At 46.8% G+C, this 115,088-nt stretch overlaps 2 protein-coding genes and 1 long non-coding RNA gene across 6 annotated transcripts; 2 read left to right on the forward strand and 1 right to left on the reverse strand.

Moving 5' to 3' along the window:
* Nucleotides 1–13,966: 13,966 nt before the first annotated feature.
* On the forward strand, nucleotides 13,967–65,271 carry COG2 (component of oligomeric golgi complex 2). Of its 2 annotated transcripts, none has more exons than XM_002717389.5 (18): nucleotides 13,967–14,232; nucleotides 26,561–26,722; nucleotides 28,105–28,170; nucleotides 31,403–31,483; nucleotides 33,452–33,555; nucleotides 38,611–38,719; nucleotides 39,257–39,436; nucleotides 41,463–41,587; nucleotides 45,025–45,151; nucleotides 48,719–48,858; nucleotides 52,906–52,967; nucleotides 54,512–54,663; nucleotides 57,077–57,274; nucleotides 58,147–58,219; nucleotides 58,491–58,633; nucleotides 61,397–61,536; nucleotides 62,667–62,847; nucleotides 64,642–65,271. In XM_002717389.5, the coding sequence occupies exons 1-18, from the start codon at nucleotides 14,161–14,163 to the stop codon at nucleotides 64,741–64,743; spliced, it is 2,217 nt and encodes a 738-aa protein (XP_002717435.1). In that variant the 5' UTR covers nucleotides 13,967–14,160; the 3' UTR covers nucleotides 64,744–65,271. The 2 variants fall into 2 exon arrangements, with proteins under 2 accessions (XP_002717435.1, XP_051676650.1); XM_051820690.2 differs by lacking the exon at nucleotides 13,967–14,232 and adding an exon at nucleotides 16,967–17,233.
* A 22,908-nt stretch (nucleotides 65,272–88,179) lies between these two features.
* On the reverse strand, nucleotides 88,180–99,207 carry AGT (angiotensinogen). 3 transcript variants are annotated; one of them, XM_008268269.4, is made up of 5 exons: nucleotides 99,052–99,207; nucleotides 95,673–96,531; nucleotides 91,535–91,802; nucleotides 89,952–90,096; nucleotides 88,180–89,243 (listed from the first exon to the last, which is right to left on the reverse strand). In XM_008268269.4, the coding sequence occupies exons 2-5, from the start codon at nucleotides 96,499–96,501 to the stop codon at nucleotides 89,052–89,054; spliced, it is 1,434 nt and encodes a 477-aa protein (XP_008266491.2). In that variant the 5' UTR covers nucleotides 96,502–96,531; nucleotides 99,052–99,207; the 3' UTR covers nucleotides 88,180–89,051. The 3 variants fall into 3 exon arrangements, with proteins under 3 accessions (XP_008266491.2, XP_008266492.2, XP_069911616.1); XM_008268270.4 differs by lacking the exon at nucleotides 99,052–99,207 and adding an exon at nucleotides 97,993–98,124; XM_070055515.1 differs by lacking the exon at nucleotides 99,052–99,207 and adding an exon at nucleotides 96,994–97,129.
* On the forward strand, nucleotides 98,103–114,141 carry LOC138844969 (uncharacterized). The gene is made up of 3 exons (XR_011381503.1): nucleotides 98,103–98,322; nucleotides 108,567–108,684; nucleotides 113,833–114,141. It is a non-coding gene; the product is annotated as an uncharacterized lncRNA (long non-coding RNA).
* Nucleotides 114,142–115,088: the final 947 nt, after the last annotated feature.

Genomic DNA, 115,088 nt, shown 5'->3' on the forward strand with positions numbered 1-115,088 from the left:
GGCTTAGGTTAGTGCCTGGGACACCTGTGTCCCATATCAGAGTCCTGGCTCCTCTGCTTCCCATCCAGCCTCCTGCTGATGTGCATCTGGGGAGGCAGCAGGTGATGGCGTGAGTATCTGAGGCCCCGTCTCCCACAGATGAGGCCCATATGGAGTTCTGAACTCTTGGCTTTGGTCTGACCCAGCCCTAGTTATTGCAGACATTTGAGGAGTAAAATAGCCAATGGAAGATCTCTGTTAGTCTCTCTATCCCTGCCATTTGAATAAAATAAAAATAAATTAATAAGAATTAAAGAAAAAGGAAGTATTGAGGTGTATATGTATTTATGTATGTATGTATAAAATCACTATGGTAATAGATGCCCTAATCCTGCTGGGTCTGTCAACCTGAAATCCACTGAGAAAGGTTCCTAGGAGCTGAAGGGACTATGCAAAAGGGCAACCATGAGTTAATTTAGGAGATAATGCTGCAGCACATGCCTGTGTCTCACCATCTTCTGAGAAAGAAGAACCAAGCAAGAATTTAAAATTGAAGAAAGACTCACCAATGGTAGTCAGAGACATACATTTTATCCACTATCTTATCACTATCAGTCCTATGTCTTTTGTGAACACATAACCTCTAATGAGAGGTTATCAATAAAATAACAAGATTGGAATGACGCCAGAAAGCTACCAAAACAGCACTTCTCAACTAAGAGCAATGAAACCTTCTTTTCAAATGAAACTCAACCAAACAAGAGAATGAGGAAGCAATCACAGACTGGGAGAAAATACTTAGCACACACAAATCTGATGCAGAGCCGGCACTGTGGTGCAGCGAGTTAAGATGACACTGCTTGGCACACAGGCATCCTACATCAGCGCACCAGTTCAAATCCTGGCTACTCTGCTTTCAATCCAGCTCCCTGCTAATGTGCCTGGGAAGATTCTCTCCTCTCTCTCTCTCCTCTCTCTCTCTCTCTTTCTGTCTCTCTCTCTCTTTCACTCACTCTGCCTTTCAAATAAATAAATAACTCTTTTTAAAAACAAGTCCACAATTCTGATGAAGAGTTGGTGCCCAAAATATACAAAGAACTCTTTTTAAAAAAGAAAACTATTTATTTATTTGAAAGGCAGAGTAACAGAGAGGCAGAGGCAGAAAGAGAGAGAGAGAGAGAGAGAGAGAGAGATAAGTCTTCCATCTGTTGGTTCACTCCCCAGATGGCCACAACAGCCAGAGCTGCGCCCATCCGAAGCCAGGAGCCAGGAGCTTCTTCTGGGTCTCCCACACGGATGCAGAGGCCCAAGAACTTGGGCCATCTTCTGCTGCTTTCCCAGGCCATAGCAGAGAGCTGGATTAGAAGTGGAGCAGCCGGGACTCAAACTGGCCCTCATATGGGATGTCGACACTGTAGGCAGTGGCTTTACCCACTAAGCCACAGCACCAGCCCTCACAAAGAACTCTTAAAACTCAACATTAACCAAACAAGCAACCCAATTTAAAAATGGGCAAAAGACTTCAATACTTCACCTAAGATGGCAAATAAGCATGAGAAAAGGTGCTCCATGTCCTACGTCATCAAAGAAAAATTAAGACAACACTGAGGTGCTACTCCACACACACCGAAATGGTCAGACTCTAAAACTCTGATGACACCTAACACTGCTTAGGATGTGCAGCAACAGGAAGGCTCAAGAAAAAGGATACAGCTGCTTTTTAAAACAGTTTGGCAGTTTCTTTTTTTAAAGCTTTATTTATTTGAAAAGCAGAGTAACACAGAGAAAGACACACACACACAGAGAGACAGAGACAGAGAGAGCGCTTCCATCTGTTGGTTTATTCCCCACGTGATGCAACAGCCAAGGCTGGGTCAGGCTGAAGTCAGGAGCCAGGAACTCCACTGGGTCTTCCCAGTTGCAGGAACCTAAGTATGTGGACCATCATCCATGGTCTCCCAGCTGGAAGGAAGCTGGATCAGGAGCACAGGGGCTGCCGCTGTGGCATAGCAAGTAAGCTGCCTGCAGTGCTGGCATCCCATATGGGCACTAGTTTGAGTCCCAGCTGCTCCACTTCAGATCCAGCTCTCTGCTATGGCCTGGGAAAGTAGTAGAAGATGGCCCAACTCCTTGGGCCCCTGTACCTGTGTGGGGAACCTGGAAGAGCTCCTGGCACCTTGCCCAGCTCCAGCCGTTGCAGCCATTTGGGGAGTGAACCAGTGGATGGAAGACTTACTTTCTCTCTCTCTCTCTCTCTCTCTCTCTCTGCGTTTCAAATAAATAAACCAATCTTAAAAAAAGAAAAAAAAAATGCACAGGCACCTTAACCTGCTGCATCACAGCCCTGGCCTCTGCCAGTTTCTTTAAAAACCTGCAATCTATATGATCTAGCATCTTGGTACTCACTCAGATGAGTTGAAAGCTTGTGTCTACACAAATACCTGCTGTTCACTGCAGCTTTATTCATAATTGCCCAAACCTGGAAACAACCAAGATGTCCTTCAGAGCATAAATGGATAAACATGGAGAAATCTTATCTACTTTGAATAATTTCACCGGGGCTTTGTAAATTGCACATAAGTGAAAAAAATAAAACCTATTTAAAGGAGCTACATACTGTAGGATTCTAACTACCTGATATTCTGGAAAACCCAAAACTATGGAGACAGTAAAAAGATGGGTGGATGCCAGGGGTGGAGGGTGAGGGATGAGCAGGCTGAGAGTGTTTAAGGCCGTGAAACTGCTCTGTGTGGTGAGTGCATGGCCAGTTTGTCCAAACCCACAGATGTGCACCAAGAGTGAGCCCTGATGTAAACAATGGGTGGGTGACCGTGACTTGGCAGTGTGGGCTGGTTCCTTGTGACCCATGTATCCCTGTGGGGGAGGGTGTTGCTATTAGGGGAGGCTTTGTGTGGAGAGTGGAGGAAAGGTGTATGGGAATTCTCTGTTCCTTTCACTCAATTTTGCTGTAGACCCAAAACTGCCCTTAAAATAAATTATACTTTTTAAATGGGAAAAAAACAGAATCTATAATACATAAAAGTGGTAAGATCATATTTTATTAGTATAAATTTATTTTATGATGCAAATGTATTTTGTACTTAAATTATATTTCATCAATAAGAATCATGGGGTGATAAAATGTGGAATGTTACGGTTGATAGTTTGAGAGTCGGCATCCAAATTGTACCTGTGTTTTATATGGCGTTCATCTGTATTTTGTTTCTTGAGAAAAATGTGATCACAAGATGAATAATTGCAAATAAAAACTGATTCACAACATTGTGCTTTGACAATTCAGGGGACTCCTTAATCTAACTTGAAGGAAAGGTGGTGGGAAATATTCACTTCTCAGCTGAATCATTGCGAGTATCTAACATGTGCTTAGTATTCTGAATGCAAACATTAAAATGTTCTAGAAAGTACCCAAAATGTATTTCATGAGGTGTTAGCTCCTCGTTTATTATTGCATGACTGCCCGTCCTGTTCTGTGGAGAGTGTGAGAATCCCAGAGAAGCCCATGAGCTGAGACCTGCCTATTTGAGCAAAGCAAGCCTAAATTTAACATCTTTGCCCAAGGTCTTACAGGCTGGCACAGCACAAGGCACTCTGGGCAGGTGGCAAGGGGGACCAGAGCCAGCCTCTGATCTCCTCCCCATGCCATGTGCCCAGCACAGAGCTGCCTCTGTCCCAAGAAAGGAGCTTCTTTCCCTAATTCACATGCAGGCAACTGACCTATAAAGACCATAAGACACCACGTGGCCTGCAGCATGAGGAATAGCTGTGTAGTCATGTAATTCAGCTTTATATATATGGATATGCACAGGCCTGAATTTTTTAAAGAACAGTTCAGAAGTTCCATTTTCCTAACTGATTGCATATTTGGAAGATCAAGTACAAGTATATGCACAGTAGTGCAGAGAAAGGTTTTACTCCATAATCTGCACACAAAGATTAATGGATCATGCCTGCATACATTACCATGGCATTGGTCTCTAAATGTTGAAATTCAGTATTAACACATCTGGGAATGCTGTTATCATTTTAATGGACGATACTGAAGAAACATATTTTTAAGACATTTAAATAGAGACTAAATGTATAGTTTCACCTCTATGAATACAAAGTAAGGTCACATATCTGTTAAATCTACTTGAAAATGGCTTAATGTTCTTAGTCATTTCCCAAAAAGAAAGTTGAAGGACAAAGACTCTTGGGCTGTTGGTTGAGATACTGTTGTTGGTATGATCACCACTGCAATGACACGAGTATGCTAGGGTACTGTGGAATTGTAGAGAAGATATTTGAACCTGACTCAGGAGAAGAGGCTGAAAAAGCATCAGGAGAGATTGCATAAACCATGCTTTTCATACCGTATATTCTGTGACACTTGGACACCTGGGGTCTCACTGACCCTGGAAAGACTGTCCCTCCAGGGCTGGGTAATTCGTAGAGATGGTAAATGACTCACTGTGGGAAACAGCCTCTCATGTGCAAACCGACCAATCCAGAGCTCTGCCACATTGGGCCACTTATTCCTCTGCCCTACACATACCAGAGCCAGGGACCCACAACTGGGCACCACCCCTATTTTCCAGAGTCCCACTGAAATGATTTCTGTCTGTGAATTCACCCAATGAATCCTTCATCTGGCTGTTCCTTTGTATTCTTTAAAATATTATGTATAATAAGCCAGAGGAGACACACAGGCTCATGTTCCCTGTCTCTTGCCATGCAATGCTCTGTACTGCCCAGAGACTCTGCCAGCAAGAAGGCTGTGACCAGATGCAGCCTCCCAACTCTGGACCAGAACTGTGAGCCAAAACACATAAATGTTTATTTATTTATTTTTATTTATTTATTTTTTTGACAGGCAGAGTTAGACAGTGAGAGAGGGAGACAGAGAGAAAGGTCTTCCTTCCGTTGGTTCACCCCACAAATGGCTGCTACGGCTGGCGCTGCGCCGATCCGAAGCCAGGAGCCAGGTGCTCCCCATACGGGTGCAGGGGCCCAAGTACTTGGGCCATCCTCCACTGCCTTCCCAGGCCATAGCAGAGAGCTGGACTGGAAGAGGAGCAATCAGGACTAGAACCAGCGCCCATATGGGATGCCAGCACCACAGGCGGAGGATTAACCAAGTGAGCCACGGCGCCGGACCCATAAACTTTTATTTCAAAGTATTGTGCTATTGGCAATAGAAAATGGACTAAGACAGTCAGGCACAATGCAACAGCCAACAGCTCCCACAATATGGCAAGCCCCTTCAAGAGGGGCTGCCTGCCAATCTCTGCCCTCTGCTTTAGCCACTGTTTGAATCCTTGGGTGGACTCAAGGATTCACAGGATTCATAGGGTGAGTTCTAGAAGTTCCCAAGCACAGAAGCTTCCATGTGCCACCCTCCCAGAACATGGATGAGCCCTCATTGCCATCCTGCAAGCCTCCATGTTGTCAGCTATCCTGGATCTTGTTTTGAGTTTTATGGAGAATTCACTGCATAAACATGATTGCCAATAAACCAGGTGAGGAAATCTGGCATGGCCAGTCTGTTCAGATTCTTCTTCACCTCTCTGTACAGCACTCCTTCCTCCTTCTGGAATTTTTCTATTATTTATTTATTTACTTGAAAGACAGAGAGAGAGAGAGAGAGAGAGAGAGAGAATCTTTATTCACTGGTTTATTCCCCAATAGCCCCAATAGCCCCAATGGCCCCAATGGCCCCAATGGCTGGGGCTGGTCCAAGCCAAAGCCAGAAGCTTGGAACTCCTTGCAGGTCTCCAATGTAGTGGCAGGGACCTGAGCACTTGGGCCATCATCCAATGCCTTCCCAAGATCATTAGTGGGAAACTAGATCAGAAGCAGAACAGCTGGGACTCAAACTGTGCATCTGGTGCCACAAGCAGAGCCTCAATGCATGGTATCACAATGCTAGCCCCTGCAATGGGAGTATTAAGATCTACTATCAGAGAATTTCTTAATGGCCAGTTTCAAGACAGAAAGGTGAGAAGGATTAAATTTTCTCTGGGCTGACTTGGGAAAGAGAAATCCTAGTTTCTATGGCCTGCCTTGAAGAGGGAGTCATGAACCAGGAACCATGGATGAAACCAAAGTGTACACACACACACACACACACACACACTTCACAGGAGGCCACTTATGTTAATCTAGATCAGAGTTTCATAACCTCAGTGCTGTTGGCATTTTGGAGCATGTCCTGCAGGTTGTGAGATGTTTAGCGGCACTCCTGGTCTCTAACCACTAGAGTGGTCTCTAGCCACTCTAACCACTTTCCCCTTTTTGTGCCAACCAAAATGTCTTCTGGCATTGCCAAATTCCCTTGGGGTATACAGTGGGCAAAACCATCCCTAGTTCAGAAGTCCTCATCCAGATGGGAGATGACATTGGCATGGACCACAGAGATAGACAAAGCAGGTGGGCAGAAGTGAGATTCTGGATAGATTCTGAAGGTAAGACATATGATTTGTTGATATATTATGTATGGAACATGTGGAAAGGTCAGAGTTTGGATGATTTAAAGACTTTTGCCTGCACTGATCTTGACCAAGATGGGAAGGACCATAGAAGGAGTGACTTTGACAAGAAATCAGGAGTTTTGTTTTGGACACGTTGAACGTGTGGATGCCTGTTGAATCCACAAAGAGATGACAAATAGGTAGTCTTGGGTACACAAGTCTAGTTCATGGATGAGGCCCAGGCTGGAGATGTAAGTATGAGAGTCATTAGGATAGAGTTGAAATGTGAGGGCTTGAGATGGGGAGTATGGATGGGGAAGGGTGCTAGGCAACATTTTAATGTGGCCCCTTTAATTGCTGCTCCCTGAGTTATGTTCTTTGAGTGAGGACAGGACCTAGGACTTGCTTCTACCCAGTAGAATAAGGCAAGGGAAGGGGCTGTCATTCCTGAGTTTCCTTTATATCACACGAGACTCTGCTTTCGCTGATTAAAACGAGAGGCTCTGCTGCTGGGCTTTGTGCCTATCACTCTGGCGAGGAACTACAGGCAGCTTCTAGGAGCTGAGGTGGGGCAGTCTCCAGTCCACAGTTAGAAAACAGCTGGGCCCCAGACCTACAGGTGCAAGAAAATGAATTCTGCCAACATCCTGAGTGATTTGAAAGGAGATTCTTCCCCAGCTGAGCCTGAAAATAAGAACACAGCCCAGTAGACACCTTCATTTCTGCCCTGAGGGTGAGAGACTGAGTGGCCCACTCAGTTTGTGCCTATGCTATGATACAATCACTGTGTGCTTTTTAGAGCCACGTAAGATGTGGCTGTTACACTATCCCAGGTGGTGGAAACAACCCTGAGCCCTGGAGTACACCCGTCCATGGTAGAAGGTAGGGAGGTTCGGAAGAAGACAACAGAGAAGACTGAAAGGGCTGGCCAACAGCAAGGGCAGAAACCAAAGACAGAGTTGGAAGCTAAATGAATAAAACACATTTCCAGAAAGACAGGAGGACTCTTCTGTCAGGTAGTACAAACAGGTTGAGTCAGCCGAGGGCTGAGAATGGGCCACTGGATCTGGCAATGCCGTGGTCATTAGTGGCCTTGAAGAACAGCTCTCTCCATGCAGCAGTGAAGGTGAAAGTCTGATGGACGGATCTGTGGTTACAAAAAGTTAAGGTCTGGATTGAAATGGGAGCAAGTGGACATGAAGAGCCGGGATCGAGTCTGAGTTCTATTTTGGAGTCAAAATCAGTCAGTCTTGCTACAGGTTAGACATGGGGATAGAGAAATGGAGGAACGATCCCAAGGCTTGAGACTTGGGCCATGACATCTGTAGGAGTGCCATTTACTAAGATGAAGAAGACTGAGAAAGGAACAAGTTTAGGGGGAGTGAGTTAGAAATTAGGTTAAAAGCAGGCTCCTCTTACATATTCACATGCAGAAATTCTGCAGGCAGTGGAAAATATGAGTCTAAGTTCAATGGCCAAGTAAGGATTGGAGATCTAACTACAGAGACTAAATTTATAGAACGTGCTTTAATCAACGATACCAGGTGGAATCACCTGGAACAGTGGTTCTTAGAGTGGAGAGGGTTGGGGAGGCAATGATCCGGTTTCCAGGACAGACTTGGCAGTGCCTACAGACACTTGTGATTATCACAACTTGGGGAGGTGCTATTGGCACTAAGTGGGTAGAGATAATACTGCTAAGCTTCTATAACACCCAAACAACCTGACCCAAAATGCAAGTTGAGGGCTGGAAGAAGGGAATTGAGGTGAATCTTGAAAGTGTGAAACAGTCATCTCTAGTAAAGGAAAAGCAAACTCATTGGAAAGACAAGGGAGTTGGCAGTCAGTGTTGAATACCCATTTGAGGTTTGTGGTTAAGTATGTTAAAAGTGTAATAGGTGGAAATAAATAAGAATGATTTTTTCAGTGTTAACAAGTTGGTTCAGCTGTGTGGTTGACTCCTGGGTTTCTGGCACAGGCCTCTGGCATTCGGCGGAGTATTTGTCAAGAAGCAAGGAGAGAGGGTAAGCAGGCCTTCCTGACAAGGCTATGAGGCAACGTTTGAAGTTGCTGCATTTCAGGTGCTGGGGGGCCATCCCAGTGAAACAGCACAGGTGCACAGGAGGTTACACGGCTCCAGAAGGGAGAAAGAAGCTCCTGGAGGCCATATAATAGGACACTTGTTAGCGTGTGCATGAGAGCTGAGAGTAGGGATAGAGTGCAGATGACCATAGAGAGGACAGCCTGGAAAGAAACAACAGGAAGAGAAAGGTTAACAGAGCCCCAGGGAGTACTAATGTAGAAGCCACATTTGTCAGGCACAAACGTCTGTCTTGTCTCTCTAAGCAGGCTCAGAACTCCTCAAGATCTAAGGCCAGTTCTTAGGCTTTGAATAGTGCTGAGGACACAGAAGATAATTCTATAAGTCTCTCTGATGTGACTGTAGTTTATTATTTGAAATGCATCTAAGGGATAGTTTTTTAAAAAATTACAACCACTCTACAAATATAAAAGGAGCACTTGTAAAGATTTTTCTTAACTTGTTAATTAACTAGGGAATTAGTAAAATGGTACCACCAACTTCAAGAGAGACTCCAGACACATACACAATTAGGAACATGCAAATGAATTTGCTAAACAGATGCAAAATGGGCTTTTCCAGAGGAGCATTTTGCCCCCATTGGGCAAAATCTATTTGCATGTGGATAAACAAGTATTATTTGCATTGCTATGACTTCTCTATAATTCACTGAGTTGTAAAATAAGTCAAAGACAGGAGAGGCACAGAACACCCCATAGAATCACATAAAGCAGAAAGTTTATACAACACCTGTTTCCTTGGAAGACACCAAAAGTCTTTTTGGTTCATTTCAAAGTCATGATTTTCCTGCTAATGCTAATACGAAAAAGATCTTGTCCCTACCATTTCAACTGGTGGGGCCTGTTATAAAACATACATGGTGCTACTGTAATACTACTAACTGTTTAGGGAGAAGGGGTGGAATTTGGAACCCCTTAACATGGACAGGAAATGTTCAGTTTTCAAATCATCTCAAATGTACTCTAGAGTGAAGCAGGGTATAAATAAAACACGGAAGATGTTGAAATGGCCCTGTTGGTTCATCAGTGTGAGCTTTCTGAGTCACAGCGGAGGCTTTGCCCTGCTCCCCCCTGCCCCAGGCCTGCCTCCCTCCCTGGACACACCACTGTCAGACTGCATACCCAGCCTTCAGTTCGAGCACCAAGATCCACTGAGAAACGGAAACCCTTCTCTCTTTCGGCAGTGAGCAAGGCCCACTGCGGTTGCTGTTGGGACACTCAGTGCTGTAGTCCTACAGTTCAGAGAGAGCAGAATGAGAACCCGGTGAAGACTACTGCAGGAAATGGCCCTATGAATTTCCTGAGCACAGTATCTCATTTCACAAGTTTTGAGTGCTTGGGAGCAAACCTGCCAAAAATGGGAAACCTATAAATAGGGGAGAGTGGGAAGAAAAACTGGGACTTGTCACATGCCACTGAAAATAGGGAACTAAGAATTTTCCAGAGATGCAGAGTCAAAGGGGGGGAGTTTAATATAATTTAGAAATGAAATCACAGGCACATGCTTTATGAAGAAGTCAGATAAGAAAGGGTGAAGCTAAGGAACAGAAGAGAGGGACTTAAAAAGATAGAAAAATGTATCAACTTCAAGTCTTACACTAAAGACAAGCATAGATCAATGATGGGAGGAAGAAAACTAGGACATATTATCACTTATTGGGTCTTGTCTGATGAGAGACCTTATATCTATGTTTTAACTGACATTACCAGAGGTGATCTACAAATATTTAACAGAAAAGGCATTAGCCAACTGGAAGCTGGCCAGGGCACCCCTGCTGAGCCACACATCAACCTTCTAATGACTGCATCATCGGAGGCCAGGGTAGGGCTTGGACATGTTAGCATGGCTGACATGTTAGGTCCAACTGAGTGTCAGGCCTGAGAGTAAGCAGTGGGCCAGGTCCTCTGCCCAGGTTTGGGCTTCCTTTCTCTCTTGCTTTTGACCTCTCTAGGCCCCTCAGCTAGCATCAAGGTCTTTCCTGGTTCTCTCAGCTGTGGCGGACTGCACCACGGTCACAGCGCTCCAAGTGGCAGCCCTCTCCATGGGGTCCTGGTTGTTCCCTCCTGAATCTTAGGAGGAGAGCAGAGAGGAGGTCTCATTTCTTCATTCTTCTTGGCTACCCAACCCCTTCAGCATAGCTCAGCCTACCACATCAGCACATACAACTTTAGGTTCACAGGCCTGGGAACTAGGTCAGAAGGCAATTACAACAAAGGAAGGGAAGAGTTCAAGTTCTAGCTTGTCTAGACTTCCTGCATAACTCCTCAACTCATCTGCCCAGCATCCTCTCCCTCTCTCTTGGAGCTTAAAGCTAGGCCACATGGGTTTGCTGCTTGCCGGTTGTTAACAGCATGACTGTGGACTACAGGCCAGGCCTGTCAGAGCCAGTCTAGATTGGTTAATAGGATTTTTAATTTTGCTAGGTGTGATGATGGCATCTCAAATAAGTAAGGAAATGTCTTGGGGCCGGCGCCGTGGCTCACTTAGTTAATCCTCTGCCTGCCAGCAACCCATATAGAGGTTCTAGTCCCAGTTGCTTCTCTTCCAGTCCAGCTCTCTGCTGTGGCCTGGGAAGGCAGTGGAGGCTGGCTCAAGTGCTTGGGCCCCTGCACCTGCGTGGGAGACCAGGAGGAAGCACCTGGCTCCTGGCTTCAGATCAGCGCAGCGCTGTCCACTGCGGCCACTTGGGGAGTGAACCAACGGAAGGAAGACCTTTCTCTCTGTCTCTCTCACTGTCTGTAACTCTACCTGTCAAATAAATTTAAAAAATTTTAAAAAGTAAGGAAATGTCTTTGCTTTACATGTAAACTGGGGTATTGGGTAACAGGAAGTGATGTGACATTTGGGATTGGCTTTAATATGTATTCAAACAACAGCCAAAGAAATGTGGATGTTTCATGGGGGAAGGGCGAGGACAAATGAGGTTGGTGATTGGTGAGTCACCAACAAGGCAATAATTTAAGGGGGGTCCTCCTTCTCCCCAGGCTTTTGTACATGGCTGAAAATGTCTATGAGAATAAACAAAAATTAAACAGAAAATGAGGCTTTCCTTCCTTGCATGCAAATAAAAGTAATAAGGACTAAGGGTAACTTTTCACCTTGACTCCTCTGCAGTTTATTTCAATGTCTCCAGCTAGATCCCAGCTCTTGTCCTGATGTGGGACAAGGAGTGAGGTTGGAAGTTTAGGTCTGTTGGCCTGGAAGTCACTGCAAGCCCCCAAATATAATTCTAGCCTCCTATTTGTCAATCAAAATGTCCCTTTCCCCAGGTTGCATCTGCTTCATCGACCTAAGTGGGGGACATTAAGTTCCATGTCGAATTGTAGAGGTGCCACACAATTTCCAGGTAGCTTCACCCCTGTAAGGCAGCAACGCCCACCTCATAAAAGAAGCCAACTCCTGGGAGGGGCTGCAGGCACTGTGTAGGTGTCTTTTCTCTCTTCCTTCTCCCAACTCTCCTCCTTTCTGGCAATCCTCCTGCCCACTGCCTACTCATGACAGGTATTTCTCTACCTGGGGCAACCCATGTTCACACGTGTATGTGTGTCCGCTTTCTCAGCCTTTGAATAAAATTTACCACTTTCGCCCCTTCTACATGTCTGCACTTAGAATGCTTGTCTTGGTGCAAGGCAACAGCCTGAGCCCACACCAGCCCTAGCCATCATCTGTTTTAACACCGTAAGGGAAAACCTGCTTCAGCAAGGCTTGTCAGGTTCAATACTAGGGAGTGTACATCTTTGGAATCTGTGCCTACAGTTTTTTTTCCCCAAAGAAACCTTTCATTTAAGGAATACAACTTCATGCATTTCATAAGTACAACTTTAGCAAAACATCTTTGGAATCTGTGCCTACAGTTTTTTTTCCCCAAAGAAACCTTTCATTTAAGGAATACAACTTCATGCATTTCATAAGTACAACTTTAGCAAAACCATACCTGCCCTCCCACCTACACTCCCACCCCACCTCCTCTTCCCTCTTCCATTCCCAGTCCAATTCTCCATTAAGATTCAATTTCAATTAACCTTATCCACAGAAGACCAACTCTATACTAAGTAGAGTTCTATAATAAGTGTAAGAGTTCAATAATTTGCACAAAAAACCAAACCAAAATTGTTCCTCAACAGCTGAGACAAGGGCTGTTAGAAATCATTGCATCTGGAAGTTAATTTCACTTTTTTTTCTTAGAAACTTAATTAAGTTTACAGAAGCACCCAAGAATGATACATCTTTTGCGAGCACTTAGACATAATTATAATACAACTCTTTGAGGACTGAGGTCTTGCATGGGAAATCAGTGCACAGAAACTCCTGTTGTTAATTTAACAATTAACATCCTTATGTATGACACCAGTGATCACCGGAAGCTATGCCCATACTTTTAAAAAGTGAACAGTTTCCTCGGTGGGATAACTTAAAATGTAGATGTCTCATGTTAAAACATCGCCTGCCTGTGTCCCACTGCTTTCTAAAGGCCAGCGTGGTGTTAATGTATCTCCATGGAGAAAACAGCACCAGAAGGAACAGTTTATAAAAGCAGCACTACCGGAAGCAGAGATTTGCGGAGGGAAGGGTGTGAAGCCCCAAGAGAAAAGAAACGGAATGAATCATCATCGTTAGACCACAGTATTCACAGCTAGAGCAAGGGACACGAGGAGAAAAAACAAGGGTAGACAGAAGGAATAACTTCTCAGGATAAAACTGGGGTCGGGGGGAGAGGAGGAGACAGTGTGCAAAATTGGGGAGGGGTTGATTGTACTGCCGCTGGTCACAACACCAAAAGTTGCTCATTACGGTTAAAAATAAATATGCATACTCGCATGCTGAAATTCATTTGCTGTGTTTTGACAACGCAAGCATTGAAGAACCTTCTGGAGACCCAGGGTTGTGCTCTGAGGCTGCCCACTCTGCGGCTGAGCCCAAAGTTGAGCAGGGGTCTCCCCAGCTGACCACCTTCTTCTCAAGGGTTCCCTATAACTGAGCCTACGGGTGCCCAGGCTGGGAGGGCAGCAGGGAACCCCCGCCCCCACCCCGGAGGCCTCAGTGCCCAAACTTCAGCAGTGCCAGCCCACAGGCACCAGGGAGGGATGAGACTCAGGGGATGTGACCCACTGGGCATGAGGGCCAGAGTACCAGGGGGCCGACAGTCGGCCTTGGCTACTGCTCTCTGCATAACCAAGCGGAGCAATCTCAAGGCAGAAGACAATGGCAGAGCGCTACAGGGAGATCTTTCCCAGTGGAAACGATGGGGCAGGAAGGGAGCCCCGCTTGCCCCTCTGCCCCACCCTTCTAGGGCTCAGTTGTCCCTCCCTGGGAACTGGCCTAACGGGAGCCCGCAGGACCCTGCAGTGCCGCTCTCTGACGCACGGGGGCAGCACGTCCAGGACAGCCCAGCGGCGGCGTTCCGCGAGCCTCTCTTGGCGGCGGCCAGGCGCAGACCGGCCCGCGGCGCCCTAGCTCATTGGCTGCAGCGCGGGCGCTGCCATGTTGGCGGAAGCGGAGCCTCCTGTGCGGTGGAGACTGTTCGTGGCGGTGGCCTCCGCGTCCGTCTGCGCAGCCTCCTGAGTCTTCGCCTCGCTCGCGTCTCGGTGTTGAGAGGCGGCGGCTTGCGGGATGGAGAAAAGTAGGATGAATTTGCCCAAGGGGCCGGACACGCTCTGCTTCGACAAGGACGAGTTTCTGAAGGTGCGCGCGGTCCGAGCTCCCTGGAGCCGGGCCGTGGGGTGCCTGTCTCCGCTGTGTCCTTCGGGGGCCCTCTCCTTGGGCTGCTCCTGCTGCCCCCGCCCTGGGCCACGCACGCCGCGCCGCGGGCTCTCGGCCAGCACCTCGCTGCACTGGGCAGTCTGTTGCCCGCAGGTTTGGCAGGTGCAGCTTGGAGCACTCAACCTCTGTCTAAAGTCGTGCATGTTCAGTGGAAGGCGTGAAAGTTGCGGGGCGTGTGGTTTTGAGCTGTCTGTAGCAGCCCTTGTTTTTATCCGGCCGTGTTCTCATGCGGTGCAATCGGATTGTCAGGTCCCCCTGGTTGCAAGGAAGCTTGCTGATCAGCGCCTTGGAGCTGCATAAGTGTATAGGGAACAAATCTCTAAAACCCGTGTACAAAACCCTTGTATCTTCCTGGAGGTCGTGTCTGGAACCAAAAGCACCTAAAGTCTTTGCCTAGCGTTCATCTAGAGCGTCCAGAATGCGATATTTGAAAGCTTAGAACTCTCCTGACTCCGTTGCAGCACAGCCAGGCAGCCCATTCATTCTTCTTTTTCCTAAAGTTTGCCCCGTTTCTTTTTATGAGGTGAACTCGAGGTTGACTTGCAGATGAGTGGAGGGCGTGAGCCTACAGAAAGGAGCTGGAGACTGACCATTTCACTGACGAAGTTTTGAAAGGCACAGCTTTGAAAAGGTTCAGGCTGTGAGTCAGAGCTAGGAGGATCTTTGCCCACCGAGGTGTCTCCCTCCGGGTTTGCACTTAAACCCATCTAAAAACACAGTTGTTTTAAGGATTGGGAAAGTTGACATCGCGTTGTGGTTGGTTTTAGTGTTTAAAAAGTTAAGAGCTTTGGCCCACTGGTAGACATCTAAAGTTTTAAACAAGTGAGTTTAGATCTCTGACTGTCCTGCGTTTTTGGATGGCTTTATGAGTTGCAACCTGTCTTTTTCTCTTTTTAGGTTAATTGGCCTCTTTTTGATATTTGCGTTCAGATCCCATCTCCAAATCTGTAGTGTTAAGTATTTGTGGGTCTTCCCCAGCGTGACCCTGTAGTTTCAACGTGTGGCACGTGTCTGGAGCAGGAATGGTGTCTTGTTCTTGTGCTGTGTGGTGAGAGATGTGTCTTGAATGGCGTATCTGAGAGACCTGGAAACGCTTTGTTCCACCCCCTGCCTAGGAACTGCCCTTCAAGGAGGGTGGAAAGAAAGAACACAAGAGACACTGAATGGAGAGGGCACTGGAGGAGAAGGCTCCCAGTGGTGATCCCCGTCCTTGCTCTGACTTCCAGTATCAGAGTCCCGACAAATCTTACCCATCTCTTCGTTCAGGCCCAACCCCAGCACCCTTACTGACCTGCTGGCCCCACCACCACCGTTCTCCCTCTGCGCTGACAGAATGCCTTTGGTAAATGCAGCTTCAGGAAGTAGAAATCAAAGCAGAAGTTGTAAAGAAGAAATAGGGAGAGAGCAAATGGGGGGGGGGGGAGTGGTTGGAATGCCAGCAGTTCCATATCCTTCATCACGCTGAAGCCTCTGAATGTGCCATTGCAGTGTGTAGTGCTGTAAATGGGACCGCTTCTTATGTAGAAGAACAGGTACAGAGCACCTGTTCCCTGGTGGAATGTTGGTTTTCTAGGTGGAACCAGAAGATAAAGGTCCCTTGTAGTTTGTTTCCTTCTAAGAGACGTTTTCTTTTTATGGCTCTGTGATGGAAAGGATGGGTGGTATGCTTCCTGTCTTGGTTATATTTCTAGAGTTGTGTCTCGTTCAACACATTTTGTAACTGGATAGCTTTTGGGCCCTTGAGAATGCTGGGTTAACGGGTGGATGTTAGGATAGCTGAAATTATTTGAAAGCTAGTCTGTTGATTGGAACCTATGGAATTACTTTGCCAGAGATGGTGATGGCCTACTACTGTAACAGGAGCAATTGTTCATTCAGTCAGCAGGCACTTGCTAATCATGTACTGTGTGCCAGCCAGCAGTCTAGTCGCGCAGAGGCACAGAGATAAATAAGATGTGGCCTGGGCTGCGGAGAGTAGTGACAGGGAGCACTGGCGTGTTAAGAGATTGCATTTAGCGCCTAGTGGCTGGAGTATGGCAGAAGGGCCAGCAGTGAGACCAGAAAGGTAGAAGGGCTGGGGCTGCAAGTTGTGAAGGGCCTTGGATCCTATACCAAGGGGTTTGAGCTCAGTACAGCATTTGTTGTGGCACTATAATTAGATTGAAAGCAGGAAATGACAGGGCATAATCTGCTGCATTGAAGCTGACTGGTAGCTGGAGGTGGGCTATTTCTCTTAAGGATGGCAGCCAACTAACAAATAAAATAGTGAAAAAGATAATTGGTTGAATGTTGACAGGGATGGATTAGACCTGTTTACCTACATGTACTGTTAAATCACATCCCTTCCCTTCTATGTCAGAATAGGAGTCCGTCACCTGCTTTGCAGAAAAAATGAGGGGCCATCAAGGAGGCACTTATGGCAGTCTCCTTGCGTTGGTAGCTGTTCTGTCTCTGCCCCTTGCCTGTTGTGTGGGGGGCTCCCCTTCTTCCTAAGGTCTGCCATCCATGCTTAGATCCCATCCTCTGTTGCCTCTCTCAGGACTATTGTCCTCTCCCTCTCCCTCCCTCTCCCTCTCCCTTCCCCATTCCCCCCCCCCTTTTTTTTTTTTACCATTGACTTTTTTTTTTTTTAAGATTTATTCATTTATTTTGAAAGTCCAGAGTTACAAAGAGAGAGAAGAAGAGACAGAGAGATTTTCCATCTACTGGTTTGCTCCCCAGATGCCTGCAATGGCCTGTGCTGGGCCATGCCGAAGCCAGGAGCCAGGAACTTCATCTGGATTTCCCATGTGGGTAGCAGGGACTCAACCACTTGGGCCATCTGCTGCTACTTTTCCTAGGCCATCAGCAAGGAGCTGAATTGGAAGTGGAGCAGTCCGAACATGAAACCAAAGCCTATATAGGATGTTGGTATCTATCTCAGGTAGTGATTTAACCCACTATACCACAACTCCTGCCCTCCTTTAACTTACTTACTTACTTACTTTCTTTTCTTTTTTTTCTTTCCTTTTTTTTTTTTTTTTTTTTTTTTTTTTGACAGGCAGAGTGGACAGTGAGAGAGATAGACAAGAAGAAAGGCCTTCCTTTACCATTGGTTCACCCCCCAATGACTGCTGTGGCCAGCGCACCGCACTGATCTGAAGCCAGGAGCCAGGTGCTTCTCCTGGTCCCCCATGAGGGTGCAGGGCCCAAGCACTTGGGCCATCCTCCACTGCACTCCCAGGCCACAGCAGAGAGCTGGCCTGGAAGAGGGGCAACCGGGACAGAATCCGGCGCCCCGACCGGGACTAGAACCCGGGGTGCCAGCGCTGCAGGTGGAAGATTAGCCTAGTGAGCCGCGGCACCAGCCCTCCTTTAACTTTCAAACATACTCCTGTTTTATTCTCCACTCCACCTTCTCACCTCCAGTTATTGTCCTGTTGCTCTCTTCCTATCACAAGCAAATGCTCAGGAGCTGTCGTTAGGTTCTCATCTTTCCCTCTTAGACTCACTGCATTCTGGCTCTGGCCCCATCGTCCCACTAAACAGTTCTCACAAAAGTTAAATCGCCATTAGTCATTGCCACAGACATTTTCCTGTCTCCAAGAAAGACCCTCCTTGTTTGCTTTCTGAGACCACCTGCTTCTGTTTTGTGGGTGTTTGTTTGTTTGTTTGACATCTCAGTGTCCTTGTCTGTTTTGCATAATCATTCTCCTCCTCTCAGCCATTCCCTGGATGGTTCTGGGCTCAGTCACAGGTCCTCTCATTGTCACATGCTGTACGTGTTCCCTGGATGATCTGCGCTGTGCAGCCCCATGGCCACCTGTGGGCAGGGGACACACTTTCATATCGCTGGCCAAAGTATCTCCTGACCGCCCGTCCTCACCTCTCTGACATCTCTTTTTCAAACTCTGCAGGTTCAAACTGAATGAATGAAAAGCAAAAACGAAAAACCCAAACCTCTGACCTTCAAATCTATCTTTCTTCTAGTATTCTGTATCTCAGTAAATGCTCTGTTATCCATCTAGTAGTGAGTCATAAAACCAGAAGTCATCCTTGGTAACATCTCTCCTACACCTTCCCAAAACCCAATCTGTTACCGTTCCCTGTGATTTCACTTCCCGAATACCTCTTGAATCCATCCACTTCGCTCATTCTCCTCTTTCCCATCTTCCTTTTGAGTAACCTTTATCTAATAAACAAACTGTTCTTCCAAGTCTCCTTGCATCCCTCTTTTCTTTTCCTGGTACATGTTCTGCATTGCAGGCCAGATGCTTTATTCCACAATGCATTATTTGGTCTTGTGTATTACAGCAGGCAACTAGTCTTGACCTGGTTATGAGAACACATTTCCCAAAGCATTTAGAAGTCTTCCAGAGCAGCTCATTCCATTATAGGCAGTTTTGTTGGCATGTGTTTTGTTTCTGTGCTGAGTGAAAAATTGTCCTGCATTGACCTTCTGTTCATCAGTTCCTTTTGGCCTTGTTGGCTCTCTGGGCTGCCACATAATTCCTTTTTAGTGAAAAGAGAAATTGGGGTCCTCCTGGCGACTGTCAGCACCTACAGTGTGTTAGTGAACTAGCAGGAGATAAACTAGTTACTGAGGCTCCTCCCTATTCTAATTGGATGAATTGGGAATATTCAAACAGGAGTGTGTCCAAGAAGAAAATGGTTTGCTGTTCATGTCTCTTTGTGTTGTGGTGTTGATGGAATAGCAGAGGCCTTGGGATGTGGGCCCCAGTTTCGGCCTTACTCACTGCTCCTGGGTGACTTTATACAAATTGTGGGCCTCGGTAAGCTTCAGTTTCCTCATTACTGGGGTGACACTATAATTTTTGCTCTCTCTTTTAGCTCTTAACATTTTATATTTCTGTGGAAAAAAGAAACTGGTTGTTTTGGTGAGTTTGCAGATAAGGAAACTTAGGCCCAGGGACTTGTGATTTCCACTAAAATCAAACAGCTGGGTGGGGCAAGGCAAGCCTTTATGTTCTGCTATGCAGGCTTAGTCCTGGAAAAAGTATTAATGTGCCACTTTCCTCTTCAGATAGTGGGAGCTTTGGGAGGGATGACATTGAGGATACAATCATACAGATGTCACAAGGTCCATATGTTGTGGTTCATACATTTTACCAGCAGGGACAATGTTGAGGACCCTCTCTCATGTTAGAAGAAATTCCAACCCATCCAGTGGTCTGGATCCTTGGGCTATAGATCAGATACAGTAAATGTGACAGAAGTAGCTGGGCCATTTAGGGTGTACTCGTGACAGAAGAGAGAGATACTGCCCGACAGAAAAGGAGCAGAGAACAGTGATGGAAAGCAGATCCTGGACCAGTTGACAGCAGCCCAGTCCAGTGTTGCTGAGTGCCCTACACAATTCAAAACTTCATCATTTTATGACAACTGTCTAGGTTCATTATTTGACTCCAGTTCTTCATGGAAAACCTGAATTCTGTTCAGCCTCAGTTTGAGACAGAAATAAATATTTTTGATAACTGCCACAAAAATTCTGATTACCTGTAGTTGGAATTCAGACAAATTGATTTTGAACCAAAATTGTCTTAAGTGAAATACTTTTCTTGATGTAACATTAGACATACATAGTTTATTCAGTTGGCAGTTGGTAAAAAATAGTTCTTTTGTTTGCAGAAAAAAAATTCTTCGATTGTCCTTGCTTTTGACTTTCCACTTAGCTTCTTGCAATATTGTAGAACTCACCCCTTGAATAAAATGTTTAATTCATAGCCTTTTGAGTTATTACTTGTGGTATTTCTTTATTTAATATTAATTAGCAAGAAGTATGATGTAAATAGATTTTTTTTTCTTGCAGCATTTAACATTAAATTTCTCTGCACATTCAACTAATTTAAATTTAACATTTAACATTAAATTTCTCTGCACATTCAACTAATCACAAACTTGTGGCTTGGACTTCTGATTGTAGTAATCAGAATTGAACACTTCTGAACTAGGTCATTCCACTAAATAGCTCAAGAAAAATAAGCTAAAACGCCACAGAGATTATCAATGGTGTTAAACTTGGACATCCCATATGGGTGCCAGTTCTTGTCCCAGCTGCTTCACTTCCAATCCAACCCTCTGCTGTGGCCTGCACCCTTGTGTGGGAGTCCAGAAAAAGCTCCTGGCTCCTGGCTTCGGATCAGCTCAGCTCCGGCCGTTGGGGTCATTTGGGGAGTGAAGCAGCAGATGGAAGATCTCTTTCTCTGGCTGTACCTCTCCCTATAACTCTGTCTTTCAAATAATAATAATAAAGAATGAACTCAAATGTTTGTTAAATGGCTATAACAGAATATAGATTTTCTTTGCCCTTTCATAAATATGTCAGACATAGCTAATAATACTAAACAAAAAAGACAGACATAAGATTGATTATTCAAGTAAAAGTTCCTTAGAATTTCAGTATTATTATTTTTTGATACTTCTAAGATTATGTGTCCATAGATCTGTCCATAGGTGATGTGGAAAACTCTTTAGTATCCATTTTGAGTTTCTCAAGCTTGAATAATTTGCTAACTAAATAAAATTTTAGAATGAGTTTTGGGAAACACAAGTGTTTGACCATGTCATGTTCCACTGGGACACCTTATGTTGGAGCCAGGAATGGATTTGAGAGCACGGAATTTTACACATTTTACACATGTGCTGTTCTCTGAGCCAGGGTGCTCTTCCTACAGTGTTTCCCATGGCTAGCTCCTTTGTACCATTCAGCAAGGGTCTTCCCTGGCCACCCAAATGAAAGTGCCTCCTCTTTGTCACTCGCCTTCACTTCATTTTATTTTCTTTGTAGCACTTATTGCTATTGATTAACGTTTATTTGCTTGCATGTTTATTTTTTCCATTAAAAAATACAAGGGCACTTCAAAGGTTATAGAAAAATGGAATTAAAAGGTAAGTTTGGTACAGATTTTGTTTTAATCCATGTGTCATTTTTAAAAAGATTTATTTAAAGATAGAGTTACAGAGAGGGAGAGAGATACCTTCCATCCGCTGGTTTACTCCCCAAGTGGCCACGACGGCTAGAACTGGGCCAGTCGGAAGCCAGGAGCTAGGAGCTGCTTCTGTGTCTCATGTGGGTGCAGGGGCTCAAGCACTTGGACCATCTTCCATTGCTTTCCCAGGCACATTAGCAGAGAGCTGGATAGGAAGAGGAGCAGCCAGGACTCGAACTGGTACCCATATCGGATGCCGACACTGCAGGCACAGCGCCAGCCCCTGTGTAATTTTCCATAAAAGCTAGACAGCAGTTCCATCCCCTCTGGGGAAAACTTCTGAAATCTTCTGCCACCTCCCAACATTACCACCTTGGGGACCAAGCCTCCACCAAATAAACAACCTTGGCAGGTGTGTGGTGGCCCAGAATGTGGTGCTTCTTGCTGTCGCTCAGTGAAGTAGCCAAAAGCTGTTCGTCATGTCCAGTTGATTGATGATGTGGTCAGCTGTACCCTTCCTGGTTTCCTGCCTGTGGCATCTGCCCATTTCCTAGAGGGGCGTTGATACTTCCAACCATAATGAGGGATTCATTTGTTTCTTGAAGTGCTGTCAGTTTTTGTCTTATTTGACAGTTTGTTGTTAAACACATACACATTTAAGATTGTTATATCTCATTAGAGAATTGTCATTACATTATTATAATGTGATTCCCCTCTTTAATAATCTTTCTTGCTTTGAAATCCCCTTTGATTGAAATTAATATAGCTACTTTAGCTTTCCTATTACTGTTTCCATAAAAATTGTTAATGTATTTGAACATTTTATATGGTAACGTTTAAGTTCTTTCTGTTTAAGAAATGAGATGATTCACATAACCTACAATACAGCATTTGTGAGCGAACACGTCACTGATTTCTAGGACCTGTGCAGGCCTCCCCACTGAGGGTTCATGCATAGCCTGTGTGCTTTACTCCTGTTTGTGCTTGAGGAATACTCTCTTGCAAGGATACACCACACACCACGGTTTGTTTTCCCATTTATTAGTTGGTGAACGCTTGTTTCCACTTTTTGCTTGTCATGAATTAATGCTGCTGTGAACATTCGTATACATGTTTTTATGAGAATATCAATTTAAATTTTTTTAAAGATTTACTTGAAAAGCTAACTTAGGGAGGGAAAGACAGAAAGAGAGAGAGAGATTCCATCTGCTGGTGTAGTCTCCAGATGACCACACCAACTGGGGCTGAGCCAGTCTGAAACCTGGAACCAGGAGCCAGGAGCCTCCTCTGGGTCTCCCACATGGGTACAAGGGCCCAAGTACTTGGACTGTCTTCCACTGCTTTCCCAGGCGCATTAGCAGAGAGCTGGTGTGGAACTGCAGCAAGTGGGACTCGACCAGCACCCATATGGGATACCAGCATTGCAAATGGCAGCTTAACCTGCAACACTAACCCCACGAGTTACCAATTTTCAACCCAGGTATATACACAGGTGTGGAATTACTGGGTAATTCTATGTTTAGCTTTCTGAGGAACTGCCAGACTGGTTCCCATAGTGGCTGCATGATTTTACACTCGGAGTGTATCAGGGCTCCAGCTTCTCCACCTATTCACTAATACTTTTTCTGCTTCCCTCCCTGCCCCCCACTTTTAAAAATGATAGCCCTCCTGGTGGGTGTGAAATAATATCATTGTGATTTTGATTTGCATTTTCCTAATAACAAATTATGTCAAGCATCTTTTCTTGTGCTTTTTGTCCATTCATATAATCTTTGGAAAAACGTCAATACAAATCCTTTGTCCATTTTAAAACTGGGTATTGGTCTTTGCATTGCAGAGATGTAAGAACTCTTTGTGTATTTGGCATATTATATCCTTGTCACATACATGATTTTTAGATGTTTTCTCTCATTCTGTGAGTTGTCTCTGTGTGTTCTTACCTTTGATGAATGAAAGTCTTTAAGCACCATTTTTATCTTTCTTTTTGGTGTCATATCTAAGAAACCATGGCCTAATCCCAAGCCATGCACATTTCTTACCTTTCTTTCCTTCTAAGAGTTTTATAGGATTTTTTTTAAAGATTTATTTATTTATTTCAAAGAGTTACACAGAGAGGTGGGGGGGGGGAGCTCTTCCATCTGATGGTTCACTCCCCAATTGGTCGCAACAAAGCTGCTGGCTCCGAAGCCAGGAGCCAGGAATCTCATCCAGATCTTCCACGTGGGAGTAGGGACCCACGCACTTGGGCCATCTTCCACTGCTTTCCCAGGCCAAAGCAGAGAGCTGGATCAGAAGTGGAGCAGCCAGGTCTTGAAACAGCACCCATATGGGATGCTGGCACTTCAGGCCAGGGTGTTAACCCGCTGCGCCACAGCGCTGGCCTGAATGGTACAGTTTGAGCACTTATATTTACATCTGACTCATTTGTGTTAAATTTTTTGAGGAATGGTATGAGATTGGTGTCTAAATTTATTATCTTGCATATAGATATCCAATTGTTCCTGCACTGTTATTCTCCCCACTGGCACCCTTGTCAAAAATCATTTGTAATGTACAGGTTTAAAGTTCTTTTTCAATGTTTAATAAATCTGTAATGTGAAGTAGAAGTATTTTTGGTGAATGAAGTAAGTGTCTATTGTTACCAGCCACTGCACTTTTGTGGTTGGTTATCTTCATCAAAAAATCTACTGGATGCAGAGATGTTCTAAGGCACTTAGTTCTTAGGCTGTGTGACATTGGTTTATCTGAAAACACACAAGTGGCAAATTGAGTTTATTATTATGTAGTGACTTTTTTTCCTTTGGAGCTGGGCTATACATTTTAGGATGATTTCATCAAGTTCAGATCTGGATAGAATCTCAAAGAATATTTATCCGAGGCAGGTAGTGTGATCTTGCCTAAAATCATACAACTGGTTAGTAATAAGGTCAGAATGAGAAAATGAATCCTGTCCCTGTCTTTCCATAACGTGCTACATAATGGTGAATGAAGGGAGTTGTCTCAGGTCACCCCAGCAAGCGAATGTGCAGACCGAGATAAGGAAGCCGATGGGTTTTTTTCTTTTAAAAATTACAAAGGTATTTATTTGAAAGGCAGAGCAACAGAGACAAAGGGAGAGGCAGACAGAGAGAGCAAGAGATCTTCCATCTACTGATTCACTCCCCAAATGGCCACAACAGCCAGGGCTGCAGCAGGCTGAAGCCAAGATCCAGGAACTCCATCCGGGTCTCCCACACAGGTGGCAGGGTCTCAGGCACTTGGTGCATCTTCTGCTGCCCTCCTAGGTGCAGTGGCAGGGAGCTGGATTGGAAGCAAAGCAGCAGGACTCGAGCTGGCACTCTGATCGAGGATGACAAGTAGTGGGAAGCAGATGGTTTTACAGTAAGTGGCTGTGAAAGGGTGGCTAAGTCCTCTTAACTGATACTATCAGGGCAGGTACACAGCCCTAATAGTTTATCTTTTTTTAAAGGTTGACTTATTTATTTGAAAGAGTTAGGGAGAGAGACAGAGATAGGTCTTCCTCTGCTGTTTCACTCCCCAGATGGCTGTAACAGCCAGGGCTGAGCCAAGCTGAAGCCAGAAACTAGGAGTTTCATCTGGATCTTCCACATGGGTGGCTTGTGCTGCTGCTTTTCCCAGGACATCAGCGTGGGGCTGGATTAGAGCTGGTGCCCATCTGGGATGCTGGTGTTGCACATGGCTGCTTTGTCTGCTGTGTCACAATGCCGCCCCCTCCCCTTTTTATTTTTTAGAGATTTGTTTATTTGAAAAGAGTTACATAGAGAGAAAGAGAGAGTATGTACATTTAGTCTTCATTGATGTGGTACAATGCTCTTGTCTCTGAGAACGGATCTGCTGATTAGATTTCCATATTGTGCTTTTTGAATGCAGTTTCTGTTTCTTGAAGTTGAGTGAGAACCTGAAGGCATAAGAATTTGGATATAGAGTCCCTTCCACGTTTATGGTTATCTTACCCATATCTAATTCAACACAAATATTCTTAGCAGTTTGCCTGTATCAAGTTTTTCCAGAGCACCTGCATTAGTTTTCATAGAATCAACTCTTTTTCCTCATCTTTTGTCAGTTTACACAATGTTTAATACAATTATGAAATTGTGATAATTAGTTCAGGCAGCATTAGCAAGTTTGGGAATCATCACATGTGATTGTTGGTGACTGAGTAGCTCAAAATCACAGGTAAAGTAGAAGGTAACCTGCTAGCTATGGGTGTGTCAGCCTGCAGGGCCATCAGAATGCTGCAGAGGGGAGGCAGAGAGCACAGTTCATCCTGTGAGGCCAATAGGAGTTGGTTCAGCAAGCTTCTGAGAACCTATTCAGTGGAATACTCAAAATCTATGTGAAGTATTAATTCAAATATGTATATATCACAGGGACATCCAGGTCGTATTGTTTTATGGGGAAAAGCAGTTTACACAACAGCATGAGTATTAAGATTTTGTGAGAGTATGTGTGCATGTTTGTGGAAAAAAAAAGAGATCTGGAGCGTTATGAATCACACTGTTAAAAATATTAATAGGGCTTATCTCCAGAGCATGAGAGTTTGAGTGCCTTTTTATTCCTTGTGTAAATTCTTTGAAAGTTTTACATTGAACATTTGTTGCTTTTAAAAACCTGTTTCCATTTTGAGAAGAGCCTGACTGAAAGGTGTCATTTTAAAAAATAAACTCCATTATATGGGGCTGGTGCTGTGCCTCAGCAGGTTAAAACCCTGGCCTGAAACACTGGCATCCCATATAGCTGTCGGTTCTAGTCCTGGGTGCTCCTCTTCCAATCCAGCTCTCTGCTATGGCCTGGGAAAGCAGTAGAAGATGGCCCCTTGGGCCCATGCACCCACATGGGAGACCTGGAAGAAGCTCCTGGCTCCTGGCTTCTGGTCAGTTCAGCTCCAGCCATTGCAGCCATCTTGGGATTGAACCAGCAGATGAAAGACCTGTCTCTCTATCTCTACCTCACTCTAATTCTGTCTTTCAAATACATAAAATAATCTTAAAAAAAAAAAAAAAACTCCGTTGTGGAATTTAGACAACAGGAGAGAATGTTATAGTTAGGGGGCTGCCTTCTTGACATGTTTATAAAGTCAGCAAGCAGCTTTATGTCATCATGCATAGTAACCCAGAGGTATTTTCTTTCTGCTGTAATATAACCTTGCCAATGACAGGAATGGCTTCTCTTTCTTTCTCTCTCTCTCTATATATAATATATATAAATATATATAATATAAATATATAATATATATATAAATATATATATAAATGCGATATGATTGCAGTAATTTTTTTCTCTTTTGGTTTACCTTTCAGGAGGATTTCGATGTTGATCATTTTGTGTCTGACTGTAGGAAGCGGGTTCAATTGGAAGAACTGAGAGATGACCTGGAACTCTACTACAAACTTCTTAAAACAGCCATGGTCGAACTCATCAACAAGGATTACGCAGACTTTGTCAACCTTTCAACAAACTTGGTAACATTTAAATCCACAATCCCTACCAGTCACTGATTACATACACACACAGTCTGAGCATTTTTAAAAACCTTTTAGTTGATTTTCACCCAGAACTTTGAAGAGCTCACTAATCTTAATAAAGAACCAGACTTTCTTGGTAGAGGTTTTTGTTTTGAGTTTTCACTCATTTCAGACAGTCCTAACTTGATTATTTTCTGAACTAGGTGTTAAGAATTAGTGACAAGCGGAGGATGGTAGTAGCAGAGTGGTTGTTTATTGTTAGCTACTAGCTGATTACCATGAAAGCTCACTGGTCTACAGTACATTTGCAGGAAATACTTAATTTGCTTTCAGAAACATATGCCAGCCAGAGCTAGGTTGAGGAAACATTGGCCAGGATTGATCTTTAGGAGACTTAGTTTTATGAAAAATAAGAATCATTTGTAATGACAATATCAGTTACTTGTAAGTCATTTAGAGATGCTTGAGCCTTTAGCTCCCAATGTTTACCACTTAGCCTTCTTACTCGTGTTTTATTTTGCTTTTAAGTATGTTTGTCCAGGCCAGCGCCGCGGCTCACTAGGCTAATCCTCTGCCTTGCGGCGCCGGCACACCAGGTTCTAGTCCCAGTCAGGGCGCCGGATTCTGTCCCGGTTGCCCCTCTTCCAGGCCAGCTCTCTACTGTGGCCCGGGAGTGCAGTGGAGGATGGCCCAAGTGCTTGGGCCCTGCACTCCATGGGAGACCAGGATAAGTACCTGGCTCCTGCCATCGGATCAGCGTGGTGCGCCGGCCACAGTGCCCGGCCACAGCGGCCATTGGAGGGTGAACCAACGGCAAAAGGAAGACCTTTCTCTCTGTCTCTCTCTCTCACTGTCCACTCTGCCTGTCAAAAAAAAAAAAGTATGTTTGTCCAGAGAAATACAGAGAGCAGCCATTGCCTTGGGAATTCTGAGAAGCATTAAAATTAACAAGCATATTTCTTATGGGGAAATGCACAACTACAATAAATGTGCTGGTAGGATTAGAAGCCCAGAAAATTTTATTTCCGTGCTATTTAATTTGGATTTTTCTCAAGGGTTATAATGTTGGGAAGAAATACAATCTGTTAGACTTTACATAAGCCGGTTGAAAGTCATCACTTACAGACAGATAGCTATTCACCGCCTGTTTAAAAGTTTTTAAATCCATTAAAAAATTTCATTCAGGGGCAAATCTTTTTTTGGAAGGGGAATAGTTTAATTTTATGGCAAAATAACACTTCTGTTGTTAGTTACTAGCACACGTCCTTTCTTGTACAGAAAGAGTAATCCAAGTCTAATACTCTTTTGATCATCAAGTAGGTACTCAGCTATTACTCTTGATTTTGATGTGTTTCTACCAACATTATTTTTGCCTTTAGGTTGGCATGGACAAAGCTCTAAACCAGCTTTCTGTGCCTTTGGGGCAGTTACGGGAAGAGGTTCTGGTAAGTTTCCCAAGTAATATTAAGCAGTCTGCCCTGAAGTTTGATATGCTTGTTTCCCTCCCCCAAGAAAAATTCCTGGCCGGTGCCTTGGCTCACTTGGCTAATCCTCTGCCTGCGGCGCCGGCACCCCGGGTTCTAGTCCCAGTTGGGGTGCCGGATTCTGTCCCGGTTGCCCCTCTTCCAGGCCAGCTCTCTGCTGTGGCCAGGGAGTGCAGTGGAGGATGGCCCAGGTGTTGGGCCCTGCACCCCATGGGAGACCAGGAGAAGCACCTGGCTCCTGCCTTCGGATTGGCGCAGCGTAGCAGCCATTTGGGGGGCTGAACCAATGGAAAAGGAAGACCTTTCTCTCTGTCTTTCTTGCTCTCTCTGTCTAACTCTGTCTGTCAATCAATCAATCAATCAATAAAAGAAAAATTCTTTTGATCTGTTAGGTGGTGGGTTTTTTTTTCTTTTGTTTGTCTTGTTTTGTTTTGTTTTGTTTTTGAATTGTTAGTGATAGCAGTATTCACCCTCAACAAAGTTGTAATGATTCTCCATTTTTTACATGTGGTGCTGCAACCTAGAAAACAATGTTTGATTCGAAGATGACAGATTCTCAGAGTAGACAGGTTTAAAATGTGAAGGAAAGAGAAGAAAGCTGTTTGAAAATTCAACTTGTTACTGCCACTCTGTTGTATGTAGGTAGTTACGAGCTTACAAATGCTTATATTTTAAATACTTGTAATTTTATTACAAATTCTATTTTATGTGTAGTTAGATTCCTAGGCCAGTCTACAAAAACTTCAAACTTTAATGTAGTTTAAGGATAATAGAAAATTAATGCAGTACCTAGTAAACATTGTATTTTAATGTTTCTCTGATACAATGTATGCTATGGCATTGGTGCTCCTTAACACTAAGCCACGGGGTTAGAGACTCCATCTGGATGAACAATAATTGAGGGAGTAGTTTTGGCATCACTTCCAACAGCAAACGGTATTACCCGCTGCTTTCCTGTTGGTCTACCCCCAGTCTCTATCAGGTACCCTGACTTCAGGGCCCTCAGCATTGATGAGCTATAGAAACTTGGTGCACTGTACCGTACCATCATCACCTGCATGTGTCCCTACACGATCATTTGGAGCTTCAATGGCCTTATGCATCTAGCACCTGAGACAGTGCCTGCCACATAGTTGGCAGTCAGGAGATGACTTAAATAAACATTCATTGCAGGTACAATGCTGAAAAAAATGCAGAATAACAGAAATATTAGTGCTTAGAAGTCCATAGGACCAGCACCCCGGGTTCTAGTCCCGGTTGGGGCGCCAGATTCTGTCCCGGTTGCTCCCCTTCTAGTCCAGCTCTCTGCTGTGGCCCGGGAGTGCAATGGAGGATGGCCCAGGTCCTTGGGCCCTGCACCCACATGGGAGACCAGGAGGAAGCACCTGGCTTCTGGCTTCGGATCAGTGCAGTGCGCCAGCCGCAGCGGTCATTGTGGGGTGAACCAACGGCAAAAGGAAGACCTTTCTCTCTGTCTTTCTCTCTCACTGTTTAACTCTGCCTGTCCAAAAAAAAAAAAAAAAAAAGTCCATAGGAGGGGTAGACAAGAAAGAATTTCTAGGAGTTAAGTCTTGAGCTGTATCTTGAACTAGCAGGTATTTTTAAGAAGCTTGTTAAAGTACTTCTCTTAAGAAAATCATTTTTGTGGTTCACTGTTGGATTCCACACTGGCCTCTGCATGGCTCTCTGTGGCTCTCCTGTCTTCTTTTAAGTGTTTTTCCTATCCCCAAGTCTCCAACTTTGCAGATAAGATGTTTCCCAAAAGTCTTAGCCACTCTTCTCTCTCAGACTCTATCATCCCTCTGGCTTTGTGGCTCAGCCTACCTTACTGCTTGCCAGCATCACCACCCCTCCCTTTTCCCACAGCAATCTTGGTAGCCACCTTTTCCTAATTGATCTAGCCATAGACCTTTCTTTCCTTTTTGACCCAATTCATAATGCTGCTCTATGAGATTCTGAGACCACTGAGGGATGATATTGTTTCTGTCTTATTCATCATTGTTTCCTTAATAGTTTGCATTTACTGGCCATTTCATGACAGGTGTTCAGTGAGTGACCAAATTCACTTTTTTATAGAAGATTTGTGATTTGTCTAGTTTATTTCAGTATCTGTCACCGTCATTTGGCCTCAGTTCCTAGTTAGGCTCATGCTTGGCTTAATTCATGAGTCTCTGGACATATTCTCCACCTCTCCCTTCTATTCACCCTGTACTTCTTGAGTCCCAATTTTTTTTTTTTTAAGATTTATTTATTTATTTGAAAGTCAGAGTTCTACAGATAAAGAGAGGTGCAGAGAGAGAGAGAGAGAGAGAGAGAGAGAGGTCTTCCATTCTAGTTCACTCCTCAACTGCCTACAATGGCCAGAGCTGCACAGATCCAAAGCCAGGAGCCAGGATCTTCTTCTGGGTCTCCCACGTGGGTGCAGGGACCCAAGGACTTGGGCCATCTTCCACTGCTTTACCAGGCCATAGCAGAGAGCTGGATTGGAAGTGGAGCAGCTGGGCCATAGCTGAGAGCTGGATCAGAAGAGGAGCAGCCGGGACTTGAACCAATGCCCATATGGGATGCTGGCACTGCAGGTGGCAGTTTTCCCCACTACACCACAGCACCGGCCGCAGATTCCCAATTTTTATAAAACTATTTTTGTCATGATACAACCTCAGTGCTTGAACTGCGTAAAATCTAATCTGCAGACCTTTCCTGGGCAAAGACCTCCGAAATCTACCCCTCTTTGTTTCTGCTTCTCTGAAATAGACTGCCCTGCACCTGGACGTGTGCTTCTCTGACCTTGGACCTGTCTGCCTGGTTCAGTCTTCCCACCTTTTGTTTTCTAACAGTCTCTTCTCCATACCCATCAGCAGTGACAGATCTTCAGTCCTCCTCACGTCCTACCCCCTCTGCTAACTAAGCACCCTTTTGGCTGAGGTCGTCCTTTCTCTGTCATCTGTGATGTTTATTGTGTATGCATCATTTTTCTTTGGTGGTAAATCCTGCATGACCTTGCTTTATATGTCATTTTGCCCCTAAACCATGAATTTCCTAGACAGCAGTTGTTTCTGATATTTTATGATTTTGTCAATATCTGCATAAAACTGATCTGTAGCTATTAAGTCCTATGAATTGAATTAAATGTGTAAATTTCATAATGTTACAAGACAGTATTTGCAGTTCATTTTCTTTATTTTTTTTAAAGAGTCTTAGATCATCTGTCAGTGAAGGAATTCGGGCAGTAGATGAACGAATGTCTAAACAAGAGGACATTAGGAAAAAAAAGGTATACTCAAATATCATAATATTAAAGTGTTGACTCACTCTTGCACCTTGTAGTTATGAGTGCTTTCAGGCCCGTGGTCCCAGCTGCCTTTCCTGGTAGCTCTGCAGAGAAAAGCATGCTGTCTGTTGTATGTAGGGATCGTAGCCTAGCAAGGCTAGTGAAGGGCAGAGCTTGGGTTTTCTCACTCCAGCCTCGGTAAAGTCCTGTAAATAGGAGGGGTGGAGTGAAGTAATTTTTTAAGGGATTTTATTTTTATTTATTTGAAAAGCACAGTTACGGATACAGAGAAAGGGAGAGACAGAGAAAGAGAAAGAGAGAACTCTCCCATTTGCTGGGTCACTTCCCAAATGGCCACAGTGGCTAGGACTGGGCCAGACCAAAGTCAGGAGCTTCTTCCAGGTCTCCCAAATGGGTAAAAGGTTCCAAGGACTTGGGCCATCTTCCACTGTTTTCCCAGACATCTTACCAGGAGGCTGGATCAGAAGTGGAGCAGCTGGGACAGGACCCAGTACCCAGTTGGGATGTTGGCATCATAGGCAGTGGCTTTACCTGCTGCACCACAATGCCAGCCTCAAGTAATTAATTTTTTTTAAAGGAACAGAAAATGTCTTACTCTTCTTGTGCTTTGATTTATTCACATTAAGATTTATTCACGGGACTGGCATTGTGGCACAGTGGGTTAAAGCCCTGGCCTGGAGCACCGGCATCGCATAAGGGCGCTGGTTCTGGTCCCGGCTGCTCCTCTTGCAATCCAGCTCTCTGCTATGGCCTAGGAAAGCAGTAGAAGATGGCCCAAGTCCTTGGGCCCCTGCACCCACATGGAAAACCCGGAAGAAGCTTCTGGCCCCTGGCTTCGGATTGGCACAGCTCTGGCTGTTGCGGCCATCTGGGGAGTGAACCGGCAGATGGAGGACCTCTCTCTCTCTCTCTACTTCATCTGTAACCTCTGTGTTTCAAATAAATAAAATAAATATTTTTTAAAAAAGATTTATTCACATAGACAGCATGAGGAATTTTTAAAGCAAGCTGTAGATGTCTATGTTTCATGTGAACTAAAGGCTCCTCCTCATGTCTTCTCATCCTTTTTAGTCATGTTTTCTGTTTGAAATAAGAATACAGAATTTTAGTGGTACCTAAGTGGTGACTAAATTTAAATTCCTTGTGATTTTAAAAGGATAAACAGTAGTAACTGACAGTGAAAGCACTTTAAAGTTCAGCAAGCATATCGTTTTTCTTGCAGCATTGCTAAGAAGGTGTTCTTAATCATACTTTAAAGATGAGGGGATGAGTGGGCTTTCCAATGCAAGCTCTTTGAATATTCCTCTGCAGGTTTTTGGTTTTGGAAAAAGGAAGGTGTTGCTCTCATTTTGTTATGTTGTTGCTTCTTTCTTTTTCCCTTTTATATATACCTCAGTGTGCAGTGCCTGTACTTTTTAGTAGTCCTATGTTTTAATTGTATTTCTTGTTTTTTTTTATAATCATAATTACATAAGAGCAGACTTAGATTTCAGAACTTCTTTTTTTAAGACTTATTTATTTATTTGAAAGGCAAATATTATTAAAGAGCTTGCCTTCTGTAATAAATGTCTTCAGTGAATTGACAGCTGCTTAGATGCATCATGCATATACAAATAGGATAAATGTGATCAGAAACTAAAATTACAACGTGAAGAAAGGGTCTTAAGAAAATAAGTGTTGTGCCAAAAGAAAGGTTCATTCAAGATGGGGAAAAGAAAGATGTAATAAGAGTTAAGACTATGAGAAAGCAAGCACATCTTGTTCTTTGTTTTTTAAACTATAAACTTGTGTTGCAATATTGAAATAAGCTTGTTCTAGAAAGCCAAAATTAAGATTTGCACTTTTAGAAATTCATGTTTATGGAATGTTCTAAGTATTCAGCGTTGACTTTTGGATTTAGTATGAGAAAATAACACAAGAGTGAACTTTTTTGGTTTTCATTTTTTGTAGATGTGTGTGTTGAGGCTTATACAAGTTATTCGATCAGTTGAGAAAATTGAAAAAATCTTAAACTCTCAAAATTCTAAAGAAACATCTGCACTAGAAGCAAGCAGGTAAGGATTCTTTACTGAATAAAGCATAAGCTAATACTTTATCTCTGATCTGGAAAAAAAAAGAAAATTTAAGTCTGTGGCCCTTTGTTTTATATGCAAGTATAACTTTAGAAAAGTGGGGTGTATGAAATGTTAAAGTTTATGATACATGTTCCTACAAAGCCTTTGTGGTTATAGGCTTCAGTTCCAACACTCACCTTGAGTGAATCAGAGGCAGCGTGCTTTGTGTGGAATATTTTTCTCAATGGACTAGCAAATTCTTATTGATATTCAAGGTTTTAGACAGGCCCAGAGTATTACAGGTGATGTGCCTTGAGGTTCAAAATGAGCTAGCATTTTATCATTAAGAAAAAGGATGGAGCATATTTAGTTAAAATGCATAAACAGCAAAGAAAAAGCTTATGAAATGAAATGATGACCATTTCCTTTGTTTTACTGTAGCTGTCTTATGACCTTCCTATTCTGAATTTAAAAACAGCCAGATGAGTGGCTCAAAATGAGTTGAAAAGCTGGTATCAACACAATCTGGAAGCCACAGGTGTGATGGAAAGAGCATGGTTTATATTGCCTGTGCCAGCTGGGTAGCCTGGGTCAAGTTATTTCCACTCTCTGTATCTTAGTGTTGTCATCTGTAATGTAAGGTTCATTGTAACTCCACTTGGCAGGGTTGTTTGACAGCCTGGTGAGAGATCATCAGCTAGTACAGCCGTAACATTTTTCTGCAATTAATATGTGATAAGCTGCTAGAAAACCAGCCGAGACCAAATTGCATATACTTGTCCATAGTCCCGATCAGACTGTAAAAGCATGTTAGATTTCTTAGTTTTAGGAACCAGAATTTTTAGATTGAGAAGAAACTTAGAGACAGAATGCTCCATACCTCTCATTTTGTAGATTAAGAAATGAGACATTGGGGCCAGCACTGTGGTGTAGCAGGGAAAGCCGCTGCCTGCAGTACTGGCATCCCATATGGGCGCCGGTTAGAATCCCGGCTGCTCCACTGACGATCTAGCTCTCTGCTATGGCCTGGGAAAGCAGTAGAAGATGACCCAAGTCCTTGGGACCCTGCACCCTCGTGTGAGACCCAGAAGAAGCTCCTGGCTCCTGGCTTCGGATTGGCACAGCTCTGGCCGTTGCAACTAACTGGGAAGTGAACCATTGGATGGAAGACCTCTCTCTCTCTCTCTCTCTCTCTCTCTCTCTGCCTCTCCATCTCTCTCTGTGTAACTCTGACTTTCAAATAAATAAATAAATCTTAAAAAATGAGACATCCAAAAAGGAAGTGATTCTACCATCTTGGGTCTCTACTCCCTTTTTTTTTTTTTTTTTTTTTTGACAGAGTGGACAGTGAGAGAGACAGAGAGAAAGGTCTTCCTTTTTGCCGTTGGTTCACCCTCCAATGGCCGCCACGGCCGGTGCGCTGCGGCTGGCCCACCGCGCTGATCCGATGGCAGGAGCCAGGTGCTTATCCTGGTCTCCCATGCGGGTGCAGGGCCCAAGCACTTGGGCCATCCTCCACTGCCTTCCCGGGCCACAGCAGAGAGCTGGCCTGGAAGAGGGGCAACCGGGATAGAATCCGGCACCCCAACCGGGACTAGAACCCGGGGTGCTGGCACCGCTAGGTGGAGGATTAGCCTATTGAGCCGCGGCGCCGGCTTCTACTCCCTTTCATAATTAAGCTGTATACATGAGTGATCAGTCCCTGCCATTGTTTCTCAGCCTGCTTTACTCATGCCCTGGCCCTTGGATTCCTCTTCATCTGCATCTGTCAGTCACCACTGATGCCCTTCTGCGAAGTTCAGTGGTGCCCCCTGTTTGCTTTAACTGCTCTGCTTCTTGGTTACACTCAGTGGCGCTCACATCCCCTCCAACTGTGCCCTCACTCAGCATCCGTAATACCAGGCAGTTTTCCTTCCATCGTTTGCCCATTCCGTCTGTTTTCATGGACTTTACCATCCCCTTTAATGGCAGCTTTGCCAGAGTGCTGTTCTCAGTGCTGTGCTCTTCGTCAGCCTCTCTTGAGCAACCTAACTACCCAGCTACCTCTCGGGTGCTGATCTCTATCTCCAGACCCGCTTCCCCAGGACTGAGGCTCATGCCGTTCTGACCAGGGGGAGTCTCTTGGAAGTTCTGCCGGTGCCTCACACCAATCCTGTCGAAAACGGAATTCATTATTTTATTTTCCTATATGTCTCCACCAGCCAAAAACCTCACTGTTCCCTTTTCCTTGTCTTAATCTGTGGCACCTCCATTTCCCTCAGGACCTGGCTAGGAATCTTGGGCAAGTCACTTTCCTCCTCTTCTCCCCTCATCTCCCTCGTCCATGTACCAGGCAAGTCCAGTAGAGTCTGCTGCCGTATCCTCGCAGTTCTTCCTCTCGGGCGGCGGCCTCCTCGCTGACCTCTCGTCTCCTGGACTTACACAAGCTCTGCAGCAGCCAGATGGATCTTCGGATTTGTCTGATCACATCTCGCCCTTGATTAAAGTCTTTTCATGGTGCCCCAGTGTTTTCTGGATAAATTTTAACTCCTAAGCCACTCTGTGCCACCTGTCCTGTGCTCTTCATTGTTTGTTCGGAACTACGTGTGCTTCCCTGACTTCCATAAAGATTGCTGATTGGTGTGCCCATCCTGTGTACAGTCGTCCATCTGTGCTAATGGCCCTTTCTGTCACTTCCGCCTCCTCTTCAGCTGCCTGGTTGCCTTTTACTCCTTACAGATCTAGCACAGAACATGCTCAAAGTGTGGAAAGGTAGTTAGTTTTCAAGATACTGTCCTAAGTGGGGAGAAAACCATGCAAAGCAATATGAATTTGTAAAATGTATTCTCTGTTGTATTGGATGCTATTGCTTCTATCTGCTTGCTTTAAACTCTGTTCCAGTCAGTTCTATACAGAATGAATAAATAAGAACTAAAAAAGTTACCTTCTGTACAACTCAATTGCAGGACCACCTTCTCCAGAAAGTCTTCCATCACTTAGATTCTCCTTCTTGCTGCTTCTATCAGGCCTCTGGGCCATCTAGCAGAGAACTGGGATGTGGGACTGCAAGTTGATTGGCTTGTGTCCTTTTCCCATCATCTGTAAGGTCCCTGGCATCAGAGGCCTGGTCTTCCTCACTACAGCCAGTGTCTGGAGCTAATAGGTACCTAAAAAGTAACCAAGTATCATCAACTAGTGAGGAATGCGCTTCTGATACTTCAGCGATTTCTTTACTGTACATGCTATTCCTTTGGAATGTCCCACTTTAAATATAATAGATATTACACTACTCCTTGCCCTGAATCCAGTTTGAGCTTTTCCTTGACTTATATCAGCAATATTAAACTATACAGAAGGTAAAAACCGGAGCCGTATTAGTTACTAGTAAATTTATCATGGTATAGGCCATAAACATTTAGATAAATTTTTAAAGATTTATTTATTTTATTTGAAAGGCAGAGTTACAGAGAGAGAGAGAGAGAGAGAGAGAGAGAGTGATATCTTCCTTTCACTGGGTTCACTCTTCAAATGTGTGCAATGGCTGGGGCTGGTCCAGTCTGAAGCTAGGAGCCAGGAGCTTCCTCTGGGTCTCTCATGTGGGTGTAGGGGCCCAAGCACTTGAGCCATCTCCTGATTTTCCCAGATCATTAGCAGGGAGCTGGATAGAAAGTGGAGCAGCCAGGAATAGAACCAGCACCCATATGGAATGCCACCATTGCAGGTGGCTGCTTAACCCACTATGCCATAGCACTGGCACCTACATTTAGATAATTTACAAAGAATACATCCATGGGGCCAGCACTGTGGCACAGCGGGTTAATGCCCTAGCCTGCAGCGCCGGCATCCCATATGGGTGCCGGTTGTAGTCCCTGCTGCTCCTCTTCAGATCCAGCTCTCTGCTATGGCCTGGGAAAGCAGTAGAAGATGACCCAAGTCCTTGGGCCCCTGCACCCTTTCAGGAAGCTTGGAAGAAGCTCCTGGCTCCTGCCTTTGGATCGTCACAGCTCTGGCCATTGTGGTCATCAGGGTGTGAACCAGCAGATGGAAGACCTCTCTCTCTGTCTCTACATCTCTTTGTAACTCTGTCTTTCAAATAAAATAAAATAAAATCTTAAAAAAAAAAAAAAAAAAAAAACAAAGAATACATCCACACTGGCTAATATTCAGGAAAGAGGAGGGATATCCAGAGCTGACTTTTGGGTTGGTCGTGCTGGGCAGTTACTCTCCTCTCCCTCAGTATTGGTTTGGGTGAATACAGAACTGGGTAGACCACTGGTGGCTTCAGTATCACATTGCATATCCCCTTATGGTGTGGACGTTTTCCCCACTAACTGGTTTGTCATCATCAGATTCAGGAAGCCTCAGCAAAGCCCAGTGGGTGCTTCAGTACTTCTCCTTTGCTCTTTTTATGTTCTTTGGCGTGGTAGTGGTCTTTTATACTGAGCTTTAGAAAAACAGTGCATTAATCACACTTTCTGGCAAAATACACAGTGAACAGCTTTTCACTGAGACTGGAGCATATGGCTTGACTGTTCCTTTAGCTATTTGGTAAAGGTAATTTTTAAGTAAACTATTTTGAGATGTTGTATTTATTGCTGCCGGAGAGCCAGGTTTGTTTACTGAGATAGCAGTTAGGATATTTTAGGAAAAGGGAGAATGAGACAGGTAGAGAGATACAAGATGATTCAGATATAAGTAATAGGATAAGCGGGGGTTGGGGGGGGAGGGTCCTGAATGGGAGAGCTGCAAAAAGTATAAACATGTATTTGTTCCTGCACTGGCCTAGTTCAGCCCTACTTCTGTCTGGGCCCTGTGGCTCAAGGTCAAGCAGCATCACTCTCTTGTACTTAACTGATTCCCTACCATACCTGTGCCGTGCTATGTATGTGCCTTATAGGGGACTTGGCATAAAGGTTGCTTTAGATTTCACCTTGTAAAAAGGTGACCATATAGGAAGACTCTCTAATGAAAGTTACACAGTGGGTGTTAAAGCATTACATTTGCTAATCATGTGTTAGATTATCTTGGGAATAAAAACTTTAGGAATTAAATTTCTATAATTCTTATCTCTCCTAGCCCACTTTTAACAGGACAGATTTTGGAGAGAATTGCCACAGAATTTAACCAGTTACAGTTCCATGCTGTTCAAAGCAAAGGCATGCCTCTTTTGGACAAAATAAGACCAGTAAGTGGTTTTAGTTTGGTGTTTCAGAATTTGCTAAATAATTTTGGTTTGACCTAGTAATGTACCTGATATTAATCTATAGGATTTTAAAGCCAGACTTGAATTTGTTTTTGGTTTTTAGGCTCCTGCCTCATAGGTGTCACACATTATGTAATTTATGTAAAGATTCAGACACATTCTTTAACCTATAGGAGTAAAATTCTGAATTTCATGTAATTGACAGACAATGTGGACAGATTTAATTTACCCAAAGTCCTTGACTGGGCTTTAAATCCACAATGTCTATCATAAAGATTTACTCTATAACTTAGGAGGAAAATAGCATTTTGTGATTCTATCTAAGTTCTTCAATAAAGCAGAGATTCATTTGCACAAAGATTGTGACGAGAAGGGGGATTCAGTCTTGCTCTCCAGGAAATGTTGATATTTTAATTTTACATATATTCTGTTAGGGTAAGATACTTGTTATGTGTATCTCTGAATGTTCAGAAATTACTCCAACTAGAGCTTTCATTTCTCATCCATATTTTCTCACAGCGTATAGCTGGTATTACAGCCATGTTACAGCAGTCACTGGAAGGTCTGCTGTTAGAAGGCCTTCAGACTTCCAACGTGGACATAGTGCGGCACTGCTTGCGGACTTACGCCACCATTGACAAGACCCGGGATGCGGAGGCCTTAGTTGGCCAAGTACTGGTGAAACCATACATAGATGAGGTCTGTACACCTGTCAACAGGCACTCACGGGGCATCTTTTGTCTTTGACTCTTTTCTGGGTGTGGAGGTTGCAAGAAGATAGAACAGAGATACTCCTATAAACACTCCGGTAGTTACTGCAGTATCAGCCATAAGAAACTGCTGGTCCCTGTTGGTTACAGTCGGCACACCAGGAATTGGTCATGCTGTCTGGTGTGTTCTGGTGATGCTGTGACTCAGGTATTATCCTAAGTCAGTAGGGCTGAATGTTTCATCGAGAAAGAAGGTATGCATTGCAATGGTTTTTAGGTCAGTGTAAATTATGGTATTCAAATTATATTTCAATGAAGTTGTTAAAAAACATTTTGAACCACTGTTCTTGTGGGTGGAATGAAGTAAGTAAGCAAGTAACAACTCTACAGTGTACAGAGCCTGTGCAGAGAGCTCTGTGGACATGGAGAGGTTTGTGGTCAGGGAAAGACAGTGGATCACCAACAGATTTCAGGGGGCACCTGACATTTAGCACAAATCCTGAAATCTGGGTTTGCTGGCCCAGAAAGATGATAGGGGGACTGTGCAAGGATGAAGGAGCGTTACAGCACATGAGCAGAGGAACTCCTTAAGTCCAGAACTTCATTCGCTAGTATCCTTCCCCTCTTAGGATGCAGTTAAAATACAGGAAGGAAGTACATCCTGCCTTTGAGCTGCCAGCTTGGAGGTTGTGCCACATGAAGTTGCTGAAATTCAGCTATTTCTGGCATTAAAAATTGTGACAGCTTCATGTGGCTCAAACCAAGGGAGGTCACAGAGGCCTCCCTCAGAGTTTAGACTGTCTTCACCCCATCAGTGTAAGTGTTCTTTCTGTCCGGTAAGTACAAAAGTATACTCATAGCTCCAGAGTGAAGGTCTTTCATTTTCTAAAGGCAAAAATCAGGCCCCAAACATAAAAATGAGATGTAGGAATTATTTCCAGAAATGCTGTTGGTTTTGCTAAGATTGCTAAAAATGAATGATCTATCAATTCTTTCCACTCATCTCTTGTATTCCAGAGAGCTATGTGGGGTAAAAAAAAGACCAACTATTCTATATCAATAAGTGAAAATACTTTAGTTATTGCCTTTTTTTACAAAAGTTTTTTGTTTGTTTGTTTGTTTGTTTTTACTTAAAAGGCAAAGTAACACACAGAGAGAGAGAGAGAATGAGATCTTCCTTCTTCTGGCTTATTCCCCAAATGCCCACAACAGCCAGGGCTGGGTCAGGCTGAAACCAGGAGCCAGGAACGCTATCATTTTGGTCGCCCACGTGGGTGGCAGGGGCCCATGCATTTGAGCCATCAACTGCTGTCTTACCAGGCACATTAACAGGCAGCTGTGTTGGAAACACAGAATAACCAGGAATCAAACCAGCACTTTGAAATTGCATGTATCCCAAGTGGCAGCTTAACCTGCTGCACCACAACACCCATAATTTATGTCTTTTTCATTGAGCTGAGTTTGACGTGCTGAATTAAAGAAATATTTGAAGTTTGTGGCAAATTAAATAAACCATAGCCTTATTTTATTTTATTTAACCTTGTATACTTATCTTTCACATCATCTCTGGGCTCCCAACCTTATCACAAAAAAAAAAAAAACAATAAAATGAAGTGTATTTTCTCTCCTCTTTCTCTATCTCAAACCTCATAATTTAGATGACGATAGGAAAAAAGGCCAGGGTTAAGACAGTAGGGAACTGCAGAGGGGCATATGGTCTGATTTAAATTTTTTAAACGAGTGTTTACTTTCAAGTTGAGAAGAGAAGCAAGAGAATGTGGATGATTTGTCAGCTCCCAGCCAAACTCTGTCACCCATCCTCTATCTCCCCCATGGTTAGCATGGTGCAGCTAAATCCTAGGAACTATTTTGAACATGACCTATAACTTGCATTAATATCAATTGAGAAGCAGGTGGACAGAGAATGTACTTAAGGTTTTCTTTATTTTCTCTGTAGTGTATAGTTTATAGTTCTCATTTAAATACTTTTTAAGAAGATAATACCCTTTCCCTAGGTGATTGTGGAGCACTTTGTTGAGTCTCATCCCAGTGGCCTTCAGATGATGTATGATAAACTCCTGGAGTTCGTTCCTCACCACTGCCGCCTTCTTCGAGAAGTCACGGGAGGAGCCATCTCTAGGTAATTTACACAGCCCTGCGTATTAGACTCCGTCTCGGTGTCAGGGAGCACACCTGTTAACTGCTAATGCAGGGTTGATGACGCTGTCTTGTGAGCTGGAACCATCATGAACCTGCTTATTTCATTGTTCCCTCCTGCAACACTGGGAGGTGGTCCCTAGTAGCCTTCCTCATCCTCACAGAAGAGAAACTTGAGTCTGGGACCGACAGGTGCATCTTTGAATACAGAGCCTGTCCTTTCTTCTTCCCCTGCATGATCTTATTCCTAAAGTTAGTTTGATATAAAAGTGGCTTTCCTTCCATGCTTCTAATGTCATAATCTCTATAAGTATCAAATCAGTGTAATCCAAGTTATAGACTAACTATGAAGTAATATACACTTTTCCATCAATTTATGTCGTTTCCACATCTTTCTAATTCTTTCATAAATATCCTCTTGCTTTTCACCTGTGCTGTTGTCCCAGTCCAGGTCTTGGCATCTGTCATGCAGGATAATAAGATCTCCCCACCTGGTCTTCTTGCTTCCAGTTCACCCTCTGCAGTCAGCACTGGGACTACCACATTTACCTGGATGCCTTCATAGACGGCCCTCCTCATCCATCTCCTGGCTTCTTTGTGTTCATAGGGGAAGGCCAGGCTTTTTGATACAGTGTTTAAAAGCCTGTATGATCTGGACCTGGCAGTCTTCACTAAATCACTGTGCTCTGGAACTTTACGGTTGCCACCCCAGGGTGCTCTGGCCACATGGGACTGGTTGCCTTCCCCCATCATCTTTGTACTCGTGAGCATCTGTGTTTCCCCTCTTCTTGCCCCTGTGCTTCCCGTGTGCTTTGACTTCCTGTGGAGGTATTGCTCCCCTCGAAGCTGCAACTCAGACCCACTTCTTCAAGAGACCATCCTGTAACCTGTGTTCAACACTGACCATGTCCTCTGGATTCCAGGACACATTGCTTTTGCTCCTGCCTTGCAATGCGATTGCTTCCTGCACTGCCCACATTTTCCCTCACCTCTTGATAGCATCTTAAAGATGGGAGCTTCCTGATCCGTGTTTGCACAATGCAAGAGCTCAGCTGTTTCAGTGATGGGAAGGCAAATAAAGTTCCTGGAGCAAGTAATGCATTTGGTTTTGAAGTTTTGTGCTTTGCAAAAAAAGAAAAAGAAAAAAAGATGAGTCATTAATGTGTGCTTGATCTTTTAGGTACTCTCTATTTTACTGTATTATTCCAAGTAAAGGCTCATTTTACCATTTTTATCTAGTTATGAGGATTTATATTTGGGGATAAGAATATAGAAATCATATAAAATTGAAGAAGCCATAGTTACAAGACAACCTGGCATTAGGTTTGGCAGGACAAGTCTTTGGTCCTGAAATGTCGAGTTTCCAAGCTTTAGAAGTCTTTCCACTGGTTTTCAGTGGAACTGAATTCATGGGGGAGGCTCGAAATTGAGGGATCTAAGGCGTACCCTGCTAGGCATCTTTACCTGCCCCAGCTCCGTCTGCTGCATATCCCTCACCTAACCTTGCCCAGCTCCTGGCCTCAGGTTTCCAAAGGTGTGAGGCTTCCCTTGCTCTTTGTTTGCATTTCCCTTCATTAATGTTCTAACTGGCAACACTCCGAAACATATCGTGCATAGAAAATGGATTCATTTTTAGCTTTTCTAATCAGCCCTATATGTCAGCTATTAACCTTGCAGATTTAAAATGTGCCCTTGGGGCTTTAGGTTAGACATTTGCTTTGGAATGAGGAGATTTTGTCATTTCATGTTGATTATGTGTATCTGTAGTTTAAAATCCTCAATATTTGTCCCTTCCTTATTCAGATAACAGATCAACTCTTATTATGATTGAGAGTCTATATTTGGAATCAGAAGAGTTTCAGATTTCATATTATTCTGGATTTTTGGATATACAGTGAGATATCCTGGGTAAAAAGATGCAAATCTAAACACAAAATTTATGTTGTATATATACCGAAAACACATAGCCTGAGGGTGATTTTATACAGTATTGCTAGTGTATGTGTTTTGACTGCAGCCTGTCATATGAAGTCAGGTGTGTGATTTTCCACCTTTGGCATATCTATGCCCCAAAAGTTGGGGATTTCTGAGCATTTCAGGTTTCAGATTAGGGATGCCCAACCAGCCATGTGGAATTAGATAGGCGGTAGGTGTCTTCTTTCTACTCTTCCTCCATTTTTGCAGTAATTTCTTCTAAGGTAAAACTGTAAAGTTATTTACTAACTGCTTCTGGATGGTGAAGCAAAATCACCTTGATAACCTGTCTTGTGATCATAATTTTTACCAAGCAGAAAAGTATGAAAACTTTTCTCCCATTTATGTTAATACTTTACCATAATGTCAAGTCTAAATTTGATATGTTATCTGCAAAACTCCAAGCTTTGCTAAAATAAGACCAGTCCATTTTAAAATCCATTAAAGAGTATATTTAGAACATATTATTCAGACACAACAGTCTCATGGTGGGCAGGTCTGTGAGATGGTATTTGCCTAGAAGCTACTTAGAGATCTTTAAGTTCAAGAGAAACTTGACTTAAAGAATCTACCTTGTTTATTTACTTATTTATTCATAACTACTGCCGACGTATACTTCCTATAAGCTAGGTACTTTCGAGTGCTTTATGAATATTCATCATTGTAATGACCCTGTGAGATTGATACTGTTTCTGTCCCCATTTTAAAGTTGAAGAAACCAAAGCTCAGAGAAGTTAAATGTTTTGCCTAAGATCCAAGAGCTACACTCAGGTAGTTAGGTTTCATAGCTTGTGTTTAATCTTTACACTGCTTCATTGAAGTTTGTGAATTAGAAATGCAAAGTACAGCACCAACAAAGGCAAAATAAAACATGCCCACAGAGAAAATATTTTCTGTTATCAATTTTTTGTGTCAAGATTTTGCATGAAACACTCAGATTTTTCTAACTGAAGGTAGTCTTAGAGAAAGATAAAGCACAAAGCTGTTAGTAATTGATAAATTAGCATAATATATACATTGTTTGCTTTAGGGTTTAGTAGTGTTTAGGCTGAATGCAAAGATTACTCTTCTTATGGTATTAGACTATTTATTTGTTTTGTTTTGTTTTGTTTTGTTTTACAAGATAAGAGCACAAAGATGTGGCATCCTATGTTGGAGGGCAAAGCTGTACTAGGTAATTTTATGTAGTGGTTTTATCTTATCCTTGACAGCAGAAATAGGAGTCAGAACCAGGAGATTTGCAGACTTACAGTGAGACTGAGATCAAGGAGTAAAGTAGAAATTTGAGTCTAGAAACAGACTAGCTGACAAATGTAGTTTTTTTGAAAAAGACTGGGAGAAGTTTTAGACTGAGGACCTTTAAGCAGAAGCAGCACTGTGGAAATTTGCTTTGTGGAAGTAGAATATTGTGGCATATTTGACTGAAATTTTACTCTTACTTTGCAGTGAAAAAGGCAATATTGTTCCTGGGTATGACTTTTTGGTGAATTCTCTCTGGCCAGAAATAGTACAAGGATTAGAAGAAAAGTTGCCCTCACTTTTTAATCCTGGGAATCCTGATGCATTTCACGAGGTAACTTTTCCCCTATCATCTTAATTCTTGAAGAGATTAACATGAGGCTTCAGAAAAATCAGGTTTTAATTTTAAAAACATCCTAAGGACCACTAAAATTTAGAATCTTTACAGTTGTTACCCAAGAAAAATTATTTTTATATCTCTACTGCATAATTTTGAGAAAAAAGATACTGATTGGATTTTAGGATATGCTATGTAAATGTTTTTTGTAATTAAAAAAATTAGGAAGCTCTAATATTTCCTTCTTTCCAACAACAAAAAAAGTATCACTTTAAAGATTCTGTGGTTAAGATTTCAAAGTAACTTCATGTGTTTGTTTTCCATTGTATCATTCGTTTCAAAACAGTACATAGTGTTATGGTTAAGATGGCCAGAGTTCTGACCCCAGCTCTCTAGCCTTCTCTGCTACTCACCTTCTTGGTACCTTTCTGCCTTTTCCTGTCCTGGATTTTGGTTTTCTTATCCAATAAGACAATCCTTTTCTTTTAATTAGATAGCCTATTAAATTTACTCTGATTGTAGTTACTGATGTATTTGGGTCTTATTTTGTACTTCCCATTTGTCAGTTTTTCTTCCCTCTTTTCCTTCTCCCTCTTTTTTTGCCTCCCTTTCTTTTCCACCTTCTTTGTATTTTTAGACTTTTGAGGATTTCTTTTCCTCCTGTATTCTGTGCTTTCCTACCTCTTCTAGTTTAGAAGTTATGCCCTTTGTTTCTGTGTATTCAAGGGTACTTCAAAAAGTTTGTGAAAAAAATGGAATCATGAGCTGAATTATTTTGACGCAGAAAGTCTTTGAAATCCATGCGTTGTTTTTCATAGTACACATTTTCCATGAACATTTTGAAGACCTTTCATATTAAGTAACCTTAGTGGTTAGGGTTAATCTAATCGTTACTCTTGTAGTTAATGCCCTTTCTCTCTGGATGTTTTTGTCATTGACTTTGGTGTGCTAAGTTCCATTGTGATGTGTCTAGTATGAACTTCTTTTTGTTTATTATACCAGGGCTTTTTTAGGTTCCTGAATCTGAGGATTGATGTCTTTCATCCTTTCTGGAACATTTTTACCAATTCTCTTCATTTGTGCTCTTCTATTCCTTTAGTATCTCCTTCTAGAACTCCTGATTAGACTATCTCACTTTATATTTGCTGCATTCTGGATAATTTCTCAGGATCTATCTTCTAGTTCACTAATTCCTTCTTCACTTGTATCTGAACTCTTTTCATCTGGATGTTGAGTTTCCAATTTTAAGTATAATTTTCATTGCTATAAGTTCTATTTGTTTCCCCTACTGGTAGATTGATTATTTTTTTTCCAAGTATAGAGAGGTATGATATATGTATAAGGAGCCTGGTAGACTTCAAAACAGTGAAGATAACAAATTTAGGGCTTTATTGTCCCAGTAATCCCAAATATCTGCTTTCTTTCCTTTCTCATGTTACAGTATATTGCATATGATTACTTGTATTATTTTTGATTTGCATATCAATAACTTTTGCGATTTAAAAAGTACACCTTTATAAATAACCAGAGTGAATAATGCTTTTAAGCACTAGCAATGTAAAATGTTTTATTGTTTGCTAAAAAGTGCTCTTTTGAGAACATTATTGACCATGTTAAACTTGGGAAATGGGTCAACTCAGAAATTAATCTTTTTTAAATTTTTTTTTAGGTTTATTTATTTGAATGGCAGAGATACAGAAAGAGAGATATAGAAACTCCCATCCGTTGATTTACTCCCTAAATGTCCACAACAGCCAGGGTTGGTCCAGGCTGAAGCTAAGCGCCAGAAACTCAATCCATGTGGGTTGACAGGGACCCAACTGCTTGAGCCATCACATGATCTTCCCCAGAGTCTGCTTTAGCAAGAGCTGGAATGAGAGCAGAGCCAGGACTCAAGCCCAGACTTGTCCAACTGGCATCTTAACCACTACACTAATACAACCTTGACTTTATAATTTTAGACCATTGCTTAATATCTGTAGGCACTATTTCCAGTAGTTAGCTGTCAATTTCATTCAAGAAATACAAGCTGTCTTCTAAAAGTTCATGAGAAAAAAAGTATTATGAAAAAACTATGCATGTATTTTTGTAGCAAAATAAGCATCTTTTAATTTCATTTTTCCATGAACTTGCACTTTGCTTTATGTCTTAGTATAACATGTTTCTTGGGAAGAGGGAAATATCCTTGTGTTCTTAGCATCCATTATATGCAGAGCTATAATTTTATCCCAGGAAAGAGGAGTAATACCTCACTTTGTCTCAGCTCTAACACCTAGACCACCCTCAGGGGATACTGACGTGTTGCCCAAAAACACGGATGGAAGAAATTTAGAACCTGTGCTTTATTTTTAAGATTTATTTATTTATTTATTTGAAAGGCAGAGTTAGAGAGGAGAGAGAGAGATAGAGAAAGATATTCCGTCCACTGGTTCATTCCCCCAAGTGGCCGCAAGGGCTGGGGCTGGGCCAGGCCCAAGCCAGCAGCCAAGAGCTTCTTCCAGGTTTCTCAGTGGGTGCAGGGATCCAAGGACTTGGACCATCTTCCACTGCTATCCCAGATGCATTAGCAGTTAGCTGGATCAAAAGTGGAGCAGCTGGGACTCGAACTGGTGTCCATATGATGCTGATGTCCCATGCAGCTTACCCTGCTGCACCACAGCGCCAGCCCCACAACCTGCAGTTTTCACTGCACTGAAATTCCTGTCTGAGCACAGACTGCAGCATGTTTAGGTAGATGGCTTGGTGGCTTGGGAGTGTGCCCCTTTTAAGTTAGAGCGGCATTGAAGTCCACGGGCTTTTTAGAGCCTGGGGTTTGGAGAGTAGAGTACCCCAAATGATGATCACATGATAGAATACCCCAAAAAGGAACGTGCAGCTGCAGTTTTGCTCTACTGACAGGTTGGGGCTCTATTTCCTCTGCTTCCTAGGTTTGTCTTTTGGGCAGTTTCTCTCTGAGCCCAAAGAGAAGACTAAAATTGTAGACATGGGGATGACAACAGTAGTTACACTGTAGGATAATTTTGTGGATTAAATACAATACTCCAATTCTAAGCAGCTTGTGCTGATGGTAAATACTGTTAGTTTCTCCTCGCAATGGTATTTGTAGATCCCCCTGTCATTTTTCATGCTATCTCATGTATAAAAGTGAGTGATGACTCACATAGTTTGAGTCTTTCTCTTCCTGTCTTTCCTTTTTAAAGTTTTCTCCTTCTTCCTCTTGTTCTGGAGAGGCTATGTTAAATTCATACCATTTAATCTGGGTCTGTTCCAAATGGATGGGGTTAGTGGTGTCCTGGAAGATAAATACTGCCATTTAAAAAGCGATATACTTGAGATACCTAGGCTTCAGATGGACTTTGCCATGCAAGACTTTGAGCACATCCCAGAACCATTTTGGGCATTACCTTATCCTTAAGTGGACCATGGAAGGAAGGCGAAATAAGTATCAGCTCTAGAAACCATGACTCTGTATGTTGACCTTTTTTTAATCTTGATTATAGGTTTCAGTGTATGTTCCCAATTCTGACTAGTTTGATAATAATGAAACTTCTGTTTTTATTTTAGAAATATACCATAAGTATGGATTTTTTAAGAAGATTTGAAGAACAATGTGGATCACAGGCCAGTGTAAAAAGATTAAGAGCACATCCTGCCTATCACAGCTTTAATAATAAGTGGAACTTGCCTGTTTATTTTCAAATAAGGTCAGTCATTTATTCACCCCTCCTCCGCCCTTCTAAAATAGAACTGAGTATCAATTAAGGATGTTGCCTCCTTCTGTGTGATCACCATTTTGTTCTTTGGGAGGTGGGAGTTGAAGTGGAAATGTACAGGGGGTATCATGGTTGCTCTGACTTGCAGGACAGAAAGATGTTTTATTTTTGGTAATTGGAGAGCTCAGACCTAGACTTGGAATGAGTTGGATTCGGCCAGCTTCATTCCCACACAGTGCGTCCTCGTTTGTCGTGAGACGTGGAGAAAGGAGTTGCACAGCCCCTCGCTCTTCCCCTTTGCCATGTTTCGTCCTCTGCCTCTAGTGGTGGAGCCGTCCCACGCATGTGTTTGCTCCTCTGCAAAGGCAGTGGAGAAGCATTCCTGTAAGTGTTCTTTGCAGCTTACTCCCGTCTGTCAGCGCATGAGAATCCCAGTTACTACTCCAGCTCCCCTGTCCTCGGTCACATTTGCCCTATTCTGGAATGCAGTGACAGTTTTCTTCCAGGTTTCATGATGATGCCACGTTTATGTTGATAGTGACTGTGTAAAATGCCTGGGGGCATTTAGGATAAACCCTTAGCACCATATGTTGCTCCACAGAAATAGGTGTTAATGGTCGTTTTTGCAGATCCTCTGGAATGAGGTCAGTGGCATTAATTAGAGCATTTTCGTTGAAGTGATCTTTGAAGAGGCCTAACCTTTTTTGTTTAAATTGCTGGATGCTTTCATTAATTGTGATTCAGTCCTTTCCCCCAGAGTGCTGAGGAAAAATTACAGAGAGAGAAATGCGTCAGGAATTAGGAACCTTGATTATAATTGCTTGACATGATTGAAAATGTGTGGAATCATCTTTTGATAATGGAATCACATTTCTCAGAAAATATAAAACAATACTGTGTTTCATGCGGAATGTTGCAAGGTCACATTATCACATAGTTTGTCTTAAAGTAGGCCATAAAGGGCTTGTTTATGTAGGATATTCATGGACTACACAAATTTTTAGGATCATCAAGATCAAGCCCAGGCAAGAAGCCTTTTTGATTCATGAGCAGAATTAAAAATAGTGAAGCAGCTCTTCACAGAGTAAGACTGAGATAGAGAAATAATATTTAGGATCTCCCCATTTCATTTGTGGTCCACATTTGGAATTCAGTTGCTTTAGTGAGGGTGGGAGACACCTGGCCTGCAGGGCACGTGAGGCCCATGAAATCATTTGGTCAGACCTTGCCAAGACAACTGCAGGTGGGACCTGAAATCCAATAAATCTGTAGCAGGATAGTTTTTAAGGTGATAATTTGTATGACTTGTGAATGATGAAATATCCAGGTGGCCTTTGGCAGAAAAAAGGTTCCCATCCTGCTGTCATTAATCCGGTGGCGTCCCATCAAAGACGTATTCCTCCGCCTCTTGCCTCCAAGCTCTTCTTTTCTAGCCCTTTTCCTCGGGCACTGTAACCTGTGCCTGGTAACTCCCCCCCCCCCCCACGTGCCTCCCCACCATGCTGTGGGCTCTGCCAGGCCCCGCCCCACGCTGACAGCCCAGCCTGGCCTCCATGGCCTCTCTTCTCACCCCCGCGTCCCTCACAGCTGGTTAATTAGGCCTTGAGCTGTGTTGAAACACAATCAGCTGCCTGAAAGACTTTTTACCTCTACCAAATGGTATCTTTCCGCATTCAATGGGACTGTTTAACTTTTCTTTTTAACATTTATTTAAAATTTATGAAATTTTAAAACATACATTTGAATTATGAAGGGTGAAACTCTTTTTTCGATACATTTGTTTTTCCATCCAAAAAAATAAATTCAAGTAAGACTGTGTAGTCCTTTCCTATTGATTTTTATCATGTGTTAGATTGTTTACTCTGAGGGGTGACAAAAAGTTCTGCAAACAAGGTTAGGGTCAGTGTTGCATCATCAGATTCACTTCAGGGTCATGTGAAATAAATCTGAAGACAGTGGGGTGGAGATGTTTTGACATTTTTCTAAGAAATAGTAAGGTTGCAGTCTCAGAAGCAGATTAATGCTCTGTTGCACTGTGTGCTTACACGCCAGCCATCTTCACAGCAAAAGATGGCTTCCACCCCCCCGGCCCCACCCTCTTGGGAACACATTTTGTCTTGCTATTCCAGAGACCCCACTGTGTCCGCATGCTATTTGGTCTGAAGGATACTTCAGGAAGTTTGTGGGAAAATAGAACCAAGAGATGTTATTTTTGGTGCAAAAAAAATTGAAATCCATACACAGGTTTTTTATTCATGATTCATATTTTCCATCTTTTGTAAAAAAGATGTATTTTATTTATTTGAGAGATTACAGAGGGAGAATTACAGAGAGAGAGAGAATCTTCCCTCTACTGGTTCACTCCCCAAATGGCCATAATGGCTGGGGCTGGGTCAGGCTGAAACCTGGAGCCAGGAGCTTCTGCTGGATCTCCCACATGGGTACAGGGGCCCAGCTACTTGCAGAAGCTCACAGATAGGCAGAGCATCCATGTGCAGTGCAGAGGTATCGAGGCTCTGCTGCACTTTGATTCTTGCTCTTTGTTTTTTGTGAGATTTTCAGAATTGTCAGGGTATGTATAACTTTGCACCCCATGTCTTTGCTGATACTACATTATACCTGCTTTTCTCTGTCACTTAACCGCTTTGGGCTTTCTACTTTGATACTGCTGTGTGCTAGTCCACTGAAGGGACCCAGGTTATGTAACTATTCCCTTACTTTTGACCGTTAGGTGGCTTCCAGTTTTCTCCTGATACAAACGATGCTGCACTGGCTATCTTTTCTGTATGGAGCTAACTTCCGGTACTTTGTGTAGAATTTGAAAAACACGGACTTGAGGGAGCAAGGGTGCCCTCTAGCAGCTGATCTTCTCTCCCAGCTGCAGGGCAGCTCAGGATCACTGCTTCCTTTTGCTGTCATTGCTGAGCCGGTCTCCAGCGCTGACCCTCGACTTTCCCATCACTTCTTCCTTCCATGCCCCTCGGCTGCAGTTCGGGAAGACCAGCCTGTCCTAAGCTTCGTTAGGCAATTACAGAGGGCCAGACACTGGGAAGAAGCCATCCATCGTGGGCCAGAGGCTTTGGCAGTCTTAAGCTCTCAGCCATGTTGCTTTGGGGCTGCAGTTTTTTGTCCCACATGTTCTTCCTTTTACTTGTTAGGAAATTTCCTTTAGCTCAGTCTCTGAACTGTTTTTTTTTTTTTTTTTAAGAACACCAAATATACTATAAAAAAGCTAAAATATCTGTTTGATAAATTCATCTTAAGGGAGAGTCAGTTTACTGCTAGGAAGGGAGCTAACAGGTGACAAAAAAGTGTCCAGGTACAGAGAGGTTTGGAAACCAAGAGTTACATTTCACAGCCATAAAAAACACATCTGTATACATTATTAAAGGTCTGTGACAGGGTGATCTGAGATGCCAGGTCGAGCAGTTGTCATCAGAGGAGAAGGGGCACTGTGTAGGCAGTCAAGGTGCGGATACTGAGTGGGACATGTGAAAGCATGTGATGTGAGGGGACCTGCTGACGTCAGAGGCCACTGAGCAGTGAGTTGCAGTTGTAACTGGCCACTTGTCCTGATTCATTCTCGAGCTGTAAACACAAGTACAGAATACAGCTTTCCTGTTGGTTAGCTTGGGGACATTGGTGTTTCTGTGGTGGTGCCCATACAGATGAGTTGGAGACACTCAGGTTTTGTGGCCTTGAAGTGAGTAGCTGACTATAACCAGGGGCAGTTCTCAGGATCTACCTCTTGATGGAGACTTAAATGGCAGTTTGTTTTAGTTTGAGAAACATGGGGTAAGTTATATTTCAGGCCAGGTGCAAATAACAGAGTAGCCCTGCATTATCGTGGCTCGATCAAGATAGTCTATTTCTTGCACAGTTTAAAAAAAAAGAAGAAGAAGAAGAAGAAGAATAGGCCTTCCGAGGCCATTGGGCATCTCCAAGAACATTGTACTCCTCAGGAAGAGGGGAGAATGGATAGGAAAAGGCACCTACAGAGGCGTAAACACTGACTTGCGTTCTTGTTTTAAATCGCAGATTTAGAGAAATAGCGGGATCCTTAGAAGCAGCACTTACAGATGTTCTGGAAGACGCCCCAGGTAACTTCCTTAAAGTGGTCTATGACAAGGTGTCACTAAGTGAGTTAGTTAAACTCACCAAGTCCTCCAGACCCTGATACCCAGAGGGTACTTTCATCTTTTCCTGTCATTCAGTAAGTTGGACCTTAAAGGGGTGTGTGTGTATATATATACATATATATATATATGGCAAAAGGAACCAAATCTTTGGGTTTATAGGTCTTCTTGCTTTGTGGAAGTGATTAAATGAATGCTTTAAGAAATGGGACAGGCCGGCGCCACGGCTCAACAGGCTAATCCTCCGCCTAGCGGCGCCGGCACACCGGGTTCTAGTCCCAGTCAGGGCGCCGGATTCTGTCCCAGTTGCCATTCTTCCAGGCCAGCTCTCTGCTGTGGCCAGGGAATGCAGTGGAGGATGGCCCAAGTGCTTGGGCCCTGCACCCCATGGGAGACCAGGATAAGTACCTGGCTCCTGCCATCAGATTGGCGCAGTGCGCTGGCTGCAGCGCGCCAGCCGTGGCGGCCATTGGAGGGTGAACCAACGGCAAAGGAAAACCTTTCTCTCTGTCTCTCTCTCTCACTGTCCACTCTGCCTGTTAAAAATAAAAATAAAAATAAAAAAATAAAAAAAGAAATGGGAAGCAGGCCTGGATATCGCCATGTCAAGAGTAGGGATACAGCCCCTGTGGCTGATGCGATCAGTTCTGTGTGTAGCAAACTGGCTGTCATCAGCCTTCCTCCCAGGCTGAGGGCTAGTCTGCACAGTAACAGGTATAGGGTGTCCCTGCCCACCTCCAACAGTGACCCCCCAGCTGGAGTGTGCTCCCTGCTGGCTTCTTCCCCCACGTCTTGGAACTCTGAGCAGCTAATAATTGTGGGTATGCAGACTTCCCAGAGTATGTTTGCATACCCTGATGGCCTCATTAGTTTCTGTATCATGATCTCTTCATTCCCAGTGACCACTGAAATGCTTATTAATCTGTCTTATCTGTAAAGCCACATTGGTACTGGGTCCAAGTTCCTCAAGTTAAATTTCTGCTCTAGTTTACGCATGAGGTCCACTGTCAATCTGAACCGCACTGCTTTCCCTTCAGAGTTAGTTTTCATCTGTCTTTGCCAAATATGGTCATGTACAGTATATGTATATGTGTACTGTATACATAGTATACTGTATACATAGTAGGTATGCTGAGGTAGCAGATGAAGAGAATAGACAAATGAAACAGGACACGGTCAATTCCAAAGTGTAAACCCTTGCAAATGACTGACACTCCAGCTTGTATTTATTAATTTGATTAAAAACCTTACTTCTGAATGCTGTGTATGTATGATAGTTATCCTGGTGCCTGGGAGGTGGAATCATGGAGAGTTACCAAATGCATTGCGTTAAAGCCATTGCAGGAGACATGTATTGTTCATCCATAGCCCTCCACTAGCACCATGTTTGCTGACCATGTCTTTTTTTTTTACTTTTCTTTACTTTTGATTTATACCTTGAAAATGTGAAACTAGATTGTAGCCCATAATTGTCTGAAATTCCTTAAATGTGTTTTTTTTTTTCCTAGCTGGAAGTCCGTATTGCCTTTTGGCTTCTCACAGAACATGGAGCAGTCTTAGGAAGTGTTGGTCAGATGAGCTGTTTTTGCCATTGCTGGTGCATCGTCTATGGAGACTCACTCTGCAGATTTTGGCCCGATACTCTGTGTTTGTTAGTGAGGTAAGGGCTGGCCGTATAGTTCATCAATGTTGATAAGCGTGAAGGAGAATATTAACCTGAACACCCAAATGAAATTTTTAAAAATGCCATGTTGTCGTGAAGGGTTAGTTCAGAGGACAACGAAATGCTGACTTCCAGATTGTGTGGACCTCTATGTTTCATCTTTACTCTTGCAAGTGTTGCCTTTAGTGGTGTCACTGGGTATCTTGTCTTGTTGAAAAACAACACCCTGAGAAGTCCGTTGTCCTTCCTCCAAACCAGAGTCTTTGAGGTGCTTCCAAATTAAAACAAAGATGCTCATTTTAATGAAGAGGATTAGAACCAAAAAATTTGCATTTTAATGACTAATATTTGGAAGGTTTACAAAACCATGTAATTGTTGCAATAAAAAAAAATCCAAGGGTTGGGTGCTCGGAACAGTGTTTAAGATGCTGTTTATCAGAGTTCCTGGGTTCAAGCCCAGCTTCATTCTGGATTTTAGCTTCATCCTAATGCATGCCGTAGGAGGCAGCAGGTGATGGGCTAAGTATTCCCTGCCACCTGTAGGAGACACCTGGATTGGATTCCTGGCTCCCAGCTTCAGCCTGGACAGCCCTAGCTGTTGAGAGCATTTAGGGGAGTGAGCCAGTAGGTGGGAGGTCTCTCTGCTTCTCAAAAAAACCACAATTTTTTAAAGATAGTAAGATTAATTAGCCTTTCCTTTTTAAAATACCCTTCCCCCCCATTCAGATAGTTAAAGGTATTAAATACCTATATGACTTTGATGATTTATTGGCATTATACATAAAGCCTCAAATTCTTGATCCACAAGAGCTTGGTGCAGATCAGTGCTCAGCTGAGCACCAGCCTCACCAGGTCTTTGCCGGGATCTTGGTCTGCATAGCCAGCCTGCCCCCAGGAACAGTCCCAGTAATGCTCACATAAGCTGGCTGCTGCAGTGTGAGGAGTATGGGAAGAGAAGAATGTTCTGTTAAGCTGATAAGAGCAGGTACTGCACATGATGTTAGCCAAAAGGCCAAGCAATAGAAATGTTCTATTTAAAACAAAAAGACAGCTTGAAGAAGATAGCAAACATTGAAAACATGAAATCTTTGTTATCTAGAGTAGATGAGGAACCCAGTCATTGTATTTTAATGGAAAGAGTGTAGATTTTGGCCTAAGACAAAAATCAAACCTTGGCTCTGTCATGTTTTGATTCTGTAGACTTGGAGAAAATAAGTGCTGTGAGTCTCAGATCCTTTATCTGTAAAACAGAAAACAGCCTGCATGCATGGCTATTGTGAGGTTTTATCTGTGGACTGAAGTGCCCGATGGATAGTAGGAGCTCACTGGAAGTTAGCTTCTTTCTCTTTGCTTTCCATTTGCTCAGAAGGGTCTTAAGAGATGGCCCTGACCCATCATCCATTTTTGAAGACCATTGTACAATTCCTGGGGTGATGGAGTTAGAATGATTCTTGGGTAGGGCCTTCTTGTTAACCAGTCATTCTTCTCATTTTGTCTCTGATAAATTACTCTGCCTTTAATGTTCATTATCCTACTCTTTTCTTGATGCTACTGTGCTTCTCTTTGGTTTTTTTCCCTTTAAGAACATATTATACAAAGAACACTTCGTGGCTTTTCTTATTTGAAACATAATGAGGTTTGGATTTTGATTCTTTTTTAACCGTTACTAACTTGGTGTTATTTATCTAATGCATTAGCTTTTTGTCACTATAACAAATACCTGAGAGAAGCTTCTTAAAAAGGAAAGAAGCTTATTGGGCTCCTGATTTTGGAGTGTACAGTCTGAGATCAGTCAGGCCCCACTAATCTGGCTGTCTGGTGGGGCCTGAGAGTGGCTGTGGTGGATCATGTGCAGAGAAGCAGTCATCTGGTGAGCCAGGCGGCAGAGAGAGTGGCTGGGCCCTCCTCCAGTTTATGTAACAAGCCTGAGAACTACCTCCTGAGGGCACGCCCCACCCCACCCCACCCCCCACAACCGGATCTCCCACCAGACCCGCCTCCCAGACACTGTCATTGGAGTAAGCTTTCACTCTCTTGATACCCCCAACCCCTGACTTTGGAACCCAACCATCGCCATGAATTGGGGCACCAAGTCATCTTCACATTGGAGCAGTCAATGTAGGTAATTATTTTTTTAACCTTGTGGTTTGGGGACTTACTGATTTTTTGCATATTGCTTTTTATCACAAGAAATTAGGCATGTGAACAGGAAAGGTAAGTGTACCTGAGGTTGTAATTTGCTCTTCACACCTGCCTGTGGAAATACAATACAGTGTTCTTCATCAGTTAGTTTTTACTGAGTGCTCTCTAGACAGCTGTCATTTTCTGGTCAGTTGTCCACCCACGTATATACAAATACTCATGTATGTTGCTAGCGAAAAAGTACTTAATCACTGAACTCCTTTTTCAGCTTTCACTCAGGCCCATATCTAATGAAACTGCCAAGGAGAGCAAAAAACCTTTGATAACTGGTAGCAGAGACCCTTCCACGTCCCCAGGGAACAGTGAAGACCCAGGAAGCAGTGCGGCAGACACAAAGCCTGTGGTTTCCATTTCCAGCACTCAGCTCATCTACGTGGTCGCAGACCTGCACACGCTGCAGGAGCAGGTGAGCCTGTTCCGGAAGAATCAGAGGTGCTCAGTTCTGTGTTTTCACAGAGTAGAACAAGCAGGAGACGGACACCATTTGTCCTCATGGGCGCACAGGTGCTCCAAGAAAGAACACTTCATTCCTCATCCCGGTGTTTCTCCAACAGACGGTCTCCACCCCAGGTTTCTGAGAACACTGGGAACACTGCTCCTCCAGCTCGCGCCTGCTCTCCAGTGTCCTGTTGACCTGTTGCCCCCAGTCGTGGTGTGACAAGCTCCCCACGAATCCAGGCTCCTCCCGCTTCTGTCAGTAACTCAGCTTTGCTCAGACATGACCTTTGATGGTCTGGATTTTAATTATTTTAATTCCCTTGCTTGAAGATTTTTCTATTAATATTTAGTCTTCAGCCAGACTTTGAAAGTACTGAAAAATTAAAGCTTCTTCCTCTTATTTTCTCTGTATAGGTTACATATATTTTTGCTTTTAACACTGAGAGGACTTTGAGAGATGAATTTTCTGTTTAAGTCCTCTGATACGTAATTTTGCTTTCCTCAAGTTTAAATACTTTGGTGGTGCTTAAACAAATACAGTTGTATGTTTTGACCAAGATAGGGACTTTCTAATGAGCTTTTTGATGTCATGGAGAGCCACAGAATACAAAACTTTTGCTTATTCTCTAAGCCTGTTCATAGCTCTTAAACTGTTGTTCCCATGTTGTTGAGATCTTTTATGGTGAAAGCATTAAGATTGTTGCTTCCTTTGATGAATCACACTAAAAGTCCCGATCTTCATTTCACCATTAACAATATTCAATTAACAGTATTCAATATTGCCTCTTCCCTTGATTTATACAAAAGTAAATAAATATATAAAGTGTATTTTTATTTCAGCTTCCAGAACTCCTGGAAATAATCAAGCCAAAACTTGAAATGATTGGATTTAGCAATTTTTCTTCTATCTCAGGTAAGGTCAACAAATCTTTGAGTAAGAAATAGTTTAAAATCAAATTTCAGAGACTTTAGGGTATATTTAGGTTAACATTTTCTTTCCTAGTTGTAAAGCTTTGATTATTTCTGTATTCTGTTCTGGGGGTTTAACTTTCCCAAATAAGATCTTCTGTCTAATAATTTGACGTATTATAGGACATGCTCTAAATTCTCTGATAATATTTAAAATAGAATACACTGAACCTGAATAAAAAAAAAAACTAGACCCGGTTTTCCTATCTCCACAGCGGCCCTTGAGGACTCCCAGAGCTCCTTATCAGCCTGTATACCTCCCCTGAGCAGCAAGATCATCCAGGACCTAAGTGAGTCCTGCTTCAGGTACCTGAAAAGTGCCCTGGAGGTTCCTAGGCTGTACCGAAGAACCAACAAGGTCAGCACCGTTCTCTGAGGGAACGCTGAGGCGGGGAAATGTTTGTTAGAAAAGCTGAAGGTGGGCAGTGGGGGGCGTGGTCAAGTGAGTCACAGGAATGGGTTCTCCAGGGTGGCTTGAGGCTGACTTAATCAGGCCCATTCAAAATATTGTGTGTGAGGAGAGGGACATTTCTGCAAGCGAGTGGTCAGGTGCCTCGGGCAGCACAGAGGAGATCACTTGGTCTGTATAGTGTGGACTTTTTCTGAATTCTTTTGAATAGGTTTTTCTTTTTTTTTTTTTTTTTTAATGAAATCATTTTAATAACATTTATAAGCCCTGTACTTGTTCATCTTCATGTCTTGTATTCCAAAAAAAATTTAATTTAAAATTTTCCCTTCATCTTGTCCTCTTTTTAAATAACATTTGAAGAGCTGTGTTTAATATATATGTGTATATGCAAGGCATTTATAAGAAACATTGGCGGCCGGCCTGCGGCTCAGTAGGCTAATCCTCTACCTAGCGTCGCCGGCACACCGGGTTCTAGTCCCGGTCAGGGCACCGGATTCTGTCCCAGTTGCCCCTCTTCCAGGCCAGCTCTCTGCTGTGGCCTGGGAAGGCAGTGGAGGATGGCTCAAGTGCCTGGGCCCTGCACCCCATGGGAGACCAGGAGAAGCGGCTGGCTCCTGCCTTCGGATCAGCATGGTGGGCCGGCCGCAGCACGCCAGCCATGGCGGCCATTGGAGGGTAAACCAAAGGCAAAAGGAAGACCTTTCTCTCTGTCTCTCTCTCTCACTGTCCATTCTGCCTGTCAAAAAAAAAAAAAAAAAAAAAAAGAAAAGAAAAAGGAAAAAGAAACATTGGCAGGAATGTTCAAAGTGAAGCCTTCTGTTTACTTATTTTATATGACAGTGATTTGGAGAATTTTTACCAGTTTTTCATTTTCCCTATTGAATGCTCATTTTTATACATGTATTCCCATTTCATTTCATTGCTAGATCTCACGCAATTCTCCCTGTAATTTTATTTTTTCTCAAAGTCTTTAAGTAAGTTAACTTCAAGACTTTGGGACCTGTTTACTTTAGACTTAGGACCTGTGAAAATGTTGGAAAACATGGTGCTATTTTGGAGTGTATATGGAGTTCCTGTAAACATACCTGGCTTAAATCCGACCTTTTGCTTACGTGCTGAATGTGGAGTCCTTGTCTGCTATTTGTGTTACTGAGATTAGTGCCAGTTCCCTCTATGGCTGTTTCATCCTTCATTTTAAATTCTGGGGGTGCCGGCGCTGTGGCGCACTAGGTTAATCTTACACTGCCTGCGGCGCCGGCATCCCATATGGGTGCCAGGTTCTAGTCCCAGTTGCTCCTCTTCCAGTCTAGCTCTCTGCTGTGGCCTGGGATAGCAGTGGAGGATGGCCCAAGTGCTTGGGCTCCTGCACCCACATGGGAGACCAGGAAGGGACTCCTGGCTCCTGGCTTTGGATCGGCGCAGCTCCGGCCATGGAAGCCATTTGTAGAGTGAACCAATGGAGGGAAGACCTTCTCTCTGTCTCTCTCTCACTGTCTGTGAACTCTACCTGTCAAATAAATTAAAAAAAAAAAAAAAAATTCTGGGACAGGCAAGGCCCAGCATAAGGGTGCAGTAGATTAAGCCACTGCTTGAAACACTGGCATCCTGTGTCTAAGTGCCAGTTCAAGTCCCAGCTGCTCTGCTTCCAATCTAGCTCCCTGCTAATGTTCCTGGGAAAGTAGCAGACGATGGCCCAAGTACGTGGGCCCTGCCATCCATATAGGAGGCCCAGATAGAGTTTCTGGCTCTTAGCTTTCACCTGGGCTACACTTGGCTCTTGCAGCCATTTGGAGAGTGAGCCAGCAGAGGGAAGTATGCCCACATACGCACACACACATTCACACTCACATACTCACATGCATGCTGTCACTCTGCCTTTCAAATAAATAAATAAATAGATCTTTTTAAAAATATGGAACGTGCAAAAGAATTACTACTTGTAACAGAAGCCCCTTGTCATCTAAATTGCTTTTTCTGGTTTGACTTGAAGCTAGAAGGGAGAGACCTGTTTGTTTTATATTGCAAAATACATTATTTTTCTTTCAGTTATCTGTCAACTTTCCCTTCCTGTTAGGTGAGGCTGTTAGAATAGTATAGTTAGTTATTGAGTTTGCATTGTGGATCAGACTCTCTGCTAAACCCTTTACATACACATTACTCTTCCTAGGAAGTGGCTGCTAACATCCTTATTTACGGATGAAGAAAGCAAAGCTAAAAAAGCTGTAATTACTCATCCTAGATCCTTGCTTCTCAAATGATACTTTATTGCCTGGCAACATTAGCATCACCCCAGGGGAGCTTGTTAGAAGTGCACAGTCTCAGAAGTCAGCCACACCCCACTCACATCCCCATGGAATTAGAACTGAATTAACTTAGCAAGATGGCTAGGTCATCAGCAAGGGCATGCAGTTATGGCTGCTCGCCCTGGGGGCTGGCCGCAGGTGACTGCAGCATTGAAGGCGGTCTGGCTCCAGGTGTGCTCTCTTGCTTACCTTTCTTGACCCCCTCCTGTTCTCCGGGCAGCTGTCTATGACGTCTGTGTACTGTTGGGGAGGGGTAGAGGTTGAATGCTCTCAAAACTGAAACAGTAGCAGTATCTTTATTTTTTAACATTTTTCTTTTTGTGTCTGTCTCTCTCCCTTCCCCTTCCTCCCCCTCTCTTTCTTCCTCTTTATTTTTGTGCATCTTTCACTCCTACCAAAATTATTCCAGGAGGTCCCAACTGCAGCTTCCTCCTACGTGGACAGTGCCTTGAAGCCATTCCACCAGCTTCAGCGTGGACACAAGGATAAGCTCAAGCATGCAGTAATTCAGCAGTGGCTGGAAGGAGCTCTGTCAGAGAGCACGCATAAGTAAGTGACTTAAAAGTAGACCTCCTGGGACTTGCCGGAAGAGTCCAAGGCAGGCGTTACATGTAGATAAGTTAGCGGGAACATGAGAGCACTTTGTCACTGAATGAATCTGAACAGTGTCGCGTGACACACACACGCACACACGTACCCCCTCTGGGCCGCCTGCCTCCACCTGGTCTGGTTGGTGTTTGCGGGGCCCCACCTGCCTTTACTGTCCCTACTGCCATCTCACTGCAGCTGCCATTCTTCCCAGTCAATCACATTCCCCTCCTCTCCTCGGGCTTCAGTCCAGAGCAGCGCGCAGACAACCATCTTCCGCTGGTGAGATGCTTGGAACCAAGGAAGAAAACCATGCATTTTTTTAAATTAATGAATTAGTTTATTTTTTAAGGAATCCAAATTTGAAAACCGTGCATCTTTAAGTGTAATTTCAACTGACAGAGAATTGATTTCTATAATCCTTCAGTGTCTATTCATTTCCAGTTAAATCTACTTTTCCCCAAATGGCAGCATTGAGTTGCATCAAAAAAGTATATTATTTAATTATTGATTGCTTATTAATAGTTAATTTCACTTGCTTTTGGTAAGCAGCCATTTGAACCTTAACAGTCGTGTCTACTGTTGCTCTTTTGGGTAAATGTATTCCAAATGTAATGTCACCAGCTTGTGGACAAAGTTTTGAAACATAGCTCATTTATAATTTGAAAATTATGTCCAGAATATTTTGAAGGCAATGAATTTTATTTAAAATTCTGAAATACTTAGGCTTTAAAAGATGAACTGTTCCTAGAATTGATTGCGAATGAAGTTGTTGCTTGATACAGAGAATGAGTGGCACTTGTCCACCCTCAGGACATGAAAGTCAAATTGGTCTGTGATTTTCTCTTAGCATTCAGGATTAAAATTTCAAACAATCCATGCATATATTTCTTTTAGGTTCTTAGAATACCATCCTGGAGACTTAAGACCCTATTTTTCTTAAAATCTGAAGAAGCGTTAAATATTTCCCATGATTAAATGTTTATTGGGAAGGGGTTTTTAATCTTAAAAACCTTTTTTTTTGGTCTGCACTGCCAGTAACTCTGGTGTTACACAGCCTCCCTTTCACCGGTAACTGTCTTATGCCCAAGGTATTATGAAACTGTGTCTGATGTCCTGAACTCTGTGAGGAAAATGGAAGAGAGCCTGAAAAGGCTGAAACAAGCCAGAAAAACCACTCCCACCACCCCTGTCGGTCCCAGCGGTGGCATGAGCGATGACGACAAGATCAGGCTGCAGCTGGCCTTGGATGTGGAGTACCTGGGAGAGCAGGTAACTCGTCAGCTGCTGGCACTGACAGCGAGTCCAAAACCAAAGTCTGAGGGCCCAGCTGGTGCCTGGTGGCTCGCTGAGCCTTGAGGTACTGTTGTGGTGTCGAGTGAGAGTCATGCCCCAGATTACCCTGAAAGGTTCGGGGTTTTTACCTAGGAACTGTGAGAAAGCAAAGAGGAATACTGGGAAATCCCTCTGCAGTCTGATTGCCTGAGCTTCGCTGCTGTTGACGTCTGCGGGTCCATGAAGTTCGAGCCCATGACAGACAGTGCCCTTTTTCCCACTGCCTGCCGCGTAATTGGGCTTTTGAAGTACTTAGAATAACTATGAAAGCAAGCATTCCTCCTGTGGTACGTGAGAGGTGTCTGAGCACAGCTTTGCTTCTCTGCCCGAGTTAATGCCCAAGGTTTAGAATCATTGCCTAGGGCTGGCTGATGCCGAGCGTGCCGTCACTCGGGAGGCAGTGTGGAAGACGCAGTGCCTTTCGCTCCTGCTGAGGTGACGTCCTCATAGGATCCTGCAGCTTTCAGCTGTTGAGAAGCTGGCTTCTCAGCCTCGGCAGACCTTCGCGGGTAGGTGCTGTGGCGCAGCGGGCTCAGGTGTGACCCCGGCATCCCATGCCAGAGTTCTGGTTCAGGTCCAGCTGCGCTGCTTCAATTCAGCTCCCTGCTAATGTGCCTGGGAAGTCAGTGAATGATGGCCCAAGCACTTGAGCCCTTGCAACTCACATGGGAGACCCCGGTGGAGTCCCACTGGGCTCCTGGCTTCGTCCTGCCTCAGCCCTGTTGTTGCAGCCATCTGGAGAGTGAACCAGCAGAATGAAGATCTCTGTCTCACTGTTTCCTTTTCTCTTTCCCTCTGACTTTCAAGTAAGTAAACAAACAACAGAATAAATAAACCTTAAAAAAAAAAAAAAAAAGGAAGACCTTTGCCAGAGAAAAGGGAATGAAACCGTAAACTCTCCATCAGAAGATACTTGGTTTTCAAGCTCACTAAGGAATTTCTTTTATACATGAGTCATCACTGAAAATGTTTTTTCTGCTGTGAGGTGACTTTAGAGATATGTCCTGGCAAAAGGCACTCGCTTTGTTTCTTTGTCACAAAAGAAACTTAAAATCTTTTGACAAGCAGGAAAGCTTGTTTGAAACATGAGGAGTGAAAAAGCTAAAGAGAAATGGAAGAAGGGAGAGATGGAGAGGAGGAGCAAGAGCAGAGACAGTCCCGTGGTCCTGGGGCCCAGAGCTGGTCACTGAGTGTGGACAGATCTCCCCTGGGGTGGGGGGAGGTGCTACTGCTTTCATAATACAAAAGTTGGAACATAGTGTGTCATGTCTTGGTCACCATAGTACGCCCCAGTTGCTGTGTCAGTCTCCTCAATTTGTCAGACTCTAAGAAAAGATTGCTAGTGGTATGTTAAGAAAGTAAGCTCAGGCTAATACTTTTTTTGAAAATCTTCCACTTAAAAAAAAATCACTTTTATATTTCTTTCAGTGGGAAATTTTCTCCTAGCATTTTTTTTCAAGTCCACAAAAGAGGCTTTTATCCTGATGAAGTCTGATTTCATAGACCGAGATAAATCAGCGAACTAACTTCTTAAGATGCAGTGTTTGACCCCAGAACAGTAGCATTTTGCAACAGGATAAACGTTCGCTGTAAAGGAGAAAGTGTCCTGCCAGTCTTATCCTGGTGTAGTAGAGGGTGGGGTGGATATTGTGGTTCCGTTTTTTATGCGGGTCTGGTTTTCCCCGTTCGGCTTAAATTGCAGTAACAGGATTCATTCTGTGGCCTTTGCAGATACAAAAGATGGGCCTGCAAACAAGCAGCATAAAAAGCTTCCCAGCTCTGTCCGAGCTTGTTGTTGCTGCCAAGGACCAGGCAGCAGCAGAGCAGCCGTAAGCATCTGGGACGGCCCCGGGGGAGAGGAGCGTTGACTCTGAGCCCGAAGGGAAGAAGGCGGCTCTGTTCTCCCAGCAGGCCTGCGCAGCGAGCGGTGCTGCCAGCGTCGCCCCGGCAGCGCCGTGCGTCTTCCCAGCGAATTTGGGACTTCTTTTGCCCAAAAAGAACACTAACGCCTTTTTCCATTGTATGGAAGACAGTTTTTAAGACGTTTGAAACTTTCTACTATAGTTTACAGAACAAATTATTTTATTTTTATTGTAAATCTTAGCGTGGAAGAGCTGATTTCTAAAACATGATTAAAGTAAATATATATGTACGAATGTAGAAGGTCTCCGTGATCCTGCCGTCGGGAGTGACAGCTGCAGTGCTGCGCTGCGTGGAAACCGTGCAGATGGAGAGGACGGCCCCTCCTGAGGGCGGTTCCCCGCGCTCCCCAGCTCTGTAAGACGGGGCTGCTGATCAGGCCTGTCAGGAGCTAGGCCCAGCAGGAAGGGTCTGCTTCCTAAATAAAAGAGTCTGCCACGAGCGTCTGCACCTGTTATTTGTGAATTCAGACACGTGAAGTATTCCTCATCACTCGAGCCCGGCTGTGCACCTGTTCCCTTAGAGGCAAATGCCTCACTTTTAGAGACACCTGTGGGAATGGTCTGTCCAGCTCAGAGCCTCCCTTTAGACCTGTGGGACTTCTGTTCCATGGAAGAATAGCAGGTGCGTGGTCCACAGAAGGCAGCTAAAGTAGGAGTTGAGAACACTGGTAAGAAGACTAGGAGGCAGTAGGTGGTTCCTTCACTCACCTAATTACACTTGCAGTCAATGCACCGCGTGGACCCCGTCCTTAGCTCTGGCACCTGTGCTTTCAACTTGATGATTACATGACAACAGCAGCTTTGATTCCCATAGCCTTACACTTCTTCACATCTCAGTCTCCTCCTTGTTCAAAGGTTAGCTGCAGAGAGAGAAAGGGAAAGAAGAGATAACGAGAGAATTGAGAAAGCAGATCCTGGAGTTGGAGGGAAGGATGTTTTAGCACAGTGCTGAGCCCTGGCTAGGGAAGTGAGAGGGAGCATGAAGAGGGGACCCCAGTGGAAGCACCGACAGCCATGGCTGTATGGAGCCCAGGAGCTTCCCAGTGCCCCAGCCCCTACCCAGGCAGGGCTTCCACTTCCTGGGAGGCGGGCCTCAGGCAATGGCACTCTGGGCCATTTCCTGCTCCCTGTGTAGACAACAGCCAAGGCCCTGCCCCTGGGTGGGGAAGTGTCTGGTTGTGCAGCTCAGTGTTGGGCATGGTCAGCCACAGAACCATAGAAGAGACAAGGCAGAAGGGGGTTATTCTAAGTGCTTGGCCTGAACAATGTGAGAGCTGGCTCACCAGCCTTCGCAAGGCTGCTGTGGGCTGCGGTGCCGGACCTGCAGCCAGCAGGGGCACTGTCAGAAAGGAGAGATGGATGGGAAGTGGGAGAGTTTACCTCGGGTAAGCAGAGCCTGCCTGCCAAGTTCAGTGACGAGGCAAGCTGCAAGGGAAGCTGGCTGCTTCTAGAAACTGTACAAGTATGTGGCCAGGACTTGAGGAAGCTGAAGGAAGAGCTCCAATGGGCTTGAGGAGCTTCAGGCCTACCAGTGTCCCCCATCAACAGGCGGGCCCACAGCTCTGTTCTGTGTGCTCCCCTGGCCCTGCGGCAGCCTGCCGAGTGCAGATGTGTGGCTGCTTGGGTGCATCTTCCAAATCCTGTACAGATTGCTCTGGGAGCCAACCTGGACCTCAGACCACATGAGCCAGGGCATTGCAGGGAATGTAGTTCCAGTCTTGCTAAGTGACCCAGTGGAAAGCTACCTGAGCCTGTGTCAAGAAGACACCCTAAGTGTCCCCATCCCCCTGGCTGCTACAACTCCAGCATTGTTCCCATTTACAGAAGGCACTTAGACAAATTAGGTCACAGAGATAACCATTAAGTGGGATTTAAACCCAGGCAAGGTGGTTCCAGAGCTCAAGCTGCCAACTGCTTAGTAATTCTGCCTGCTATCAGCACTGGAGTAGAGAAGCGAATAGTTCAGGATTGGAACCCACATTGATTCCTTGACCTTTGTGAAGTCCAGGCTCAAATGAGATTCACTAACACTGCCTTTCTGAACTTGTCTCACTTAGCAGCAGCGTTGATGTCGTAGTATCTTTCTTGGGCTTGAACAAATATTTCAGTTAAAAGCTAATAGTTTTGGGGCTGGTGCCATGGCGTAACAGGTAAGCCGCCGCCTGCAGTGCCGGCATCCCATATGGGCTCCAGTTCAAGTCCTGGCTGCTCCACTTCCAATCCAGCTCTCTGCTATGGCCTGGGAGAGCAGTAAGAGGTGGCCCAACTCCTTGGGCTCCTGCACCCGCGTGGGAGACCCGGAAGAAGCTTCCGGCCCCTGGCTTCGGATCAGCGCAGCTCCAGTCGTTGCGGCCAATTGGGGAGTGACCCAGCAGATGCAAAACCTCTCTCTCTCTCTCTCTCTCTCTGCCTCTGCCTTTCAAATAAACAAAATCCTTAAAAAATAATACGTTAATAGTTTCAGAGCACTGGCATGTAGCTACCCCCATTACTTCTCTCCATTGAAAAGTGTTTAATAGTATTGCTCTGGGGAATCATGATTGAATAAAGTTTGGGAATGATATAATACTCCTTTGCTGCAAAACTAACTGGTTTCAACTTTATAATGCAGAAGCTCAAAAAGGATCTCAGACACAGAGTGGTTTCTTGCTGGTACAATAGAATGCTGCTAGGGAGGTGGTGAATAGGCCGTGCGGGGACCCAGCTGGCTGGAAGGCGGCCATCTCCAGCCTCTGGCTTCCAAGTTCACCCTGGGCAGCCTCCCGTAGTCACTTCCAAGGCTGCCCTGGGAAGTTACAATGCGGTGTCTAGAAAACAGAAGGGGGTTCTCTCATGGTCCTGGGGGCAGAAGTTCAGAGGGTGTGGGCAGGGCTGTGCTCCCTCTGCAGGTGCTAGGGAAAGCTCTTTTCCTGCCCCCTCCATTTTCTGTGGCTCGAAGTAGTCCTTGGCTTGGGGCAGCAGACCTCTATCTTGGCCTCATCTTTGCGTGGCCTTCTCTCTGTGGCTTGTCCCCTTCTGATTCTTACATGGACATATGTCCCTCCCTAGATGGGACGTAGTACCCACCCAGTCAAGCCATGATCCCTAGTTGATATCCGCAAAGACCCTTCTCCCCAGTAAAGTTCCAGGTTCCAGGTGTTGGAGCGTGGGCATACCTTTTTGGAGGCCACCATTCAGCCCACTCCTCACTCTCTGCAGCCAACCAGAAAGAGAAGGAGGTGAGAGGAACCCCAAGGCATGGTTGGGGCCCCAGCATGAGTGAGCCCGCAACATGTCCACTCACCCTGGTGCCTGGCACTCAATCACAGGCTAGAAACAGCAGTCCAGCTGTGCGACCTGGGAGAAAAGGGACTTGAAGCTTCTTCAGAATGTTGCAACCTGCTCCCTGAGGTCTTTATCAAGGATTATCTGCAGCTCCTTTGAATGATGTGGGCACAGTGACAGGACAGCGCTGTCCCATGGATCACTAACCCTGGTGATGAACTAGGAGTGGTGAGAACTCAGGAAGTCTGCAAGAAAAGGGTTAAGTGCTGGGTTCCCTTTGTAACAGACCCTGAAACTCTCTGGTATCGGATTCTGAAGTTACTGAGACTGCAGCATCAGCTCCGGGGGTGCAGGAACGGGGGCCAGCATGACCGTGCCTTGGGACACATAGACCTTCAGGGCTTCAAGAGCAGTGATACACTTCAGATCTGAGGCAACCGTAGTAGTGTTTAAGCAAGATGCTGGGGTCGGGGCCAGCACTGCGGCATAGTGGGCTAGGCCTCTGCAGTGCTAGCATCCCAGGGCACTGGTTCAAGTCCCGGCTGCTTCTCTTCCTTTTTTTTTTTTTTTTTAACAGGCAGAGTGAGCAGTAAGAGAGAGACAGAAAGAAAGGTCTTCCTTTTTTTCTGTTGGTTCACAACACAATGGCCGCTGCGGCCGGCGTACTGACCGATCCGGAGCCAGGAGCCAGGTGCTTCTCCTGGTCTCCCATGGGGTGCAGGGCCCAAGGACTTGGGCCATCCTCCGCTGCACTCCCGGGCCACAGCAGAGAGCTGGCCTGGAAGAGGGGCAACCGGGACAGAACTGGCACCCCGACCAGGACTAGAACCCGGTGTGCCAGTGCCACAGAGGATTAGCCTATTGAGTCACGGCGCCAACTTGCTCCTCTTCTGATCCAGCTCTCTGCTTATGGCCTGGGGTAGCAGTGGAAGATGGCCGAAGCATTTGGGCCATCTTCCACTGCTTTCCCAGGCATAGCAGAGAGCTGAATGGGAAGTGGAGCAGCTGGGGCTCAAACCGGCGCCCATATGGGATTGCCAGCACCGCAGGCGGTAGCTTTACCTGCTGTGCCACAGTTCCAGCACCTCAGATAGCTTTCATTTGCGGTCAAACTTCAACCATCGGAGTTGTCCTTTTATTCTCAGCTCTCACTAATTGCACTAAGATGTACTATAATCTGTCTTTCGGGGGGTATTTTGATTGTCTAAATTTGATGGAGTGATTGTTACAGGGTACACGATTAAAACAGTGAGGATTTGAGATCAAATGAGGAGTCTTTATAGCCAGCTGGCGACTGCCTTTCCCACCAAGCAAGTCCGGAGAAGACGGCAGTGAGTTGCAGTGGCGGGGGGTTTTTAAATCAAAGCCACGTTCTGTTAGGAGCAGTTAACCATGTGGCATCTGATTCCCTCCGGTACCAGAGGTTTCCTTAATGCTCAGTCAACAACCCACACACCTCTACTTCTACCATCTTGAGGTTTCACGCTTTTAGAACACCCCACCTTGTCACATTCCCTGCTGGTTTCACTTGGGAGTCAAATAGTTGACTCTCACAGGAACACATAACTCAGTCTGGTTGGTTCTAGTAAACCCAGCATTTGAGACACATGGGGTCCAGTAGGGGTCTACAGACCCTCAGAGGCAACAAGGCTGTGGGGTGTTAAGATTTTCCGGGGCGCTTACTTCCGAGGTGTGGTTACTGATGGTGGTCCTGGTTGTGGGGGTCTTACTGAGGCATCACTTCCCTCACTGGACTCCTAGGATTAAGCAGGGGTTTGGGCCGCATCCTCTGTATGGTAAACTCAAACCCGGGGTCGTACAAGGAGACATGGTCTCATAGCCAAGGTGCATCCAGTCTGCCAACCTTCCCCTTGGTTACTGTTACTGCGACAGGGTTACATGTGGAGACTGCTATAGCTTTTTGCAGCCCCGATGCGGGTAAGGCTACTATGGTGGTCCCTTCCCCTGTTTTCCATCCAGTCTACTGTGGTTTCACGACCCCTGGCAGCACGGTGGAGATGGCCATCTCCCTCACAACCAGGGCTTCCCAGAGCTGGACATGTGTATTTCACCGCACCCATAGCCTGCCCTCCGTCCAGATCACACTCATTTAACCAATTATCCCCTGCCAGTTTACATAAATCAACGTAGAAAGAGGGATTTCCTGCTGAATAGTTAGCTGCGATAAAAATACCATCAGATGTTCTTCTTAATTCCCAAGTGTAACTTACTAACTGGTGTGGGTGAAGAGAGTCCGCACCCTCCCCTGTTAGCATGTTAAGAAGCATGGGGAAGTTTTACCTGTAGCCGGTCTCCGGCAGGGCTGGCGGTCCATCGCTCCGGATGAGGCTTTGGCTGATGAAGCTCTTTTCAACTGGTGTGGTGGATCCAACGGCAATTTCCCACTACTTTGACTGCCATTGGCATGGTCAAGATTATAGGCAGAGGTCCGGTCCACCGTGCCACGAGGGTTGAGGGGTTGTGTTTTTTATCCACACCAGTTCCCCGAGTTGAATGTTGCAGACGTCAGCACCAAAGGTTGATTGGGGAAGATCTGGTCGCGTGGCTCTCCAGGTTGTGGGCTTGTTGGAGGACCGTTTGCAGAGCCTGTAAGGACTTAAAAAGGGACTCATTATCCAGTTCTGCTAGCCGTTCCTCCCCTAGTTTGGGGAGTAGGGGTGGCAACCTTCCAAACATTATCTCATAGGGTTTAGACCTTTATTTTTTAAGAGATTCATTTTATTTATTTGAGAGGCAGAGAGAGAGATCAATCCTCCATCCGCTGGTTCACTCTCCAAATGGCCACAACATTCCGAAACCAGGAGCTTCTTCTGGGTTTCCCACATGAGTACAGGTGCCCAAGTACTTGGGCCATCCTCCACTGCCTTCCCGGGCCACAGCAGAGAGCTGGACTGGAAGAGGAGCAACTGGGACTAGAACCTGGGGTACCGGTGCCACAGGCAGAGGATAAGCCAAGTGAGCCTCAGCACTGGCCAAAGGGTTAGACCTTTTACAAAAGGAATACGCCATGCTTGTAATAGAGCAAAGGGAAGGAGGCTCAAGTTCTCACCTGTTTCTAGCTTTAATTTTGTCAAAGTTTCCTTTACATTCCTATTCATTCTTTCTACTTGACCTGAACTCTTTGGTCTGTAAGCTTCCAACTTATCTTTAACACCTTAGCTAGTAATTGAGTCACATGGTGATGAACATGGGACCATTATTGGACCCCATTGTCAGCGGGAGGCCGAATCTGGGGACAATCTCAGAAACTAATTTCTTTACTACTACTCGGGCTATTTCTGTCTTGGTAGGGTAGGCTTCCACCCACCCAGAAAATGTGTCAACAAAAACCAGAAGATAATGGTAACCATATTTTCCAGGTAATATTTCAGTAAAGTCTACTTCCCAATGTTCTCCAGGAGCCTTTACCCATAAGCGTATCCCTTGGGCTAACTCACCTGTGCGTCCCAGGTTTACGTGGGTGCAGATATGACACGTCCGCTGATCCAGTCTGGGGATGTAAGAGTGGCGTTGTATAACTCAGTTAATTTTGTACTTCTTAGATGGGTGCTATGATGGACTTGTTCTGTCAGTTTTTTGCCGATTGCTGTTGGTAGGCACAGCATCCCATCAGGAAGGCACATCCATCCCTCATGGTCCATCTCTGCCCCTAGTGACAGTCCTTTGACTTCTTCCTCTTCTGTGTAGATGGAAGGCTTTTGCAGTTTGGACGGGTGCAACAGGGAGAATCTGGAGGGCCCCCACTGGTTTTAAGGCAGCTTCCCGAGCTGTTTTATCTGCAAATGCATTTCCTTTGGCCTCTGGGGACTTCTGATGTCCCTTGCAGTGAATGACAGCTGCTTTCCTTGGTAGCTACACTGCTTCTAACAGGGCCAAGATTTCGGGCTTTTTTTTTTTTTTTTTAATCTGTTTTCCTCCAGATGTTAGAAGGCCCCTCTCTTTATACAGAGCCCTGTGAACATGGGCAGTGGCAAAAGCATACCTGCCGTCTGTGTAGATGTTGACAGATTTTTCTCTGCTCCATCTTAAAGCCTGAGTTAGTGCTATTAACCCAGCCCTCTGAGCAGAATTCCGTGTCCCAATGCTTGGACCCAAATGACTTCTGAGGAGGTGACTACGGCTGCACCTACATACCTTACTCCTTTGGAGATGAAGGTGCTCCCACGGTGAACACAATAGCATCTGGGTCTTTCAGCGGGGCATCAGTCAGATCTGTCCTCAGGTTGGTTAAGGACTCCAGCACCTCCTTACAATCGTGGATGGGCTCCGATGGGTCATCATCAGGAAGCAAGGTGGCAGGATTTAAAGCAGTAGTTTAGAGGAATTTGACTCTTGGTGGGTCTAGGAGCAGTACCTGGTACTGGGGGATCCATGCATTGGAGAGCCAGCTCTCTGGGAGGCCCTGCAATAAAGCTTCCACTGAGTAGGCTGCCACTATTTGCAAGTCCTGACCCAGAGTCAGCTTTGAGGCTTCCTTCACGAGGATAGCCATAGATGCCACAACCCTCAAACATCCTGGCCACCAGGCAGCTACATAGCCCCATCTTTTAGATAGATAGGCCACAGGTCTTTCCCATGGGCCCAGGGCTTGGGTTAGGACCCCCTTTGCGATACCCCGAACTTCTGCCACATACAACTGAAAGAAATTTGACAAGTCTGGGAGGGCCAGGGCCGGGGCACTCTTAAAGGCTTTCTTCAGGTGCTGGCATATAGGGGCCAGGCCATTTCTGCAAAGCTCGGAATCCAAAGGCAACAGTAGCCTACGGCCCCTAAGAACTCCCCGACATGCTTTTGGTTGGGGTATCTTAAGGATGGTCTCTATGCGACTGGATGACAACGACCTGCTCCCTACTTTAACTCATATCCCAGGGAGGTGGACGTAGGCGTACAGAGCTGGGCCTTCCGAGCAGATATGCGGTACCCTGGATCCGCCCATTCTTGGAGCAGGTCCTCAGTGGCCTGGAGCACTCGGCCTCAGTTGTTGTTGCCACGACCTCTGGGTATTGCTGTCTGAAGCAGGTCAGGTCTTGGCTCAAAGCCTCATCAAATAGGGTGGGGGTGGGGGGTTTTTAAACCCCTGTGGCAGTCTAGTCCATGTCAGTTGTCCCAGGAAACTCCCTTCAGGGTCTGTCCATTCAAAGGCATAAATAGGCTGGCTTACAGCAGCCAGAGAAGACTGAAGAAGGCTTCCTTTAAATCCAGGACGGAGCACATCTGGTGGCCAGGAGGCAAGAGACTTAAAGCGTATGCGGGTGAGGCACTGTGGGGTGGATGGTCTCGACCCATTCGCTGACCTCCCAGAGATCTTGCACTGGCCTGTCATCGGGGCCCCAGGCCTTTGGACGGGTAACAGAGGTGTGTTCCATGCTGACGGGCAGGGAAGGAGGGTGCCTGACTTTCAGAGTCTGTCAACATGAACAGCCATCCCTCTCTTTGTCTTTAGGCCAATTAGTTATTGCTGAACCCTCAGCAGAGCTGGTTAGTTGGACAACGATGGGGTCAGGGGAGCTGGTGGGCAGCCAATCCAGTGGGACTGTCCTCTGCCTAGACCTCATGGATTGTATTATTTAATCTCTGGAGGCAATCAGTGTTTGGAGTAGAATCAGCTTCAGTTGTTAGAAGATACTCCTCAGCGGCCGGCGCCGCGGCTCACCAGGCTAATCCTCCGCCTTGCGGCGCCGGCACACCGGGTTCTAGTCCCGGTCGGGGCGCCAGATTCTGTCCCAGTTGCCCCTCTTCCAGGCCAGCTCTCTGCTGTGGCCAGGGAGTGCAGTGGAGGATGGCCCAAGTGCTTGGGCCCTGCACCCGCATGGGAGACTAGGATAAGTACCTGGCTCCTGCCATAGGATCAGCGTGGTGCGCCGGCCGCGGTGGCCATTGGAGGGTGAACCAACGGCAAAGGAAGACCTTTCTCTCTGTCTCTCTCTCTCACTGTCCACTCTGCCTGTCAAAAAAATAAATAAATAAATAAAAGAAGATACTCCTCAGACAGGGGCCATGTAAGCAAGATGGAGGGTGGACCAGAGTTAAAAACCAGTTCAACCAAGTCTTGGTGGAAAGATTTGGTGGCCTGTAGTTTTCTGAGCAAGTCCCTTCCCAGTAAGGGAGAGGGACAGTCCGGCATCACCAAGGAGGAATGAGTGATAGTTCCCTTTCTCAAATTGGTGATCTGAGTCCTCGTCTATGGATATTTTTTGTTTTTCTATAGAATAAGAAACTTTTTCTCTGTGACTTGTCCCTCTGCTTTTTGTAACACTGAATGAGTTGCTCCAGTGTCTACTAAAATCTAATAGGCTTGCCCCTTACTTCTAACGTGACCACGGGCTCCCAGGGGCTTAAAGATACGGATCCCCGGCCCCATCAGTCAGCCTCCTCCACCAAAGTTGGGGCAGGCTTTGATCTGTGCTCCCTCTGGCTCCTTTTGGGGCTCTTGTTTTTCCAATGTCCATCTTCCTTGCAGTAAACACACTGATCTTTTCTTAAGGACGATCTCGCCTTAGGGGGCCCTCGTTTGGCCTAATCGCTGGGGTTTCTTTCCTGTTCTTTAAAGGTTACCACCATAATGCTGGCCATCTTTCTTGTCTGGGTAGTAACAGACAATATTATAGATGTATCATTATAGACCCGTTAAGCCACCTCTACCAATTCAGAAAGAAGCTCTCCCTTGAACCCTTCCAGTCTTTGTAACTTACATCTATTGGGGGCTGACTGGGGCACAAACGCCACATTCGTAGTGCTGCTAGTCTCAGGTGCTCCCGGGTCTACGGGGGTATGCACCCAGTATGCTTCAAAGAGGCACTCAAGAAAAGCCACCAGGGACTCACCTGGCTTTTGGATGGTCTCGCTTACCTCAAATTAGTTGGCTTCTTTGGTGCAGCACATACTCCCCTTATGAGAATCTGGCCATACCGATCGGCAGCCTCCTTACTGCTATCATCATTTGGGGCCCCATCAGGGCGGCTAAGGGGAAATGCTCTCTCCTGTCTGTTGGGTTGGGAGGAAGGCTGTACATCGGGGCCCAAGACCGATTTTTAGCCCTCTTACCAGAGACGATCTCTCTCCTCCAAGGTGGAAAGGGTCTGAAGAAGCTGCTGGCAGTCATCCCAAGTCAGTCAAGAAGAAAGATTACACCCTGTGGTTTTTCTGAGAAAGAGGGGTTTTGCGGTTTCCAGTCATACAGATCACTAGTGGAAAAGGGATCCTAGACCATGCAGGGAGGTCTGCCTTCCCCTAACAGGGAGGGGGTGTGACGTAGAGGGAGGACGGGAGCAAGGGGTTGGGTGGAATCCGGAGCCTCTGCACCTGTGGGTAAAGTGGATACCTTAACCCACTCCGCGTGTGCGGAGGTCTAATGAGGCCGGTCTTTTCCTGACCCTCATTGGTGGACTGGGAATGCTCTGAGGTTCTTGGAGTTACAGGAGTCGACGGGCCTGCAGGGGACGTTGGAGTGGAAGAGTCAGGGGCAGTCAGGGCCGTCGCAGGGTCCCATACGGGGAGGGTCCTCTGGCAGACTTGGAATGACTGGAGGAGGTGGCTCATCCTTCCCTCACGCCGCCAAAACACTCTTTCCTTTTGATAACTTTTCCTCGCTTTTTAGGCTGGCTTTTAGCCATGTTGGGCGGTTGAAGAGGAAGCCCATCTGTTAGGTAGCAAGTCAGAAATTCAGCCTAAGTGTGTGTGAGACAGGCCTGAAGACCAGCACCTACTGTGGAAACTCCAGAAGCCCAGCATTTTGCACGGATATGGGTTACTTGATAACATGGGACAATAAAACCTTCAGTGATGCCCTAAGGGAAGCCCCCCTACTCTGTGCTGTGCCAGCAAATCTGGGAAGGAATTTGCTAATTTTCTTCCAACAAACCCTTCTGCTAGGACTCACCATCCTTTGTCCTGGAGGAGTGGGGAGAGTGGGTAAACAGACTCCATTAAAAACCTAGGGAGTCCATGGGGCTGGCACCGTGTTGCAGTAATCCTCCGCCTGCGGCACCAGCATCCCGTATGGGCACTGGTTCTAGTCCCAGCTGCTCCTCTTCCAGTCCAGCTCTCTGCTGTGGCCTGGGAGGGCAATGGAGGATGGCCCAAGTACTTGGGCCCCTGCATCCATGTGGGAGACCAGGAAGAATCACCTGGCTTCTGGCTTTGGATCAGCGCAGCTCCAGCCATTGTGGCCATCTGGGGACTAAACCAAAGGAAGGAAGACCTTTCTCTCTGTCTCTCACTCTCACTGTCTGTAACTCTACCTCTCAAATAATAAAATCTTTAAAAAAATAAAATAAAAAAACCTAGGAGTCCAAACAGACTGCACGCTCAGCTCTGCCTCTGCTGAGCTGCCCACCTGGCCTGCCCAGGTGTGTTCTCTCCATTCAACCACGTAACCTCGCTCTCCCCTAGTCCAAGTGACTGAGTGCTCACTCCCTATCCCTTCCATTCTGACGGATGCCCTGTCCCCAGTAAAGCCTCATCACTCTTCTCTCTGTCTCACGCCCAAATTCTTTCTTGCGTAAAGACAAGAACCCCAGGCTTCCATGGCCTTTCCTCCGGGGACACATGCAGACCTCAGTAAACAGGGCCTCCTCAGGATGACCTGGTTTCCTGAAAATCACCCTTTGAACCTGTAAAGCTGCAGAGAGATTAGTGGTTCCTTCCGGTGGCCACCCAACATTAAAGGTTTCCCACTCCCACCCACAAAAAAGTTGGAAATCAAGAGCATTTATATCCTATCCAAAGGATCCAGTAACGCGCCTTTTGACTTCATCAAAGTTTTGCAGGAAGAAACCCAAAGGGGGGCCAGGGGGAGGGGAGGCCTCTGTCCCTCAACGAGTTAAACGCTGAGCCCCCAAGACACCACAGTGAACAAACACAGGCGACTTTACCAACAGGAAGGCTGACAGATTCCAGAGGTCTGGCCGTGGAAGAAATCTGAGTCCAGCCTTCCACCAGCCCCTGACGGGTCGACCCAGAAACCAGGAGAAATCCAAACAATTTCTACTCACCGATGACTCTTCTGCTACAGACGACTCTTTCGAATTAAATTTGGAGATTCTGAAAACCGTGTCGAAAAGCCGGAAGTCAGCTCGGGGCTGAGGCACGTCTCTCAGCGGCCGCCCCCTGAGCCTTCCTCTCGCATCGGAGTCAATCCACTCGTCCCAAGAGGGACGGGGAACAATCTTGCTGGAGTGTACTGATTAAAACACAGCGAGACTTTGAGATCAAATCAGGAGTCTTTATAGCCAGCCGGCGACTGCCTTTCTCACCGGGCAAGTGCGGAGAAGACAGCAGCGAGTTGCAGTCTCGGGGGGGTTTTTAAAGGCAAAGCCACGTTCTGTTATGAGCAGTTAATCGCGTGGGCCTGGTGAGCAAGCCGAGAGCGGGGAGCCAATCAGCAATCAACACCTCTTCCCGCCGACGTCAGTGGCTGCGCCAGGTGTCTGGCATCTGATGCCCTCTGATACCAGAGGTCTCCTTAATGCTCAATCAACACAACCCACACACCTCTACTTTTACTGTCTTGAGGTTTTAAACTTTTACAACGGCCCACCTTGCCACAGTGACGGCACCTGGTTTCCCCATCCAACTGAAGAAACAAGACCAGTGTATGAACCTGCCCTGCCTGGCCACAGGGCATGGCAGTGCAGGGGCCCAAAGAGAAGAGGGCAGCTAGAGTGGCCTGTGGTGGTCCAAGGTCCCGAGTAGAGGGCTCCAGGCCAAAGGCCAGAAGCAGGCAGAGCCCGGCCGACTTCCTCAGTGGACAGGCACTTTGCAACCCCAGGAAGCCTTGGAATTTGGTGAAGAGCTCTTTAAAAAAAAAAAAAGAAAGAAAATAATTGGGGGCTGGCATTGTGGCAATAGTGGGTAAAGCTGCTTCCTGCAGTGCCGGCATCCCATATGGGCACCAGTTCAAGTCCCGGCTGCTCCACTTCTGACCCAGCTCTCTGCTATGGCCTGGGAAAGCAGTACAAGATGGCCCAAGTCCTTGGGCCCTTACACCCACGTGGGAGATCTGGAGGAAGCTCCTGGCTCCTGGCTTTGGATCAGCGCAGCTCCAGCTGTTGTGGCCATCTGGGGAGTGAACCAGCAAACCGAAGACTTTCTCTCTCTCTGCCTCTCTGTAACTGCCTTTCAAATAAAATAAATCTTTAAAAATTATTTTATTTATTTGAAAGAGTTACAGAGAGCAGGAGGGACAGAGAGAAAGATCTTCCATCCACTGGTTCACTCCCAAAATGGCCACAATGGCTGGAGCTGGGCCGATCTGCAGCAAAGAGCCAGGAGCTTCCTCCATGTCTCCCACACGGGTGCAGGGGCCCAAGCACTTGGGCCATCTTCTACTGCTTTCCTAGGCCATAAGCAGGGAGCTGGATCGGAAGAGGAGCAGCCGGGACTCAAACTGGCCCATATGGGATGCCGGCACTGCAGGCTGTCACTTTAACCCACTGCACCACAGCACTGTCCCCTAGTGAAGACCTCTTTAGGAGAAGTCCCGAGAACTGGTATTTTTGTGCTAAGTAGTCTGTGAAATGTCAGTGACTCTGTATGCTTGGAACCTCCCCGGTCCAGCTTCCCATCTGCAGCACTGCATGGAAGACTTGACCCAAGAGCGCAGTCAGCTGGCACCGCCGTGGCCCGAGCAGCTTCCAGACATGGAGGCAGCTAAACAGAAGAAATCGGCTGGTCTACAGCCAGCAGCCTGGATTCTGCTCCTCCTGCTCATGGCAGAACGGTCACAGATCATGGCTGTGGTCTCCATCTCAGGGAGCCGGGAGCCAGGAGGGCAGGGCCCTGACGGTTCTCTGCTGCCCGGATGCAACGGGCCCTCCCAAACCCTGTGAAATGAGGGAAGGGGTGGGCTGAGGGCTCGGAAAAGCAGCTCTGAATCCAACGGCCAACACACGCCGAGGCTGCTTTCCGTTCCCAGGAGATTTAGCCACGGCTGCAGTTCTGAGCTGGACTCACAGGGATGCAGCCTGGCCTGAGCCCCCTCCAGAAGCCCGTGCCCGCAGTGGAGAGTGCGCAGCACTTGAAGCAGTGCCTCCCAGATGCTGCTGTGCATCCTCGGGCCTCCTGGAGCAATGGCAGGTTCTGGTTCGGCAGGTCTAGGCGGGGCCTGGGAGTCTGCATTTCCCACAAGCTCTCCGCATTGCTGCTGCTGCTGTACTTTGAATAGCGAGATTAACTTCCCAAATGCCCACAGCAGCCAGGCCTCGGCCAGGTCAAAATGCCGGGTGCCAGAAACTCCATCTGGGTCCCCCACGTGGGCAGCAGAGGCCCGAGTACTTAGATCATCACCCCCTGCCTCCCAGGTGCGTTAGCAGGAAGCTGGATAGGAAGCAGAGGAGCCAGGATTCAAACACAGGCACTCCAGGATGGGCTGTGGGCATCCCAAGCGACAGCTTAACCCAATGAGCCATGACACCAGTCCCTAAATCATTTCTGAGGAGCCTGGGACAGTGCTTTCCAAGGTGGTCAGGAGCAGCTTGGCAAGTCTCTAGTGGTCGGCATTGATCAACCACGTCTGAGTGTGTGTGTGTGTGTGTGTGTGTGTGTGGCTGCTGTGTGAGTTTCCTAGGGCTGCAAACTCAGCAGCCGCACAAATGTTTCCTTTCGCATCCTGTGACCAGCAGTACAAAATAGACTTGGCTGGGTGTGGCGGGGTGGTGGTCCCACCGGAGGAGGATTCCCCCACCTTGTCTTTGCCAGCTTCTAAGGCTATTTGCTTTCCTGAGCCTCTGGCCCACAAATCATTGGCCTCTCTCCCCGTTCCCAAGTTTGTATCGACTTTCCATCTTCTGTCTTCACCCTCTGCTCCCTCTTATGGAGAATCCTTGAGATTATATTCGGGGCCTATCCAGATCATCCGAGATCCTTAGCCGCACCTGCCAAGTCCTCTTTGCCCATAAGGTGATGGTCGCAGGTGCCACGGTAGCCTGTACACCCCCAGGGTACTGCACATCCATGGAACAGGACTTCTGGATGGGGCTGGGGTCATGATCCCTTCTAATGGTGGCTCCTGCTAATGTATTCATCTCAGCATCTCTTGTTTCACAAATAGGGACAGTGAGACCCAGAGAGACTGAGTAGCTTGCTCCCAGAGGCAGAGCCGTGAGCAGTGGCACAGGGCTCCTTGTCTGGTCCATCCACCTCTGGAATCCAGGTTCTGATCCCCCCCACCACATTGCCTTTCGTGTGCCACACACAGCAGGGTATAAGCTTGGTCAGACCAGGCTGCGCCCACAGCTGAGGAGCGAGAGGGGAGGGGAGGTCTTGATGTCAAAACCAGGGAGCCATGTGCAAGGTTAGAGACTCTCAGGAATGTAAGCAGCGAGGGAGCCAAGATGGCGGAATAGTGAGGGCGCGCACCGATAGTCCGGGAAAATTTAGTTTAATAAAAGGGGAGTTACGGTAGCCGCAGAAAAAAGAACCAGGAAAAAAATTGCACGGGAATCGTGAATCGGAGGACCTACTGGGAGAACAAGGTCGCCCACCGCGCGGAAGCCAAGTCGCGGGACGGAGCCGCAGAAGCCCCAGGGTCTGCGCGCCAGTGCTCCAAGGGGAGTGCATGTCACACAGACAACAGCGGGGAGACTTGGGACGCTCAGGGCTCCGAGTCCACACATCGGCGCTGGAAGGGGAGGTGAGCTCAATAACCCGAGACATTGGTGGGGAAACAGGGGTCAGAATCTAGAGGGGGGCCGGAAAGTGCAGCAAACTCACTACCAGAAAGAAGGAAAAAAAAAAGCTTCGGGGTTTCTCTTCCCCCTAACCTTGCAAAGGTTACAAGGCTGCAAGGCTTGAAGAATTAGCAAGAGACAAAGAGCAGGCCTCCTCTCTGGATTTACATATCAATGGGGGAGAGCTAAGGAACTGAGTCACTACAATTCAGTAGCCTAGGCAACCCAGTGGGAGTCCAGAGGAGCCAAAGACTGGAAGCTAAATACCATCAATTCTGCACAGCCGTGCCCTGCGGTGTTACTTACCCCCTGAATAAATAAAATAAATAAATAAATAAAAAGAGAGAGATTTACCACGCATAACCTGAGGGTGTCACCTTTGCACACCCTTAACCAGGAAGAACCAGGCAGAGCTCTCAGGCCGCACCCATCTCAAGCCTCCAAGGCTCCTCCAACAGCAGGCAGTCCACTTAACACGGACACAGTATAAAAAAAAAAAAAAAAAAAAACGCACAGTGACGCAAGAAGAATTAACTATGCCGAGTAACAAACACAGAAACAGAGGGAGCAAGATCAACGATGACACTATGATGCCTCCAAATAAGCAAAACACCCCAAGCCAAGAGTATGAAGATGATGAGATAGAAGAAATGCAAGATACGGATTTCAAAAAATTTATGATAAGAACATTTAGAAGTTTTCAAAAGCAAATCCTTGAACTACAGAAATCCTTAATGGACAAGATTGAAAATCTCTCTCGTGAAAACGAAATTTTAAGGAAGAGTCAAAATGAAACTCAGAAACTAGTAGAACAGGAAAGTGTTATAGTGAAGAGAAATCAAAATGAAATGAAGAGCTCAATAGATCAAATGACAAACACATTAGAAAGCCTTAAAAACAGAATGGGTGAAGCAGAAGAGAGAATATCGGACTTAGAAGATAGAGCACAGGAAAACATACAGTCAAACCAAAGAAAAGAAGAGGAAATTAGAAACCTAAAAAATATTGTTGGGAATCTACAGGATACTATTAAAAAAACCAACATTCGAGTTCTAGGAGTTCCTGAAGGCATGGAGAGAGAGAAAGGATTGGAAGGCCTTTTTAGTGAGATACTAGCAGAGAACTTTCCAGGTTTGGAGAAGGACAGAGATATCCTAGTACAGGAAGCTCATAGAACCCCCAATAAACATGACCAAAAGAGACCCTCACCACGACACGTGGTAATTAAACTTACCACAGTGAAACATAAAGAAAAGATCCTAAAATGTGCAAGAGAGAAACGTCAGATTACTCTCAGAGGATCTCCAATCAGACTCACAGCTGACTTCTCATCAGAAACCCTACAAGCTAGGAGGGAATGGCGAGACATAGCACAGGTGCTAAGAGAGAAAAATTGCCAGCCCAGAATATTATATCCTGCCAAGCTCTCATTTGTGAATGAAGGTGAAATAAAGACCTTTCATAGCAAACAGAAATTGAAAGACTTTGTGGCCACTTGTCCGGCCCTGCAAAAGATACTTAAAGATGTGCTACACTCAGAAACACAGAAACACGGCCATCAATATGAAAGAAGGGAAAGGAAGAACACCTACCAGTAAAAGAGCATGGGAAGCTCAAAGCATATACTAGAAAATATTTCCGGGAAAATGGCAGGGCAAAGTCACTACGTATCAATAGTCACATTGAACATTAATGGTCTGAATTCTTCAGTTAAAAGACACCGTTTGGCTGACTGGCTCACAGAACACAACCCAACTATTTGTTGCCTACAAGAAACACATCTCTCTAACAAAGAGGCATGCAGACTGAAAGTGAAAGGTTGGAAAAAGATATTCCATGCCAACAGAAACCAAAAAAAAGCAGGTGTAGCCATATTAATATCAGACAAAATAAACTTTAATACAAAAACTGTTAAGAGAGACAAAGAGGGACACTATATAATGATTAAGGGTTCAATTCAACAGGAAGATGTAACTATCATAAATGTATATGCACCTAATTACAGGGCACCGGTCTATTTAAAAGAGATGTTAAGGGACTTAAAGGGAGATTTAGATTCCAATACAATATTACTGGGGGACTTCAATACTCCACTCTCAGAAATAGACAGATCATCCGGACAGAAGATCAACAAGGAAACAGCAGATTTAATTGACACTATTGCCCAAATGGATCTAACAGATATCTACAGAACTTTCAACCCTACATCTACAGACTTCACATTCTTCTCAGCAGCGCATGGAACCTTCTCTAGGATTGATCACATACTAGGCCATAAAGCAAGTCTCAGCAAATTTAAAAGAATTAGAATCATACCATGCAGCTTCTCAGACCACAGCGGGATGAAGCTGGAAATTAGCAACTCAGGAAACCCCAGAAAGTATGCAAACACATGGAGACTGAACAACATGCTCCTGAATGAACACTGGGTCATTCAAGAAATCAAAAGAGAAATCAAAAACTTTCTGGAAGTAAATGAAGACAACAACACAACATATCAAAACTTATGGGATACAGCAAAAGCAGTATTGAGAGGCAAATTTATAGCAATAGGGGCCTATACCAAGAAATTGGAAAGGTACCAAATAAATGAGCTTTCAGCGCACCTCAAGGACCTAGAAAAACTGCAGCAAACCAAACCCAAATCTAGTAGGAGAAGAGAAATAATTAAAACCAGAGAAGAAATTAACAGGATTGAATCCAAAAAAACATTACAAAAAATCAGCCAAGCGAGAAGCTGGTTTTTTGAAAAAATTAACAAAATTGACACCCCATTGGCCCAACTAACTAAAAAAAGAAGAGAAAAGACCCAAATCAATAAAATCAGAGATGAAAAAGGAAACGTAACAACAGACACCACAGAAATAAAAAGAATCATCAGAAATTACTACAAGGACTTGTATGCCAGCAAACAGGAAAACCTATCAGAAATGGATAGATTCCTGGACACATGCAATCTACCAAAATTGAACCATGAAGACATCGAAAACCTAAATAGACCCATAACTGAAACAGAAATTGAAACAGTAATAAAGGCCCTCCCAACAAAGAAAAGCCCAGGACCAGATGGATTCACTGCTGAATTCTACCAGACATTTAAAGAAGAACTAATCCCATTTCTTCTCAAACTATTCAGAACAATCGAAAAAGAGGGAATCCTCCCAAATTCTTTCTATGAAGCCAGCATCACCTTAATCCCTAAGCCAGAGAAAGATGCAGCACTGAAAGAAAATTACAGACCAATATCCCTGATGAACATAGACGCAAAAATCCTCAATAAAATTCTGGCCAATAGAATACAACAACACATCAGGAAAATCATCCACCCAGACCAAGTGGGATTCATCCCTGGTATGCAGGGATGGTTCAACATTCGCAAATCAATCAATGTGATTCACCACATTAACAGACTGCAGAAGAAAAACCATATGATTATCTCAATTGATGCAGAGAAAGCATTTGATAAAATTCAACACCCTTTCATGATGAAAACTCTAAGCAAATTGGGTATAGAAGGAACATTCCTCAATATAATCAAAGCAATTTATAAAAAACCCACAGCCAGCATCCTATTGAATGGGGAAAAGTTGGAAGCATTTCCACTGAAATCTGGCACCAGGCAGGGATGCCCACTCTCACCACTGCTATTTAACATAGTTCTGGAAGTTTTAGCCAGAGCCATCAGACAAGAAAAAGAAATCAAAGGAATACAAATCAAGAAGGAAGAAGTCAAACTATCCCTCTTTGCAGACGATATGATTCTGTACTTAGAGGATCCAAAGAACTCTACTAAGAGACTATTGGAACTCATAGAGGAGTTTGGCAAAGTGGCAGGATATAAAATCAATGCACAAAAATCAACAGCCTTTGTATACACAAGCAATGCCATGAATGAGAAAGAACTGCTAAGATCAATCCCATTCACAATAGCTACAAAAACAATCAAATACCTTGGAATAAACTTAACCAAGGACGTTAAAGATCTCTACGATGAAAATTACAAAACCTGAAAGAAAGAAATAGAAGAGGATACCAAAAAATGGAAAAATCTTCCATGCTCATGGATTGGAAGAATCAACATCATCAAAATGTCCATTCTCCCAAAAGCAATTTATAGATTCAATGCAATCCCAATCAAGATACCAAAGACATTCTTCGCAGATCTAGAAAAAATGATGCTGAAATTCATATGGAGGCACAAGAGACCTCGAATAGCTAAAGCAATCTTGTACAACAAAAACAAAGCCGGAGGCATCACAATACCAGACTTCAGGACATACTACAGGGCAGTTGTAATCAAAACAGCATGGTACTGGTACAGAAACAGATGGATAGACCAATGGAACAGAATTGAAACACCAGAAATCAATCCAAACATCTACAGCCAACTTATATTTGATCAAGGATCTAAAACTAATTCCTGGAGCAAGGACAGTCTATTCAATAAATGGTGCTGGGAAAACTGGATTTCCACGTGCAGAAGCATGAAGCAAGACCCCTACCTTACACCTTACACAAAAATCCACTCAACGTGGATTAAAGACCTAAATCTACGTCCTGACACCATGAAGTTATTAGAGAACATTGGAGAAACCCTTCAAGATATTGGCACAGGCAAAGAATTTCTGGAAAAGACCCGGGAGGCACAGACAGTCAAAGCCAAAATCAACTATTGGGATTGCATCAAATTGAGAAGTTTCTGTACTGCAAAAGAAACAGTCAGGAGAGTGAAGAGACAACCGACAGAATGGGAAAAAATATTTGCAAACTATGCAACAGATAAAGGGTTAATAACCAGAATCTACAAAGAGATCAAGAAACTCCACAAAAACAAAACAAACAACCCACTTAAGAGATGGGCCAAGGACTTCAATAGACATTTTTCAAAAGAGGAAATCCAAATGGCCAACAGGCACATGAAAAAATGTTCAAGGTCACTAGCAATCAGGGAAATGCAAATCAAAACCACAATGAGGTTTCACCTCACCCCGGTTAGAATGGCTCACATACAGAAATCTACCAACAACAGATGCTGGCGAGGATGTGGGGAAAAAGGGACACTAACCCACTGTTGGTGGGAATGCAAACTGGTCAAGCCACTATGGAAATCAGTCTGGAGATTCCTCAGAAACCTGAATATAACCCTACCGTTCGACCCAGCCATCCCACTCCTTGGAATTTACCCAAAGGAGTTTAAATGGATAAACAAAAAAGCGGTCTGCACCCTAATGTTTATTGCAGCACAATGCACAATAGCCAAGACCTGGAACCAACCTAAATGCCCATCAACGATAGACTGGATAAAGAAATTATGGGATATGTACTCTTTAGAATACTATACCGCAGTAAGAAACAACGAAATCCAGTCATTTGCAACAAAATGGAGGAATCTGGAACACATCATGCTGAGTGAAGTAAGCCAGTCCCAAAGGGACAAGTACCATATGTTCTCCCTGATCGGTGACAACTGACTGAACACCAAAAAGGAAACCTCCTGAAGTGAAATGGACACTATGAGAAATGGTGACTTGATCAGCATAGCCCTGACTGCTAATGGACAACTTAATACATTATCCCTCATAGTATTTTTTTTTGTCTGTTCTACTTAATATGAATGTTTTAATTCTGTAATTATCACACAGTTATTCTTAAGTGTTGAAATTTAACTGAAATGTGATCCCTGTTAAACATAAGAGTGGGAATAAGAGAGGGAAGAGATGTATAATTTGGGGCATGCTCAGGCTGACTTGCCCCAATTGGTAGAGTTAGAAACATACCAGGGGATTCCAATTCAATCCCATCAAGGTGGCATGTGCCAATGCCATCTCACTATTCCAAGTGATCAATTTCAGTTCACAATTGATCATAATGAAAGGACTAAGAGTCAAAGGGAGCACATAAACAAGTCTAGTATCTGCTAACACCAACCGATAGAATAAATAAAGGGGAGAGTGATCCAACATGGGAAGTGAGACACTCAGCAGACTCATAGAATGGCGGATGTCCTAAATAGCACTCTGGCCTCAGAATCAGCCCTAAAGGCACTCGGATCTGGCTGAAAAGCCCATGAGAGTATTTCAGGCATGGAAAGCCAAGACACTCTGGCAAAAAGATCTCTGTGAGTGAGATCCCAGTGGAAAGAACAGGTCTTCAAAGAGGGAGGTGCCTTTCTCTGAAGGGAGGAGAGAACCTCCACTTTGACTATGACCGTGTCTAAACAAGATAAGAGTCGGAGAACTCAAGGGGCTTCCATAGCCTTGGAAACTCATAACTGGTGCATGGGGAGATTACTGATGCCATAAACAGGAGTGTCAATTTGTAAAGTCAACAGCAGGAGTCACTGTGCACTTACTCCTCATGTAGGATCTCTGTCCTTAATGTGCTGTACACTGAGGCTTAATGCTATAATGAGTACTCAAACAGTATATTTCACTTTGTGTTTCTATGGGGGTGCAAACGATTGAAATCTTTACTTAATGTATACTAAACTGATCTTCTGTAAAAAAAAAAAAAAAAAGAAATTATCAATTCCCAACTTGACTCTCACTGGGATTAAACATGACAATAGGTCTGATCTGATTTCATCATCATTTAAAAAAAATCATCTATTATTTTTCACTTTATGTTTCTGGTGGGAGCAAACTGTTGAAATACTTACTTAAGGTATACTAAGCTGATCTTCTGTATATTAAGATAATCGAAAATGAATCTTGATGTGAATGAAAGGGGAGAGGGAGTGGGAAAGGGGAGGGTTGTGGGTGGGAGGGACGGTATGGGGAGGAAGCCATTGTAACACATGAGTCGTACTTTGGAAATTTATATTCATTAAATAAAAGATAAAAAAAAATCCTAAAAAAAAAAAAAAAAAAAAAGGAATGTAAGCAGCGAAGTTGAGACCTGAAACCTGTCACTGCTGTCGTCTGTGCTGACCCAGGCCTCAGTCCCAGGAGCAAACTCCTCCTGTGCCCCATGCACGCTGTGGTACAGCCTCTGACCCCTGGGAATGTGGCCACCAATGGCCTTGTCTGAGGGATGAACAAGTCCTGGGCACGAGAGGGTGGGGCAGTTCCCATGCAAGCACAGCATGGAGCCCTCAGCATAAGCCCGTGTGGTCTCAGACATCTCCTGAACTTGATACCCTTGTCCCCTTCCCTACCCTGTCCCTCCCAAAGAGTAGCTTTCTCCCCAGCTCTTATCAGGAGCTGACTTCTCTCAAAGTCCATGCCAGGGGAGGAGACAAAGTGCTTTACACACACGAGGCGCCATCATCGTGCCCAACCAACGGCACGGGCCTACTGGCTGCACACCTGCTTGTCTGTGCAGCCTAAGTCTCGAAGCGCTGGGTCTGGTCCTCCCCAGGGGGAACCTGCCAGAGACACTCAAACGATGGAAAGGAACTTGAAAATGTGAGTGTTTATTTCTCCGCCTCCCACTCCCCAGTGAAACGACCGTGGGTCCCTGGAAAGGAAGAGGCACCCGTGTGCCCAGCTCCTGTTGCTGGTAGGTGCAGAGCCTCCCCTGGGCAACCCCTGGGCATCGCACATTTGGTCACTAGTGTTTACAGATGGAAGTGTCTGGAGAAACGACATCACCCCAGACATCAGCAGACTGCTGGGTACTGGCCAGGGCACTCCCAGGACGTCTTATCCCAAGTCCTAGGAAGCACTTTGATTTGCGCTGCCTGTCAGCTGGACTGCTCAGAGCCAAGTTCTGCTACTAGGAATTTTCCAGGCCTGTCGTCTCAAGTCATTTATTAATAACACAAGACAGAGTCAGCAATTGGTGTTACACAAATCGTAGCACGAATCCAGATGCTTGCATCTCTCCTAATGTTTCTCAAAGCTAAGGTAAGTGGAAACTACATGAAAATCATTTGGTCCCATTCAATAAGCTAAATATAAACCAAAGACAATGAAAAATGTATATTTGCATTTTTAAGCCCGATCTCGAGTCTCCATTAAAAAGGGAATGCTTTTGGTTTCACAGGCGACAGGGTCTGATCAGATTGCTTCCAGAACACTGTGGTCCTGGGCTGAACTCTGGTACATGGCTCCCCTCCCCCACTCTCCCAAATAAGCTCAGCCCCGTGTGTGTGCTGGGTGGGTTTCCGCTGCTCATTACACACAGCACCCTTTCCCGAGGAGAGACGGCTGCTCGCCAGCTCCCAGTGGACTCAGAAGAGTGCTGACAAATCGCTGCTTTTGCCCAGGTTGGCTGCTGGCCTTCTTCTCACAGGTCAAGGGCAGCCGCTGTGCAGGGCCCAGCCTCAGGCCTTGTGCAGAGGGCTGACCACGCGGCCCAGGAAGTGCAGGGTGCTGGCCTCGCGCTCGTAAACCGCAAACAGGAATGGGCTGTTCAGGGTCACCTCCAGAACCTCAGGCCCAGCGGGCTGCGGGGCGGACTCCGCGGGCTGCTCTCTGTCGTCTGCTTTGAGTTCAAAAAGAACACTGTTCAGCACCTGCAAAGCAGCAGACAATGGGATGGCTGGGCCGTGCTGACCCGGAGGACAGCACCCAGCCTGCCAGGAGGATGCCCGCTAGCGTGCCCCGCAGTGTAGACGACCCTTAACACCCACTGTGGTCCGACTCACTTGGTGGCTTCTCTCTAATGTGACCCTGCACCCTCCTGTCTCTACCCTTCACCTTGCTGTCCCAGGCAGAGTCCCTGGCTCCCTCCACTGCGGCAGGTCAGAGCCCAGCGAATTTAGTGCAGAGGGTCGGTGCCCCCTGCTGTGTGCCCCGTCTTTCCATAGCTACCCTGGCGCCCACAGCATCTGAATGCATCCTTGGAGCTTGTGGACAGTCTGTCTTGGGCTGAAGGAGGCGCTGTAGCACAGGGCACTAGGCCTAGGGACTCTCACTTTCCAGGCCCGGGGCACCTCCTCCCAGTCCTGCACCTGCTGTAGCCTCTGGGGAGCACCCTGAGGCTAGGCCAGGCTGGGCAGGGCCATAGGACACAGCCTCAGCAGGCGGCAGAGTGGGGTGGGAGGAGTCTGTAACTCCACTGCCTCTGGAAAACCCAGAAAGCTCCAGCCTTTCTCTCACACTCACCTTGCCATGCACCTGTCCCCCTCCTGCCCTGCGGGTCCCTCACTCACAACTCCCTCTGTGTCCTGTGACGTACGCCTCCTACCCCCTGAACAGTCGGAACCACGGCAGCCACAGACCTGTCCCACCGTGACGCTGGCATCGCTGATTTTGCCCAGGTTTGCCCCAGCACCCAGCAGGGTAGGCAGCTTGGCCTGGGTGAGCAGGTCCTGCAGGTTGTAGGAGCCTCGCAACCTCAGCTGGGGCATGGTCAGGCGGATGGCCCTGGGGAGACGAGGCACAGTTAGGAAGGTTCCAGGGTGGCCACAAAGGCCAGAGCTCGCCGGGAAGCCAGGCGGGGGTCGGCTCCTTGCACCTGTGCCTGATGAAGGAGATGTTCGACCCTCCCCATGCTGGGTCATTCTCGCCCTTAGGAAAAACGTCAGCCACACGGAGGATAAGAAACCTTCGTGTCATCTGAAACACTCGAGAAGGGCAGGTGCCGGTGATGATCCCGGGTGCTTGACTGTCACTGGTGCTTCTTGGTTGCGTTCTGGTTTTAGGTTTGGTTGCATTGAAAGAATGGGAGCGTGCTACTTGGATAAGTAAAAATCAAAAATGCCTTTCTCTCCATTAACGCACGGTGTCTCACTAGCTACCCGTCACTGGTGTTCTCGCTAGAGAGAGTCACCCCTGGAAGGGAACATACGTGTCAGCCCCTGGGCTGGGCACATGAACTTCACATGGAACCTCTTCCTTCCTTTGGCCTCCCCAGGAGCCCACGCATGTTTCCAGTGATGTCTCATGCCTACCCAGGGTGACGCTATACCCACATTTCAGCTGCACCGTTCATAGCAGCCAAGGGGTGGAAGTGACCCGAGTGTCCATCTACCGATGCATGAAAAAACACAATGTGGCTGTGCCTAATGCCGAGGGGTACTGCTCAGCCTCCAAAAAGGAAAAAAAAAAAAAAAAAAAAAAAAACTTAGAGCCAGGCTGCAGCATGCGTGAACCCTGAGATACTATGCTGACTGTTGAACGGGTACAGAGTTCCAGTGTGGGAACACAGGAAACTTCTAGAGGTGGACGGTGGTGATGGCTGCACGATATGAATGGACATAATGCCACTGAACTATTTGCTGAAAAGTGGTTAATAGTGCAAATTTTATCTTACGTACGTTTTATCTCAACAAAAATACCCACTCTTTAAAAAACCAGAGCCGACATCAGGAGGTTGCCCGTGTTCCTTAGTGCCTGTCTCGCGAGCAGGTTTCCAGGCCCACAGAGCTGGGTCTGCTCTGAAGCTAACTCTAGTGCTCTATGGAAAGAGAGAGGCTTTCTTTTTGTCACAGTGGCAAAGAAGAGCTAGGGACACCTCATCCCAGAGGCTGCCGGCCTCAAACAGGGGAAGGCTCCCCAAGAAAGCCCCACCCCCACCCTCCTGGTGTCAGTCCCAAGAGGCCCTTGGGTGCTATGCGTGTGCATGTATGGGGGGCAGGGGTTCAAAGTTCCTCTCTCATTGAAATGTTTTCTCCCCACAGAAATGGGGACAACAGAAGGAGAGGAAAAGCTGCCATCTCTCTTGTGCCTCACTGGTACCTACAGGGACACAGAGGCCACGCCTCCTGGCAGCCCCGCCCCACCAGGCACCCGAGGCTTGTGTCTGTCCTCGCCCTCCCCACCCTGCACAGGAGGGCAGTGCAGCACCCTGAGAGGTTTGTACCGGGGAGACAGGGTCTTCATCCGGCTCCGGAAGTCGTGCTGGAAGACCAGGGCCTCAACTCGGTCCAGGTCAGAGGCGCAGTGGGGCTGGATCAGCAGCAGGCAGGCGCTCCCGCCCAAGGGCACGCGGGTCATGGAGAAGTTGTTCTCGGCGTCGCTCCCGTGCGGGAAGGTGCCCGTGCCCGAGAGCATGGGGACGGACACCGAGGTGCTGTTGTCCACCCGGAACTCCCGGGTCCCGGGCAGCAGCGAGAAGCCCTTCATCTTCCCTGCAATTCAGACAAGGAGGGGAGGAGGGAGGGGTCACTGGGGTTGGAGGAGTGCAGGCCCAACCAGCCCGCTGGTCCCCACTCTCAGGCCCCCAGGCCACTTTGCCTTCCCCTAGCCTCAGGGTCTCGCCAGCCACAGAGCCCCGAGTGCTGCTCAAGTCTTCCTCCTGCACAACCCAGCCATGTGAGATCATGGCAGAGGCACAAGCCGCCAACGTCGAAGGCATGGAACGCACTGGGCTCCGAACTTGAGGTTTCACAGCTGTCACTTTCAGGGACTTCCCTTACTCGGACCCCACCAGGCAAGCTCAGACCCAGCTCTGTTTTGGTCCGAAGCCGGAGGTTTACCGCACTCACCGTGTTGTGGCTGTGGTTGTGGCTGTTAGATAGGCATTATCTTCTAGAGCTGTTTTAGGTTCACAACAAAATTGAGATTTCCTATTGCTCTATGCACCTGCCGACTCCCTGCAGCCACTCCTGATTGTCAATGTGATGCTTGACAGTGGACATTTCTTACTGCTTTAAAATTACTTTTTTATCTTTACTTGAAAGGCAGAAACAGACAGACAGATGCATATTCCCCATTCTCTGGTGTGTATCCCCCCAAGCCCACAACAGCTGAGGCTGGGCGTGACCCAAGCCAAGAGCTGGGAACTGCATCCAGGACTATCATGTGGGTAGCGGGGACCCAGGCACTTGAGCCATCCCCTGCTGCCTCCCAGGGTTCGCGGCAGCAGGAAGCTGGAAAACTGATGGACCTACACGGCCACGTCTCGGTCACCCTGGTCACCCCGAGTGCACGGTTCACAGTACGGCTCAGTCTTGGTGCCGAGCACTCACTCTCTGGGGTGGGGCGAATGGGAAATGACATGGACCCATCGCTGGAGCGCCACCCAGCGTTGTTTCAACGCTCGCTTTCTCATCTGCATTCGGTGTCGGCAGTCCCCACACTCCCTTCTCAGGGGCCCGGGACACAGAGCTGGTGCACAGGCTCGGGGGACGAAGGCTCCACCTTGTCAGCACCCCTTGGCACGAGACACAGACACACAACCTCACTGCGACCCGTGGACTTGAGCACTGGGCCTCGGGGACAGGGGCCAGCTCGCTCTCTCCCCTCCCACTTGCTGGGCTGTGGACAAGACCTTGAGCTCAGGAGGCAGGACAAAGGGCAGCTGGAGTGGAGAGCTAAGCTGCCCCTTGGGACCCCACATGGGCGCGGACACATGGTCATGTCCAAGGCATTGTTACACACTCGCACACCCCCACGCACCCTGCAGTCCTCTCACCCATCTTGAACCATCGCTTTTGTGGACATTTTGGGACAGAAGAGAGTGAAACACTCAATATGAGGCTGCCTAAGAGGAGGCCCCTGGATCTGGGTCTTGTGAGAACAGAGTGGCTTTGTCCCTCGTCCCGGCAACATGCCAGCCGGAAACCAGAGCATGTGCAAACCCAGCAACGCGGCCTCACTCTTCAAATATTCCTCATGCTGGCCCACCAGGCTGGCAGGGGGCCTCTGTGTTCCAAGGGACACGAGGACTACATTCTGCCCCCCTCCAACAACCCGAGACAGGAAAGAGACGCCATCTCCAAAGCGACCCTGGGATCTGGTGTGAGAGTGGCCGCCCTCCCACCACCCGTCTGCCTTGCATGGCTCACCACCCTCCACCAGAGGTTAGATAAATCTCTCCAGGTTAAGTCAACTGAGTCACAGAACCTTCCAGGACCAGCGTCACCAGCCCTGGGGGACAGCCAGTGCCGGGCACAGCGCACCCTGGCACTCACTGGCTGCATGGCCCTGGGCCTTTGCTGGTTGGACACAGCCCTTGGTCACTGAGGTCACTTGACTGGAGCACCATTGCACTGTGAGGGGAGCCTGGAGCTCTCGCGACAGCTGCCAGTCTCACTGATGAACAGACGATGGTGGGCAGCAGGAAGGAAGGGTCTCCCTTCAAGGGGAGCTGGGGCCAGGGAAGATCGGGAAGCCGGACCAGAGAAGCACAGGGTGTGGAGGACACGGCGAGCATCAGGGCTTCCGGGTCCTTCCGGATCCTTCCGGGTCCTGCTGTGTTTTGCTTTCTTCTTCCTCTTGCCAGCCCTGTCTGCCTCTGTAGTCAGAATTACAGGGCCTGTCTCCAAGGAAGGCCCTATTTCAGATGCCTTTGCTTTGGGGGGGGTGCTCCTTTCTCAATGGGCTCCCCTTAGGGACAGTGGGCTGAGCCTGCCGGTCCCCACTCTGCCTTGCATGGAGTGTGACCACCTCAACTGGAAGACCCGCCCTGGGCTGGCCTCTGCCTCCACGGCTGGCTGCCATCCCCCAGGCTGCCACTTCCCCCTGTACCCAAAAACAAGCCAAGGCCTCTTTCCCTTTGTGATTGAAGTGCAAGAGCGTGCTGAGAAAACCAGCACGCAGGACGGGTCCTCCCGCTGGGTCCAGGGTCCATCTCTCAGCTGCCCGTTTAGCTCTCGTCCCCTACAAGGTGGGCGTCCCCCTGAGGGAGCCTCGTCAACGTCTATGAGACACACCCACCCCAACTCAGAGCCACTGCGTTGGGTGCACGTTCCCTGTAACATGACGCTCAGACGGCCCTCCCAGCCTCTGTCCACACACTGCAGGCCACCATGACACCCTCTCCCTCGTTCCAGCACCCGCCTCCATGGGCCCCCACGTCTCTGCCTTCCCCGGCTTGTTCTCCCCTGCGACCCCCTCTCTCCGAGGGCTCCCGGCTCTCTGCTTCTGCCTGCACCTTGCCCACTGGGTCTCCCTCCCATGCTGGCCTTGACCCAGTGGTATGGAATCACCCTGTACACCCTTCTTCAGGCTCCCTCTGAGACTTCCAGCTCAGGTCTTACAAGTGCATAACAAATCCTCAAAGAGCATCGTCGAATGAATAAATGATCATTGTAACAGGAATTTTTTTGGTAATACCTTTCCTCAACACGAAAGAGATTTCTGCAAACAAATTGGTCATTTCTGCAGGGGCCAGAGTCTCTGTCTCAAGGGATACAAACCTGTCCCTTCTGAGCACAGAGCTGGCCTATGGGGCCAGGAGATGGGAGTTTGCATCCCGGGATCGCCACTGGTGGCTGTGCCATCTCCAGCAAGCTGTGCTGCTTCTCTGACCCTCTCCATCACCAGTTGCCTGCAATAAGCAAAGGCACCGATGCCTCTTCAGCCGCCTCAGAAGGGCATTCAATGGCGAGAGGAGAGGTTGTAGCGTGAAGGTTGTCAGGACCAAAATGGAGTCACTTATGTCAACTCTAACACAAAAAAACAGCTGGGAGGTTGTGAAGGAAGGGTTCTCGTGCATGATGGCTTGACGCTGACTATCACAAAAGGCTGGCTGAACCCCAACCTTGCACAGAGGCCACCGCAACCTTATGCAAAAAATACTTCTACAAGGATGCCTGCCCAGCAACTGTGTTCAACATCGAGCTGGTGGTGCTCTCGGTATCAGTCCTCATGGCCAGAGATGATTGTTTCAAATTATCTCATGGAATCCTTCACATTTCTGCCTTTCAAACCTCCCCCAGCCAAAGCTTCTGGGAATACGCCCATAGTTCACCATAGCACGTGTGTTCTCATGGCAGTGGTCCCAAAGACCATTCTTTGGACAGCCTCTCCCTGATTGTTGGTTAGTAGCTGCACATAGTAGGGCAGCAGGTGAGTGGGAGGCTGCTCATCCAGTCACCCGGTGGAGCAACCACTTCCCCCCTTCAGGGTGGTCTCCCAGTCCTTCCTCACACTGCCCCAGTCCACTTCCAAGGCCTGGTCCACCAAACTCAGCTATGTAATGGACACGCCATGCAGAGAACTGCCACCCCGAGGCACAGGCCCAGGGCCAGAACTGACCAAAGGATTTGCCTTACCTTGGAAATGGACGTAGGCATTGAAGAGCAGGGTGCTGTCTGCACTGACTCCCGTCAGGGGTCTATGCATTTTCCAGCCAGTCACGGCCTGCATGAACCTGTTGATCTTCTCAGCAGCAAGATCCGGGTCCGCGGCCAGGTCCAGAGAGCGCGCGAGGATGATAGGAGTAAAGGGAGCCAGGCTCTGCATAAATGGCTGCCTCAGGCGCAGGCCGGGGGCCGTGAACAGGCCCAGCACCGTGGACAGCAGCAGTGGGGCCTGGCTGCCCGGCCCGCCCTGGGCTACGAGCAGGCTCTGGATGGTCTGCAGGGCCGACAGGACCTTGTGCCCATCCAGCCGGGAGGTGCAGCCCTGGTCCTCCCCAGGGACGCCCAGGAATGCCTGCAGCTGGGTGGCCGTGGAGTCTGAGGCTCCCAGGTAGAAAGAGGCCAGAGTGCCGAAGAGAGCCACCGGGGAGAGGACAGCCCCGCTGGGGTCACTCCACGTCTCGCTCAGGGTCCTGTACATGCGCAGGCCCAGGACGTCCACCAGCATCCCGACCTTCGCAGCTCGCAGCCTGTCTTCATCCCCCAGCTTCTCGGCGGCCAGCACCAGCTGGTCGTGCAGGGCTGCCTCATCCACGGGGGACGTCTTGGCCTGAATGGGGACGGGTGTGAAGGTCGGCTCTTTGGGCGTCTCCACGTCGGCTTTCTCCAGCTGCTCACAGCTGGTCTTGCTGTAGAAGAGGAGGTGGAAGGGGTGGATGTACACCCGGTCACCCGCGGCCAGGCCAGCCCAGGCCAAGAGGCAAACGATGGTGGCTCCCAGGCCCATGCCGGCAGGAGTCATCTCCGATCAAGGTGCCCGCTTCTGTGTAGCCTGAAATATCATTTGGTGAAGGGTGAAAGGTGATTATTAAGCCGTCATTAAGTGTCCTCTAGCCAGACTTTGAGTTGTCGCACTGTTTCCTGCAACTATTTAGCCTGGGAGAAACCCACCTGTGTCTGCAATGAAAGGAGAGAAGAAGCAAGAGCAGAGCTCCTTGGAAAACATTCACGTACTCCAAGTGCAGCCCCTCCTCCTCGGCCGCTCCTGCACACAGACCCTGGTGTGGGTCCCCCGGGAACAATGCTATGGGTCTCAAGGCAGAGGTGGTTGTTTGCTGCCTCGTGTGATCTGTGAGCTGGGCGGGGGCAGCAGGGAGCCTGAGTTGTGTCCCCCATAGTCTCTGTTGAAGGCCTAACCCACAGCCCTGCAGCCTGGGACTATGTTTGGAGACAGGGTCTAACAGAGGTGATGAAGGGAAAATGAGGCACAGGCTGGGCCCTGACCCGGGCTCACCGGTGATCCTGTGGGAAGAGGTGGCAAACCAGTACAGAGGCACACAGAGGGAAGAATGCGGAGGCAGGGAGAAGACGGCCGTCAGCTAGCCAAGGAGACAGATCTCAGGGCACAGCTGTGCTCTTGAGGCTTCCAGCCTCCGGAACTGTGAACAAAGAACTGTGTCTCGTCGAAGCTGCCCAGGCAGCTCAGTTGAAACACACGCTTGCCTGTGGCCAGAAGTCTGCTCTAAAGAATCAAGTGTGTAAAAAAAAAATTTCCCCGCACCTGCCAAGGGTACCCTTTCACGCCCTGTGTCTTCACCCCAATAAAACCATCACAAAATGCTAAAAAAAAAAAAAAAAAAAAAGAATCAAGTATGTGCCAGCCAGGCAGTCTCTGTGGAGCCTCCTGGCTCCAAATGGCCTTGTGGTGTGGCCTGGGAAGGAGGGTTTAGTTTCCCTGTGGTCCTAACATGAAAAAGAATTAAGCAGCCCAAGTTCAGCTGAAGCCAGGCATTGCCCACCTGTCTCAGCCCCGAAACAAGCTCTCAGCTGTGCCTGCGTCACGTTACCCCCCACAGCGCTCCAGCCCCATTCACCAGGAGTCTGCCTCGTGGGTCTGAGCTGGGGCTGGGTACAGGATTTTTCCTAACTGCTCATTGACTGATGCGTAGCCAGGGTTTGAACCCCACAGGTGCTCCGTCCCCCTTCTCTCACCAAATGCCCACCAGAGCACAAAGGAGCTAGCCTGAGATCCTGGACAAGGAGGTCTGGGGCTGGCCTGCTAATTTATTTGGCCTGACTGTTCTCTATCAAAGGCAAGCAAGTTCTATTGGTTCATCCAGTTCCCACGGTTTCTACTGCATCTCGCCCATTTCTGGCAGTAGGGGTATCCCGTACAGCCATGTCACTGCTTGGGCCTCACTCGCCCCGCCCCCTCGGCGCCTGCAGGGCTGTGGGCAGTCACATCCTGGACAATTTCCCTGCCTCACCTGTGCGTTCTGGGCCGCCGTCTTACCTTGCTCCTCTGCTGGGATGCGCTGCCCTCAGCACAGCACGTTCAACTAAGGTGTGTGCTGTCTTTGGTTCTGCTCTAGTCATCCGATCACCACGGGAACTTTGACCCCTGACCTCAGCCACCACCTCCCCCTCCTCCTCTGCATTTGACTTTGTTGACAGTTCCCGCAAAAAGCCACACAGCGAGGACAAATGGGACCCAAGACTCTGCCCCCTTCTTGCAGGCCTTCCTGTGAGCCCACATTGCCAGTTCCTTCCCAATCCAGACACGAAACTGAATCCAACGGACAGGAGAACCCCTGGGGACCCACCCTGCCTTGCACTTACAAGGGTAAGTGCAGCCCCTCCTCTTCTGCTGCTCCTGAACCCAAGCAGAAACGATAGAAAATTCTACGGCTCTCAAGGCAGAGGTGGTTGTTTGCTGCCTCCTGTGATCTGCGAGCTGGGCTAAGTGAGGACAGAGGGGCGCTCGGACGTGGCGGGCTGACGCCCCCTCCCTGGGCTCCTTCACCCCCAACCTCACCCCTCCTGGCCCTGCCTCTTCACCAGCCTGGAGACCTCTTCTGCAGCCCGTGGCCAAGTGCTCACAAGGACACCGCTCACCTGCGCTTCTCTGAATTCCTCTCCCTCCTGCACTGCTGTCCCCCAGGCAGGCTCCCCAGCTCCCTTGTGTTTACCCCATTCTGTGCTTTGATCTGTTTTCTTATTTCTATTGTGCTCCTATGTACATCACGTTCTGTTTTGTGCACCCGCGGGTGCACACTCGAGGGCAGCCTTGCTCTTCACCCGCGTGGGGAGAGAACCTGGTAGACTCTTGGCCACAGTGACTCTGGGGCTGTGTCTGTGCCCTCCACCCCCGAGGACCCCAGCAATGCTCAGAGGAAGCAGGAGGACCCGGCCACCCTGCCCTTTCCATCCTCTGGTGACACCCAGCATGGCAGCTGAGGGACAGGTGGCCCATGTCTGGGTGTCTGTCTTATGATGAGGCACCATCACCTGTGTCCCTTCCTGGGTCCCGAAGGCCATTTTAGCTACCCTGGCTGAGAGGGCCCTGGCTTACCTGCTGCGTCCGTCCCCAGAGCCAGCCCAGCCTCTTCTCCCGGCTGGCCTCCCAGGAGGCCCTCTTTATACCCGAGGGGCGGACATGGAGCAGTTCCCAGGCTGCTCCGTGTGCAGGCTGGAGAGGGGATTGCACCACTTGGCCAGCCTGCTGGGGTGGGGGTGGGGGTGGGAGCCACAGGCAGCCAAGCCTGGCCATGACTCTCACACTGGGCGGTTTCCAGGAAGTTCTAGTGATCGATGCTGTTGCCCTGCTGCACAGAATGAGCTGGGACAGCGCTGAGTTACCCATTTACTGGACTTCACAGGAGCTGTCTCTTACCAGGTGCAGGAGCCTCCCCTGGGATGTGCTTCTGTGAGACCACAGGACCTGCAGCGGTGGGGGTGGGGACTAGGCAGGGAGAAGAGCTGTACTCAGGGGACCCAACAGCTGCTTCTTTCTGTTAAAAAAAAATCAGTTTACTTTCATTGTATATGAAAGGCAGAGATACAGAGAAAGGGAGACATACAGAAACAGATGGGGAGATATCTCACATCTGTTGGTATACTCCACTAGTGTGTGTAACAGCCAGGGCTGGTCAGACCAAAGCCAGGAGCCGAGAACTTATTTGTTTTTTTTGTTTGTGTATTTGTTTTAACAAGCAGAGTTAGACAGTGAGAGAGAGATACAGAGAGAAAGGTCTTGCTTCCGTTGGTTCACCCCTCAAATGGCCACCATGGCTGGTGCACCGCACCGATCCGAAGCCAGGAGCCAGGTGCTTCTCCTGGTCTCCCATGCAGGTGCAGGGCTCAAGCACGTGGGCCATCCTCTACTGCCTTCCCGGGCCACAGCAGAGAGCTGGACTGGAAGAGGAGCAACCAGGACAGAATCTGGCGCCCCAACCGGGACTAGAACCCGGGGTACCGGCACCGCAAGCAGAGGATTAGCCTAGTGAACTGCGGTGCCGGCCCGAGGAGCCAAGAACTTAGTGTGTGTTTCCTACATGGGTGGCAGCAACCCAGCCGCTGCCTCCCAGGGTGCACATTAGCAGGAAGCTGGAATGGAGAGCGGAGCCAGGACCTGAACCCAGGCACTCCGCCATGGGATGCGAGTGTTACTAGCGGCAGCTTAACCACTGTGCCAAATGCCTATCCCTGGGGCTGCTCCTGCGCCTGCTGCCTGCTCGTGGGCTGTGTGGCCTTGAGCAGCCCCAAAAGGCCACTCAGGCACCTATGTAGTGCAGGGGCCTCTTATAGGCTCTGGGAGATGCACCCAAGTGAGTGAAAAGCACCTTCCGAGAGCTCCTCCCTTAGCCGGGGAAAGTGTAAAATACCAAGAGTGGTGCGAGCAGACTGAAGGGCACAGACAAAATGCCTTTGGCACGTGGCGTAGTGCAGGCTGTTAAAGCTGTGGGAGGTTCCCGGGCGTGTGGCGCTGGGGTCAGGCCTGCCACGGTGGGTTGAAGAAGGCTTTCTGAAAGAAGAGCTGGCTGTGACATGAACAGAGGTGGAAAAGCGCGCAGATGGTTGGGGAACACAGTCAGGCTCAGGTGCTGGAAGGCAGAACCGTGGTCACCGCAGCCTGGCCAATTGCTGCTGCTGCCCGCACCTGCCAGCCACAGACCACGATAAAGCTTATGTGGTCACCGCAGTCTTTCCTGCCCGGGACCCAGAGCTGCAGGCCAGCCTCCAGGGATCTGGAGTGGACACACAAGAGGAAAGCTGCCAACCATCCAGATCCAAGGGGTGAGAAGTGAGCAGACTAGGAAGGGAGGCCAGCTGGCACTGGGTAACAGAAGCTCTTGGACTTCATGCTCAGGAGGAGGAATCCATGTCACCAGGGAGGGACTGAGGAGTCTGGGCAGTGGCCTGAGGGAGTGACGTGCTGCTGGATCTCTCCTTTATTTATTATTTATTTATTTATTTGAAAGACAGAGTTGCAGAGAGGCAGAGAGAGAGAGAGAGAGAGGTCTTCCATCTGCTGGTTCACTCCCCAGACGGTTGCAACGGCTGGAGCTGCGCAGATCCGAAGCCAGGAGCCAGGAGCTTCTTCCAGGTCTCCCATGCGGGTGCAGGGGCCCAAGGGCTTGGGCCATCTTCTACTGCTATCCCAGGCCATAGCAGAGAGCTGGACCAGAAGAGGAACAGCCAGGATTCAAACCGGTGCCCATATGGGATGCCGGCGCTTCAGGCCAGGGCTTTAACCCACTGCACCACAGCGCCGGTCCCTGGATCTCTCCTTTAAAAACTGTTCTCAGAAGGATCCGGTGAGAGGCAGGCTGTGCTGAAGTCATCAAGGCTCCAGCCTCGGGGCACATGGAGAACAGCGAAGTCAATAGCCAAGCAGGCATGGGAAGCATGAGAGCTGTGGGAACAGAGGCGAAGGTTTGATTTTTGGCTGAGTTTCTTCTGAGGAGCTGCTGGAGCCGGTGGGTGAGTACCTGGGTACACAGTCCAGAGGCTCAGGAGCCAGGTTTGGGTGGAGACACAGGACTGCGATGTGACCTGATAAGAAATGAACGTTTGGTCTCTATGCCCAGATTCCTGGCACAGAGCTTCCAAAACTCTTGTAACTTTTTGAGCATTAAGGATGAGATAGGAGCTTGCATTCTAACGCGTGGCTTCAGACCCCCGTGCCTGTCACAAGAGCTTTTGTAAGATCCTTGTACTCTCCGGAGTGCCAAGAGTGTCTTGGTCTGCTCATGAGAAGACTGGTGGCTCCAAGTCCCCGGAGAGCTTCAGGATTGAGTCCAGCCGTCAGGGGACCCAACCGCATGATTAGAGGGCCGGCTCTTCCGGCCACTCTGCGACCTCCAGGAGGACACAGGTGCTGAGATGGAGTTCAATCACAATGGCCAGTGATTTGCTCAACCGTGCCTGTGTAACGGAGTCCCAGTAAAAATCTTACACAGAGGAGTTCAGAGAGCTTCCACGCATGTGAGCAAATGCACGCGGAGGAACTACTCGGACGCAGACGTGCCTGGCTCATGACTGGAATCACAATGATGATAGCATGTGCAAGGGGAGGGGGGAGTTCACGGGTGTGAGACAGGAAGCCAGAGAGAGACCGGGAGGGGCCGGCCTTGCTCTTGTGTGACAACCTACTCTCAGGCAAGCAGCTGGGGTCTCCTGAGAATGACCTCAATTTCCTCCAAGGGCTATGCCCTTGACCTCATCATTTTGCACCAGGACCCACCTCGTACAGGGCCCATCACCTCCTCTGTCACCACACTGAGGACCAAGCCTCCAACGCCTGAACATAAACCACAGCCAGACCCTAGCACAGTGTCTCCCAGGTGTCTGTGAGCCACCCACCAGACTGAGGAGGGGGCTGGGAGAACCCCTAATTTATAGCCAAGTTTCTCAGAATGGTTGTTAACCTGAGGACCCACTCCTCACGCTTTGTGTCTGAAGCAGGGGGACAATCCTCTGGGACCAAGTCCTTCCCCTATGGGACCTGCATTCATTCTGGGAAGTTAGTATTGCAAGTGATGTGTAGGATACCCCGCCGGTGTGTGGAGAGTTGGTTAGTGTGGGACAAAAGCCCTCTCACTGGGTGTCAGAGTGTTGTGAGTGGAGAGACAGGCTCTTCTACGGGAAGGCAAATGCGTCACTGGGTAAGTCCGTGAGTGGAGACGTTTTACCAGGGAGAGGAGGACGGAGGATGGAAATCCAGGAGCAGCAGAGGGGCCGTGCAGGACCCAGGACCCGTGCAGGACTCCAGAAGCAAGGGGCAGAGTTTTGGGAAGTGAGGAGTCTGGAGCTGATTGAGATCGCTGGGGCTAGGTCTGGGGACCGGAAACTCAGGCCCAAAGAAGTGCAGCTACTTGCTGAGTGGCACCCAGGAAGAAAACGAAGGCTACAGTTCCACAGGGAGTAGGAATTCATCAATGACTGCCACAGCGACTTCATTACGGTTGGAATAAATATGAGGAAGGGAGGGAGCAGTGAGCACCCTCGGTCTAAGACAGGAAGCTGACCCAGCCTGAGTGGTGGAGAAAGACTGGCCTAGGGAAAGAAGTCAGACCTCAAACATGAGCAGGAGCAGCTCCAGGACACTATTGTTGGGGCCAGGGCGGTCTCCATGGCAGTTCCAAGGTCCAAAGGCCCATGGTTTTCCAAGAAACACACCCAGACACAGGGATGGTGCAGTCTCCCACACTGGTCTTGTCCCTCAACCTGCCCCCATTAGACAAAGCCCCAGTTGCCCTGAGTGACCATGAACATCAGCAAACTTGACCAATCCTTTGAATTGTCCTCTAAGAGTGACAGAAGCCCAGCTCAGGGGAAGGTCAAGCCTGGGGAAGGTGTTCTTCTTCAGGTTGTTTGGGGGATCTGCTTCCCTTCTGGTAGGTAGTTCAGAAGTGAAATCGGGCCGGCGCCTCGGCTCACTAGGCTAATCCTCTGCCTTGCGGCGCCGGCACATCGGGTTCTAGTCCCGGTCGGGGCGCCGGATTCTGTCCCGGTTGCCCCTCTTCCAGGCCAGCTCTCTGCTGTGGCCCAGGAGTGCAGTGGAGGATGGCCCAGGTGCTTGGGCCCTGCACCCCATGGGAGACCAGGAGAAGCACCTGGCTCCTGCCATCAGATCAGCGCGGTGCGCCAACCGCAGCGCGCAGGCCACAGCGGCCATTGGAGGGTGAACCAGCGGCAAAGGAAGACCTTTCTCTCTGTCTCTCTCTCTCTCTCTGTCCACTCTGCCTGTCAAAAAATAAAAAAAAAAGAAGTGAAATCTACATTTTACTAAAATCTAAACTTGTTGATGTGGAATTGAAGCTCAATTTCTTCTTCTTCTTCTTCTTCTTCTTCTTCTTCTTCTTCTTCTTCTTCTTCTTCTTCTTTTTTTAATTTGACAGGTAGAGTTACAGACAGAGAGAGAGAGAGACAGAGAGAAAGGTCCGTTGGTTCACTCTCCAAATGGCCGCCATGGCCGGCGCTGCGCTGATCTGAAGGCAGGAGCCAGGAGCCAGGTGCTTTTCCTGGTCTCCCATGGGGTGCAGGGCCCAAGCACTTGGGCCATCCTCCACTGCCTTCCTGGGCCACAGCAGAGAGCTGGACTGGAAGAGGAGCAACCGGGACTAGAACCAGCGCCCATACGGGATGCCGGTGCCACAGGCAGAGGATTAACCTAGTGAGCCATGGCGCCGGCCTTGAAGCTCAATTTCGGATAAGGAGTCTTATCAGACTCTCCAAAAGACCTCAAATTCTTTAAAAAATGACCAATTTGAGGAATGGGAAGACACTCACTCTCTAGACCATGCTGTATACTTTTTAACTGAACTTTTGAAGTTCAGGGAAGGGGCCCTTAATCTGAAGTATATGTATAACCAGATTTCTCTATATCATGTACAAACGGTCCAGCGAAGGGGGTAAGTTAAGGCATGGGACAGACTGTGGAGCTGCCAGAAGCCTTACACCCCCAAACTGTGCCTGAGGGCAGTTTCCTCTACATTTTACAAGTGCCCCTCTGGTGCCTGGGAGCCATGTGGTCCTTGGTTCTTGTTTCTCCCTGTTAGTCCCCCTCCCCTGTCCTCTACGCATCCCTAAGCTTCACCAGGGTTGACCAGATGTGCAATCACTCTGGTACTTTTGCCTATGGGACATTCCAGTGTTCCAGGAGAGCAGTCTGCTAATCAGATCGTGTTCACTGGCTGGTATAGGTTTTCTCTCACTGGTAGCAAGCAGCAAGAGCACATAAAACTGGCCTTCCAGAACGGTGGTGATGTGTTCCTTCCAGGTGACACTTGCGTTGCAGGCAGGACTTTGGAGCTCTGAGCTGCCAATAGCCCCCTGCCAGCCCTTGTGCTCGTGTATGGGCTCAGGGGTCTGCTCTCATCCACCTGTGTTCCATGGGGGCCCCTCTGCCCTGCAGCACCCCAGGATGTGGATGGCAGCCAGCATTCTTCTCCCTGTGTTTCCCCTGCCTCTGACCCTTGGAATGGTCACCGCATGTCCCCAAGGAGATCTGAGTCCCAGTCTCAGGCCATCCTCCAAGGGCAACTGTGGTGGAATGAGAAGGCCTTGCCAAGATGGCCGCAGGCAAGCGAGTCTCAGTTACTCAGGAAAGGCTTTGAAACCCACCTGGCAACGGAGCCTGCCTGGCAACAGGCTGTGATTGGTTAGGGCATAAACCACCCCTTGACTGGATTGGCTGCCTTGGCTATTTAAGCTGCTGTACCAACTGAAATAAACGAGTCTGTGGGTTGCTCGCCTCTGGCCCACTTTCACCCGACTCCCGGGGTCTGTGTGGTGACTCCGTACCTCTTGCCCCCACGGCACTCCTCTCAGAACGAATCCAGAGCAACAGGCAACTGTCCTATCTCTTCCAAGGAGTTGCAAAAGCATTGCTGTGTGAACTAAGGGGTCCTCATGGCTGATGCCCCTTCTTGCCTCAAGTCAATGCAGCAACATTCCGTTCTATGGGGTCAAACTTCAGTCACACCAGATAAGCGAGGCGCATTCCTGGGACAATGAGGCCACTCATTTCCCTCAGCCCATGCCCTTGCTGTCCTCTCCACCAGTGTCCAGGTGTAGAAGGCAGGGATTGGCTGACACTGAAAAAGATAACACACTCAGAGTGTGCCCTGCTGGACAGCCCACAGAGTTTGAGAGAAGATGCAGCTGGGAGGTGTGTGGAGCTAAGCCTATGCTGTAAAAATTCCAAACAGAAAATTTAACATAACCAGGACAGGAATCGTAATGCACATCTTCCCACAGTAAGGGTTGCCCTCATAGTCATCAAGACGTGGGGATGGGGGACAGCATCAGGAGTGAGCACTGCAAATCGTACACAAAGGGAGAGGCTTCTGGGCAAGCCGGCCTCCTCCTAATGACAGGTTACTGGAGAAGGTGAGAAAGTGAGGAAATACACACCATTAGACTGGAGGCAATGCCTGCTTTGCAACACTGGCTGAATCCACTCCCAGGACCATCAGCGGGGTGGGTCTTCTATGTAAGGCTTTTACGATCATTAAAATAAATCAGAAAATCACTAGAACATTTTCTCAGGAAAGCAAATTATTCCCAGAGGGAACAGCCGTTCAGCAGACCATGGACTTGTAACCCTTGGCAATTGTCTTCCCAACAGGAGTTATTTCTTGTTCCTTCCATCAGGGGAAGTTAGGAGCGGTGTTTATCTGTGGCTAAACAAAGAGGGTTGAATGAAAAGTCAGCGGCAAGTATAGAAACCGACTGAGCTGTGGCTCAGAATGGTATCCATGAAGCCTGCCAGGTATGGCGTTGGCGGAGTTGACCTCTGTGATGCATGGGTCAGGCATTTTTTTAACATGTCCTTTTAAAAAATATTTATTCATTTTTATTTATTTATTTGAGGCAGGCAGACAGAGAAAGAGAAAATTTCATCTACTAGTTAACTCTCCAGATACCCACAACAGGATGAAGCCAGGATGAAGCCAGGAGCCTGGAACCTAATACCAGTCTCCCACGTGGCTGGCAGGGACCCAAGTACTTAAGCCATCACCTGCTGTGTCCCATGGTGCCCCTTAGCAGGAAACTGGCCTCGGAAGCAGAATGGGGACTCAAACCTAGGCACTCCAGTATGAGATGTGTGTTCCAGACAGTGTCTGAACTGCTGCACCAGACTTCCACCCCCTCGTCGCTTTTGGATCGGTTCCACTCTGTTTACTGAGAAGAAACTTGGACTAAACTGGAACTCCTACTCTCCAATCACCTGACCGTCCAGCTAGGAACAGGACAAACACACACAAACTCCTACTCTATAGTAAAACCCAACCCAACAGGACAGCAGGAGAGTCTGCATTTCCATATGTGATGCAATCAGACTCATAATCAGTCATATGAGGCAAAGATCGAAGAAAGCGTAAACTAATTGATGCACATGGGACTTGTTTTTGCCTGGATCAGAACTGTCCTCCCAGGAGCTTACCTAGTGGAAGGCTTGTGGCCACTGGATACACCATTTCCTGGAAACCAGGGTCGGGAAGGAGTCCACTGGGACACCATATGGGCACCAGTTCAAGTCCTGGCTGCTCCACTTTTGATCTGGCTCCCTGCTAAAGCACCTGAGAAGGGAATGGAAGATGGCCCAAGTCCTTGGGCCTCTGCACCTGTGTGGGAGACCAGAAGAAGCTCCTGGCTCCTGGCTCAGGATCAGCACAGCTCTGGCTGTTGCTCCATCTGGGGAGTGAACCAGAGGATGGAGGACCTCTCTCTCTGTCTCTACCTCTGCCCTTTCTTAACTCTGCCTTCCAAGTAAAATAAATCTTTAAAAGAAAAAGAAAGAGAGAGAGAGAGAGAAAACTAGTGTTATCAAAAATCTCTTTACATATTATAAACCTGTATTGTTAAGACTGTCGCTCCCCCATTCACGGAGGAACAACACTAAACCCTGCGCTGTTTCATCTGCTCGGCCCTTCCCAGGTTAGCTGCCGTTCCCTCACTCGCGGAGGAACGACGCCGTCCCGGGTTAGCTGCCAGCCCCTCCACCTCCGTGGAGGGGCGGCACCCCCCGCCGCTTTCCCCGCTTCCGCGGAGGAGCGGCACACCGCCGGCCGGCTCTCTCGGGGGGCTGCTCAGATGTTCCTCAGGTGTTCCTTCAGATGTTCCTGGTGCATGTTGTCTCTCTCCTCCTTTATAGTCCTCTTCCACCAATCCCAACTCTGCTGCCCACACGCCGAGCACACTGCTCTCCTCCAATCAGGAGCAGGATCAGCTCCTGCAGCTTATCAAACTGATGAGGCAGCTGCGTAGAGGTTGTTTGGTCTCTCTCTCTCTCTCAGTGCCATATTGTGGGAGAGCAGATGCATAGAATAAGTCTTAATTCCAGTAACTTAGTCTAGTCTCAGTTGCTCCCCACAAAGACCTTTATTCTGTGCTTTGAGATATATTGTTATCTCAAGACATTTCTGACTTTATAGCGAGGGTACAGAACTTTTCAACTAGGACTCCACAGAGATTTAGCTGAACTTTAGTCAACTCCTGAAGGAATTCAGTTGTCAGAACTCTATTGTCTAAGCTCTAGTCCTGGAAAGATCAGCCTGCCCTATCACTACTTTCCTTAATGTGGCATATTATGATTTTTGTACTGGGATTAGGCTTGGTTTTTTGTTCACAACGATGTAAGTCAAATGAAGAATTAAATTTAAAATTTAAGGTAAAATCAATAGGTCACAAAAAGGTGAAGCTGTTACCTATAATGGGGAATTTGATTACCTAGCACGTAAGGAGCTCCAGTGTAAGGCGATTCCAGTCGCCCACTTTTCATGAATAGAAGGCAATATATTGCAGTCATTTGTCTCCTCAGCTGCCCAACTCAGTGACTCAGCACCCACAAGTGAACTCACTGCTGCCAAGAGCACGTTATCCTTAATGTAAAAAAAAAAAAACCAGATCTCACTGGTGACTATCAGAATATGTTATTCAAAGACTTTATTGGACAGCAATTGAAAGTATGTATTTTTCTATATATATATATATGAAGTTATTAACAAATAAAGCATGAATTTTCATCTTCATTTCTGTTCTTGTTTCCTTGACCAGTTCATTTTTCCTCCCAAACAGTTGCATACCACACTTGAGGCAACGAAGTATTTTTTACCACCACAGCCTAAGGAGCTGAGTGCTCTCCTGCAGCTGCCGACATGCTTGCCATGAACTCCTGGCACTTCAGTACATTCAGGTGGGTCCTACGAGTTAATTCGCAGCCATCTTCTGTGACAGGTGTGCGAAACGCTTGTTACAACCTTCTTATATCCTCAAAACACACCGGCTTTGCAGCACCTCAAACAGATGTGCCACGGGCCCTTAAACTCTGCCGCCCAACACTGCCTGTTTCCCTCAGTGCCAGGGCAGAAAAGCCTGCTGAATTTTTTTTAAAAGATTGTATTTATGTACTTGAGAGGTAGAGTTACAGAGAGAAGAGACAGAGAGCAAGGTCTTCCATCTACAGCTTCACTCCCCAAATGGCCTCATCTGCCAGAGCTGGGCTGATCTGAAGCCAGGAGCCAGGAGTTTTTCTAGGTCTCCCATGTGGGTGCAGGGGCCCAAGAACTTGGGCCATCTTCCTCTGCTTTCACAGGCACATTAGCCAGGAGCCGGATCAGAAGAGGAGCAGCCAGGACATGAACCGGCACCTATATGGGATGCCGACTCCGCAGGTGAAGGCTTAGCCCACTATACCACAATGCTGGCACTTTCCTGCTGAATTTTGGCCTCTTTGTAATGGGCCAAACTTAAATTTGAGTTTTATACTTGTTTTATTAGCTTTGGATTTAGGTAGTATAGAATGTAAAAATTTCCCAGTTAAGTCCAAAATTTGTCAGCCATGCCTGGATGTGGTTAGTGAGTCTAACCATAACTAAATAATAACAAGGTTAGTGCCTTGCTTTGCTTTGGGATTCGTTTTTGCTTTATGTATGACATGGCCCATCGATAGTTACCCCGTCCTGTCTGTCTCTGGGGTCTTTTTGCTTCCATTTCCAGTGATGTGGGAAAACAGTTACCTTCGCATTATCCATTCCCCAAAGTTTCCTGGTTCTAATTTAAGTCTTCAGAGTGTTAAGCTCTTCTAAGAAAACTGTGGATGACCCCAGTGAGCTGTACATTCTTGGTACACAGAGCTGCTTCTGACAGCTGTGATCCTGGAGAACTGGGCAGGAACAGAACATTTCTAGTGCGCATTCCAGAAGCTCTCTCGTTATGGCAGTCCGTGTCCAATCTTGACATATAAAGGGTACTTTGTAAAACAAGTAGTAGAATGAACATTAATCTATTCTCAGGACTGGCAAACTACAGCCCGTGAGCCAAAACGACACCATCTGCTGTGTAAATAAAGTTTTATTGGAACATAGACATGCTCATTAGTTCACCCACTGTCTACAGATGCTTTCCTGCTATGACAGCAGAACTGAGAGGTTGTAATAGAGAATGTGTGAACTGCCAAGCCCCACAGGTATACTACCTGTTGCTTTACAGAAAAACACAGCTGAATCGCAATCTGTTCTATTGGTTCAGACCATCAGTGACAGAGGTGCTGAGATCTACATTGGATATCATCTTCTCACTTAAAAATTAGCTTTGGAAACAGATCTGCTGTACTTACAGCACCTGCTTAATTTTTATATTTCTTCCCTATAGGAAGGGGTGACCATCAAGGAATTCTAAAACATAATCACAACAAAAAAACTTAGATGACACATTTTATACAACTCATAATGTGTATCACAGGCAGAAACGGTCCACAGGACAGTGACTAGAACTGTGTATTAAAAACTGAGTCACTGGGGCCAATGCTGTAGTGTAGTGGGTAAAGCTGCTGCCTGCAGTGCCGGCATCCCATACGGGCGCCGGTTCGAGACCCAGCTGCTCCGCTTCCAATCCAGCTCTCTGCTATGGCCAGGGAAAACAGTAGAAGATGGCCCAAGTCCTTGGGCCCCTGCACCCATGTGGGAGACCTGGAAGAAGCTCCTGGCTCCTGGCTTCGGATCGGCACAGCTCTGGCCATCCAGCCAATTGGGGAAGTGAACCAGTGGATAGAAGACCTCTCTCTCCCTCCCTCCCTCTCTCTCTCTCTGCCTCTCCTTCTCTCTCTGTATAATTCTGACTTTCAAGCAAAATAAATAAATCTTAAAAAAAAACTGGGTCACTGATGAAAGCATAATTTAAAATAATATCATTGGCAAAGTTCACATCTGAAAAATCTGAGCCTTGGACTTGGACTGCACCGCAGGAAGTGGAGGGCAGTAAGGGTGGGAGGGGAAAACGGAAAGGAAACTTGGGATCTGCCCATAAAAGCAAACTCTCAGCAGCAGAAGCCATCACCAGGAAAACTTGGGGAGGACAAAAGCTAACTGGTCAATCAGCTCTTCCTGGTAAACTTCACATGGAAAAGAATTTATTCTGATGAGAATTACTTTTGAGTAATAAAAATAGAAAATGCTTCATCAATTAACATTCAGAAAAATAAAAATGATTTAACTAGATCATATTTAAAAATTGACTAAGGAATTAAATTGGCTTTTCAATAAAAAGTCATCACTAGTCCCATAAATCTGAATAAAAGAATTCTGATTTGAAACAGCAAATTCTCAGGTACCCTCTGTGTTGTTGCTGGGGATGGTGGTGGCCAGGCCTGGGGTGCTTTTTATGTGTCAGTAGAGTAAGGTCCAAGGAGCACAGAGACAGAAAGTGCTGTTTCCAAATCTATTCTGTCCATGCAGACTTATTTGCACGAATACTACTGCAGCCAACGTGTCACCACTCTGAACTCTGCGTGTTTGCTTTGGTGCCTGCCACTGGGGAAAGTGTACACCAAACAGTTCTGCTCATCATTTAATAAGTTTAGATAAGGAATGGCTGTCCAAATGGAAAATGTTGTCATCCTTTTCCCACCAAAGCTTCACAGCTGTGATGATACAATGCTGTCCTTGTGGGCCTGAGTTGTAAATACTGAGTTCCAGAAGTGATATTTATTTAATGCTCAAGCCTCCTCTATGGAGAGCATTGCCAAGAAATTTGGAAAGAGAGATACTAGGTAATGCCTTCCTACTGTGAGTGAGGAGCGGAGACTTCGGGGTGGAATGGGGAGGCCGCTCGCAGCAGGGTGACTAGGAATGGCTGCTAAGCAGAGCCAATGGTACACACATCACTGGGATTCCCCAATCACCGCCAAGGCTTCCGGCCAGCCGCTGCGTAGAGAGCTACGGGACTCATGCTGGCTGCACACTGCCGAGAGGAGGAATAGCCACAACAGCTGCTTTACTCATCTTAATGAAAGACCAACTGCCCTATAGATGGTCCCATGGTGACTCGTTAAGCTAACTGGACACAAAGACTTGGTGTCACTCCTGGCTAAAGTGGGAGAGGGGTCTACTTGGTTTGTGGCTAAAATGCTTAAAATGAAACAAAAGCCTCACTTGATGGACCACTTACATTACTGCACTACATCTTTAATCAACAGTGAGGAGTCTACACGTGAGTGCATCTCTGCTATCATCCTTTGCAAACACCCCCCACCCTATACGTGAGCAAAGGGTCTTCTGTGTACATCACTCAAACTTAGCCCACTGGGGTGGTTCTGACGACCCCCGGCATCATGCTTGCCCCCTTCAACAGGGCCCCCCTGAGGGAAGCTGGCCACCATATCTCCCTAACCCTTTCCTTCCCACCCCACACCATTGCATCCTGTCTCTCAGGGCTTAGCAACACCACGCCAGGGCTGAGTGAGGAATGAGGAATCTGGGTGAGGAAGGAAAGTGCCCCCTTCACCCTCTCCCGTGAAGGGTGGTCTTCTGGAGTCAAGATTGCCATGTCTGTTTTCTACACGGGGTAGCATTTTGGCAAGATGGCGGGAAATGAGCAACCCAGTGAACTGTGGAGGGCCCTCACATCACACCGGTGTTGCTCAGAGGCGACCCCGAGGCCCAGAGAGGACCCTCTCGCCTCCAGAAGATTCTAGGCAAGAGAAAAGCACAACCCCCTTCCCTCCCACTCAGACACTGAAGATCTCTTCCCCAGGAATTTCTGCTCATGCCTGAACTCATTCTGGCAATGCCCCAGGCCAGCTCATGATACCAAGCATCCTAACTGTGAACCCCAGATGTCCTCCCCAGGAGGCAAGTATCCAGTCCCCCCATTTGGTTGATCCGTGGTTGTCACCGGAAGCCATCAATCAGACTGTCAACAAATTATGACTCAGCACATGTAAACACACTGCAGTTACAGAGGAGGTTAGAAAACGGAAAGCATACCATATGCATCTTCATGCCAGCAAATGGGAAAACCTAAGCAACATGCATAACTTTCTAACGAAACTGAAAGCCCAAGGAGAGATAGAAACCATAAATAACTAAGGAGACTACATAAAGGTCAATCAGAGTTCTACCCCCAAAGTCACTGTGGCTGGGTGGAAAAATGACAAGTCCTATCCACTGTTAAGGAATCAACAGTTCTCATCTTTCAGGAAATATTGAATGCCCAGAGAGACATGTAGGGCGTTTTCTTACCTTCAAGGGTCTGATGTCATGTTGGAGAGGTAATATTTATATACACTAAGATGTAAACAGCAGGGCTGGCACAGTGGCATATCAGATAAAGCCGCCACCTGTGGTGCCAGATTCCATATGGGCAGTGGTTCAATTTCCGGCTGTTCCACTTCTGATCCAGCTCCTGGCTAATGTGCCTGGGAAAGCAGTGGCGGATGGCCCAAGTCCTTGGGCCCCTGCACCTACATGGGAGACCTGGAAGAAACTCCTGGCTCCTGGCTTCAACCTGGCCCAGCTCCGCTCATTGCAACTATTTGGGGAATGAACCAGCAGATGGAAGATTTTTCTGTCTGTTCCTCCCTCTCTCTCTGTAACTCTGCCTTTCAAATAAATAAACAAATCTTTAAAAAAGAAAAAGCACAAAGCAAAACTCAGGGGCTCAATAAAGTACTTAAAAAAGAGAGAGAGAGAGACGTAGCCAGAACGTAATAGCAGCGACAATCAAATGATGTCACTTGCTAAGACTTTGGCTCTGCAGGTCACCCAAGCATTTCTCACCTATGCCTCACTTTCATTCTTGTAACAGGGAACGTAGCCGAGAAATGGATGCTAGAGCAGTGTATACTATTTGCACGACAGTCCTTCAGCACACACATTAGTTTTGCTCTGGCGTTCTATTCTTTTTCACTGAGGTCAGAGACCATCTCTGACATGTTTACATAGCTTCTACAGGCCCTGGTGGAGAAGTTCCTGCTTTGTGGGTTGTTGTGAATATTTAATTAGTTAACACAGCACAGGATTTGCCATCCCGTGCCTGGCTTTTCACTAAATGTGATGTCCTTCAGGCGTATCCACGTTGCTGCAAATTCTTTTATATGCAACACCAGCATCCAATTTGGGCACAGGTTGGAGTCGTGGAATCCAGCTCCCTACAAATGGCCTAAGAAAAGCAGCGAAAGATCACCCAAGTACTCGGGCCACTGCTCTCACGAGGGAGACCCAGATGAAGCTCCTGGCTCCTGGCTTCTGCCTGGCCCAGCCCTGGCCATTGAGGTCACCTGGGGAGTGAACCAGTGGATGGAAGACCTCTCTCTCTCTCTCTCTCTCTGTCCCTGTAACTCTAACTTTCAAAATAAAGAAATAAATTTTTTAAAGTATAGTGCACTATATATTTGTGCAATGGGATAGTATTCAGCCCTTGAAAAAGAAGGATGCTAAAATCATAACACAAACTCTATCATAGATTAGTACATTATATTAAGTTGAATAAGCCAGTCACAAAAGGACAAATATTGTGTGATCCTGCTTATATAAGGTATCCGACCGGTGACATTCGTACAGACAGAAAGGAGGATAGAGGTCAGCAGGAGCTAGCAGGGAGAGGAAAATGGGAGTTACTGTTCAATCGGTACAGAGTTTCTGTTTGGGATGATGAAAAGATTCTGGAAAAAGATAATGGTCATGATTACACAACATCGTGGATGTGCGTAATGCCACTGAACTGTACACTTAACAATGGTTAAAATGGCATTTCTTGTTATGTATATTTTAGAGCAAAAAAAAAAGAATCCTTAAGAAAGCAAAAACAAAAAAAAAAGAAAAAAGGAGGGAGGGAGGGAGCAGTGAGCCTCTTGTGAACGTTTGCTGCCGTCACCGCGGAGAGTTCTGCCCAGAGTCTGCAGACTGGGGAAGCAGTGGACCGGGGAAGCAGACTGCGGAGACTCAAAGCAGAGGCAGCCTGACTCTTGAAGGAGGGAAGGCCTCGCCGCCGCGTGGGTTACGCCGTGGTGCTCCGTTGGTTATCTCGAGCCAAACTCCTTGGAGGAGCTGTGCTTTCAGTGTTTGTCCCCGTGCGGCCAGTCCTAACGACTATTACGGAGGAGGTTCTTTCACATCCCGGAGACTCCGAAGGGCGGCTGCAGTGGACCTAATGATCCCAGTCCTCCCTCCTCCATCTTCTACCCCTGCCCCGAGGAGCTCCTAGCGACATGCCCAGAGCTCACTGCCCTGGCCCAGAGAACCGTTTGTCCTGTCACTCCTTCACAGAGTCCCTGCTTTGTTTTTTCTGAAAAGAATGTTGGCCGTGTCTTCAGACTTGACT

The sequence above is a fragment of the Oryctolagus cuniculus genome, chromosome 13, assembly GCF_964237555.1.
Source record: "Oryctolagus cuniculus chromosome 13, mOryCun1.1, whole genome shotgun sequence".
Classification (NCBI taxonomy): Eukaryota; Metazoa; Chordata; class Mammalia; order Lagomorpha; family Leporidae; genus Oryctolagus; species Oryctolagus cuniculus.

Bases quoted from the DNA above. Each gene is read 5' to 3' on its own strand.
- COG2 (XM_002717389.5), top strand. From the start codon at position 14,161: ATGGAGAAAAGTAGGATGAATTTGCCCAAGGGGCCGGACACGCTCTGC. The intron at 39,437-41,462 runs GTCTGTACACCT...CCCTTTCCCTAG, and splicing joins TGAAACCATACATAGATGAG to GTGATTGTGGAGCACTTTGT. The intron at 54,664-57,076 runs GTAAGGGCTGGC...CTCCTTTTTCAG, and splicing joins ACTCTGTGTTTGTTAGTGAG to CTTTCACTCAGGCCCATATC.
- AGT (XM_008268269.4), bottom strand. From the start codon at position 96,501: ATGACTCCTGCCGGCATGGGCCTGGGAGCCACCATCGTTTGCCTCTTG. The intron at 90,097-91,534 runs GTACAAACCTCT...TCGTCTCCCCAG, and splicing joins ATGAAGACCCTGTCTCCCCG to GGCCATCCGCCTGACCATGC. The intron at 89,244-89,951 runs GTCTGTGGCTGC...GCTGCTTTGCAG, and splicing joins CCAGCGTCACGGTGGGACAG to GTGCTGAACAGTGTTCTTTT.